The sequence below is a fragment of the Helicoverpa zea genome, chromosome 11, assembly GCF_022581195.2.
Source record: "Helicoverpa zea isolate HzStark_Cry1AcR chromosome 11, ilHelZeax1.1, whole genome shotgun sequence".
In the NCBI taxonomy this organism is placed as follows: Eukaryota; Metazoa; Arthropoda; class Insecta; order Lepidoptera; family Noctuidae; genus Helicoverpa; species Helicoverpa zea.
Window position 1 is genome coordinate 7811675 of NC_061462.1, and position 144179 is coordinate 7955853.

A 144179-nucleotide genomic window follows, 5' to 3' on the forward strand; every position below is an offset into this window, starting at 1 on the left:
TTGTCAATATTCCTTCTTCCTGCTAATTAGTAAATCGCAAAAAAATAAGGTTCTGATTCCGTTTCATGAATATTCGTGAAATCCAATGGAATAATTAAACTTTGGATGGACGACCAGTAGCGAACGTGACGCGACTCGACAATGTGCTGCAGCAATAAGTCAACTTTCCTTTCACTAACACACTCACAAAACAGATGCACTCACAGAACATGCTATTCAAAGAAGTAACCGAGACTTGAGAGCACATATGTGCCGATAACACCAACGTCGTGTGAAGTCAATGGTCATTAGAGTTGTTCTGTAGAGAGCGTGGTAGAACATTTGTGGTGAGATGTGAATGATGCCAGTTAGGAGCGGTGCATGCCACCAATTAACTGATGCATGTACTGCGCGCCTGTGTACGTGACTAGACCTATTAAACCTAATACCAATATTTACAAAATTCTTGAAAAACAGCTTTGTTAAGTACTTCTAAACCACATAAAAAATAACTAGTTATTATGTATGTCCTCCGTGTTCTAAACAGATTTAGAATGTTGAATTTCACAAGTGTGAAGAATAAGCGAGCACTGGGGGTATCGGGATACAGGAAAAGAGAATGAAAACAGCTGAACACGGTTACGCATATATTCCGACTAAGGGTCTCAGCACACATATGGGATCGGAAAGGGATCGTCACCGTATCGCCTCGAGCCGTTCAGAATGGTTTGTATTAAACTCCCTACTGCAACGCACACTAATCGGAATAATAACGTAATCGCCTCGCCTCGGAACAGGCTCCGAACTTGAATTCCCGCGCTTACGGCTCATCGTCCCCGCGCTTACGTTTCTCCGTCCCCGCGCTTACGTCTCTCCGTACCCGAGCTCACATCTCTTCGTCCACCCTTTCCCCTTTCCCCTCCCGCGACTTCCTGCTAAAGACGCCGCCATTCGCAAGGAGTATTTCATTCGTGTTGCGCGTCAGCCAGGGGGCGGCGAGGCGTAAGCGCGGTGTCGCCTAGCCGTAGCCGAGTTGACGTACAGGCGCTGCTGATACGCTTTCGTTACGTGCATACGGTAGGTTGACGCCTGGTTGACAGCGAGGCGAAAGGCGTTACGGTTACGATCCCTTTCCGATCCCATATGTGTGCTGAGACCTTAAATGACTGAGCGAATTGACACATTACATTTCTTTTGGTATACCCACATGTTAATAACAATAATTATATTTTATTAATAAGGTACACATACATCACAAAGTGGAAGTCAAATAAACAAACTGTGACGCGATTAAAGAACTTCCACGTTTAAACATGTGTTCATTGGAAATAAATATCGTCACATAGACGTTTCTTGTACGAATTAAACTCAGTAGCATAAAGAAACAATGCATAGAAAGCAACCATCAAACAAACTGAGCTCTGGCTTCCAGAACACCAGCGTTCTGTAACTTCCTTTGTAATAATTGAATAAAGTAATAAAATAAATTCAGCGACGAGGATATACCAAGCCTCACGACTCGGAGCGAACTGTGGCGGTCAATGAGCCGGGAACTTATTGCCAAACACATTACTCCGTCTTGTACATTCACTTTATATTGTGTTTTAAATGATAACATCTACCAGACCAGTTACAATGTAAAAGTATTGCGGACATTTTGAATATATTTTGTGATCACCACTTATTGAGTTTAGAACCTGCAGTGCCGTGAGATGTGTACAAACACGTTGCAGGAATATGTATATCGCGGCACGCAGAGTAGCGCTCACTTCATTATAAACATAACGGCACGTTTTGTTTTCCGCGTCGTTTGAGTTTATCCTATACAATACTCTCAGATTTCCATTCTTCCATCTAATTTTTACCTAAAGCGAGTGAATCTTGTAAACTTCCAGCCCATAGGAACACTTACGGTAGTACCAGGGTATTGGCTCCTTGATTCAATTTAAATTCAAATCCACCGGCAGCGCCTTCAGAAACCAAACAAAATGTAAACGACGGAAGCCAATAGAAATAAGCGAAGGAAGAGAAACTCCCGAACAACCAGTTGCGTCTGATTGCTATCGTTACCATACAGAACATTCAGTCCACTTGCAGTGTAACCGGCTAACGACTGAAACTAAGTTCTATATACCTTGACTGTTAGCTCCTTAGCATATATATCCAAGTCCGGAAAATAATTATCTAATTTAGAGTAGTTTGCAAGAATTGTATGCTAGATAATACAGTGAAGTGGGTGCAGCTAGGTGAGCCAGTTAGCAGCTGCTGGGGACGGACACAGTACAAAGGATGTAGTGAAAAGGCGCGTACGCACGTACGAACACGAACATAGCGAACACAAACACCAGACCCGAACATTTGGTTCGTACGTATGGACGGCATATTCGAACACGAACGCAAACATAGTTCGAGTCGAGTTCGCGAACAACAGTCGTGAACTCTATCTTAGTAGCCATGACGGCGCCATTGTAAGTAGTCGATTGTGAAGTAGCGGAGAATTTTTTGATGTTCGCAGTAACATTTATTAATGCAGCGTAACATTTATTAAAGCTCTTCGAACACCGTCCATACAGAACACACTACAAGGATCGCCGCGAACATGTTTGACGAACAGAGTGTTCGATGTTCGATAGTGGTACGCACGTGCGAACCAAGTTGTTGCATATCATGTAACGCAACAAATTTGTTCGTACGTGCGTACGCGGCTTAACGATCTCTCTGTCGCGTGCGGCGCGTGCAGGAGTGCGCGCCGGCCGAGGATCAGCGCGCGTCGCTGTTGTTAGCGCCGCGCTGTGTTATTTCTAACATAACTGTATATTAGATTGGAAGTAGTTTCTTGTTATTGAATTGGTTATCGCTTCTCTCGTGTTTTCTTTTTACTAATGTCTATCATAACGTATGACTGAGACGTAATAAGGATAATGTTACAATGTAAATCAGTGTAGACTGCAAACCTTTGTCCCTGTTGATAGATCGCTACTTGTTCAACTTATAGTAGTTAGAGGAAAACTCTAAAACTAACAAAAAAGCTAAAAATTGCTTTGAATGACCTTAATTGCAGCGCCATGAGCGAGGGCTCTTTGTGGCTGGCGCCGGAAACTTTGTAAAACTCCTAAGTTAAATGAGAATTCTTGATGGTAGCCGCCCACTGCTGCACAATAATAAAATTGCGTGCTGTGTGTGTGTGTCTGTGGGCAAATGTTGAATCCCGTGTGAGCGCTCAAAGTTTTAACTAACCGAATTTTTAAGCGGCTCGCTTATCCCGCACTCGTCCTTTGAGGCGCACGCTCGCTCACTGCCGTCAAAGGGTCACGGTAGTCGCAAAGTATTGCCCAATGCGGTGTTGCTGCCGATAGCTGTCTATCAACTGCACGCGTAATGCTCTGCTACAGAAAGAATTTTTGTCGGAGAGACTGAGCACGTGCGTACAGTTAGCCTCAGTGCAAGTCGGCCTCGCTGCGACCGACAAATGTCGCGCCTCGCACTGCACGCGCCGTTTACCCTCGTCCAAGTCAAACCGCCACCAAAAATATGCCATACAGTACAATATTTGTGCACGAGGAAGACATTTACTAGATTATCTCTGCATTATCTAAGGGATATAAGTAATTTCCTCACGGAAATAGCCTTCGCGCTAGCTTACTGAGATTGGTGGTGAAAAACCATTGTTTTTCATGTAGGTATTTAGAATAATGCAGTAATAAGAAGGAACAGTAACGAGTTTAGTGAAATAAAGATTGAAGGAGCATAGTATACTGTACTCCGACATGATGATGATGATGTCCTCCTAGCCGATTATCGACTACGGCGGCTGTTCTCATGTAAAGAGATTAGCCAACTACGCAGGACATATTATAGTGCACGAGCATTTGCGCAGACACAGGTGCACTCCCTATTCCTTCACTCTCATAGCCCGATGGGACGGCAATCCGACACGACCGGAAAGAGATCAGGCGCAGGACCGACATTTACGTGCTCTCCGATGCACGGGTGTATCAATCACCACCTTCCAGGCTCCGGGCTGCTATGTGAAAGTCTTCTAAAACCCACAAAGCGATTTCGGCCCGACTCGGGAATCGAACCCGAGACCTCGTGCTCAGCAGCCGCACTTGCGACAGCTAGACAACGAGGCAGTTACTCCGACATAAGAAGTTAAAAGCTTGGTGATTTCTTAAGTATCGTTGATTGCTGGTGCACACACACATATGCATGCGCAATAGGCTCGCTTGTGGTCGACGCGTGTGTCAGTCGAGCGATGCAGTGTGTGAGCGCGCTGCGCTGTCACAGGCAGACAGGACAGTGAGATTGCTGCGGCCACAATACTTCTGTACGCTGTCCTCATATCGGACGTGGCTTTAAGCCTATATAATATACATTCTGCCTTTAATAGCAACTATAGCGAATATTGTGTAATACAGATGTTCATCTGACGCGAAATAAATCAGAATAGTAAGTCAATATAATGAGTGTGTGAGCAGTGACCGCGCGGCTGATTGCAGCTGCGAGTGCGCGGCGGCCGCACGCAGCGCCGATACCGCGCGATCGCAATTAACCCGCTTTAATTACCTCTTCATTACGGCAAGTACAGTTCTTCAGTCATGAACGATTCCTGAATTAAAAATAAATTTCATCTCCCAAAGATTACTGATTGCATGTACACACACACCCAGAACTTTATCGGCTCAATGGCTTATTTGGTTTCCAATTAATTGTCTGCTTTAAAATGACTTTTAAACTCGAATATGATATGAACTCCTATGAAATATAGTAAGAGGCCAATCGCGTTTTGTTTGGTAACAATCCGTATAGTTACAACAATTCATAATCGACGACAGAGTGGGTTCTGAGGCGAGCGTGTCGTGTAATCCTGAGGAGATCGGCGCCGGCATCGCTAAGCCGTTGAGCGGCGCACATGAAGCCCTCGTGTATGCAGGGCGCGGCGCGTCATGCAGGCGTATTAGCCGGAGCCGACTAATGTGCGGCTTACGTCTGCGTGACGTGCCGCGTGTTACGACTAATGCGCGGGACACCGCCGCACTAGTGCCTCCGCCCGGCGCCGCCCGACACATGACGTACTCAGCCCGTCGCCGCACACACCTCGCCTCACATACCAAGTGTCAAGCATTTGTCAACACTGCACTACATATAGCTACAGACTTTTAGTCGGTACGAGTTAACCGGGAAAACTAATCAAGTGGTAAAATGCGTTGTGTATCTCCAACACACAAAGTTGTTTCATGTAATTCGATAACAGACAGCAAAAAGGTATAAAATATATACATACTCTCAAGGATTTTTCTTTTATTTATATTGAAATCATCAATGGGAAACAATTATTACACCAGCATTGAAATAGAATACAAGATGAAACCCACACAGAGATTAAGTTAAACCGTTAAACATTTGCCGGAGCTCAGCGGCGACCGTCAAAGTCTTCAGGATAAATCGCTGATTTTTTAATAATGGCCGTGTAACACCGTTGTACGTCGGAGAGACAATTTAAACGCTTACAAATGAATCCCGGGGGTAAGCGCGCGCCACTCATTTGCATCGCCACAGCCCGGGACGCGGGACACGGGACGCGGGACGGTAAGCCTCTCTATGGCACCTCTAGCACACACTTTATCTAGTGAGAATTCTCATTTCCGTATGTCGATATCATTCGAAAAATTCTATTGAATTCATTTCGAACGGATAAAATTAATTAAAGCCTTCTATTGTAAGAATAAGTATTAGAGAAATAAATAAAGAGTGGCGCGTTACGTCACGTGGTGACAGAATTACAGCAATATAGTAGTACTTAATGAGAAATTCATGCATATTGGGATGTCTATAGCATTGGTTTGCACAACTAATGTTCTGTTTTGGAAAGTTTGTTCACTAAAAATGAACAGTTACACTTGAAATGCGTCGCACAACACGTCGGGGTGTGTCGCGGACTCCTCCGGCGAACAAATGTGATACAGGTGGAAATGGATAATGGATAATTAGCGATCACAACGACCTTACCGCCTCACGAACTAAGAAGTTGGGCCAGGCGCGCCACACGTCACCGCAGCGTCGGCGCACACTCAGCCACACGACGAAAACGCCACTCGACACACTCGGCAGCAGATTGCGCAGGTTTTGTTCTTAAGCGTCACGTGCTGAGTGCGCTATTTATTAGCAGTTGCCATCGTTCTGCCTCATCGTTATATTTCAAAACAGAAGAATTGCACTGTTAATGATTGTTTGTTTATTTTTTTCGTTTGTTACAGCCTTTTTATCGTCCCACTGCTGGACATAGGCCTCCTCTCACACGGAGAAGGATTAATCACCACGCTTGCTCAATGCGGGTTGGTGATTTCAGACAGTATAGTCCAGGTTTCCTCAAGATGTTTTCCTTCAACTTTTTTTCAGCCATTGGTGTCTAAGATATACTTAGAAAGGTCATACAAACTTAGGAAAGTGCATTGGTACTTGCCTGACCTGGAATTGAACCCACACCCTCATACTCGAGAGGTTCTTTACCCACTAGGCCACCACGACTTCTGTTTATGTACATCAGCAAAATTGCTTATTGACTGTATGATTGACTTACAAAAATACAAAATGTTAGACTACAGTTTGTTAAGAACCTATTATTTGAATTGATTGTAGATAACAAAGTAAAACTGAGCCTTTTGTCCGCTATTCCGTTATCGTGTGATTTTTTGTCGAGTCGTGAGAAGTTTTTCGGCCGCGGACTTAATTACTGCTTAATTATCTGCAGACGATGAAAAACTAAAGCCGGTGACGAGCCAACAGCTCAACTGGCTTGTAATGAATGATGTCGACTATAGATAGTTCACTAAATTACAACGAATGTGTTTTATATTTGTTTCAAAAGTTCTGCTGAGTAGCTAGTTTTGTTTTTACACGTTTTTGTAATTAACGTTCACATCACCAGCGCGTGTGTAACCATATACTGATATGAGTAGCGTTTCCCGGCTTACACCACGATCTAGTCAACTGCCTTGAAACGCCTGGCGTAGCGCCATGCGTAGCGGAGTGCGTAGCATAGTGTGCGTAGCACAGTTCGTAGCGGAGTGCGTAGTCTAATGCGTAGCGGAGTGCGTAGCACAGTACGTGTATGTTACTGAATCGACGATGAGACATTAGACTACATCAAAGACAGAGCTCTTCGCTTTCTCACATGAATATATCTGAAGATCATGTTGAGTGAGGTGAGTACATGACAATACAATTGATAGGTTTTCTTTGAAATCTGTGAAGGTTGCTCGCTCCTCACGGAGGATAATCCGCAGCTGATCGGCTTCGTAGGGCGCACTCGCGGCGTCATACATGTCGTTGATACTGAGCTCGGTATTGAAGCAATTATGATGCGGCGCAACACCGTGACGATCACTTGTAAGCGGCTCACTGCCCTCACTGCGCTCACTGCGCTCACTGCGCTCACTGCGCTCACTGCGCGACGCCCACGCACTAGACTGTACATGTTACACATACTTATTAAAAAAAGCTACGGATGTTGTTGACAAATTAGTTACGCTGCGAATACTTGTACTCCAAACTTAGTTATCTATAATAGCATAAGTAATATAAATAGTTTAATGTCGTTGAAAATAATATAGTTCAAATACTATATTCTTCTACTTTTCATTATATCTATCTATAAACAATATATAAGTACGATATTGTTGGTATAATATTCAGCTGTAATCTGAAAACTTTCACAATGTATCGGAAAAGCTATCGACAAACAAACTAAATAGCCGGCCATTTATGTGTGTAGCGGTGCACCACTACAGTTATTCAATGAGCTCGGTATCAGCGCTCCCCCTCCCCTCCCCGCCGCCGCCACTCCGCTGGTGCCCTAATGTACTGGCAATAGTTTTTCTGATGCCAAGACAATGTGGTCAAGTGATTGAGCGCAGCTGTGTTGATAGCCGACTGCACCTCCGCACCCCGCACCCCGCAACCCGTACCCCGCGCCCCGCACATCGCACCCCACACCCCGCGGTCCAACGAAAAACTATAATTTGTTTTTTTTGTCTGCAAGCGTGACTTTATTGTAAGTTATTGGGCAGATTCCTCACGGAGAAAGCACTTCGTCAAGGAAAACGGTGTAATATATGGTCCGACAGTCGGTTTCGCTAACGGTGATAAACTAGGTGTTCAGCGCTGAACTTAAATCTACCCTCACGAAGTCATTAACGAGGGCTGACGCGTGAGTATATACAGTAGGTATCTATAGATTCAGCCTTGTTATAAGCATATGTATATCCTCTTCTCTCGGCGACACATGCGCCGATAGAACTGGCAGCTCGCGGCTCTCCTTATAATGAATTAGCCATGTCAACAACTCCTCGCGAGCCCCACACTGACACACTTCTGCGTGTGATCACAAACAATAACTTCTGTAACTTCAACTCCTCTGATTACATGAAAGTCTAAGAATTCCACTTAACTTGAGCTGCGACATTCCACTCGCCCCGCGCGAATAACCGAAGTAACTAAATTAACTTCTGAATGCCTACTTTATAAGTCTCATTTGTGAATATGTTACAGAGCGGTCGCGGTCATTATTAATGTTTGCACACAATACACGTAACTAAACTGTTGCTGAACTTGTCGCACTTGGCTTTGTACAGAGTTGACCTTCTTCGAGTGCGGGTTGTACAAACTTCATACAGTCTAGCTATAATAAAGTCGGCTTAAGTTGTACAGACTGGAGTATTGTTAACATTTCACGTGACAAGCTCCGATACTCCGCGGTCCGAGCGAGTGTCTACTTATATGAAAAGAAAACAACAAGCAAGTCGGATGTTGTTGAGAAACATTTGAGAAGGATAACAAAAGATCTGCGGCGAGTTGTTTGTCGTGTCAACAACAAGCAGCTGTTGTCACGATCAGCGCCGAGCGGGTCGCGTTATCGCGCGCGCCGGCACTACGCCCGCGCCCGGTGATGGATCGCTGCTATTCATTAGGGTCACTACTAATAAGCCACGGCGGGATCACTAATAAATTGTATTAACGAAAATACATAATACATCTTAGAATAACTCCCTTTCATTGCTAACGAGCTTTGTTACTGCCAGTAGGTACGTACCTATATATTTTAGGCCTATTCCCAACAAAGAATATAATATTCTGCCGCTCTTTTCTCTCGAGTTTCGTTTAGTTATCGATAAATTTTGATCAGAGCGCGGCGGACGTCGCTAGAAAATTTCCTGCGTTCACAGATAAAACAAATTGTATCGACGAGCTCGCGCTTTGTTACAACCAAACGACAGAATTCGTTTACGCAGCCTGATAACAAACACATTAACTGCCCCGATACACAAATAAACCACTCGACGGACAAACAAAGCGAAACTGTGTAAATGTCGGAAGATTTATAAATCAAAATATATCGTTAACATTGGCGGCCGACAATGTGGATCCAGTCCAAAATAATATGATGTTCGCGAGGCGAGTGGCGAGTGCCGCCGCGACACTACGTGCACTAGTTTTTACATGCCCCATCATTATTAATTTTCCTTTTATCGTTTTAGTGTTTTAAAACCGCTAGGACAAATCTTACGTACAATAAATGAGATCATAACTGCTATGTACGACACAGTTTCGCACGTTAGGCAACACGAACACGAAATTGAATGAAATCGCGCAAGATGGACGCCCGCCACAATCCGCATACATTAACGCGACGCATGAGGCTCACAATTAGCCGTACAATTAACGCGTCATCATGTGTCACATGCTAAGCGTACGCAATATACATGATCTGAGCTTAAAGCTATTATAAGAGGTTAATGTTTCATTTTGATAACAAATGTCCAATGACACATCGAGGCAAAAGCACATATTCAATGAAAATTGCATAGAGATGTAATATTTTAGGGTCCAATAAGACCATAAAATATATCCATCCAATGGGATAATGCAAGGAAAATGAAAATATATAAATAACTCTAATTTCCAATATTATTGTAGCTTCACAACACAAGTCATTTAAATTCAATAATGTGAACGAGCGGCACAGAGCCACGAGTACGTAATGAATTGATGACGTCCTTAGAACGTCGATAGTTAGCGCCACTTGTCATACTCATTACCCGCCGGCGCCACGACCGAGCGTGTGCCGAGTGCCCTCCGCTGGCTATCAGCGACCACTATTATTATGTTATAGATATTCCGTTTATGTTCCCGACAGTTTATTTTCCCTGTGGAATACAATTTAAACGGATCAGCTCAGGGAGCGTAGCTGTTACAGTATTACGCGAGTGATGCGATGCCAGCAGTGCGCCGCGTGCGACCGATAAATGATCACTTGCTGATGTTAGCCGACCGATGTTAATGCCACTATGTACTCGAATATATTACATGTTACAGTAGACTACACTCATACCGAAACGCGCACGAAGAGGCAGCTCGTTCTTTCACATAAGCTCTTCGCAAACATGAAATACCAAATCGTGACGGAAATGAAAGGAAGAAAAATGATATGAACATCGCGGGGGGAGGTAATAGCGGAAGCGGGATCGTTCCCGCGAAATAGTTTTAAAATTATAAAGTGTAGGTAAGGCGTCGGCGCGTGATTTATGACGGCGGCGGCGGCGTCATTAATAACCGCGCGTCGCCGCCGCAGGTGAGCGCGACGCCCGCCGCCGCACACGACACCTACGATACGAGACTTCCTACGTACATGTTATATTCGATGCACTTACAAACAACAAGCCTGTAGTTATAAAAAAGTACAATTTTGCAAGTGAATTCAGTAATATCGGCTCGGTACATATTGGCTCTGTGTCTCGGCAGAGTCGGGGGGCGCGCACTAGCGGCGCCCACTGACTCTGCCCGCGTACGCACTTCTACACTTTACACTTTACATTCAGTGTACTCTTTTTTCCTTCTCGTCCCGATTTGTCTGTCAAGTTGTCTGGAAGTGACCTCTTAGCGATAAGACCGCCCAATATATAACCTTATTTGATTAGTTCTAAGATCAACGTACCATAGTATATCTATCTATCTTGCTAAAATTTATAAAATGGATGGCAAATAATTGTATAGCTCAATTTTTTTTCGAAAAGTGCTAGAAGTTAAATCATTTATAATGTTTAATTATTTGGATTCAACGTTTACTTAACATATGTACTTTAATTATGAATTCAAAGATACATTACATTATTTAGTAGTATGCAACGTGCATGAAGTCAAACATTAGACGAGAGCGTTCTGTCTGCGCTCACACACACATCAGTAGCGTACTGTGTACTCAGGTAAATATAAAGTTGACTCCGGTCTCAGTACATAGGTACTACATATTGTTCCCTAAATTAAATTGTCACTCTCAATGTTTGTCCATACAAGTGAACCTGTTACCTCCGTTCTACTCACATTTTGCGCCACAACTAACAGACTAAGTAATAGATATACAAACGTTTTTTTTGTTACTAATGAAGCTTTTAACATTAAGTTTATTGTAACATGATCATCCACAGAAAGCTCCTGCTATATCAAACTATGTAATGTCAACATAACTAGCTAGCGAGCTAGATCCCGCGCGCAAATCAAACTATCTGCTATGTATCAGATTTGTCGGTAATGATCCCTTCACACGAGCCGCAATATCGGCCGGTCATTAGTGCACCACGAGTCTCATTACTGCGAGCCGATAAATACCCTTTGTGGCGGTAACGAGTGCCGAGTACCAGTGTACAGGTGAGCCGGGCACAATACACTCGCCGATGTTATTAGTCGGAGCAGGCGGAAACAGCGGGAATCCTGAGTATGTTATAAGAGCAAATATCCGCGAAATGCAATAAAGGGCGGGCAGGGCGCGGGCTGCCTTACGTAACACAATATGCTGAACAATCCGGCGGTCGATCGCGACCAGCGAGACACTCGCGCCCGTCACCGCGCGCGTACTCGCAGAACACCCACTACACGCCACCACTCCTATCTGTCACCAGACATTCTGGAATTACTTTCAGAACAGCTGATCGCTACAATTTGCTCGTCTGTGGCTGACTTGTCATATTTGACAAACTTCACGCCTAACTGCCGAGAGCTCACGACTCGTTCATAACTGCACAGTCTTTCAGAGAGCAGTGAGTCTTCTGCACATTTCATTTTGTAGTGAAACATTTCGAACAGATATTGGTAACACTGATACGTATCGAATATCGACTGATATCAGATATTACGACTTGTAATTTATCACTCGATTTGATATCAATAAGGATAGCGGCAGACCGGCGACTTAGCGATTTATCTTTTTGTACGACAATGTGCTTAACGTAAGTACAACATAGTCGTGCCAACGTCTTATTTGATGTTTTGTAATATACGTAATCGTCAGACTGCCTCCGTCGAGTGAATTCAAGCAACCCATTTTATTATATGGGGTTCTTTTTACTTTCACTTATTTTTTCACTAATCACCACGACCGGACGCGTGTGCCATTAATTAGCTACGCTAGTACTCGCTTCTATGTCTGTCGACTGCAAATGCAATATCATCCAAATAAGTCTGTGTTCACGCTCACGCTGTACTTCACAATTATTTTCAGGCCAATTAAGTAATGCGCGACTGAAAAACGGCGCTCACTGAAGAACAAAGGCACAACAAACAGCCGCGACCCGCCGCCGCTAATTAAATATGAACAAGAAACATCCAAAAATTGTCGCCGACCTTTGACCTCGACCCCTCCCCCCCCCTTGCCTCGGGGCACGCTGTCACCCGGCAGGTGGTAATTGGGTTAAGCACCGCGACTGCAACGGTAAACGCTATTTTGGTTCGTCTGTCGATATCGGTCTCTCGATAAAGTGCACGTAATCACTGACACGTACGACCAGTTAAAAACCAATTACACGACTCGATACTAACTTCATTTGGTTATGTTGTGTGGCTTTGTCGCGCACGTCGCTAGCTGTCGCTGCTGTTGTTTCAACAAGTTCACCGAGGTGCGTCATCGTCGCGCTACGCATTGTTACAAGCACTCCGAGGCGCTCATTATTAACTCCGAGCTATTTCGCGGTCCTCATTACAACGGCACTTTAGCCGAGGTTTGGTCGAGAGCTGTTGTCTAAATTGCGTTTTCAAATTGTGTCGTCATTCGTGAACTGTTAAGAATATTATAAGATGGAGTGCACTAGAGATTTAAGCATCTACAACGAAATGCACTCAGAACAGTCGAAACTTATGAACAGTTGGTATCGGGACACACAGCGTGCGGCGCGGCACACAGCTGCACGCCGCACGGTGACCGCACGCGCTCACAGCGGCACATCCACGGCGCACTACACCCGCCGCCTCGAGCGCTCAATGAGTTACGTATTTGAACACCTCGCTGCCATTCATTACATATGCATGCAGCGAATCGGTGCTCCTGTATATTCGGATTCAATACGGTTTCAAAATAAACTACTTATCGATAAAACATTATAACATTAATCTTTATATATATGTATTCTTATTTACTTTTTTTATAACATATATGAACGTAAATAGGGGTCCGTTTTTTACCATAACAGTCCCATTTCTAGCTGTGAAGAACGAAGTTTTTTGATAATAGTATTAAGTTGTAATGTGATGGGGAACAAGACCATTGCCATTCATCGCGTCATAAAGGGATTTCCTATTAAAGAGGTCAGAGCTGTAACAGCGCACGAGACGCTCCGACCTCATAAGCAGTAATGGCGTCAAACTTATCCTGTTACCGATGGAACAACCTTAGCATTTCTCACTGACGGGTACCAGCGCCATCACTACGAGGTTCATTCTGTTTGATTTGATACAGAATGATATGGTGGTGCTAGCACATTACATACCATTATCCGATCGGCCGATAGACTTTAATCAAATGACAGCTAGTGTGGGGGACGCGGCGCGTCGCATCGGAGGCCGACTGCCGAGCGATACGCTCGCTGATGAGAAGGTTAGCCTAATCCCTGCTTCAGTAACACAAGTTTTTCAAGTATATGTATTATGTCTGATCTGCTATTAGTGAATAGATACATTGTTTAAGAATTAAATAGTAAATATAAGTGAATACTGTAATCAGCTTTGATATCGGCGCGTGGTCCCTACGCGGCACTATGTAAGTGAGTGGTACTTCTGTGCGGGCGAGCGAGGCGGGCAGCGCGCGCCGCTCGGCTCCGGATACGTTTTCAATTAACTGCTAGCGAGGCCCGCTCCGTTTAATATCGCGAGCGGACTTTAATCACAGAAGAATCAGGCAATAATACTTAGCCGGGAGTCGAGGGACGACGCTGATTGAAATACCTATCTACGTACCGGGTACAGACGAACCGCTGCATCGCGGATGCTGCCTTCACAAATGAACATTCGCCTTTTTATACATAGTGATATATTTTTGGATGGGAATATTTAATTAAATTAGAAGTCGTCGCTGCATTTGGAAGGAGTTTAATGAAACATTCCGAGACGTGTCGCAGCGTCGCCTCCTCGCTAACGTCGCGCTGACCGACGAGCCTCGCCTACTTACTGACTAATCCATGCTTTGCATATGCCTCTCATAGGAGTTCTACAGCCTGCATGATAACGATCTACGATAACAAACTCAAGTAATAAGTGGCGTGGAACGTGGTCGGTAGTCGATTATCAGCACTAATACAGACACGCAGTGAGTCACACGAGCATGGAACACAAGCACACTCGCCTGTTGAGGCACCAAACAAAACTTCACAACAATTCCCAACTCCCTCGGAATTCGCACAAGTTGTGGGACTGCCGCCGCCCCGCACCCCGCACCCCGCACCCTGCACCCCGCACCCCGCACCCCGCGCCCCGCGCCTGGGACGGACAGCTACCACTCAACACCAGGACCACAAATATGACTGTTGCGATTCTGTTACAAATATACTTTGTTCTCACAAATACCTGGTAAACTTGATTAAGTTTTCCGTAACGTGGCTCAGGCCACAATAGTTGCTGAAGTCTAGTGTGTCGTTCTGAGTTGAACTTCTCCGCAGTGGTGTGGGTGAAGTGTGCTGCTCTCGAGTGGACGTGTGCGCCGAGCCCACGCGTCGCGAACTTGTGCAAGTATCGCGACACTGCTGCCGCACGCGACCCATGTCAGTACGCCCCGGCACATTAACTACTGTGTGAACGTGCCCTCGATAACTAAACGTACAGCGGTCTCAAGAAACTGAAGCGCTTCCCTTCATTTACATTGAAAGACATGTCAGCATTACCATTATTTTCTGGTTACTTCGACACTACTTGGTACTTGGTACTTTTATTGCTCTCTAGGTAGTCATAGGTGCACCATTTAGTGATACAAGGGGACATTTTAGAATTTACACTGAGATTTATCATTTGTTAGTAAATAAATAAGTGCCAACTAACTCTTACGCATATGAACTTCAACTTAGCAATACGCGGTTCCCACCCAATTCAGAAATGCAGGAGCCACGAGCCCAGGGAACAAAGCCAGCCGCACTTCAGCAAATACTGATACGACGATACGACATCGCGCTTCAGACTTCATCAGCATCTAACAAGCAACGAGCGAGTGGACCAAGTTTCCTTTGCATCAATACGGAGAGTACACAACGGAATATTAATCTGTCGCCAGTGACCGAACAGACTACAAAAACAGAAACATGACAATACTCTGCCGAGGTTTAATAAACAATCGGTTTGTGTGTGCCCAACCGCAGAGCGTCACAGCCCGTCGTACCCGCCGCCGCCGCCGGCTCACCAATGTCTGCCTTTGTATCCACGTAAATGTTCGCCCGGATGACTTCACATAATGGCACTACATTTGTCATAAGGAAACTTTATTGCAGTCTAATGCAAGTACGCTCAGGTATGATACTGAAGGGCGAAGAGCTGCATCCTTGAACAGAACACGAATGACTAAAGTAGCAGCTAGGTAGAAATACTGCTAATGTAAGCTGATTATAGCATATGTATTATTCTGTTTATGTATAATTGTGCACGCATAGTGTGTGTGTTGGCGGCGGCAGTGCCACTATGGGCAAGCTCATAACCCCCATTTACTTGACTGTATCGTCACACTTTCATATTTTCATGTACTCTGTTATCTACTACCCCTATATATTCCCTTACGTAATCTTTTATGAATCTCTCATCATTGCAGTCCCTCATCATCATCATCTCAGCCATAGGACGTCCACTGCTGAACATAGGCCTCCCCCTTAGATCTCCACAGATACCTGTTTTAAGCGACCTGCATCCAGCGTCTTCCGGTGACCTTTATAAGGTCGTCTGTCCACCTCGTTGGTGGACGTCCTACGCTCATTTACATTAATTTAATTAAGGTGAATGTATGTATTGTAAATTTTTGTCATATGTGTCTACACGCAGCGTACAGAGTCTAGCTTCCGAACAGTGAAAGAATTATGCAAAAACTTTAGAGTCTATTCGATACAAACAAACAATTAATCAAATCTTTCCTCTTTATGAATGAGTACATTAAGTACAAAATCGAATTACAGATTTTAGTACCTACAAGTTGCATCTTAATCATTATGTACTTACTTTTGTTTACGGGAAAACAGCGAGTTTCAAATAAGCTATCAATATTATTATTTTTCCTGAACCTTAAGTTTATTTTATTTAATACACTGTTAAGGAAACGAACTTTTTTGTCCCAGTAGTAAGTACATATAGAAAGTCGTGGTGGCCTAGCGGGTAAAGGACCAAACTCTCAAGTATGAGGGCGCGGGTTCGATCCCAGGCCAGGCAAGTACCAATGCAACTTTTCTAAGTTTGTATGTACTTTCTAAGTATATCTTAGACACCAATGATTGTGTTTCGGATGGCACGTTAAACTGTAGGTCCCGGCTGTCATTGAACATCCTTGGCAGTCGTTACGGGTAGTCAAAAGCCAGTAAGTCTGACACCAGTCTAACCAAGGGGTATCGGGTTGCCCGGGTAACTGGGTTGAGGAGGTCAGATAGGCAGTCGCTTCTTGTAAAGCACTGGTACTCAGCTGAATCCAGTTAGACTGGAAGCCAACCCCAACATAGTTGGGAAAAAGGCTCGGAGGATGATAGTAAGTACAAATAGCGTAGGACACCCTCAAACAATGTGGCTCTAACGGTAAAAGGTTTTTGAAATCGATTCAGCATCATCGATAAAAGAAGCAGAACTACTTTTATTCCATATACGCTAACTACTTCTATGGAGACGTGTGAAGTCGAAACAGGTACGGGGCAATAGGGGCTCCGATAAATTACAACACATTTCGCAATGAATACCTATGATGTCTCGTGTTTATCTTCAGTTAGTGAGAGCATATCTGAATAACTTACGATAGTGAATTAATATTCAGCCTGTAGATAAACTGGATGGAATAACATTGGTTGTGGGGCGATGTTAGGCGACGCACTGATGGCGGGCCGGGTGTCGAGCACTGAGCGGCCGCGGTTTACTCACTGTTCTCACATTATGTGCAATCGTAAAACGCACAGTTTGCTTCTAAGACATTGTAAACAGTCCCGCTCGTACGTGCGCTGTAGAACAAAGCAACTTCAGCAACCGCGCTCATCTCGTAATGAGCTTATCAGGGGCTCCCGGCAGCTCAGTATCGCGGGACTAATTAACTTAATTTACCTGAACAATTACTAATCATACTCAATTTGAGATCAAGGCGTTTACCAAATTAGCTTCTTCTTAATGAAATAATACAATTTGACTTCGTCAGGAGGATCTAACGCTAACCTTAACGATCGCTCGCTGCGTCGATGGAATTCTCTTTGTTTTACTAAATCTTATTCGAAATGACTGTTATCTCATACAAGTTTACGTTTAATTTGTCGGCAGTAGTTGTGGTAAGTTGTGGGGAGCTGCTCGAGTTACAAGTGCCACAGTGGCGACACTTCACGTTTCTAAACTTCTTTGAAAAGCATTGCACAAAGTTTTTCCTCCTATAAACTAAGTATAAAATGCAATGTGTGTGTAATGTCACAAAGTTTTAGGTTTTATTTGTCCAGATTGAGTTCAACTCAATTCATATATTTATTTTTAATTTCTTTTATTTTTAATTACTTTTAATTTTTAGCCTAAAAATAATGTTGAGCCTACCTTTAATTTAAGAGCATACACTAACTGTTGCTTCGTTAATTTTTAAGATTGTCTATATGTGTCTTAGTTGGTAAGCCCAAATAAATAAATAATCTCGACTGTACTTGATCAGTCCTGCCTGCAGGTACTCACAAACTACAGCGTCTGAAACGTTTTGCTTCTACCACACTACTTATCCTACTAATACCATTCCGCTGATGTTTATTGCACGACTTGGCTTTCTGGTAGGTATTATCAAATACTTCTCCAGAATATTTAGACGAGTGCTAAGCATTGTCAATATCTGTATTCAATCACTCCCTCTGTACAATACTAGCGCGGGGTGCGTGGGTGCCGCGATATGACGCCTTGAGGACCTGCCCGAGTGCTCACATAGTGTAGTACACACAGGTGTCGCAGCCGCGTGCCGCTGACGACGCATCTGCTAGCCACTGGTCTGTGCGGCACCCCACCACACACACAACTATGTTTCCTCATTCCATAATTAAGCTTGCTATAAGCAATCCTATTTTAAACTGCATGATATTAATAATGAGTAACGCAACAAAACACAAAGCATTCATAATAATGAAACTGAACGCGAATCGAATATCATGGGTAATGAAAGCGATTTATTGACGCGGCCTGCAGCTCTTTATAGTGCGCACACGACAAGTGCGCCACAACCACTCCTCATCAACACCTACAGGATGACTGAACTCAGCTTTATTATATTACGTGCGATACTTGTACACTGGAACTGTGAGCTCTGTGACAGTCCTTGACTGGTTTAGTATATATCAGTTTTGAAGTATCAGTCGTCAAGCAATCGTCAGTCCTCTATTGTCACAAAGTACATAGATCTGTCAGTAGTTAAAGTACCTAAGTGTTTCTATAATTTTGCACCGCCAGCTTAAATACCGTCACCTAATGACCTCAATCAAGCACACCTTGCCGGCAGCAAGCTACATCGCGAGCCCTTCAGTCCCCGCCTCACCGCTCTGCAGACAAATAATAATCAGACTAGCTACCTGGAGTAGAACCTGAAGCTAGCGGCCATGTAACATGTGGATAAGAGAGCTTTACTTGTCGGAACGCTGAACTGTGAACTGTGTTCATATTAACGGATCGCTCTGTTCCGCCCGGGACGTCCGAATCGGCCCGGTATAATGACATGTAATAAAATTAATTGTAAAACTTGATAAACCTTGATATACGACTCCACCAGGACGTATCGGAAATAAGCTCGTCGTGCAGTCGGGAGCCGAGGGAGGGGGGGAGCGCTTATCTGATAGAGCTGCCAGTTATGATGATAAGTGTTACCTGGCTGAGGCTCGTCTGCGCCGCACTGACCGGCCGCCACACCTGCGCCCCACGCCGCCTTACATATACATATATCTCTTTTTTCATTTAGTAGCGTTGCTACCCCATCACTCAACAACAACTCAACACTCTTCATACATACTACGAGTACTTAGTCCGGCGCCGGCGGACGACTTTCGAACAATACCGAAGCCCCAGCATACTTTAACCCTGGTGGGCGCCACTGGTGGAAAATACACCTCCTGTAAAAAATCTTCTAAGAGCGAGTGAACCACGTTTCAATATACCGGACACACGCTTCCCCCCCCCGCGCGCCTCACGCCCCGCTCCCCGCGCCCCGCCGAGGGACGCACTCCAGACTTCATTTCGCAAATTATACTCTCAACAAACTCATATCCGCCCAATTACTTACCTGTGATACTACACCCTCTGAAATTGCTTCACATATAAAACCTCCTTTATATAATATTACGAGATTTTTTATTTTACGTTAACATTTCCTTACGGATATGAAGTTTCAGTATATCTCGGTTTAATGGAAGAAAAGCTTCTGAAAATATCTGTCGGATGTTGTTTACAACTTGAAAAAGACAGTTCCGCGGAAATGTGACAATACGGCGCGGGTGAGCACAAACGCGTCGCCACCGACAACAAGCACCGGCGCCGACACACGCCGACACACGCGAGGAACTTAACTACACTAGCTAAATCACAATCACGTACTTTTCTGTATTACTTAAAATAAGATTAAAACTAAGTGTCCACTGATGACTAGCCAGCGACGGCGATAGACTGACAATACCAATGAACTGTGAGAATACTCCTGCAGTGCTATGTCTCTCTGCCATAACAATGGCGGGCACACGAGCGACGTGACGTGTCGGCGGCGCGGATATCTGCTGAGCCGTGTAACTCGATTATGATAGCCCTCAATATCGCTATGGAAAATGCATTACCGCGACAGGCTCCCCCCCCCCGCATCCCGCCTGCACCCGCCCTCGCCGTCCACTACACTCGAACTGAAATAAATCGCTGTTCGACGCTTGCAACTGACTGCCGCGAATTGCTGACTGCGAATAAAATAAAATACTAGACTCGATTTACAAATCCACACGACCATGGAATATCTCTTACGATACACCTGCACTACAAAATTCGTGTTCGCTATCCAAAACTAAATCGAATAGACTTCGTAAAACTAGGTGTAGAGTTCAGTACGTTGAGTAATTATAAAAAATATATGAGATGAGACCTCTTCATTTTACAAATACATAAGGATGTATCAGTACGATAAATGTGTTATTTGAAAGTGATGGAACATGAGGAGCAATGTAATGCTCACTGGCGGACGATCTCCCGAGCAGTTCAGTTAGCTGGCAGCGGCGGGACACCTAATGCGATTACGAGCTACAGAGAGGAGTGGCGCGGCGTCGGCGTCGGCCGCGCTCCACAAAGGCATACCATTTTCGTGCAGTGTGGTCTCGCGGCGGCCGACAAGCGCCACCTACTGGAAACATTGCTGGCTTTAATCACGCCCTACCTGCTCGCTACATATTTGTCTCGAAATTAAATCGAAGAGGTTACTGGTTTAGACAGTATTATAGTACCTACTCGTAAACAAAACAAATTATTGCGTTTACATACAATTATTCTCATGGAAGTCCGTTATATACCAGTCACATACTTAATAGAAATCCAGAACTAATAACACCATAAAAGTCGCTCTCATCTCATGTTCTATAACGAAACCTAATAGATGAGAAATTACTCGCGGATCAGAGCGATTTGGATTGTTTTCTGCTGGACAATAAATGAGTACGCTGGACAATATTCTATGCATCACAGTTAGCTTTCAATATGGCTATAACACACGCGCACGAGCAGTGACCACGGAGTGTCACGGTGTAATAAGTTTAGTGTAAAACACCGGAGCGGTGTGATCATCACAACGAATGACAGCAGCATGCATGAACGCCACGAGGCGTAGCCAATCATGAGTCAGGTATATTCACACTGATAAATATGTGTTAAATCTGTTCTACGTAGAAAACAATGTTTCATGCAATCACGTCAATTCATTCCGCATAAAGATCTATTTCCTTTACTGAAAATAAATCTTTGTCAACGTCATCGCCATCAGTGGGCAACGCCACAGTGTTCCCGCAGCAGTACATCAGGCTCAAGCAGCCGAGCCGACGTGTGACGCCTTCCGTGTCGTGCGACCATTCCTCATTCCTAGCGGCTTTCCTCCGAGCCAGCTCTTGTATCAGTTCTGCTTGACGGCACCGCAAGCTCAACGCATCCCTGTTTATATCCGTAATGGCGTGGTACTCAGCGCGATGGTTCTGCAACAAACATTTGAGTGCGCGACAAAACGCCGCTCTCGCTAATAGGGAAAGTTGCACAATAACGCGCCGCCGCACAAACGACGCGCCACTCCGCAAAAATACAGCGAGTGTGTCCGTGTGCGGCTACGCGGTGCGCGGGACGCCACGTGCGCGGTGCCAGGCACGCCGGTACTCACGCGGCAGCCGATATGCATCGGTGATGCGTCCCGATGCGTGTAGCCGGTAACCGACTGCTGGAAGTCTCCTAGACAATTATATCCGATCAGAGTGGAAACTTACATTTATTATTATTGCACTCTGCACTATGATCTTTAATACTTCATATGATATTCATAGTAATATAAAAACTAATTAATTTAATTTAACTGCCTCGTTGGTCTAGTTGTCGCAAGTGCGGCTGCTGAGCACGAGGTCTCGGGTTCGATTCCCGAGTCGGGCCGAAATCGCTTTGTGGGTTTTAGAAGACTTTCACAAAGCAGCCCGGAGCCTGGAAGTTGGTGATTGATACACCCGTGCATCGGAGAGCACGTAAATGTCGGTCCTGCGCCTGATCTCTCTCCGGTCGTGTCGGATTGCCGTCCCATCGGGCTATGAGAGTGAAGGAATAGGGAGTGCACCTGTGTCTGCGCAAATGCTTGTTCACTATAATATGTCCTGCGCAGTTGGCTAATCTCCTTACATGAGAACAGCCGCCGTAGCCGATAATCGGCTAGGAGGACATCATCATCAATATAAAAACAAAATTGAGAGGTGTCAAGGGACTATCAGGATTCATTGTTGTTATTATTTTTTATGGACAATAAACCTATACACACTCAACAAAAATAATCGTCGCGATACCACACTGTTGAATGCAATGAGATAGAGACAGAGAGAGAAACCCGCGCACGCTGCACAACTATAGCAAAAAGTGTCGTTACAACTTTTGATCTCATGTTGTTCCGTGTAGCCCGCTTTCGATAAGGAACTACGTTCCAAAAATTTAATCAGTTTTAGTGGACACACGCGAATAAGCTAACTTGTCACGTTTGTGTTCCCAACAACAATATCCGGCAATATGGCGCGCGTCCCGCCGCCGGCACGCCACCGCCACGCCACAGCCGCGCCGCGACCCAGCGTGGGATCATTACTGGTGGGAACTAATATCGAGACACTCTCCTCGTATTTTCATATCAGTAACAAAGTTGTAAATCTCGTGACTTGTGGAGTATTCGTCACACTTGGTCGTGTTGGTCATCACATCGTGTGTCGGTACGAGTATACGGAGTGCGCGCTTCCCGCCGACCGGTGCTATACAAATTTGATGCGCTTGCAATAATTAACCCGCAGAGACTATTGAAACAAAATGCGCCATTACATAAATCACGCAGCTATTGCGGACGGTAATACTACCACATAACACACGCCCACACCAACCGTTCATGTTCAATATTAGCCAAACTGCTACATAAAATATGATAATGTTACAATTTCGAAATTATTCTTCGTTTTGATTTAAAATTGAACATTTGTAACGTACCTCATCATCATGAGTGCTCAGCTATCAAATACTGAAACGGATATTCAAAATATCGTGATACGATCAAAGCCGTGCAGCCGCGGGTCAGTGAGCGAGCGATGTGAGCGAGCACGCTAGTCGTAGGGGAACCCCGGCGGGGGGGGGGGGAGAGCAAATGCATAAAAACCTGTGATTGGAGCTAACCTCAAAGGGCCGCAAAAAGTTCCGCAGACGCGACGGTTCGCTTCAAATTGCATCCAATCAACGCCTCGCGGTGCTACGATGAGCCGCGCGACTGCTACGTTATTGCTACGTTCATAGCATTCTCATCACTTCAGCGTTAGACAATGTAAAACGAATACTTAAGCAAATTTCAATAGTAATCAAGTGCTTATCACTTAAACAAATCACTTCCGCATAATAATTTATTACTATTATATTTGTATTCTTCAACGAGCACGTGAAAAGCAAAATAATCTTTGATTTCGACGGACAAACTCTTTACCGAATACATGCTATCAAAACGGCATGCAATTACAATTTCAGTGAGCGCGCAAATTAATTTCAGATATTAAAACAATAGTTATTACTTGGGTAGATGGAAAGCGCTCGAACTGAATTGCAATCAGCAGGTAGCGATGATACGCGAGTGTACGAGAGTTACTGAAATGACTTACGGAGATATCATAACGAAAAATTACCTAACAAAGTAGCGCGCCAAAATGCTGGTTTTTTGGCGCGCTACTTTGTTTAAATAAATTATATTCCCCTTCTTTGAATCCGCTCATTTTTTTAATACCAAAAATCGTTAACAGATGTCTCAAAAAACCCGAAAGCCTCGTTAGTTCACTCGTAACTGATCGTTTTGGTCATGTCCACGATACGAATTTGACGAAGAAGGCTCCTGGCTTACCTGCATATGGAATCTCCGCTCATGTTTCCTTACTCCGTGGTTACTGTGGTGTGGTGCGCGCCCACTCCACCGGCGACGTTCTAAGCATGCAGTAACTCGACACTAAGTGTGACATAAAAGTTACCTGTAATGTTATAACCCTTTAAGTACGCTAATAGTCCCAGTCGGGACGACTACGTCGCCACTTAAGGTGAAGCGCGTGGCATTTCGTTAAGGGCGAGTACACGTTAGCGCTAACTGTCGCGTGATGATACCGACGGCAGCTGTGACGTCACACACTCGGCATACACAGCTGAGCGCCAAGCACACGCTGTGCTCATGTGACGTCACACGCTCGGCATACATAGCTGAGCACCGAGCACACGCTGTGCTCGTGTGACGTCACACGCTCGGCATACACAGCTGAGCACTAAGCACACGCTGTGCTCGTATGACGCACACGTTCAGCTGCCCAGTCACGGCCGCGTTAGTCGCCTCTATACGCTATCACAATAAATAAACCATAATCCCACAGGTGGATTGTTTTCCAACTTTAAAACGTTACAGACCCCTAAAAGTACATTTTGATTTAAAAAAATATATATTTCCAAAAAAAGAATAAGTACATTTTACAATATAACATTGGCCCCAAACTAGGCAAGCCTGTATTTTGGGTACCAAACATTGAAGAGGGATATATATGTTACCGTAAGATTACAAACATCGTTAGATTACAATCTATCTCGAGAGATTGCAAACTGTCGAATTATTGTGAACCGTAACATCTGATTGCAATTTAACGCATTATTTTTCGCTATATTATAATCTATCGATGAGAAATTGTCAAATTGTCAACTGTCCGAAAGCTCTCTCTGATTGGTCAGTCTTTTTGTAAGATCGACCATATTTTTCAAATTTCGATTTTTTGTTTTTGTACGAGACCGAGGGTCGACTTGGGAGGGGATGGCAATTAAATACTGTTATTAATTTACAAGTATATTAATGCCTATTAGAATGCTCGCGTATCGATCTCACAAAAAAATAATATTCTAACTTACATATGTATTTGCTTGTAACGAAACCATAGCGCGATCTAATTCGACGACAACGCCATCTATCGAGGTATGCGACAATTTTATTGATTTAAATATGAATATGAATATTTCACGCTATGATCTCGTTACCCAAACAGATTTCATATTTCGATGTGAAATATTGAAGGGCCAAATAAACTAACGAATAATCACTTAATACATATTTACGTGAACGAAAACAGAACATTATCACAGTTGAGAGTGATGAGATACTCCACTATACTACGAGTTTCGTAGCACTTGCTACGCCGTAGCACAGCGTAGTAAAGTGGCAAGTGTTTGATGCTGATAAGTTGTAACAAGCCGCTGCTACGGTTTTATCACTGTGTTCGGCTCGGAGCCTTCCTTAGCACAAGTGTTGTTTGTTATAGCTATTTGTTATATTTACTTTGTATCATAGTTAAGCATTGTGTTTTATTAAGCACAAATACGAAGTGTGGGGATATCATTTTATTTTTTATACATATAAGTATGTACTCAAAAAGTGTTTGACGAGAGTTAGGATAGCAGTTGAACGTTATGCCAGTAAGGCACGGGCGTGTGTGCGCGGTGCATGTGAGCGAGTCACAATTCTCTTCCATTTTTTTATAGTACTTAGTGATAATACACTGCTACTGAGTGTACAGTAGCTCTCTTCTGTTATTGGACACGAATCCGCTATGACACATCTACGAGCTTGCGTTGAGCTGCTGCCGACACACATCATCAACATGCCACTTAATGATGAATGTTGACACAATCATGAATGTGTCTAGTAGTCAGCCTGGGACGCATGTAGTGTGTAAGTACAAGGCATCAGCAGTGGATGCTCAGGGCTGCAGCCGAGTGGTCGGCGAGTGGTCGGCGAGTGGTCGGCAAGTGGTCGGCGAGTGGTCGGCGAATGGTCGGCGAGTGGTCGGCGAGTGGTCGGCGAGTGGTCGGGGTTCGCGACGTGACGTTAGAGAATGTTGCGCGATGAGGGGAGTGCGCCGCCACTCGCCGACACATGAATATTCACCGGCGAGCGCGTGCTCACAGGAATTAGCTCATTATGACCTCACTACCGATTCATATCAGCGCTTTGAGAGAGTTGCGTTACTGGTTTGGTCTGTGAGACTCGCTATATACGTTACATTGTAATAAGTTTGTTATTACGAATTATTTGAAAATTAATCGGAGTTTTTGAATGATTTTCCGACGTAAAACCGGTGCAGCGGGCGACATTGGTACATCGGTACGCTCATACACTGGTGCAGCCGATCAATTATAACATTCCTCATGATTTAACATGCAATTGCTCGGAAAATGTACAAAATGTATGAGTAATGAGGCGCCCGCTCGAGCGGCAAATGAGTGCCAGATTACCGGCGCGTTGTTTCGCTTCGCTCTAATCACTCGCCGCCTCTCACGGCGAGTTACTAAATATGCATCCCACAGCTCATAACATAACTGCCCTGACTAATATTATCTCACTCTACTAAATATCTCCAAATCTATACATGTTTAAAAAAAAATCGAAGACTTTTAATTGATACTCATATACTTTTATATTTTCACATACTTTTTTTACTTTCGTAAGTGTGGTCTTAGAGACAGAAGAGTATGGAAGAAAAAACTTGCTGCGCCGTCCCCAAATAAAAATTTGCGATAATGGCAAATGTTACTCGTTTATATGCCGTAGAGCAAGGCCGTTGCTACGCCGTAGCAGTGCCGTAGCAGTGCCGTAGCGAGCGTAGCAATAAAGCCCCGTAGTGCAATACACGTGAGAGACGCCACTATGTAATGAATTGTCCCACAGAACTTGATCATAATTATACACCAACACATCATTTTGGGGATGTCATGTAATCTTTGAATACTCTGTATTTCCGAGTTTCCGAAAAATATATATTTATATTTTTTTCATTTACATCAGTAATATAAAGTACACAAGGCGCGCATGAGTTATATATGTACATAGGTAAATACAAGTGCGACATACCCGAGCGTGTCGCACGGCGGGCGCGGCGGGCTCGACGGGCGCGACGGGCTCGACTGCGCCCGCGCCGCCCGGCGTGCGGCTGCGGCGCGGCGGCTCTGCACACACGACACAAAAAGATATAGTTGTCTAATACGCATACGTTTCCATGACTACATATTATAAAATAGTCCTCGACTGAGTGCATCTTTCTGTGCGTTCGCGACAAATCCAAAAGACTGCTATTGTTACATGAAGATAGTAGTGACATCAGTACCGAGGCACTTGGCGGAGGGCGTGGGGTCGGGAGTGCGCGCGCGCCGCCGCCGCGCGGGGGGCGAGGCGGGGGGCGAGGCGGGGGGCGAGGCGGGGGGCGCGGGGGGCAGCGCCAGCAGCTGGTGGTACAGCTCCAGCTCGTGGTAGAACTCGAGCGAGTCCGGCGAGCCGCCGTCCCCCGCGCCGCCGCCCGCGCCCACCTCCGCCGTCAGCCCGTTGAGCACGAGCCGGCGCGCCGCCATCGCCGCCGCATGCACTAGCGCGCGCGCACCGCCCGCCGGCGCCGCATCGCACTCACTGCCGATGCACACACGACACTGCTGTTTGTTGACAAACGCATACTCCTAATCAACTCCCCTACCGAATAAAGTCATGAAAATATACTCAAAAACAAAGAAATGTAAGATAGAGTCTTAACCCTATAATTCGTAGCCTAAACAGATATGACGGCTTAAACGAAGCGCGACGTAAAAGTTATAAAAGTATTTCGAAGACATCGCAACATGACGCGAGTAGTGTCCGGGCGCGTGGCACTCCCGGCGCGGCGCACGCGAGCCGCCTCACTGCCGGAGCGCCTCACGCCGCCGCCGTGTCACACAGCGGCGCTGCGTATCGCTCGGATGCAGATCCCTCAAATGCCTAAGCAGAACTTGTGCCCACAAAACTCCCATATTCTAGTAATGCTGGCAATACCTTTTGTACGGGACAGTTAAGTTCCTGCACGGTACACTATAATTGTTGCGTGTTAGTTAGTGAGTGTGTCCAACATGTAAAACACTTCAAGTAGTAACCCAGTTTATTTATTAACTCGTATCGTACTGACTGCCTCGTTGGTCTAGTGGTCGCAAGCGCGGCTGCTGTGCTCGAGGTCTCGGGTTCGATTCCCGGGTCGGTCCGAAATGGCTTTGTGGGTTTTCTTAAACTTTCACAAAGCAGCCCGTAGTCTGGAAGTTGGTGATTGATTCACCCGTGCATCGGAGAGCACGTAAATATCGGTCCTGCGCCTGATCTCTTTCCGGTCGTATCGGATTGCCGTCCCATCGGGCTATGAGAGTTAAGGAATAGTGAGTACACTTGTGTCTGCGCAAATGCTCGTGCACTATAATATGTCCTGCGCAGCTGGCTGATCTGCTTAAATGAGAACAGCCGCTGTGGCCGAAATCGGCCTTGGACGCCATTAGTACCGTACACTGTAAAAGGTTGGTGATTTCTACATGTACGTCTGCTCAACGTGTTGGTAAGTTGCACACTAAGTACCTCTAAAGAAATATTAGTCGTGACAGGTGAACTTGTTGATTCGCGTTGTCAGTAATATTGCAATAAGGTCAATCTACGTGGACCGAACACCTTTATTTCAACTCCAAGAGAGTGTAAGTAAGTAGTCTAAAGTCTAACTACATTATCTAAGTACGATGAACTTATTGTCGTAAACAGCATAATAATACTCAATTATTCCCATAGTGCTTTCAACGACTGGTGTAATTCCAAAGCAACTGCATCAGTCGCTGAAAACACTGGACTTAGCACCGACCACCTATCGAACCCTCCAGAAGGCTGCCATCTTGAACACTTGCCGAATCGTTAGAAAATTTTTACAAAATGACAGTGAAACCCAGACAACTATATCAATCCCAACAGACACACAACAAAGACTTCAAAACACACCTAACAATCCAGCACATCTCCCTTCATCATTCACATAGGTTAGCACTTGGCTTCGGCCCGAGCTAATCTAAAAAACCCGGTAGTTTATACCGAGATACAAAAATGTATACCCAAAAATAATAATGAGCTTTATTTTCCTTACACACTTTAAAAGACTTACATTTCTAAATATTATTTGTAGTGTTAGTATTATATTTATATTTATTTTAAAAAATTATGCTTATTCTAGTGTTAGTATTTTGTAAGGACCGCTCTGGCGGTGAAAGCCTCCTCCATTTCTTTCCATTTGGCTCTGTCTCTTGCTAGTCTGCTCCAGGTATTTCCCACCGTACCAATTATATCATCACTCCATCTTTTGAATGGCCTTCCTTGTCGTCTTTTCTTGTGAATCGGGTACCAATTGGTGACAGTTTTGGACCATTTGTTACCTGGTGATCTTTGGACATGCCCGGCCCATTTCCATTTCTGGGTCATAATGGTTTTTGCTATGTCTTTTACCTTAGTAATTTTCCTGATGTCTTCATTTCTCACTTTATCTCTTAGCTTAAGGCCCAGGAGACTCCTTTCCATGCTGTTTTGGCACACTTTGATATTATGTCTGTTTTGTTGACAAGGGCCACGTTTGGGAGCCGTAAGTGAGACAGGGTACTAAACATGTCTGCATAGCTTTACTTTTCAGTGTAACTGGTAGACTACTCTTGAAAACCTCCTTCATTGCCCAATACTTCATCCTCCGAGCCTTTTTCCCAATCATGTTGGGGTCGACTTCCAGTCTAACCGGATTCAGCTGAGTACCAGTGCTTTACAAGAAGCGACTGCCTATCTGACCTCCTCAACCCAGTTACCCGGGCAACCCGATACCCCTTGGTTAGACTGGTGTCAGACTTAATGGCCCAATACTTGTTCCAGGTTATTTTATTGTTATACGTAAACAGCATACAAACCAACAACTGTCGTGAGCTCATATTATTGTCAAAAAAAGGGGTTCCTCAAAGGGGGTACTTAAGCTCGCACCTACCTACGTCGTCCAGTGCACGAGTTGGTTGATCACCGAGGCAAGGCCGAGCGCTTGAATTTGGCTTTTCGGGCTGTCCGACTGGGGTGAAATCAACTTTCTTAACTTTTATTTCCTTGCAGAGGCTCAAGTGGCTTCCGAAATGTTGGAGACCCTAGCAGAGATGAGACCTTAGGTAGGTATTTAAAACAAAGAACGAATGCAACATATACCTACTTCAATCGTAATTGAGTCGTGATTGAATCTTAGTTGGATATCAATCCTATATCGCTTAAGTACCTAAGATTAGCAGAATCAAGTCCCAGGTCGGAAGTGCTGTACAAAGTCAATAATATCAAGTACCTATAGGTTCAATCGTATATAAAGTATCTTTATTTCTTAATTCCGTTATCAAATTTTTTAACTGTTCGAGTCTAAAATCTAAAATGATTATATACTTACTTAATGGTGATTTAATTAAACACTGTGTACGAGTTCTCGGCAATACCTTCCTACGAATATACCTTAGGTACTTACTATAAGTAGCTGCTACCGCTAACCTATCTCGAAAAGTTCTCGACAGTATTCATAAAATAAGCCCTAATACCAACTCCACACTTGAATAGCCTCTTAACAATATAGTATCAATATACGTGTATGTAAGCGATCTTGAGTACACTAAAATAATGATTGAATTGGTTGTTATAATTTGTATTTTCGGCTAGTCAGAAGCCAGTAAGTCTGATAATAGTCCTACTTACCAAGGGGTACCTACTGGGATGCCCGGGTAACTGGGTTGAGGAGGTCAGATCGGATATCGTAGATCGGTAATCGCTCCTTGTTAAACACTGGAGTTCATCCGGTTAGACTGGATGCCAACCCCAACATAGTTGGGAAAAGGCTAGGGAGATGATGATTGCCATAACATTAATTTTAAACGGAGTTCTTAGGTGAATAAAGTAATTAAGATGGTTTTTCTTTAGTTAAGTGCCTGTTCAAATAGATGTAACCGCTGTAGGTAGGTATAGCATTGAGGAGTTCCCTCGAATCTGTCTTTTCCAAAATCCTCACAGCATGAGGTGAGCTCACGCCACGTTGCCGTGGCGTCCTGAGTGCCTAGTGCGAGTTTTGCAAGTTTTCTCGATGCATAAATTATCATACAACTTAATGACGTAGCATTGATTTTAGAATTGTTTATTTAATGAAAGCTGTCATCGCCACTTGGTTGTATTATAAACGCGCTCACTTGCGAAATAGGTAGTAAACGTCATTATCCGGAAAAATGAATGAACGTTCTATATCCTAATCATATCATGTAGCATACGACTCTTTACTTCAGCCAAGTAATAATGCCTTATCGAGCGCGTAAACTTACAAAACTCAGAATCAGCGTGTGCGTTCGCGCAGCGGAATATTGTTGAATTTAAAGATTTTAATTATGCAGATAATTAGTGTATGACGTCCTATAATTGTGTATGGTAAATAAAAATTTGTGTATGCAGCCATTGTGGAGAAATTCACCAAAAACAGATTCCGCTGGGCGAACGTTGGCGAACGTTGTCCTGGCGGAACTTTTTTCAATCCATAGACTTTAGAAGAAAAGAGATGTGTCCAAAAATTAGTGTGTATTTGTGTATAATTGATTATGTATGAATGAAATCAGTGCATGCATTAGGTAACTTCGGAGAAATTCAAGTTTCCGCTACGCGAACGTTTGGCCATTAGCTAGTTTTCATATAAAGCGCTTACATAGAGAGCTGTAGATTTTTACATACGTTGTTTTGAATTTGTTTATATTTGTTTAAAAAAAAGATTTAGAAAAAGTCGTAGGGTTTAAAAGATAAAAATATAAACGTAAAATACACTTATTAGGTCTTCGTTCTTAAAGTATGCAGTTTGGGGTCTAGATTTTCACGTTTACACAAACCTTGTAAGTGTCTCCAACATGTTGCCAAGTATCAATGATGTTCCGTTAGTAATTAAAAAGTTATAGGATATTTTATCATGATATATGATGAATAGATCACTGTTTACAAAGCAGTCGAATATCACGACGTTCTAAAGGAATTTCATGGTAAAATGTATGCCAATAATTAGTTTAATCATTCAACTATTCACTTGCAAAATTTCATGTCATTAAATTCAGTAATTAAAGAAAGACAATTATAATACTGACGGAGCATCGAAAACCTACATAATCCGACCAAGTTCGGATAGCTACAAAAAAGCGGCCGTGCCATATGTCTAAGAAACGTTCTTAACTTGGAAGGTTAGTATTTATTAATATGGCACAGTTGCGTACACAAGCGTTAGGAAAAAATAAAACAATGCTTCTTGAATGAAAATTATTTTTTTTATAATAATGCCACTATCTACGATAAAAATAAATCTTCAATTAACAAGTACTTCTCTATTTAAATATCCGTGTACAAAAATATTTTTATTATCATTACTTACATAAATTACTTAACTAGGTGATTAAAAATAACGTTAATAAACGTTACGTATTTTAACTAAAATGTCGTAGATAGTGGCGCTATTATTAAAAAAAATAATTTTCATTCAAGAAATGCAATTGTTTTATTTTTTCCTAACGCTTGTGTACGCAGCTGTACCATATTAATAATTATACTAACCTTCCAAGTTAAGAACGTTTCTTAGACATATGGCACGGCCGCTTTTTTGTAGCTATCCGAACTTGGTTGGATTATGTAGGTTTGCGTTGCTCCGTCAGTATTATAATTGTCTTTCTTTAATTACTGAATTTAATGACATGAAATTTTGCAAGTGAATAGTTGAATGATTAAACTAATTATTGGCATACATTTTACCATGCAATTCCTTTAGAACGTTGTGATATTCGACTGCTTTGAAAAACAGTGATCTATTCATCATATATCATGATAAAATATCCTATAACTTTTTAATTACTAACGGAACATCATTGATACTTGGTAACATGTTGGAGACTCTTACAAGGTTTGTGTAAACGTGAAAATCTAGACCCCAAACTGCATACTTTAAGAACGAAGACCTAATAAGTGTATTTTACGTTTATATTTTTATCTTTTAAACCCTACGACTTTTTCTAAATCTGTTTTTTAAACAAATATAAACAAATTCAAAACAACGTATGTAAAAATCTACAGCTCTCTATGTAAGCGCTTTATATGAAAACTAGCTAATGGCCAAACGTTCGCGTAGCGGAAACTTGAATTTCTCCAAAGTTTATGCATGCACTGATTTCATTCATACATAATCAATTATACACAAATACACACTAATTTTTGGACACATCTCTTTTCTTCTAAAGTCTATGGATTAAAAAAAGTTCCGCCAGGACAACGTTCGCCAACGTTCGCCCAGCGGAATCTGTTGTTGGTGAATTTCTCCACAATGGCTGCATACACAAATTTTTATTTACCATACACAATTATAGGACGTCATACACTAATTATCTGCATAATTAAAATCTTTAAATTCAACAACATTCCGCTGCGCGAACGCACACAGAATCAGCACTCTGGTTGCTGCGGGCGGCGAGTCGCGGCGCGTCCGTGCCGAGTTCGCGACGTGACGCGCAGACGGACAGCCGCTCGCCCTTAACACGTTCCACTTATAGTCCAAGCGGGGTTAATGTTTGCGTAATATCCAAAACAAACACAATGCATGCAAGAAAATTTATTGAGATCTCACAATAATATTTTTGTTCGTATTATGAAGTTTTTACTACAATCGCGTTTAGTTATCGGCACGAATCTTGAGCTCTGACCTACATCTGCGCAGAAGTGATTTATTATAAAAAAAAAAGCAAAGAACCAATCCGGAGTGACGGCTATGACGCGATGCACTGCGGGCCAATCACCGCTTTAGCCCGCCCCCGCGCCTCACTTCATACCACAAACAAAAGGGACCCAATAAATTAATTCTGCGCAGGTGAAGGTCAGAGCTCAAGATTCGTGCCGATAACTTTACCTACATTGTACCTACATAAGTATGTGCCTACCGTAGATATAGTAATGACTACGACCGCTGCGCAGTGCGCCCAGTATTACAAATGCTGTGTGTGCGTATGTTTTTTCTTCATTAATTCAGCACTCGAATAATACTATCTAAAGTTATCCTCGTATATAGATAGTTGCTCATTGCGAAAGTTGATTTGACGTGGAGAGCTGAACGGACGCTTATGCGTCTTCATACAACATTGTTCATTCCTATGAACATTAGCAGAATGTATGCGTACTCATCACGGGTAGTCAGAAAACTGCCAGTCCAGTTTTCCGGGTAACGGGGTTATGGATGACCGATAGGCAATCATCAGTGCATGCGCAATGAACGCATGTTTTGGTCGCTTCATTTGCTTGTAGGTACATATAATATTGCAGTAAGATGAGAGCTGAAATAGCTTTACCATCTGTAAGGATAAATATTCAATTAGTTCATGTTCCACTGCTATACCTTAGTTAGAGCAATAATAACTATAATTACGGTATATAGATAAAGGTATATACGAGTAACAGTGAGAATGATGGGTTTATTGATCGTCGACAACAAAGATAGGCCAGAGTCGGGCAGTACTAGTTTATTGCATGAGTGCGGTGTGTGGGCGGCGGTCAGTTGGCGGTCAGACGGCGGCGAGCAGCGCGTGCAGGCGGCGCGGGTCGAGGCCGGCGGCGGCGGCGCGGGCCAGCGCGTGCGCCTGCGCCGGCCAGCGGTGCGCCAGCAGCGCCAGCAGCGCCGTCAGCGCGCACAGCGCCGCCGCCAGCGGCAGCAGCGCCGGCGCGCGCCGCCGCGGGAACACCGACAGCGCGTGGTGCGCCGGCAGCAGCTCGCGGTCGGCGCAGGCGGGCGCAGCGCCACGCCGCGACGCGCCCGCCCACGCCGCCGCCAGCACGCGCAGCGCGTCGGGGCAGGCGCGCCAGTGCCGCAGGTGAAAGAAGGCGTAGGCCAGCGCCTCGCTGTCGCCGCGCCGCAGCACGTGCTCGGGCGGCAGGGTGAGCGGGCGCAGCTCCAGCAGGTACTCGGGCACGTGCGGGTTGAACTCGATGGCGCGGCGCGCGGCGTCGAGCGCGGCGAGCTCGTGCTGGCGCGGCGCGGCGGCGGCGGCGCGGGCGCGGAGCAGCGCGGCGGTGTAGCACACGCAGGCGGAGCGCGGCAGCCCCACGTCGTCGTAGCGCGCCAGCACCGCCTGCGCCGGCGCACAACAGTTAGCGGAACAATCAACTATTCGCAAACATCATCAATAACCAGCTGTAAGTGCCGATCTCAACAGGTATTCTGTCCGGATATTAGGAACTGCAGTAATTTTGAAGTCATTGTTTATCGAAACTGTAGCACAGTTTCGATCTTTGATCAATTGGTGTTTATATTTTATTTTATTTTTATTAATCTGTCTAGTCTTTTCCCAACATGTTGAGGTTGGCTTGTGATCTATGTTCTTTTCAGGACTTGTTAAACAAGTCCAAACAAAGCTATGATACGATTTTCCATCATCAAGTGCCACTGTAACAGTTCATATCTTCTGGCTGAATCATCACAGCAGTTCGACAGAATCATTGTATAATATTATTTTATTATTGTATTGTCATCAAAACTACATATATAGCAATTAATTTTAATGATGAAGGATTATACCTTGGTAGATGGTAAAATTAGTTACCATGGACACCATCACATAGTTATTTCTATAAAAACATGATAAAAGGGAAACAAAGTTGGCATGGCGATCAGTATAGCGACCTGCACGTCGGCGTAGGCCTTCTGCTCGAGCAGCACCTCGATGAGGTTCTCGTGCAGCGCCAGCGCGTGCAGCGCGGGCGGCGCGTCGCGCGCGAGCTCGCGGAACAGCCGCGCGGCGTCGCGGAGCCGGCCGAGGCGGCGGGCACACATGGCGGCGCGGCGCTTGACGTGCGCCAGCACCGCCGCGTCGCGCCGCGCCTCCTGCGGCGCGCCGCCCGCGGCCGACGCGCGCTGCGCGGCCTCGGCGGCGCGCCAGGCGCGGCGCAGCACGCGCTCCGCCTCGTGCACGGTGGGCGCGTCCTCCTCGGCCAGCAGCAGCAGCGCGGCGGCGCAGTCGGCCCGCAGCGCGAGCGCGGCGCGGGCGGCGGCGACGCGGGCGCCGGGCTCGCGCTCGCGCCACGCGCGCGCCATGGCCTCCTCGGCCGGGCCCTGCGCGACCGCACCCCGACATGGTTTATTTTTTTTTCCTAAGTATCGATAGGACTTTATAATGTTCATTATATTGATTTTTTTTTAAGAACAATCTTTTTTTCAAGCAGAAGAACCACTGATGGCAGTATCTTGTTTATAATAATATACCTAAAGACACTAAACCTAATACTTCATGTCAGTATTGTCTCTTCATTAAGTACGGCAAAAGCTTTTTGAATACTTAATACTCGATCTTTGCAATAGACATTGGTTAATACAGATAATCAAATATCGTCATTTCCCGAGCCTTTTCCCAACTATGTTGAGGTCGGCTTCCAAACTACGTTGGAGTCAAAATGTTAAATATAAAATTATACATATATTAAGTCAGTGGGTCATCTTAACGGCGGATATTGGACTAGCTTTGGTGCAAAGTCAGTCACTACCTCTTCCAGAGTTCCAGAATTCAGCTCGGAAACTTGAAATCTCCTGACTCCCTGAATGCAATTCATAAACAATTTTTATAGTACCGGATAGTGCAAGCATGTTTTTGGTCTTAACTTTTTTTCACACATATTTACACCAAAACAGAAACCAACTAAATGAAGAACATGTCTTCTAGTAGGTTTGAAGTCTGTAGGTATAACAAATAAAAAAGTACTAAAATACACTCTTTCCTCTCAGATCAGATCAGAATCAGATGTGAGAACCGTAGAGGTTCGTGTAACGCACCTTCGCGCCCCCGCTACGTACCTCAGCGCCACAGCCGAACCAGGCCTGGTGCTCCTGCGCCGACAGGTTCATGTCGTAGTAGGTGAGCGGCGCGCGGCGGGCCGCCGACCACAGGCGCCCGTACTCCGCGCCGCGCAGCAGCGACAGCGGGTTGCGCCACACCTTGCAGTCCGCCGCGTCCGCGTCGCCGCCGCCGCCGCCGCCCAGCCACGGGCCCAGGTGCGTCAGCGACACCTGCTCGATGAACGACGTGCCGTATTTGCGGAAGTACCACCACTCGAAGATCAAGATCAGCCCAGAGATCAGCGACGACGTGCCCGTCAGGGCAACGTAGAACTTAGGCGTCAAGGCGCCTAGGAAAGCCGACGAGTCCCACATCGTGGACGCCGTGCTTGCCGGCGGTAGCGCCACCCTCGTCGGCCCCGATCCACTCTCGTAAGTTCTATAGATGTATGTATTTAAGTGCGGAATAATAGTATTTAGTTACACATCACAAGCATCACAGTGTAAATCTTAACCAGCGAAAAAAATATCCTTAATAGTAGAGATCAGAAGTGATACAAATTCGATAATGTAAGTAGCTAATTTGTTTTGGTGTAATTGTAAATATAAATAAATCAAATAATCGCTTGTGTATTCAAGTGACTTCTGTCTGTCAGTCAATGTCCGTCTGTCTTCTGTCATTTTCTGTCTGACAGCAATTGGCGTGCGTTCCGAAATATTATCTGCGTATTCTTTTTTTTTACTGCCTTAGGCCGGCAACACACATCCGGTTTCCTGATCCGGTTTCCTGATCAGGAATCCTGATTCGGAAACCGGAATGCTCTTTTTTCATACAAAATGTTCACAAGAGCGCACACGTTCTTACTTTTTCCGGACGGAAAAAAACCTGACATTCGGTTTAAAATTTTCTCCGTGCGTTCGGGGACCCAGAACGGAATAAAACCTGATGTCGTCATTCCGAACGCAGCGCTCGCGAACAATTTGGTTTGACCGCCGCACACATACGGAAATTTTCATTCTGAATCAAGGTAGCCCTGTTCCGAATGGACGTGTATCAGAGCATTCAGAGCCCGCCTGTAACTGGCTTTTTATATATGTTTTTATTTTTGTATTAAATATTATATTAAAAAAATCCTGTTTATTGAACAATTCACAAACGTACACATATTTACATAAATAAACACCCAAAAATAATGAGTTTTTTTTATTTCTCTCGTATTTTAATAATAATAATCAATTTTTATTGAGATAATACAATCCATTATTGTTAGTAAAGACATTTATGAAGTTCATCAAAGGATTTAATGGACTTTCTATAATAATTAATAAATAATTCTTCTGGGTATGCTCGTAATTTAGCTGTTTTAACATAGAATTGACTTTCGGATAATCTTTGAGCATTCTACGGTTGTACCCAGTAACGTCGTTTCCTGTTTTTCTTGTTTAGCGCCAGTAAAAGTGCAACAGCAATCAATTCGTCATAGTCCATGATGTCGTGCCTTCAATATGGTTCCTCTTTACGTACTGGCCATGTAAATTCCGAATGAAAAAAACCGAATGTGTGCGCTAGTGACACGGAATCCCGAATCTTAATTCCTGATCAGGAAACCGTATCCGGAAACCGGATGTGTGTTGCCGGCCTTATGCTCATTGGTATGCTCTAGTACTTTTTATATGACGCCATAATAGTATTACTGCGGTGATGAGACCAGATCAGTAAGTATGACGTGGGCTATCACGGGGCTATATCTATCGCGTATGAAATCGCCAGCCACTAGAGGCGCTTTTGCAGCGAGAGGTCTTCGAAACGTCAAAATGTCACTGTTTGATTACGCGCGCGGGTTTTTTTTTAATCAAAGCTCTTTAAAAGGGCAACCCAATACCCCTTGGTAAAAGTAAAACTGATTTTCAGAATTTATGACTACCCGGGACGACTGCCAAAGATATTCAAATGGAAGTTGGTACACATAGCAGAAGAACAAAATTACAGAATAATACATAGTATTAGTCATTTTGGTACGTCGCGTCGTATTATTATTAATTTTAGATATTTTTTCTTATGCTACGTTCACACGAGCGCCGCGCAGCCCGGCGGGCTGCGCGGCGTGCAGCCCGTCGCGGGCAGGCGGACATTCAAGCTGTTCACACGCGCGCCGTCGTGTCAGTCAGTGCAAGAATGACGAGCTCCGAGGATCTCGGTGTTGTTGCATAGCCTTTGGCTTAATTTATTTTTATTGGAAAAAGAAAAAAAAATGATGAACCACGTTGACCATTCCTCCATGTTGTAATCTCCGATCGTAGCGACTTTCTTAGAACGTTGAATCGTCGCGAAAGCGCAGGAGAGACTGACTGCCCGCGCGCGTGTAAACAGTCGCCGGGCGCCCGCACATTCATCCTTTGAACTTTGCCAAAAAACCGACACTCGCCCGATACGCGGCAGTCACGGGCACGGGCGCGTTCACGGGCTCGGGCGTACCGTTTACACGCTCGTGAACGTGATTGTGCCCGTTGAATGTCGATTTGAACGCGCGTGTATGAACGCACCATTATGCTTAGGGGTAAACCTTTTTTTGGCGTTGGTACCACTCACTGTTTGACAAGTTCTTATATAATCTGTGGTTTTTTTCACTGGTCGATCGAACTACCGAAGATCTTGGTTGGAAACTTATTTACGTAACAACTCGCAGTTTTGCAAACGTTGAGGTTAGACTTGGTAAAATCTTTCAAAATGTTGGGCCGTTTGGGAAAAAAACACGTTGAGATAGCGGCATCGTTCGCGACATCAGCAGTTGGCTTCGGAGGTGCGGCGCTCGTGGGACTCATCTACGTCACGGACTGGAGACGGTTCTGCACCGTGATCCCCTTCTACAGGGGCAAGTTCCAGCATGAGCAAGAAGAGAAGTAATTCACAAAGTGAAATTAGCGAATCAATTATGAATTGTATATTTATTTAGTGTCAATGTTATTATAATATCTAAGTCGGCATTCTAATCCAGTATTTTTACTTTGACTGTCTCAAATCCTATTGGAACCGGGCCTGTTTCTTGAGGTTTAAGTTAGTAAACATTTTTAGGGTTCCGTAGCCAAAATGGCAAAAACGGAACCCTTATAGTTTCGTCATGTCCGTCTGTCCGTCTGTCCGTCTGTCCGTCTGTCACAGCCGATTTACTCGGAAACTATAAGTACTACAGTGATGAAATTTGATGGGAATATGTGTTGTATGAACCGCTACAAAAATATGACACTAAATAGTAAAAAAAAGAATTGGGGGTGGGGCCCCCCATACATGTAACTGAGGGATGAAATTTTTTTTTTCGATGTACATACCCGTGTGGGGTATCAATGGAAAGGTCTTTTAAAATGATATAAAGTTTTCTAAAAAACATTTTTCTTAAAGTAAACGGTTTTTGAGATATCAGCTCTCAAAGTCGTAAAAAGTATGTCCCCCCCCCTCTATTTTTATAACTACGGGGTATAAAATTCTAAAAAAAATAGAGGTGATGCATGCTAATTAACTCTTTCAACGATTTTTGGTTTGATCAAAGTATCTCTTATAGTTTTTGAGATAGGTTGATTTAACTGTAATTTACGGAACCCTTCGTGCACGAGTCCGACTCGCACTTGGCCGGTTTTTTGATATTTTGGTGGTTCCTGTCATCAATACAGTGATTCAGAGAGTCCGAGAGTCAGAACCAAGGATTCCAGCTATCTGTGTAATAGTTAAGGGTAATATACAGTACTAATATAATGTACAACGAAATAGCATATTTTCCTAAATATACATATAGTTACCTGATACTCAGCTGTAGGCACAGAATAAGGAAAGACAAGCAGAGATGCCATAATGCTGGTAGGTCAGGTGCCTTCTTCTAGATCGAATAGGTATGGTGGGCACAACCACAATGATCAGTTTGAAGTGAACTATCAAGGCATGCAGGTTCTTCTATGCAAATCAATGATTTTTTGTAAACAAACAACTGGTGATTTTAAAGAAGTCATATAAGGGTGGAGACAGTAGCATTCCTTGTCTTCTGAACAACTACATTTTGCTGTGTTAATTGTCAGATTTTCGGCCATCTCCTTTTTTTTAGGGTTCCGTACCCAAAGGGTAAAATGGGTCCCTATTGTTTTCGCTTCTCTGTCTGTCACCAAGCTGTATCTCATATGAACCGTGATAGTTAGAGAGTTGAAATTTTCACAGATGATGTATTTCTGTTGCTGCTATAACAACAAATACAAATTTTCACAGATGATGTATTTTTGTTGCTTCTATAACAAAAAATACTGAAAACTCCAATAAAATAAATATTTTGGGTTATAAATAATAGTATGGAACCCTTTATGCGTGAGTCTGACTCGTACGTGGCCGGTTTTCTTGATTTTCTCCACTCCTAGTCATTTAGTTCTCAATGAGTGTAGGTTTGCCTAACATTAACTATTGTATCCATCAGTAATTTCCGAAGAAATGAAACAAATAATTTTTTTTTATTGGTTTATTAATTTATAAGTACAGGGACAGATTTAAAAAAGTGCAAATAATTATCTAACTAATGTGATTTATGTAGATACCTGTACTTGCTTACAAGTAAAAATAATATTCTATAATATCTAATTTCCTACAACACATTCATAAGAAATAGTAAGAATCCCAGCAACACAGAAGCGTTACGGCATACTGAACAACATAGGCAACAAGCAGTGAACTGCCACAGACGAGTGTCATGTGTGCTGCTCACTTGCCCATTATTACATCTAGTCATTTAATATCAAACATTCATAAGCTTAGTTTTCATAATATGTAGGAATGTCTGAGTATTTAAGGGTTATAATGATTTAACTTTCTAAATAATTAACAAGGCTGTTTCCTTACAAACATACATATGTATGTACATATATTTATATGCAAAGCTTTCATAAAAACGTGTTTACAGTACTCTTCATGACACATCTTATACCTGCCTACTTCACACAAGTACATAGGTATCTGCAGTGTACAGCACAGCATAAAATAAGTAGTTGGTAGGTACTAAATAACCAGTATAGGTACTTAATTTTGTAAAAAATTAAAATACATTTCAGAAGTTCAGCTTCACAATGTGTCACAATGCAAAAATTACTACATGGGCAGTGACTGAATATCAGCTTAATTTATGTAGGACTTCTTATAGTATGAGTATGACCTATAACTTTCAGATTTGTGGAGGACGGCTAATCATGTAAATAAAATAGATCAATTAAGTAATGCATAGATTAATCTTAGAAGATTATGAATTAGGCCAAATAGTCACCTATTAATCTCACACCCTGGACAACTATAGAATACAGGGTTATATAACGTGAATATAGGTAACAGCTTATTGTTTACCTATTTATAGACATTTTATTTCTTCTACATTGAAATATGTGGGTACTACGAGTTGTTACATAGCCTGCTGTACCTACCATTAATTAGGTATGTTGTATACATCCCTTTCATAATTAGAAGGTAGTGCTTAAATTCTAGGTAAGTAGGTACTTACCTGTTGCCTTCACGATAGTGGCCTATGTAGGTACCTACGCACTTTTATAGGTGCCTATTATTGATACGTACCTAAGTAAAGAGGTACCTTTGTACCATTAATTTGTAGGTATACCTAAGTAGCTAAACTTGTAAATATTTTATACATATTCACGGCTTTTGTTCACACGTTCAGTGGCTAGGTTTCCTTTGTCAGAGTGGTTACGTACAATGCCTACATTAGGTAGGTATGATTTGAGAGAAGTCTTCTGTGGAAGACTTGTAAGTACAATGGAGTTATCCGACAGCGCTCTTCGTGTGTGTACGGATGGCAGGCGCGGGCGGCTAGAAGCGCAGCTCGGCGTCGCCGCTGCCGCCGCCGTCCTCGTCGTCCGCCGGCGCCCCCTCCGCGCCCTCCGAGCCCTTCTCGCCTGCAACGTGCAACCGCCACAAACGACGTGACTTTTATAACATTTCTTTATTGACAGAGGCAGGGCTCTCCTATGTTAATAATGTCAAAATCGAATAGAAATTGAATCGCAATAGCAGTTTTAACCATATCGGGCAGGGGCCCGATTCTTCTAAGTTAATATTGTAAAAATCGAATATAAATTGAATCGCAAAATGATCGCAATACCTAGCAGTTTTAACCTTATCGGGCATTCTGTTATTAATATAAGACCAATCGTATTCCAATGACATTCGATTGGTCTGGGGCCCGATTCTTCTAAGTTAATAATGTCAAAATCGAATCGCAATATTACCGTAATAGCAGTTTTAACCGTATCGGGCATTCTGCTACTAATAAAAGACCAATCGTATTCGATTGACATTTGATTGGTGTGCGATTGGTCTGCTATTTTGGTCTATACGGTAGTTTGCTGTACAATCATTTTGCAATCGTAAATTATTTAGCAGACAAAATGATTCATTATTGAATGACAGAAAAGGATAAAAACGTTTATTTCAAAGAAAAAATAGCGGAATGCCACATACGCTTCAATCGTAATCGAGGCGTGATTGGATCGCAGTCGAACGTGAATCGAATGGCGCTTAAGTAAAATTAGGAGAATCGGGCCCCAGCTCGTTACCGGAGCTGCTCGACCGACCGACGATGTCCTAACCAAATGCGAACCAAACTACAGCAAAAACAAATTCATAGAAAATTTTGTTCAACTGTAGGTGGGTACTGTAGTAGGTACCTACTATGTACCTACCTTTATCAATTCCAATCAATAAGGGTCAATTCCCACTGAAAAAGCAGCGGCCGGCAGCGGCCGTAAGGGTCAATTCCCACTGAAAGAGCAGCGGCCGGCAGCGGCCGTAAGAGCACGGAAAATGTAAGAGAGCGGCGCGGTGCGGCGCCGCGCGGCCCGCCGCGCTCGCGCTCAATCCCTTGCAATTACGGCCGCTGCCGGCCGCTGCCGGCCGCTGCTCTTTCAGTGGGAATTGACCCTTAATGTAAGTGATTGAGCGCGAGCGCGGCGGGCCGCGCGGAGCCCGCGCCGCGCTGGGACGCGCCGCGCCGCGCTCTTACGGCCGCTGCCGGCCGCTGCGCATTCAGTGGGAATTGACCCTTATTGATTGGAATTGATAAAGGTGAACCAAACTACAGCAAAAACAAATTCATAGAAAATTTTGTTCAACTGTAGGTGGGTAATGTAGTAGGTACCTATTATGTACCTTTATCAATTCCAATCAATAAGGGTCAATTCCCACTGAATGAGCAGCGGCCGGCGCACAGTAGATCGACGCCATACAAGCGTTGGGACATAGGATATTTAAATATCCAAATGTCAATTTTTGAAAAACGAGTTATGCCATCGTATTTGTCTTCTTATTAGCTGTTAAAAATGTTACTAGCATTTTCTGATTGGACTCTTACATCGAGAGCTATAGCGCAAAATGTGATTTAAATGTATGGGAAGTGACTTAAAAACTGATGTATCTCGAGATTCCCTTCGCCTTTCGACTTGATTTTTTTATATGGTAATAAGACATATATTTGGCACATTTTCTTCAAACAAACATGGTGCGATAAATGTGCCCGTTTTAAGATACAAGTATAGACCGATTTTTGCAATATCATCTACATATTTATTTATAAGTTTCACATATTTTATCTCTGAATCTCACTTCAGTGGTGACTCACTGATATGGTCAGCTGGCTTATTCGCTAACTTTCGAATTCTCAGATGTCAACTGGCCTCAGTTGTCATCGGAACTTTGATGTCAACCTATAAGTTCAAAACATTGGTATTCTGTATCGCATGAAGTGGATATCGGTGGATATCGTTACACGGTTGCTGACGCCAAAACTACGATGACAACTTGACAACTCTATTTTTTTATCGACTATTATACTGCTAAGTAGGAAATACCCTATTAGCATTACATTACTACGTTTGAGAGAACGCTTTATTTTCAGCGTGTTATATGTTTATAAACAATCTGTGGCGGTAAAATTCAGTATTTGCTTTCTATTGTGTGTGAACTTGGTGTCTAAAATTCCGTGTGGTTGAACAATATTTTAACTGAGAATATTGTGAGTATTGTAGTTATTATAAATTTTACAACGTAAACAATATTTTGATACGTAGATTCCTATGTTTTGCATGCAAAACAAAAATTGGTACACTACAGGAAGGTAACTTTACGTACTTGAGTAGGTCGTCCCATACATTGAGAGCATCGGTTACCTCACTTACTAAATGAAGGTTGAGACATGCTGCAAATTAGTAACATCAAATTATGTAATATTGGTATTTATTTAACTTTTTACGTTATAAATTCTTACTTTTAGCTCAATTGCAACAGCAGTGTTTTGTTGAGGACGTTGCAGAAACGGACGTAACTCTGCCGAAACTCGCTGAAACCTTGATTTGTTGATACGGAAATTTGCCATGAATTCCTTCTCCCGTAAATCCAGAGAATTATTGAAATCTCGCATACGACGTTTCTGGATTCTGGATAAACTTCGTTTTGTCTCTTATTCCACAAATGCCAGCAAAAATACACGCGAAATTTTTATTCCACACAAAGAAAGATAAAACAAATTAAAATACTTACCACTCCGACCTGTCTTCCTGACTGCATTTTGCACGATTTTGGGTAGGTTTGGACGTCGAAATTAAATATTTTCTATTAAAAAACACTAAATTTTACAGTTTTTCGACCAAAATTTTCAAAATTTCTAGGAAAGCCTATTCTAGTTTCTGGACAGCTGGCTGGGGCTCGCCGAGACGCGTCTTTTGACGTATCGCACGTCCCTCTACGCCGCACCAAACGTCAAAAAATTCGCACTTTACCCGTTTCCATACAAACAGTAGACGGCCAAAATCCACCTAAGCCCCTATAAAAACACTAGTACTCCTGATAACTTTTTCAAAAGGAGACCGATTTTGATGCGGTTTTTTGCGTATAATAGCTACAACAGGCTTGTAAGCACGCGATAACCCTTCAAACGCGACATCGAAGCGGTGTGACCCGATTTTTTGACACCCCCACCCTTCTCGACCTGTAAAAAACACAAAATTAATTATTTATCAAAATTCTGACTAGATTTTTTCATTGTAAAAATTTTATTAAATACTTACCACTCCGACCTGTCTTCCTGACTGCATTTTGCACGATTTTGGGTAGGTTTGGACGTCGAAATTAAATATTTTCTATTAAAAAACACTAAATTTTACAGTTTTTCGACCAAAATTTTCAAAATTTCTAGGAAAGCCTATTCTAGTTTCTGGACAGCTGGCTGGGGCTCGCCGAGACGCGTCTTTTGACGTATCGCACGTCCCTCTACGCCGCACCAAACGTCAAAAAATTCGCACTTTACCCGTTTCCATACAAACAGTAGACGGCCAAAATCCACCTAAGCCCCTATAAAAACACTAGTACTCCTGCTGGCTTATTCGCTAACTTTCGAATTCTCAGATGTCAACTGGCCTCAGTTGTCATCGGAACTTTGATGTCAACCTATAAGTTCAAAACATTGGTATTCTGTATCGCATGAAGTGGATATCGGTGGATATCGTTACACGGTTGCTGACGCCAAAACTACGATGACAACTTGACAACTCTATTTTTTTATCGACTATTATACTGCTAAGTAGGAAATACCCTATTAGCATTACATTACTACGTTTGAGAGAACGCTTTATTTTCAGCGTGTTATATGTTTATAAACAATCTGTGGCGGTAAAATTCAGTATTTGCTTTCTATTGTGTGTGAACTTGGTGTCTAAAATTCCGTGTGGTTGAACAATATTTTAACTGAGAATATTGTGAGTATTGTAGTTATTATAAATTTTACAACGTAAACAATATTTTGATACGTAGATTCCTATGTTTTGCATGCAAAACAAAAATTGGTACACTACAGGAAGGTAACTTTACGTACTTGAGTAGGTCGTCCCATACATTGAGAGCATCGGTTACCTCACTTACTAAATGAAGGTTGAGACATGCTGCAAATTAGTAACATCAAATTATGTAATATTGGTATTTATTTAACTTTTTACGTTATAAATTCTTACTTTTAGCTCAATTGCAACAGCAGTGTTTTGTTGAGGACGTTGCAGAAACGGACGTAACTCTGCCGAAACTCGCTGAAACCTTGATTTGTTGATACGGAAATTTGCCATGAATTCCTTCTCCCGTAAATCCAGAGAATTATTGAAATCTCGCATACGACGTTTCTGGATTCTGGATAAACTTCGTTTTGTCTCTTATTCCACAAATGCCAGCAAAAATACACGCGAAATTTTTATTCCACACAAAGAAAGATAAAACAAATTAAAATAATACAAATAAAAATAACACTATCAAAAAATAAAGGAAACGACTCAGGGTTTGTATTTCTATTGGAATCGCAAAATTAGAGAAATCTAATATGTCTGATGCAACAATATAGTATAGACATCCCAGTGATGAGGCATAAAACACTGCTATTTGTAGTGTATTTCAAAAAATGACATTGGCTATCAATTTGATGTCCACTGGGCTTACGGAATCGCAATATAACGTTTATCGATACAGAAACCGCTGTCAAAATGAGTCATGGTGGATATCAGCCTGTGTCGATGCTGATGACGTCATCTCATTTGGTAACTGGCGTTAGCGAATAAGAAAATAGCTGTTTGACAATTTACTGATGTACACTTTACCAATTGATGATATCTGCGAGCTGTCAGTGGAGTTAGCGAATAAGGCTACTGGCCATAACTCATTGGTGCACCGATAATATAATCTCTGGAAATAATTATATACTACTAATGAGATAATTTGTTAATTTTTGGTAATTTGTTATTATATACCTAAATTTTAATGAGGTGATTAGCTATTTTTTTGAAAAATTAGCTAATTACTTATAAAAGACCTTTTTATTGTTTACAATGAGAACTCGAATCGATTTTTAACATACCTACCCTCATTAGTGCCAATTTTGGAAACCATATAAATAGGTGCATTACTTGAAGAGCATTAGTTGTAATTTCATCCTCATCCGAGTGTTGTCATTATGTCTTTTCACGGTTTCGGTACTTACCTCGACCTTTACATTTCTCTACGTGAAGGTGGTGATATTCGGGACTATAATCAATTATTTACGTCTCTGAAAACCAATAGTGATTTTCAGTTAAGAGACGCAGTTGAAAAAGAACTTAAAGAATGGTGTCGTAGATTTTGTTATCGGATCTATGCTAAATGGATGAAATCTTCAAGAAATCAAGAAGCATTTATGCGGAAGTATTCCTCCTGGTTGCAAGCAGATATCAAATGGCCAGAAAATTGGAAAGAGAATGTTATTATACCCGAAGAAGAAATAGACGAGGCATCTGAAGAACCAACAGCGACAACATCCGATTCTTTCACAAATGTTGTGATGAATCCGGAATGTCGGGTTTCCGACGCATCTACATCTACTTCGATAGAAAGCCGCAAACCTTTTGAAGAATTATCGAACAAACAAAAAAGAAGACGCACAGAATCGAGTTGCAGCTCCTATAGCACGGAAGAAATCGTCTTCTCTGCTCAAACGAGCCTCAAATCATCTGGAAAAAAAGATGTGGCTGAAATCCTGCAGTACCTTTTAGAAAATCCAGAGCAAGTCTCTAAAGTAAAGCAGTTTATTCAATTTGGAGAAATGAAAGAAATATCATCCTAAAAAGCTTTGGCATTATATGTCACTTTAAGACTATCAAAGTTTCGATACATAACACTAAGAGATTTCAGTGAAAAGGAAGGAATTTGTAAATACCCTAGTTATTATAAACTTCAAGAAGAGAAGAAAAAGTGCTACCCTGACAACAGTGCTGTAACAATAACAGAAACTTCTGTTAAGATTAAACTTCAAGCTCTGTTAGATTTAACTGTAAATAGACTTATTCAGTGTTTGGACATAAGTCTTGACAAAGATGAACTCCTGCTAATAAGCAAATGGGGGTTTGATGGAGCCTCAAATCAAAGTGTACATCAACAAAAGTCGGATTGTTCAAATCAAGAACTACAAAGCGTGTTCATGGCGAGTCTTGTGCCATTGAAGCTCACAACTCAAGATGGATGTATTATTTGGCAAAACCAACGTCTTTCTGCCGACCCATTATGTGGAAGTTCATGAAAGAAACGGAGTTTAATGTTAAAAACGAAATGACTAATATAGAAACAGAAATAGAAAGTTTAAATCCAACGAAATGTGAAAATGCAACTATCAAGCATAAATTGCTCTTGACAATGATAGATGGAAAAGTGGCATCCTATATCTCTGGCACTTCTACAGCAGTTTGCGATTTGTGTAAGGCGCGTCCGAAGGAAATGAACAATATAGAATTGGTTCAGAAAAAACCAGTGGACGAAGATATGTATAAATATGGATTAAGCAGTCTTCATGCATGGATCCGTGCCATGGAATGTTTGCTTCATATAGCATATAGATTAGACATTAAATCTTGGCAATCAAGAGGAGACGATGCCAAAAAATCTGTAGATGAAAGAAAAAAGAACATTCAAGACAGATTCAGAAAAGAAACTGGTTTATTATTAGACGTTGTAAAACAAGGCAGTGGGACGACAAACAACGGAAACTCAGCTAGAAGGTTCTTTCAAGATCCAGCCAAAACTGCTGATATAACTGGACTAGACGTTGCTTTAGTGCAAAGACTTGGTGTGATCCTACAATGTATTTCTTCTGGTGAAAAAATTATTGTAAACAAAAATGAATTCTGTATAGATACTGCAAAAATGTTTACCAATCTTTATCCATGGTATTATATGCCTGTGAGTATTCATAAGTTGCTTATTCATGGAGCTCATATAATTGAGCATTTGTCTATAGTGCCAATCGGTTTTTTGTCAGAAGAAGCATCTGAAGCGAGAAACAAAGATTTTCGTAAATTTAGAGAGTCTCACTCGAGAAAAAGTAGTAGTATTAATTGTAATGAAGATGTACTTCATAACCTGCTTCTCACTTCAGATCCTTTTTTGACAACCATACGACCAAAATTGGATCGTAACGTAAAGAGAAATATGTTTAAAGAAGTTTATGAAATGATAGTCACAGAAGAAAATCAAGTAGAATTTTGTGACGTTATGAATTTAATATCTGATAGCGATTCTGAAGAATCTGAAATAGAATCTGATGATGATATTTTCTGTGACTAACACTTTCTTTTAGACTATTGATTTTTATGATGCTTTATGATGCTGTTCTTCGTTTTGTTTGTTATATTGAATATTTGTTTTTACTGTTTTTATCATGTCTAAATATTAGTGTCAACCAATTTAAAATTTTGTCCTTACTTTATCATTATGAAATTAGTTATTAGTAAATTGTAGTTAAGTTCTTCAATAAATATCTTAGTAATAGAATTGTAGGTATATTTTGATGTTTTTACATATTTTATTATTTGTAATTTATTATTTTTTTAGTAACTAAGCGTGACAATAAAATATTTTTTTGTTTTTCATAAAAAACGACTGCTTTTATTAGGGTTCCGTAGCCAAAATGGCAAAAACGGAACCCTTATAGTTTCGTCATGTCCGTCTGTCCGTCTGTCCGTCTGTCCGTCTGTCACAGCCGATTTACTCGGAAACTATAAGTACTACAGTGATGAAATTTGATGGGAATATGTGTTGTATGAACCGCTACAAAAATATGACACTAAATAGTAAAAAAAAGAATTGGGGGTGGGGCCCCCCATACATGTAACTGAGGGATGAAATTTTTTTTTTCGATGTACATACCCGTGTGGGGTATCAATGGAAAGGTCTTTTAAAATGATATAAAGTTTTCTAAAAAACATTTTTCTTAAAGTGAACGGTTTTTGAGATATCAGCTCTCAAAGTCGTAAAAAGTATGTCCCCCCCCCTCTATTTTTATAACTACGGGGTATAAAATTCTAAAAAAAATAGAGGTGATGCATGCTAATTAAACTCTTTCAACGATTTTTGGTTTGATCAAAGTATCTCTTATAGTTTTTGAGATAGGTTGATTTAACTGTAATTTACGGAACCCTTCGTGCACGAGTCCGACTCGCACTTGGCCGGTTTTTAATTTAATTTCAGTCAACCATGCGCCTATTTATATGGTTTCCAAAATTGGCACTTATGAGGGTAGGTATGTTAAAAATCGATTCGAGTTCTTACTGTAAACAATAAAAAGGTCTTTTATAAGTAATTAGCTAATTTTCCAAAAAAATAGCTAATCACCTCATTAAAATTTAGGTAATAACAAATTACCAAAAATTAACAAATTATCTCATTAGTAGTATATAATTATTTCCAGAGATTATATTATCGGTGCACCAATGAGTTATGGCCTGACCATATCAGTGAGTCACCACTGAAGTGAGATTCAGAGATAAAATATGTGAAACTTATAAATAAATATGTAGATGATATTGCAAAAATCGGTCTATACTTGTATCTTAAAACGGGCACATTTATCGCACCATGTTTGTTTGAAGAAAATGTGCCAAATATATGTCTTATTACCATATAAAAAAATCAAGTCGAAAGGCGAAGGGAATCTCGAGATACATCAGTTTTTAAGTCACTTCCCATACATTTAAATCACATTTTGCGCTATAGCTCTCGATGTAAGAGTCCAATCAGAAAATGCTAGTAACATTTTTAACAGCTAATAAGAAGACAAATACGATGGCATAACTCGTTTTTCAAAAATTGACATTTGGATATTTAAATATCCTATGTCCCAACGCTTGTATGGCGTCGATCTACTGTGCGGCGGCGCGTCCCAGCGCGGCGCGGGCTCCGCGCGGCCCGCCGCGCTCGCGCTCAATCACTTACATTTACGGCCGCTGCCGGCCGCTGCCGGCCGCTGCTCTTTCAGTGGGGATTGACCCTAAAGGTAGGTAGGTATTGTGTTACGTGAACGGTGGAAGAAGTAGCTGTATGATTGACGCAGTGTCTAGTGCCTAGGCCGGCCAAGACAAGATTGAACGCTGGCAAAGGGCGCTCAAATATCACAAAATGGCCTCATAGTATAAATTGTACAAAGTGAAGAAATAAACGATTTATTCATAGTGATCAAGGGCTTTTTCTTTTTTTTAACGACGTCAAAAATGATCAAATGACCCCTCCCGCTGTGGGTTAACTGCGGTGAGGGAGTGTCAGACTCTTTACTGACTAAAAACCGTCGTAGGTAGGGCTGCCATCCGTCCGGGTTTCCCTGGATTCGTCCTCGTTTGGAGGCCGTCCGGGCGGGTTTGTAAGAAGAGTCCGGGGAAAACCCGGACACTTTTCATGTAAGGAAGCACCTCATTGAATTTAAGTATATGTTAATAGTAAATGGATTACAAATTAGGTACCTATTATTTTGTTTAAAAAAATCGTACCTACTCGTTCGGGGAAAAAATGCGATTTACGCGAAATGTCCGGGTTTTTTTAATGTTTGTCCGGGTTTTGCGAAATTAGAGATGGCAGCCCTAGTCGTAGGCCTTTTATGTACCAGGGCCGCGGTAACTCTTTCGAACAATCCCGCAGCCCGGCAGGCCTTGGCCCTGCTGAGCCCCGCTGGGGTAGATTCTGTTTATTTTACTTAAGCGACATACCATAGATATCCAACTAAGATTTAATTACGATTGAAGCGTAGGTACCTACAGTAAGTAGAGCAGTAAGAAACTTCATAGTCCATAGGTTTTATTAGCAAGATCTAAAGTTATTTAATGTTTTATGTTTTAATTATAAAATATCCCGGCACCGAGCACACTACGCGCTACAGTACGTATGTGGCATTCCTCTATTTTTTCTTTTAATTGAACGTTTTATACTTTTCTGGTGATTCAATAATGAATCATTTGTCTGCAAATTATTTAGGTACGATTGCAATATTATTGTAAAGCAGAAGACCAAATAAATGTCATTATACTCTATTCACGGAGCCATGAGCCAAATGGTAAACAAACTATAAAAAGGGTTCTATTGAAGTAGTAAACATATTTATAAAAATAACTACGGAAGTAATACACTGATAACATTAGAAATGATATTTTAGAACGATGACGGTAAAACTTATGTCATCCTTTCAGACTTATTTGAAATCAAATATAACAAATGCCGTAAATTATATTCTTAATTTTAATAAAATATGTATTAAATCGTTTACATGTAAAAGAACCTACAAGACTTGACTGTCCAACATAGAACCCTACTAAATTGTAGACCATAGATACTGCCAACATTAATCTATACTAATATTACAAAGCTGAAGAGTTTGTTTGTTTGAACGCGCTAATCTCAGGAACTACTGGTCCGATTTGAAAATTTATTTCAGTGTTAGATAGCCCATTTATCGAGGAAGGCTATAGGCTAGGTACTTTTTATCCCGGTACGGGAAGTAGTTCCCACGGGATGCTGGTGAGACCGCTGGCAAAAGCTAGTTTTACATAAAAATGTGACGTTTTGTCATCGGTCGGGTTAAATAGTTATCGGCACGGATATTGAGCTCTCGGCGGAAGAGTGGGGATCGCATTGTGCTTTGTACACATATCGCAATAAATCGATTCTGTGCAGGTGAAGGTCAGGGCTCAATATCCGTGCCGATAACTATACCCGCCATCTTGAAAATGTGTCATTCTTTGTTTACATTTTGGCTCATCTCGGTGAATAGGGTATAGTAGCAGAATGCCCGCTAAGGTTAAAACTGCTATTGAGATCCAATTGTCACATTATTGACTTAGCAGAACCACTGACAATCATTTATCAATTTGACGTTATTTTATTAGGTACCTACGTTTTGGTGGTTCGTGATGTGGCGATAGGTACTCTGTGATGTGGCAATAGGTACTCTGTCTTTTAAATAAAAATATGTAAGTACCTAGGTAACTTATTTCCTTAGGTGTAAATATTCGTTCGTTTTGCCAATAACTTATATTCATGAATTATGGCACAGTTACCTACTACCATTACTTCTAGAGATATTTAGTAACTGGTTACCTATATTATTATTATGGTGTTATGGGTTAAAGGCGAGTTCAACTAAAAATATTTTGGGAACTGCTTCCTGCACACGGACAAAAATTTATCGGGGTATAGACATGAATGGCAAGTGTCGGGCGGAGCGTACCGGGGCAGGCGGGGGCGCCCTTGGTGCGCGAGCCGGCGAGCTCCTGGCCGTGCGCGTCCACGCACCAGCACACGCCCAGCGCCGCGTGGCACTGGCGCGGCCGGTAGTAGCCGCGCGCGTCGCACGCCGGCACGTAGGCGCCGGGCGCGGCGGGGTGCGCCCGCGCCAGCGCCGCGCACGGCCGCGCCGCGCGCCGCATGCAGCCGCACCACGCCGCGCGCGACACGGCGGCGCCGCACGACGCCAGGAAGGGGCGCAGGCAGCGCTCGCGCTCGTCGTGCCGCAGCGCGTACAGGTTGCCGGCCGACAGCAGCCCGTCGCCGTCCGCGTCCAGGTGCGCGAACATCCAGCGCACCTCCGGCTTGCAGTCGCCGGGGAACCCTGCGGGGGCGGACCGTTAGCGAGGCGCCGCGCGTCTGAGGCCCGCCGCTGATTGTAACTTTTTGTCACCGTGACTTTTTGTCACTGTCACCTGCTGTCACCCACGATGCGCTCACTGAATCTGTTCTTGGGTGACAAATCGCGTTCATTTTCGTATGCCGGCTGAGTGACAAAAAGTCACCAGTGAGTGGACTCCCATTGTAATGTGGGCGAGTGACAGTCACGTCACTCCGGCATTGCCTGCTGCTGCAACTATTTGTCACCGTATCCACGTCACCATAATGAGCGCACTCAGTATAGTTTTCATTACACTTGACTAAGTGACAAAAAGTCACGGTGACGAAAAGTTGCAATCAGCGGCTAGCCTTACCGTCTGCCGGAGGAGCCGTCGCTCCCGCTTCGTCCATCAGCACCGAAAACCAGTCTAAGAGTCGATTCGCCATCTTGTCCAGTGCACAGCCTTCGGATCCTGTCGATAGAACATTATCAGAAGTTAAATACTTATACAGTGGCGGCGTAGCATCGGGTGGCACCCGGGGCGAACTACTTATTGAGCACCCCTCTCCCCCCCCCCCCAAAAAAAAAGAAACGACAAAACATAATCACGTAGTAAAAAAAAACATACAGAATTAACACAAAAGTACCCAAACAAGTTTGAAAAAGCACTTCAAACTTTTCAAACTTCAAATATTTATTGCAATCATGAGTGTTAGAAGGTGTTATAAAATGTCGAGGGACATATAGGCACCGTAAAGTGAAGAACCCGCGAGCGAAGCGAGCGCGAAATATTAGATTTTTGAGACGCAAAGAGATATGTAAAGGCTTTGGAGGAAAGTAGTGTAAAGTGTAAGGCGCGAGCGTAGCGAGCGCGATATTTTTGAGTTCCCAAAAATGTTTGAAAAAAAGCACTGTAAAGTGAAGAAGGGCACGTAAGTTTTGATACTTGTGACGCAAGAAGATATCTAAAGAGATTAGAAAAAATAACTGTCAAGTGTAAGGCGCGAGCGCAGCGAGCGCGAAATTGTTGAGTTTCAGACAAGTCAAAGTAAAAAAACGACCGAAAATTGAAGCAGCTGCGAGCGAGCTCAAAATTTATTGAGATTTGGGACACCGAAGTCCTCCACCTCCTCTTACAAGTAGCGCTAAATAGCTTAGAAATATCCACTGTAAAATATATTTTTTTATATTTTTTTTTGAGGACTCTAATTTAACTTAGAATTAAGCACAAATTAAAAGAAACCGTGACTGATTTTTTTGCTACTTCGGTGCTTTCTTTTTGCTAGATTGAGGACTCAAAACGTAAGTGTAGAACAAATTGGAAATGAAGAGAAATCCGCGAGCGAAGCGAGCGGAATTTTTTTTCTAACTATGAGGAATTAATTAAAGTAAAGTAATCAGATAAAAGCAAAAATACGAGAGAAGGGTGACGAGTCGAACTGAGAGGGGTGACCGCCTCGATGTCTCATGTAGTTTTGTTTAAAATTTGAATATCGCGCAGTGACTGGTAGTGAACCTAGGTTTCGCAGATTAGAATGGCACCCTTAGTGACTTGTCCCTTCTGCCCGCGCCATCCTGGTCGTGCAGATATGTGCCGACCGAGATGGCACCCCCCGAGATGTGGCACCCGGGGCGGACCGCCCCCTCTGCCCCCCCCTTACGCCGCTACTGTACTTATATGTATGCCTCCATGTGGCTCTTAGCGAGAACTGATGCGATAGAAGTAAGCGTAGGTCTGTGAAATCTACCTTGAGCTAGGCGCCGTCTGGATTGCCTTTCGGGCAGAACTTCATTGTGAGATGATTCAGATTTTCGTCGTCGCCAATCCTGTAATTAGAAGTCCGATATTGTAAATAAAATGGTTCGCACACACATTGAGTTTTATGCATATGGTTCGCTTAATCTAAAGTTACTTATAAAGGGATTTTGTTTTTAATTCTTTTCTTAGCTAATGATAGGATGGCGCTGAACTAGGTACCTACGCGACTGAAAGGAACGGAACGTCATATCAACATCATATAATTTTCAGGTTGTATAACGGAACGTACCTACTTGAAATGAACAATTAAAAAAATAGGGAGAAAAGAAGTCAGTCAGATTATTATCAGAATTTGGCGAGAGATTTTGAAAACAATTTGTCCAGAAATCATTTCTTGGGTCTCGGCTCAAAGGGCTCGGTGCAATGTTTTTTTTTTAGTTTGCCAAGGCTCACTAACGTAGTAGGTACAACGCCACCTATCTTCTTCGTCTTGGGAATAATTTTTGTAAAATTCCGAATAAGAAAACCTCCTGTTATAGAGAAATACATATACCATAGAAATGTAATAAATAGATGTGTTGTCGTATGAGTCTGGCAGTGTGGTACGCACCGGCTGGGGGCGGCGGGCGCGGCGGCGGCACGGGCAGAAGCCGCGGCACGCCAGCCGCACGGGCTGCGCCGGCCGCCGCACGCAGTTGTGCAGGTCCAGGCGGCACAGCGACGAGTACGTGCGGTTGTCGGAGCCGCACAGGAACTGCGCGCGCGCGCGGCCCGGGCAGCCCACGCACCTGTGCCGCAACATAATAGCTGTGTACTGCTCTATGTATGTCATTTACGAATGTACCTACGAAATACTTCTCAGCCTTCCCCTGTGAACTACTGCGGACCTGTTATACCGGCCGCAAGTCGCACGTCCCCGACGCCACGAAAATGAGACAGATGACAACATTAGGGGGGGGGGGGGGGGAGGCGTCGCCCTACGCCAATAAGTATTTATTGTTTGCTACGAATGTGGTCCTAAAACAGCGGCAAAGGTATATGACTGGATTTTAGTCAGAAAAGTCTGACACTTCTCTGCGCTGTGACCATTCCCCTTTGCGAAATCGATAAGTGGATAAGATGCAATGATCACTAGGATTGAGTCGAGCAGACTGACCGTTTGGCGTCGTCTGCGTCGAGGCCGGGCTCGGCGTCGCGTGCGTCGTAGAACACGTCGTCGTCGTCGTCGCGCTCCCACTCGCCCGCCTCGCCGTCCCCTCCGCCGCCCCCTCCACCGCCCCCTCCACCGCCGCTAGCCGCCACTAATATGTCACTGCAACAAACGTCATCAGATTTATAGGTCATTACACACCGACCATGACGTGTGCAGTGATTTAGCACCAAGGCAGAGGATCAGACTGGGAAGTGGATCGCGATAACACAGGAACGCATCAGGAGATGGACAACTCACCCCCGGCGCAGTATATCCTTCTTGGTAGCGCAGAGCGCAGTGAAGGCGTCGCGCAGCACGCACACCTCGCGCTTCTTGCACACCAGCGAGCGGCACAGCGAGTCTGTCAATCGATACACAATACAATTCTGCCGCTCTTAAACATGTATTTGAAGATCCCACGTACTCCATACATGGGCCATTAACAATTAACTCAACCATTCGAATTAAGCTTCAGTGTTGAAAAAACAATAATACCTATCTTTATTGGCAGAGATAAGCTAAATAAGTGTTACTGCTACGATGTCACATAAGTACAGTAGGTAAATATTAGCCTGAAGTCCAGATTAGATGAAAAGCACTCACTGTGGGGATCGTAGACATACCGACGAGGCCTTCGCGAGTGCGCACCGCTCACCGCTATGCCCGCCTCCTGCAACACAGCACGCGTGCTTCATAACTACTTGCACAGGTGCCACTCAAAGCTAAAACTGCTATTGCGATCATATTGCGATTCAATTTCTATTCGGTTTTGACATTATTAACTTAGGAGAATCCTAGAAAAGGCTCGGAGATGATGGATGGATGGATATGGTGGAAGAGGACAATCAAAGAAACGATGGATGGATTGTGTGAAAGTCGACATGGCTAGAAAGAACGTTACTTGTGAGATGACGGCAGACAGAAGAGTATGTAAGAAGAAAACATGCTACGCCGACCCCAAATAAAAATTGGGATAAGGGCAGGAGGATGACGATGAGTGTTTTTGAAAATCGGTTCAATGTTTTTGTAAAACAAAAATTATTTTTTAGCTTTTCAGTGATAAGCATAGAAAGTTCCCAATATAATAATATAAGCCCTAATATGAGGTAGTTAATATACCTATACCGTTGCCCTCCAAACCTCCACTCTTGTATATGTAGTGTAACCAGACATAGGTATAGGTGCGCCTGAGTGTCAAGTTTTTACCCTATGCATGCCTGCAACCTTCGAAAGTTGCCCTCGATTTCTCGGGGTTCCCATCATCAGATCCTGATTTGATAAAACTATGGGACCACCTGGGAAGTATACCTACCCTAAGAATTTTGTAAATCGGTCCAGGCGTCTTTAAGTAAGGTTTTTGGGAAGTCGGTTATAAATAAAAGGAGAAAAGAAATCAATCAGATTATTATCTGAATGTTCCAAGAGATTTTGATAACAATTTGTCCAATACCTAACAAGTTTCTTGAAGCAAGCCACATAAAGGGCTCGGCGCAATGTTTTTCTTATCTGTTGCTAACATTTATTATTAAATCTATTGCTGACTCTTTCTTTGTCAGAAAGATAAAAAGTGAGTTAGCAATATATTGAAAGAAGCTTTAGATAATTTTAATGGATCTTTCTGCAACTGACGCATAACGGTTAGTAGGATGTCGGATAGGTATAATATTATACCTCTGTTGGTTTTTCGATACATTTATTAAAATATGTAAACCGCATGCTTGCAAAAGATTAGAAATTAGGTATTTTGTAATTTTTTTCAAAAACTGTACCTTTATAAAGTTCTACATTTCTTTTTCAAATTTTTAACTTATGTGGGACATGTTTTCCAACTTTCAGAGCATTTGTTTCCGAAAATATTAAATTAAAAAAAATATTAATTAAATTAAATTTTAGTAAACCCTTATTTATTTTAAAATACCTATTCAACTATATATATCACAAGTCAGGATTTTGACAACAAAACATTTGCGTGGTTTCATAGTTGACTACGGAACCCTAAGATTGCTTTGTCAGTAACTTGCTTAACATAACATTACACCTACTTGCCTAATATGGATGGACTCCTAATACTTTTGGCACCTTCTCCACATTTTCATTGCATTTTCCTTGCGTTACCTGCCTACCTCATCTGAGCCCTTAGTAGGTAGGTATATCAAGTAGGTAGGTGCCTAGACTACAGTTAACTGCCTACTGGTACGCTGGCCAGTCGGCGGCGCCATACTAGGCATCTACAACACGAGATGCAGGAGCAGAGATTTACAAAAACCTACGGTAAAAAATACCATAATAGGCATGTTACCTATACAAAATCGATATGAACCTGGGTGTTTTTCAGAAAAGAATACCCTGTGACGCACAGGAAATATTTTTTTTTATTTCGTGAATTCTATTATATTTACTCTAATATTAAAGAATATATTGTTAACTAGCTAAATCTGCATTTTAAATTAAAATTATAAGATGATTTTAAGAAATATTAAAGTTTTTCTGTCAGCGTATGATGCATAGTATTCCTGAACGTCACAAAATATAATTAATTAAAAATAAAACAAACAAGTATTAAAACGAAATCAACTTATGGTAGCATAAAGATATACTTAAAATCTTTTTAAAACAAACAAAACGATAGCATAATTCTATAAGATTATTAAATAATCAGCTAAATAATTTCACTTTCGTCACTTCTTGGACACATCTCACTAGAAAAGTTGTTATTACTAATGATATCCGCTACAATTTCCAAAATCAAGCCTAGTGAGAAATTTAAGATACTAACAAAATACTATGATGCCAAAATAAACGCTATAAAATGAAAAATATATATTTTAAAACCATTTTTGTAACATCCAGAATATGGGACAGTGACTATTATGAAAATTTCGTGATGGATAAGAATAATTTGAGCAATGTCCACACTGCCGTTTTCAAAACACAATTACAAAGAATAAAGTATTAACTCACATTTTTTTTAGATATAAACCTTTACACACACATATATAAACAAAACCGATTAAATGTAAGCCTTTTCGTTTGATACCTACCACACGCGCGGACAGGACGCTCCCATAAATTATTTAATTGTACACTAAGCTTTACAATTCAAGATCGTTACGATTTTGTTCCGGTAGTATGTAACGTGACGCACAGGAGGTGACGTTTTCATCTCACGAGACTTTTAAAATTGAAAATAACTAATATTTATTTAAACTACCTTGTTTTTAGCCTTACTAATCTAATAATGATGAGTTGTTTATGTTATATACAGTGCTATAGAGTTAAAAAAACAATTTATTAACCTTTTAAATACTGCCACTATCCGGACCAAAAATTTTGCGCGCCGATGACACCAACATTGTCGTCACAGTTTTCGCCTTAACTGACTTTAAAACGGCAATGGCGGAATCCTAATACGATCATAAAGTGGCCAAGAAGGTAGAAAAAACACAAATTAGTAGTTTTTGTCTTCAGTACGATATCAAATTCACCGTGACGAAACCGGATTTTCCGGAACAATGATTTTCGTAGGACAACATTAAAATAATGATATTTCTTAAAATAACGATAAATTTATGGCATAAAAATTAAAAATACGTTTTTAGAAATACAGAGACTAAGTTCAAAAACTTAAACATACCTAAAAACGAATATTTTAGAAGTTAGATGTATTTGAAATCTCCAAGAGCGCCATGGGACACACGATATTTATACGTCCTCTTCAGGTTTATTTTAAATATAAAAATAACTATCCACTTTTTATGCTACATATCGATTTAATTGTACATTAAAATATATACCTAAATTAATCAAAAACTCACTTTCACACGTGCCATATAAAAAAATCAAAATAAAAATGTTTGAATGTGTGGGACAGGCCCATTTTGCTAGGGTCAAGTTTTCTGAAAAACACCCACCTACGAACAGCCTATGAACGTATTGTTGATATATAATTGCATTGAATCCATGGGCCCGATTCTATTAATTTTACTTAAGCGACATACGATTCACATTCGACTGAAATTCAATCACGAATCACGACTCAATTACGATTGAAGCGTATACGTATGTGGCATTCCGCAATTTTTTCATGGAAATAAACGTTTTTATCATTTTCTGACATTTAACAATGAATCATTGTGTCTGCAAATGATTTACAATTGCAATATGATTGTAGAGCAAACTACCGTATAGACCAAAATCACCAAAATGTCAGACCACTCGCAAACCAATCGAATGTCGTTGGAATACGATTGGTCTTTTATTAGTAGGGCTGCTGGACCGTGTCTGAGTTGTACCTACTTATGCTTTTGAAACCTTTCAAATCTGTAGGTAGTATTTTTTGTATACAGTTTTGTATACCGAGTGTTTAGGTAGGTACCGGTAACTAAAAAGGAGCACCCTAAGTAAACATGTCAATAACACCCTGGGACTGCATGGAGCACTTGACACGAAATGAAGGCGCAGTGCAGCGAGCAGAGGGCGCGTGCGAGCCTCACCGCGTCGTCGTCGAACTCGAAGTCCTGGTCGGCGCGCCTCGCCGCGGCCGCCGCCAGCGCCAGCAGCGCCGCCAGTGTCGCCGCCCTCACGAACGAGTGCATCGCGCCTCCGCACTCGCGCCACTGCCGCGCGCCGCCTGCCCGCCCGAGCCCCGAGCCCCGCGCCCCGACCCCGCGCCGCACGCTGCCTCTGGGTACTATGCCTACAACACTTTGCCTTCTGGGAAGTTTCATTCTTCATTTATAAGTACCTACTTTATTTGGTTGTCAACGTATTTTCGGTACTTAATTACAGGGATGTCTCCGTAATACGAGCTTGTGAGTTGTGGTTCTGGTTCAGGATTATTTACTGAAAGATCATAACTAGATGATGACAACATCATGAAATATCAGATGTTAGATAGGTATTTATAGTTATCGGCACGGATAATGAGCTCTCGGCGGAACAATGGGGATCGCTTTGCCCACTGAACACTTAAGGCAATAAACCAATAAATCACTTCTGCGCAGGTGAAGGTCAGGGCTTAATATCCTTGCCGATGATTATACCTGCCTACTACCAGCTTTTTAGAGTTCCGTATCCAAAAGGTAAAACAGGACCCTATTGTTTTCGCTCCTCTGTCCGTCCGTCCATCACCAGGCTGCGATGGGATCTCATGACCCGTGATAGTTAGAGTTGAAATTTTCTCTGATGATGTATTTCTGTTTCCGCTATAACAACAAATACTGAAAACGGTGGCTGGGAGTCGTTTCGGGACACCCGGCGCCCGTGGTGTCTACCTGGTCCAGCGCGGCGGCCGGGATGAGAGGTGCGGACTCTCTGTCATTCCGCCGTCTCCCTCTCGCCCCGGACCATGGCCCGAACCAGGGCTGGATGCGAGAGGCCGTCGCCGCCTAAAGCCTAAACGAGGACCCGGCGGTGCCCTTCCCACGCAGGGCACACCTGGACTGCGTGGTCCACCGTGTCCTCTGGGCTGTCCGCACAGCTGTCCGCACCCGGGCGCCTCCTCAAGACCGATTCAATGCAGGCACACCGGACACCGTGTTTGGTGAGGACCTGCGTCATGCGGTACGTGAGGGCGACATGACTCCTCCCGAGCCACTCCTAAAGAGAATGTAGGCTACTTTATTTCCGCCGCCCCATGTACATTCCTCCGAGCCTTTTTCCCAATTATGTTGGGGTCGGCTTCCAGTCTAACCGGATTCAGCTGAGTACCAGTGCTTTACAAGAAGCGACTGCCTATCTGACCTCCTCAACCCTGTTACCCAGGCAACCCGATACCCCTTGGTTAGACTGGTGTCAGACTTATTGGCTTCTGACTACCCGTAACGACTGCCAAGGATGTTCAATGACACCGCCCCATGTACAAATCTTACAAATAATAGGGGTTAAAGTATGAAATTGCCGATTTTTACTGAAAATCTAAATTGTTTTTTTTTTTTTTTAATTTTTAACAAACTTATTTAATCAAAATATTTGCCATTATGATCTATACATTGCTGCCATCTAATAGGAAGGTCATTTATGCCTTTACGATAGAACTCTGAGGATCTAGACTGCAAGAATTTTGTGCTGCCTCCTGGGAAGAAAACTTCTTGTCACGCATATAATTGGCCAAATCACAAAAAAAAATGGTAGTCCGTTAGAGCAAGGTCTGGCGAATATGGAGGAAGGCGAATAGTTTCCAACTGCAGTTCCTGAAGAGTTAAAAAGGTTTCTCTTGCTGTATGAGGTCTCGCGTAGTCATGGAGCAATAACGGTGAAGGTCGATTCATGAGTCGTGGCTGTTTTACTGCAAATTTTTTCAACATTATTCGGTGTTCGACTGGGTATCTGCGTAGTTTGACTAGGATCGGCTTTCACCATCTCTCTTAATTCCTCGTTAATCACCTGTCAGGCGGTCTTCCTCGTGGCTCGTTCTTCGAGTTGAAGTTTCCACCACGAAAGCGTTTAATCCAAAATCGCACGGTGCGTTCATTAGCAGACACCTCTTCAAATGCAGCATTGATATTGGGTGGCATGGATATTGGGCTGTTTCTGCCGTATACTTCCGCGTCGGAACTCATATTCAAAAATTACTCAAATTTTCGCAGTATCCATCTTTCTTGTTTAAGTTGAATAACAAAATCAATTAAACATCGATAATCAAATGTCTCACATTTTTTAAAAGAACATCACAGAAACCATGTGAAAAAAGTTTCATTCGAAAACTTCAAACCATGAAGACTATCTATGGCAATTCAAAAACCTACAAGAATAAAACGGCAATTTCATACTTTAACCCCTAATAATAATTTTCCATTTGTAGTAAATTCGGCCAAGCAAGGGGACCTTTTTTTAGGCCTGCACTATTTAAGGGATGCTATTTTAGGGCTGAACTATTTAAAGTACTTATAAAACCATGATAAAACCAGTGGACGTGTGTGACTTTTATCATAGTTATTAACCAGATAATGAAATTCCAGATAATAACTAATAACTTAGGTACTACTAAAAGGAGTAAAAAATTCCTCCCCATGGCTACCGGCTGGGAGCGTGCCCAAAAGGCTGGCAGCAGTGCCACGCTGGACAAGGCCAGCTTCTAGTCACACGAAATGTCAACCAAGAGCTCCCGTACGTATGAACAAAGTAGCCTGAACCCAGGCTCGGTCATTCAAGATCACAGAATTGATTTACAAAAACCCAAGATTCACAATCAAATATGTCCCCAAAAAATGCTTATTATCTTTGATTCTATTATTTGCATATTGTCATATACTGTAATATACAACATATATCAAACAATGTTTAAGGTTCTTCTAACCTGCAGACAGACATGTCTAGCTGGGGAGTTCGTTGAGCCACTTCTTCTTCCCAGATTCCAAGTAAAACACATAGGCAGTGGTGAAGGGTGGGTGTTTTGGGGGCTGTCTATTGTAAATTCCTGACGTTCAAAAAGTGCTGTCTTGTGGCTGCAAGACAGCACTTTTCAGTTTGAATAAACAATTTTTTCATCCCACCATTTCGGAAAGAGTACCTTGTTTTACCCTTTGATATCTGAGCGCAAAAGCGCGAATTTTTGCATAAATAAAATTTTCAATCGTGTTTCAATTTTAGAATCCTTCGCTTGCACGGTCATCAAAATTGAGCCAGCGGTTAAAAGGCAGCTTTGCATTCTTGTATAACAAATAACTATTGATTTGATTTATTGACTTTTGATTATGCGGTTCCACGGGTACGAATCAAGGACGTATTACAGAGTAAATCGTCGTAAACTGTATTAAATTCTTTATAATGATCTATTTGTATTTTTTGTAATATTGGATTGTTGTGCGAATGCGCGTGTCGCGTCTGGCGGGCGCGTAGTGTTTGCGCGCGCGGGCCGCGGCATCCGGCCCCCGCCCGCGCCGCCTCCAGCCTCTCCCACACAGCCTTCAGAACGCTGGCCCTACTCGCAGCTTCTTACCACCCGCTACATAACTACCTACAACTAGTTCAAACATTTAGTTACTTCGCTGTGGCAGAACATCCCAATGGATCATTCGCTGTTTGTAGGTATATGCTGTTATGAGCAATTTTTCCAAGTAGGTTTTTCTGCTTTTCACAAGCATGCGGCAAAAATGCGGTTTGTGTGGTGCGCGATCATTCACATTATTACCGCCCATCCCATATGTTCATAATTTTATCAGACGACTGCGAAGAAAAATTAGGTAGGTACCTAAATACTTCATAATACTACGGAAACCTTGGCATCGCTTTAAAGATAGGTCAAAGTAGGTGCCTACCTACATATTCTATTGTCTTTATGGCGACCTGCGTCGATAATTTTGCCAATGTCAGAAGTGATGAGTACCTGTACCTGGGCGGGCCCGATTTTGCTAAGTTAATAATGTCAAAATTCGATAGAAATTGAATCGCAATAGCAGTTTTAAACTTAGCGGGTATCCTGCTACTAATATAAGACCAATCGTATTCTAATGACATTCGATTGGTTTGTGGATTGGTCTGCCATTTGGTCTATACAGTAGATTGCTCTACAATCATATTGCAATCGTAAATGCAGACAATATGATTCATAATTGAATCATAGAAACGGATAAAAACGTTTATTTAAAAGAAAAAACCGGCCAAGTGCGAGTCGGACTCGCGCACCGAGGGTTCCGTACAAATCCTGTATAGATAAAAAGTGAGTCTCGTGCCAACCGTTTAGTTTAGAACAATCATAGTTATGGTAATTTCGTGAGAGTCAAAATAGTTAATATTTTTTAACGGTTTTATTAAACGGTTTTATTTAGCTTACCCCGTTTGTTTTATTTATTCATTCTTGGGTCAAATTTAGTAATTCAAATTTCACCCTCTTCCTGTCAACCGATTAATCTGAAATTTTGTATACACCTTTAATTCCGATGACAATACAATATAGTAATATCAATAACATTGTAAATCCAATATGGCCGCCGGCACAAAATGGCGGATAACGTAGATTTTATCAATCCCATCAATATGGGTATCAAATGAAAGGGCTCAACAAGCAGAATACAATATACTATAAAAAATTGAAATCCAAGATGGCGGCCGCTACAAAATGGCGGATAACGTAGGTTTTATCAATCCCATCAATATGGGTATCAAATGAAAGTTCTCAACCAGTAGAATACAATGTACTATATAAAATTAAAATCCAAGATGGCGGCCTCTACAAAATGGCGGATAACTTAGGTTTTATAAATCCCATCAACATGGGTATCAAATGAAAGGACTCAACAAGTAGAATACAATTTACTATAAAAAATGAAATCCAAGATGGCGGATAACGTAGGTTTTATCAATCCCATCAATATGGGTATCAAATGAAAGGGCTCAACAAACAGAATACAATATACTATAAAAAATTAAATCCAAGGTGGCGGCCGCTATAAAATGGCGGATAACGTAGGTTTTATCAATCCCATCAACATGGGTATCAAATGAAAGGTCTCAACAAGTAGAATACAATTTACTATGCAAAATTGAAATCTAAGATGGCCGCCGCTACCAAATGGCTGATAACAATTTTTTATCAATCCCACCAATACGGGTATCAAATAAAAGGGCTTCACAAGTAGAAAACTGTCAGTAACTCCAGCGGGGCCCAACAGGGCCAAGGCCTGCCTGGACTGCGAGATTGTTCGAAAGAGTTACCGCGGCCCTGGTACATAAAAGGCCTACGACGGAACAAAACGGTTTCTAGTCAAGAGTCTGACACTCCCTCACCGCTGCTGACCCACAGCAGGAGAGGTCATGTGATGATTTTTGGGGTTGTTAAAAAAAAAAGTATCTGGAAGGGCTATGTATTGAGGAATTAGATTGTAATAAATTGTCAGGTAAGAGACCGTGTAATAATGATACACTAAATGAATTAGATAGAATGAGGAATATTCGGTACGCATTTTCATTAAATACTAAAAACTAGAAAATAAAAAATCGGTAAAAAAACTTTTAAGTTAAACGGTTTTATCTTATGTGCACTGAAAACTAGAAAATAAAAAAATAGTTACTTACCTGTCAACCTACGTAGGTGGTCCCGGTCATATTAAACTAAAATAAAAACGTGGGGCCCCTGTGAAATCCTACCTATGGCAAAGCATATCTTTATACTTTGGTAGATCATGAGCTCGGCTTTCGCCGGTGAAGCTGCTACGGCTGATTATTGATTGTCAAAATCTCCAGTTACGATTATAGTAAGTCGATGCAATCCACACCTATTATACCTCTAGAAGAAAGTACTACAGCAATAGTTAATGGGCCCCACGTTTTTATTTTAGTTTAATATGACCGGGACCACCTACGTAGGTTGACAGGTAAGTAACTATTTTTTTATTTTCTAGTTTTCAGTGCACATAAGATAAAACCGTTTAACTTAAAAGTTTTTTTTATTTTATAATATAACTAAAATAGTAGGCCTTGTAAAAGTTATTTTATTAAAGTTATGTATTTAATACAACATTTTATAGTCATCATTCAGAAATCTGATTGAAAATAACTAATTATGTCTTAAAGGTCATTGGGCATATCTGACCCGCTTTGTAAAAAGTGGCGGACATGAATCAAAGTAGTTTTAAATCGTGGAGAATGGTATGACGTTTCTTTGAATATAAATATTTTATTAAAATTCCATGGAGACGAATGTCCAGGATCGTTTGAAAAATATAAAAGACAAGCAGTTTCAGAGGATTGTACAGGTTGCAATGCTAGTTTTTATTGTTAAAGACTTTTCATAAAGAAGGAAGATGCCAATTCGGATGACCAGGATCTGATGAGGATCTGGAAACCCTGAGAAATCGAGGGCAACTCTTGAATATTTTAGGCACGCATCGAGTCATAACCAGACATGTGAGTGTATTTTTGAGGGTACTGGTAAACAGTGAAGGTTTGGAGCTGATTTGATTATGGAGACTACACAGAGTAGAGGGAACTCCTGAGCGGTATGTTGCAACTACCACGTGTTTGGGCTTATTTTATTCGTATTGGCGAATACTTTCCACATAGATAGGTTTGACTGCCATTGTGGGATCGATAGCAAAGATCAGATATAGTTATGGGACTCCTTTACAATTTATAGCAGTAACCTTGTGTTGGAGCTTATTTTATTTTAGGTGATGAGAATTCACTACTTACTTGGGTTAAAGCAGCCATTGCAGGAATGGGATCTTTTATTTTTGAGGGATTAATCACCTTAACGAGCCCCAGTTTCAGGTTTTTTTCGAAACCGCCTGACGACTTGTGGCTGTCGAATTGTAATAACAACTTCTAGAGAGTAGGATTCGGGGCTGCTGGCTTTACGTTTCTAGAGCCTTGACAAAAGTGTAATTCTGTCCCTTTCTTTGTTTTATAAAGCCGGCTTTATTTTATTTTGTAGCATTTTACAAACAAATCCAACTTCAAACATATAAAAAAGCAACAAGAAAACAAAAGAAGAAAGAAATTAAAAAGATGTTAGGTGCATCAGTTTAGAAGTCGGTGTCTAGAGGATGCATCTATATTTATTTAACCACCGAGATCTAGACCGATGCATATAAACAGTTTTCTTGTTGTTTTTAGTTGTTTTTTTTTTTGTAAATAGTTTTTATTTTTAACTTTTGTGAAAAGTTCAAATTCAAATTCAAATCTTTATTTGCGTTCCATATGTATAATACAGGTGGTATTTTTATAAAGAGTAACGTAAGTAAGTGTAGTAAGTGTAAGTTTAAACAATATATTGGAAACAATATGGACCCGGTAGGGCACAGCATAAAGAGGTAGGAGAGGTTTGCAGTACTTATTTATTACCTAGTTTAGTTTTATTAAATCTATACTTATTACTAAAAAAAAAACTGAAATATATTAATATGTTATATTCTTATCTTATTGTGTGTGTGTGTGTTTGTTGTGTATGTGTGTGTGCGTGAGAGTGTGTATGTACTTGTAAAGTAGTTTGTATTGGTGTTTATTATTTTTTTATTGACTTATCGTCCATGTACTCTTTTATTGTGTAGTAGCATTTAGAGTGTAAAAATTTCTTTAATTTACTTATAAACATAGTCGTTTTCGTTTCATCTTTGATCGTTTTAGGTAAGTTGTTATATATTTTTATTGACATTATTAGCGGACCGGAAGAATGTATTTTAAGGTGGGATGTAGGTAGGTTTAATCTATTCTTGTGTCGTAGGCTATATTTACTTTGAATATCTTGTCGGGTAGTATAGAATTCAGGGTGATGACGGACGAATTTGCATACTTCTAGGATGTATAAACAGGTAAGTGTGAGAATTTTATGCTTTTGGAAATGTGGTTTGCAGCTGTCTGTTTGTTCGATATTGGTTATTATCCGGATGAGTTTCTTTTGCAAGGTAAAAATGGTGTGCGAATCTGTACTATTACCCCATAATATGAAGCCATAACTAAGCCACGCTTGGGCGTAGGCATAGTATGTGGCAAGTGTTGTTTGTAGGTTGGTAGTTTTTTTAATTTCGCGTAAGGCGTATAAGAATTTTGATAGTTTTGCTCGAATTTTTTGTATGTGTGCTTTCCAATTTACATGTGTATCTATTACTAAACCGTTCTCGTCAATACGAATAATATAAGCCCAAACACGACGTAACTAAAACATACCGTTAAGGAGTTCTCTCGACTTTCTCACGTCTCCATCATCAGGTAAGCTCTAAACCTTCACTGTTTGATAGTATCACCAGACATACATCTGAGAATCAAGTTTTAAATCCTATGCATGCCTACAATTTCTGATAGTTGCCCTCGATTTCTCAGGATTTCCATCATCAGATCCTGACCTGATGACAATGGAAATAAACGGCGAGTATACTCTTTCACTACAAAGAAATGATTTCTCAAATCCGTCAAACTTGGTCGTTTAAATTCCCCATTGAAATGAGGAAAATATTTGATGTTTACACCCCATGGTTCACATTGATGCGACTAATGCCATAGTAAATCAGAGCCTTTATCATTATACTGTGCTATATTTCGTTCGTATCCGCCGTGGGTATGGTTTCCATACTAAGGTGTCCAATGACCTTTGAATGATTTAAAATTTTTCACAGTTTAGAGGCAATTATATTTAAGAAGTGTTTGATATGAATTTCACTTTTTATTCAAAACTTTAATATCTCTACGCGTTCATGTGAAAAAGGGTAGGTATTATAGTAAGTTTATAATTATAAAAAAAATATTTTATGTCATGTAAGCAAAAATAATATTTTAATATATTATGTAACTTCATCATTTTCGCAATTATTCCTTTATCTGTACTATATAACGTTGCTTCGTGCCGAATTTCAAGATTCTGAGTTCACAGGAAGTACCTTGTAGGTTTTGATTCACTAGCGTGTGACGGAAATTCGTCTAAGGTGTCGGTAAAACTTATACCATATAGAAAGAAAAGAAATATCGGACATGTCAATAGAATACATAGTAGAAGTTTGTGCGACTGAATTACCAAAAGAAAATTTATTGATAGTAACAATATATTGGAATAGGAGAGAGGAAGAAACATTTTTCTGTCAACTCAACAAAATACTAACATATTTAAATAAAAAACACTCTAAATCAAAATTAATAATCGGAGGAGATCTAAATATAGACATACTTAAAAATAACTTAAAAACTAATACCTTTCTGGACCTTATGTCTGAATACAAACTAACACAACACATAAAAGATCCTACTCACATAACACAAACCACAGCCACTTGCCTAGATTTGATATTCACTAATTTCAACACAAAAGATGTACACACACATGTACAGGAAATGGGTTTCTCAGACCATTGCGGCACTATACTAACATTTAACATACCACAACAACAAAAAATAATGAACTGGTATACCGAAAAGAGGATATATAATACAAATAATATAAATAAATTTAAACTAGAACTAACAACAGTAAATTGGAATGATATAATTACTAAAAATAACAATATAAACCAAAACTACGAAGCCTTTAATAATATATTACAAACTATACTTAATAAAACCATACCAAAGCAAAAAGTAAAATTTAAAAAAATATGTAAAAAATACTGGCTAACCAAAGGAATAAAGCTTTCATGCAAAAATAAGAGACTACTTAAAATCTTAACTATAAAAATAAATAATCCAATTATAAATAAATATTATAGAAACTATGAAAAAATTTTAAAACTTACCGTAAACAAAGCCAAAAAATTACACTACATACATAAACTCAAAATGTCGCAAAACAAAACAAAAACTATGTGGGGCATAATACACGAACGTACTAATAAAAAATCTAGTAAAGAACACCATAACATTCAACTTCAAATAAATAACACCCTAATTTCAGACCCTATTCAAATAGTAAATGAATTTAACAATTTTTTTGCGTCGGTTGGGGAAAAAAATGCTCATAATCCAATTAATACACCTCAAGACTTGCCTACACTACAATCAACTCTAAATACTTTCTTTCTGGAACCAGTAAACTACCGCGAAATCTATAATATCATAAGAAACCTTAAAAATAAACAAAGCTTCGGTACTGATGAACTTCCACCTTCCCTTATTAGACAATGTGCTGATGAACTTACATTACCCTTCTGTATATTAATCAATCAATCCTTCGAAGAAGGCAAATTCCCAGATCTACTTAAAAAAGCCATAATTAAACCGATACATAAAAAAAACTCTAAAACAGACCCGCATAACTACCGCCCTATAGCGTTATTACCCACAGCTTCTAAAATTTTCGAAAAGACCATGTGCAACCGCGTATACAATTTTTGCGAAAAATACAAAATCTTAGATGAAAGCCAAAATGGTTTCCGTAAACATCGCTCAACAACCCTTGCTGTTTATAAATATATGCAGGAAGCCATTAATATAGTAAACAAAAAACAATATGCGGTCGGAATACTCCTGGACATGACTAAAGCATACGATAAAGTCCAATTCAGCATTCTACTGGATAAATTATATAAAATAGGGATTCGTGGAAAAGCACACAAATGGTTCACATCATATTTAAAAAATAGGGAACAATATGTTGAAATAGAAAGTTGCAATCCTGACCTTAAACAAATAATAAATATTAGATCTGATAAAAAAATCATAAACGCATCAATACCTCAAGGCAGTGTCATTGGATGCCTACTTTTTTTAATCTATATCAACGACCTCCCGAAGATTACAAAAGAACCATGTGTACTATTCGCGGATGATATATCACTGCTAACTGCATGCGACAACACGGTCGGTTTAAATGAGCGGCTTCAAAACATCTTCGATAAAATTGCAGAATGGATGAAAGATCATTATCTCGAAATCAACTATGAGAAAACTAAATTAATCACGTTCTATCCATATCAAAAATCTCCCTTAGAAATAAACTTCACAACTAATGGTACAAAAATAGAAAATGTCAAAGAATTCACATTATTAGGAGTAACTATAGATACAAACTTAAACTGGAAGACGCACGTAAAAAACATTCGATCAAAATTATCTAGATTCGCCTACGCTCTCCGGGAAATCAAAAAGACCACCGACTTTCATACAGCTTTAACCACTTATTATGCCTACGCATACGCATGGCTTAGCTACGGAATAATATTGTGGGGTAATAGCACAGACACACCTTCCCTTTTCACTCTTCAAAAGAAACTAATCCGTATCCTAACTAACATAGACCAAATGGACAGTTGCCAACCCTATTTCAAAAAACACCAAATACTTACCTTACCATGTATATACATTTTAGAAATATGTAAATTTGTGAGAAACAACCTTACTTTCTTTACCAAACGTGGAGACAAGCATACAAACAGATCTCTAAGACATAGAAACAGATTAATGTTACCTACTTCAAACATGACCCTACATTCGAATAGTCCATATGTCATGTCAATAAAAATATATAATAAGATTCCAGAAACCCTAAAAAAAGTAACTAGTAATATATTATTTATTAAAAAGTTAAAACAAATACTCATAAATAAAGCATACTATAATATTAACGAGTACATGAATGATAAAAACTTAAAATAAATAAATAAACAATATATTTGGATATATATGTATATATAAAATAATAATAATTTCAAAACCCCTAATATAAAACTATACAAGTACTATAATATAATAAACACATCTATTCTCTTTAGGTATAATAAAAACAATAAATAATATATAAAATAAGCATCACTCTAACTAAATTACTTAAATAAGTACAACCAGAATGAAATAAGCAATAAAAATTTTAACTCATACATTCCGTCTAATATAAAAATAAAATAGTACAATAATAACATTTATAAAACTAGCTTCCTCCTCTCTTCTACGTTGCCGTGCCCGACGGGGTCCATAATGTAACAAAACAACATAATTATGTAACACCATCACGAAACTTATGGAGTGCAATAAAGTATTGAAGTATTGAAGTATTGAAGTATTGAAGTAAAACTGCTGTATCTTTTGATCGCGTTAACTTAGAAGTTTGATTTTTCATTGCTTAAAGGGACAATAGACTTAGGTATTTGGTATAAATTTCAATTTGGTACCTTTATTCGTTCGTGAGAAATAAGGAAGTAAGTTTCATTTTATTAAAATATTTTTATTAAAATAAAAAATAAATAAAATAAAATAACGTTTATTGACAAGAAAGTAACATACATTCTGGTAGTTGACGTCGAGCCACAAACTAAGCTCTGCTTGTGTCTTGTGGCTCGGAGTGCGATGTTTCCTTATTACTATAAGTTACATAATCTTGGAGTTACTACAGATAAAATTATCAACTAATAGGACTAAAATTAGGGTTTAAATTAAAGTCTAAAATTCTAAAATTAAGGTGATAAAAAAAAAAAAAAAAAAATTAAAATGATAAACAAGGTAAAGTTATCGGGCTTTTATTCTAAGGTGTATGTGAGGGTATGTGTGATGGAGTGTACGTGTGAGGTGAGAGAGTGTGTGGTGTGTGGTGTGTGGGGTCTGTGTGGGAGTGATAGTGTTAATGTGTGGGTTGGTTGGTGGGTGGGAGACTTTGTGCTATAACAGAGCTTCGGTTTCGGTGTATGTCAATTTTAGTAGGGCTGCAGTTAGTCTCTTTTTACTCATATGGAGTGTACAGTCTCTTAGGTCACAAATTCGGTTGACCTTGTTATATGTGCTTGGATGTGAGTACTGTGTAGAGCGTCTAGCTATTTCAGAGTTGGCGTTTGGTAAGGGTATCCTGAATACCCGTTTGCTAATTATGTCCTGGAAGTCAGCGCGTTTTTTGATAAGGGAGTGTGTAACAAGTGAAGCCTTGAGTATAAATAGTTGGCGAACCCTTAGTACACGGAACTTTTCGTATACGGAGTCTGTCGGGTGTTTAAATGGTAGTTTTAAGGCTACCTTGATCAAAGCTCGCTGTGCCCTTTCCAGAGTTATGAGAGTGCTCTTTCCAGCACTCCCCCATATGCGTATACAGTATTGTATAACCGATTGGCAGAGCGCGAAGTAGACGGTTCTTAGTACGTCTAGTGGGGAGCAGTCCCTGAGTTTTTTCATCACATAAATTAGTTTACGGACTCTAGCAGACAGTGAGTATATGTGCGCTTTATAGTTTAAGTGATGATCTAAGGTTATCCCTAGGTACTTGATAGTCTCAGTGCGTGCGAGGGTTTCACAGGCGCAGTGTTGCTGGGAGCCGTTGATGTTTGCTTGTGTACATGTGTGTATTTTTAGGGTAAATGAGCGAGGAGGGCAGGTAGAATTAGTTTTACAGAAAGTTATGAATTTACTCTTGCTAATGTTGAGTGTCAGTAAGTTGAGGTCTAATGATAACGCCATTTCAGTCAGGCCGCGTTCTGCTATGTCACGTGCAGCGTCCCAAGACTTTCCATGAAAAATAATGGCTGTGTCATCGGCATATGTGACAATTTCAGCACCGGTTATGGGTAAACTCACTATATCATTTATATACAGGGTGAACAAAGTAGGACCGAGTGTACTGCCTTGAGGCACGCCGTAGTTGATTGGGAGAAGTTTGCTTTTGTGGTACCCGATTTTGACATACTGCTTTCGCGATGTAAGATAGCTACGGAACCATTCCAGTGAGTTGCCCCTGAGACCTATGAACTCTAGTTTTTTTAATAGTAACCCCGTTGACACTGTGTCAAACGCCTTTGCGAGATCGAGGAAGACACCTATACAGCAATGTCCGTTTTCAATATGGTGAGCGACCCGATCTGTCAAGAGTGACACAGCGTCTTCAGTGGATCGACCTTGACGGAAGCCAAACTGCCTATCCGAGATGATGTGGTTTTTGTCGAGGTAGTCTATGAGTCTCTTATTAACAATTTTTTCTAGTATTTTTGAAACTATACTTAAGAGAGCTATCGGTCTGTAGTTCCTAGGGTCTTCTTTAGGACCAGTTTTGTAGATAGGAGTCACGGATGCCGTCTTCCAGGAGTCAGGAAATACTCCTGTTTCCAGGCTTAGATTGAAGATGTGAGTTATGGGTTTAATGAAACTGTTCAGGCATTTTGAGAGTAGGAATACAGTGATTTGATCAGGGCCAGGTGTACTGTCTATTTTTAGATTGCGTATAATATATATTACATTAGATAACAAAAATTAAAGTGATTTTCGCAATTTTTCCTACCTATTTGCATTATATGACAATGCTTCATGCCAAATTTCAAGATTCTGAGATTACGGGAAGTATTGTAGTGTACTGTATTATCACCGATATCTGTCGTCTCGTTGTCGCATAGACGCGGAGAGTGCACACTATACTCTATGGCCAGTTGGCGGGAAACCGGCAGAGTGTGTGGCACGGGAGTAAGACGTTATGTGGGCAAGCGAGCCGATATCCTAATTATCAGATGGTAATTACAGAGACACAGGTAGGGCGAACACTACAAGTACCCTGTAGGTTTTGATTCCTTTGTCGAGTTTCGAAAATTTGTTGAAAATATCGACATAATCGGTTGTATCTTTTGATTGGCTTGGCTTAGAAGTTTGATATTATTTCAAAGCTTAAAGGGACAATAGACCTGAGTATTTCATGTGAATTTCAGCTTGATACGTCCACGCGTTCTTAAGATAAAGGGTCTTGACAGACAGACAGACAGACAGACGGACAACAAAGTGATCCTATAAGGGTTCCGTTTTTTCCTTTTGAGGTACGGAACCCTAAAAAATAGCTGAATGCCACATACGCTTCAATCGTAATTGAGTCGTGATTGGATCTCAGTCGGATGTGAATCTGATGTCGCTTAATTAAAGCTAGTAAAATAGCGCCCTTGGCATAGCCCTCTACTAAGTGACTCTCAGCTTAATCCTGAGGCCTATAATTAGCAACCCCATCTCTTTGGCACCCGCCGTACACATGACTGCGACGAATCAAAAGTTCTCATATCAACAAGCTCAGCCACTGGGTACCTACTGCTCCGAAACTGTTGAGGAATTTCCTTAACTGTACCTACCTACCTATTCAGGCTTCATTTTATGATGATGATTATCCTTGATGGCATTCATAACTCGTCTTCGTGTAGGTGAAGTGATCGGCAGTATTAAAAAAAAAAACCATTGAAGACTTCCCTCGAGTCTCGCCTCTCTGATCAGCTCCAAATTTTTTATACTTTGTAGTACTACCTTCTGGTACACACCTATTAGGTATATCAAGATTTGACACTTTTGGCGCCTACAATTTTCGAGAGTAGTTCTAGATTACCTTGTTTTCGCGAAAAGATATATAAGTTGGGTTAGGATATTTATCTTTACTGTAAGGTTGATGCACTCACAAAGTAGCCACAGTAGCCAGCAGTGCCGGATTTATATTTTTCATTAGTGTAGGCTACTTTATTTCCGCCGCCCTATGTACAAACCTTACAAATACACGGGGACATTTTTTTAAAACTTTTATCTTCTGAAATCTGCCGCCCCTAGGCCGCGGCCTTCGTCATTTGTCTAGGAAGATAAAGGAGTGTGTTCCATGTTCAGTAGGTTGTTGTACATATCTCATACTTTCTAACTAAACGTCTAACTAACGGCTCGCACGAAACTGATTAGTTTCCAATAATTACGAAAACCTACGAGTATGTAGAGTATATTGATTTTTACTATACCCTTTCACTTACGTAAGCTAATTAGGTTTGGAGGCAAAAACGCGAAAACCGGCCAATTGCAAGATCGGTCTCACACTCACTCAACCATTATCCATTCCATGGAAATACCAACCACGTTTGTTGTATAGGAGACCTCTAATTTGTATTATATTGTAGATTTTAATTTAGTTCTTAGTAGGTAGGTACCTATTTATTGTAATAGCGGCAACAGAAATATATCATCTGTGAAAATTTCAATTAATCTTGAGATACCTCCTGGTGACAGACGGACAGCGAATAGGTACCTAGTACCTAATAGAGTTCGTTTTACCCTTTGGGTGTTCGGAACTCCAAAAGAAAAATATGTAAGTAGGTAGGTATGTGAATCGCGAGGCTCGTGGATAGTTAGGGCCCTGTTCGGTGAGCAATGCTCATGGGTAAGAGAGCTTCGGCGGCAGTGGGTGTTGGTGCAGCAGCGAGCGGCTCGCGGCACTGCGGCGGCGCGCCGCCGGCGATCGATCGCCGCACGCAGACACGGCGGCGACGGTCTTCACTTTCACTTGCTACCTAATGCCTTGTTTGGATTGAATTTTTTAACCAACTGTCAAGGGTTAGGTATATGAATTTCTCACGCGTATCTTCTCTACATACATACATCCTATTGAAAGTATTTAAAACAATCATTTGACTGTTCACGACAGTCAGGTTTTCCATAACCCAAGTGTTCTTAAATCATCATTATAATTTATTTATTTATATAAATGACCTCCCGGAAGTAACCAACTATTCCTGCACACTTTTTGCTGACGAATGACGATGTATCGGTAACTATACCTAAATTAGAGAAAAATTATGAGGATGAAATCAACTGTACAATAAATGAAATAGCCAAGTGGATGGAAAATAATTATTTAAAACTAAAACGAGCCTTAACTCAAAACTAAATAACAAATCATTACCTAAATAAAACGGACAAAACCACCTTTCTAGGAATAGTTCTCGATGAACGATGTTCGTGGAGCAGTCATGTGGAAAAAGTGTGCGGGAAAATCGACAGATTTGCATAATATGCTTTGTGTTTTGGGAGTCGGGTTTATTTTTTTGTAAAAAGTTTTTTATTTTTAGCTTTTCAGTGACAAGCATAGTTGTCACTATCCGCATGTCATATCCGCAGTGTAAGTTCTCATTAATACGAACAATATAAGCCCAAACACGAGGTAGTTTACACATTCATTGTTCAAGTTCCCTCGACCTTCTCTGGTCTTCATCATCAGGTCAGCTCCAAACCTTCACCATTGCATAGTGTTATCAGACATACGAATTAGTGTCAAGTTTTTACCCTACGTATGCCTACAATTTTCGAAAGTTGCCCTCGATTGCTCAGGGTTTCCATCATTAGATCCTGACCTGGTGACTATGGGACCACCTGGGGCCCGGTTCTCCTAATTTTACTTCAGCGGCATACGATTCACTTTCGACTCGATTCGACTGAGATCCAATCCCGACTCTATTACGATTGAAGCGTATGTGGCATTCCGCTATTTTTTCTTTGAAATAAACGTTTTTATTATTTTCAGTCATTCAATAATGAATAATTTTGTCGGCAAATGATTGTACAGCAAACTACCGTATAGACCAAAATCACCAAAATAGCAGACCAATCGCACACCAATCAAATGTCAATCGAGTACGATTGGTCTTTTATTAGTACCTAGCAGAATGCCCGATATGGTTAAAACTGCTATTGCGATCATATTGCGATTCGATTTCTATTCGATTTTGACATTATTAACTTAGGAGAATCGGGCCCCTGGGAGGTAAACCCTATCAAACAAAAAAAAATTTGCAAATCGGTCCAGGCGTCTCCGAGTAATCGGTGAACATACATAAAAAATAAATAATAATAAAAAAGATCCCGACGAATTGAGAACCTCCTCCTTTTTGGGAAGTCTGTTAAAAACGGTGTATTCGAGCTATTTGTAATGTGGATAATTAGACATCATGTAAACCGCTTTTCAAACAGCTAAACATTCTAACACTTATATAAAGGAAGTTTGCTACAAAATTGTATGAAGATATGTTTAAGAAACTTGATGATGATTGCACATTTAACTGTAGATTCCCAAAGAAATTAAATTTACCATTTATGAGAACCGAATAGTACCGTAGAAATTGTTACCCAATGTGCATTCGAATTTACAATAAGCTACCATCTCGCATTAAAGACCTACCAATGAGTAAATTTAAAAGGTCCCTCAGAAATTGGCTTATTGATAAATGTTTTTTCATCCCACCATCTCGGAAAGAGTAGTTTTACCCTTTGATATCTGAGCGCAAAAGCCGTTTTTATCCTCTAGAGCGGCAAAGTGATTTGAATTTAGAACATCGTGTGCAATACTCCATTTGTGACAATTTTGATAAGACTTTTCAAACAAATACATATTAAACAAATAAAATACTGCTTAAAATAATTATTCAATTAATTAAGTAATTTTTATTATTGTTTTTACATAGATTTTTAACCTCGTTTCATTTTTAAACTGAGTTATCAAATAAATGAACTTTAATAGGCACTTCTTTTTAATGTGATACTCATATGTGCGCGCCATTTTGTTTTTTTGCATTTATATAGTAATTTCTTCGATGAGGTGGGATGAAAAGTTACGTGTTGCACTCGAGTGCAAAGATTTTTCACCTTGTGCTCTTTTGATTCCCTCGCTATCGCTCAGGATTCTGTTTCAATTTTAGAATCCTTCGCTTGCTCGGTCATCAAAATTGAGCACGCGGTTAAAAAGCAACTTTGCACTCTTGTATAACAAATAACTATTATACAGTCAAAGAGTACCTGGAGGAGAAATAGTTATAATGCAAAATGATTGTAGGTACTTTTTTAGCTATTAGATTATAGAACTTAAGATAATATTTGCATGACTGAATTATAAGTCGAATATAGTGAGACCATATTTTTTATTGTATCGACCATCATATTGTGCCTATATTCTGGCAAATACATAAATTTCAATTTCATCAACAGCCTTTTTATCGTCCCACTGCGGTGGAGTTTCTTGCCGGCTCTTCTCTATCAGAGCAACTTTTTGGAATCGTGAAACTAGTGTGACGTTACATAAGAGCCTGCAAAGGCCTATTTGAAATAAAAACTTCGACTGCTGCTGTGCACAGGCCTACCCCCACGCAGAGAAGGGATTGTGCGTTAACGGTTGATCACCACGCCTGCTCAATACTAAAGCTGGTGGATGATTTCCAAAAAAAAAACTATTTCATATTTAGACTTTATAAAATCATCAAATCAATCAAATCTATCTTCCTACTAGAGATGATTTATAATTTGGTGTTCAAGATATTCTTAAAACAGAAACCTAAAATCTATGATTTGAACTAGAAGGTACTTATCTACAGAATGTACACCGCATACATACATACATATACATAGAATACATTATGTGGTACCTATATCAAACTTATCCATAACTAAGCATTTCATTTAACACGGATTAGCATACCTAAATAATAAACAATCTAATGAATATAACATTTAATCGAGCACTATAGATAGAAGTACATTACACTTAGAATAGATAATTAAATACTTATGGATAGCGCAACCTGCATGACACCGTCGCGCGACTGCGGCGCAGCGAGCACCGCACGCGACAGCGGCGCGGCGAGCGGCCCGCGCCCGCCCCACCCCGCCCAGGCCTCGCCCCGCCCCCTCACCCGCCCCGCGCCTCACAGGCTCGACAGGAAGTGCCACTTGTCCACTGCAACACATGAAACGTCACCACAAACCTGACATTTGCCAGGTACTACATGCTCACTGAGTACCTGCCTATTAACCTAAATTACCAAAACACTTCGTCCGTTTCCACTGAGGTTTGCCGACTCTCCCTGAGGAGCGCTTGGAACACCGCGCCGACACGACACTCACCGCCTACAAACCCACGCCTACGGTGGCCGTTAAGGTCCCAGTACACGTTGGCCCAAGTGCGGCCAATACACGCCATCACCAATGTGTACATGGGGTATTGGTGCAGGTTGGCGGACATTTGTCAAGGTTGGCGCGCATTCGGCGAGTTGTCGGTTTTTTGGGCACACATCAAAGGAATCTTGGCTCAGCTTGGCGTGTGGTGTTTACACATCCGGCCAATGTTTAGTTCGTCACCGACCGCTGAGGATAAAGTACACTTTTGTGTTGCGTGTAAAAATAAATATAGTAGTAAATATAGTAGTGTAGTATAATATAAATATATATAGTAGTGTAGTTTAATATAAATATATATAGTAGTGTACAAATAAATAGCCGAAGCCTTAATTACTTCGACGTCCATCGCACGTGGTTTACCAGGCAAGAATGAGCCATGCGCCAATGTGTAAACACCATTTGATCGTGGCCTACATTTGTGCATTGCACAGCTTGGCCCAACACAGGCCAACGTGTACTGGGGCCTTTAGGCCTCTGCCTCGAATTTTGCGGGCAGCGGGGCGGCAGCGGCGGCGGCGCGGGAGCGGGGCGGGCAACGCATACCTGTTCTCGAAACTAGCGGGCAGATCGCGCGGCACTATAGCAGTGTAGTGTTGTGTTCTGTTGTTTTTGCTGTTCCATATGGGTGTCCTCTCAAAGATGGCCGAAATAATTAGCTCTTGCACGTCCGAAGACATTTTGATACGTCACAAAAAAAATGTATAACACTATGCCTACAATGCAGACGCCCAACGCGGGCGGTCACCGCTTGACTGGAGCGCACCGCTCGTTGCCCGCCGCCGCGCCGCTCCCGCGCCGCTGTATTCGAGGGCCGGTCCATTTGATTATACGCGTAAGATCCTGCCGCTCCCGCGCCGCCGCCGCCGCCGCCCCGCTGCCCGCAAAATTCGAGGCAGAGGCCTTATCGTCAGAAGTTCTCGAAATACATCTATCATCAATATAAAAATGAAACCCGGTTTCCGTTGTCACGACATGAAAAAGGCTTGATCGATTTAGCTGAAAATTAGAGGGGGAGTAACTTTGACCCGGGAGGTTTTAGGATAGTTTTTGTCACCATCCGGCTACGGGACGCGGGTGAAACCGCGGGCGAAAGCTAGTATACAATAAATCATCCTCATCATCCTCCGCGCCTTTTCCCAACTATGTTGGGGTCGGCTTCCAGTCTAACCGGATGTAGCTGAGTACCAGTGCTATACAAGAAGCGACTCTGCCTGACCTCCTCAATCCCGGCAATACCCGGGCAACCTAATACCCCTTTAGACTGGTTAGACCTAGATAGACTGGTGTCAGACTTATTGACTTCTGACTACCCGTAACAACTGCCAAGGATGTTCAATGACAGCCGGGCCCTACAGTTTAACGTGCCATCCGAAACACAGTCATTGGAGTCTAAGATATACTTAGAAAGTACATACAAACTTAGAAAAGTTGCATTGGTACTTGTCTGACCTGGAATCGAACCCGCGCCCTCATACTCGAGAGTTTGGTTCTTTGCCCACTAGGCCACCACGACTTCTAGCATACAATAAATGTAATAATTTTCCCGGAGCTGTCGACCGCACTCATTAGTTGCAAAGTTGCAACTGCTTGTGTGCGTCCGTAGTAGTTCACTGTGCAGGCTACAGCTTGAAGCTGTCGCCATTTTCGGCGGTATGGCGGACGGCGGATTTTGTTTGAACCTTGCGACTTAGTACAGATTTGAAAGTCTCAATCACAGTCAGATAGATATTAGACTGGTGGATGTATTATAATTAGATAAGGTTGTTTGTTATCAATTTTGGTTTGTAAACCCACAAAATAATGCAAAAATGTAGGATGAGAAATGGTGTGGATGCATGATACCGACCTGCCTGCGGGATGGGCTGCGGCAGTCCACGCGGCGGCGCCTTCGCCAGCACCGCGGCCGCCTCCGCGCGCTCCACGCGGCCCGCGCTGCCCTCCACGCTCACGTTCGTCCTGCAACACAACCGCTGTAGTGCTCCGCGCCTCGCCAGGCCTCCGCCCGCCGCGCCACACTCACTTGCTGATGTCCGTCGCGTCCGCCACGTCGCCCGCCACCAGCGAGCGCCAGAACTCGTGCACCTCGTCCACCACCTTGTACGCGAACTCGGCGTTCTTGGCCTCGCCGTCGAAGGCGAAGCGGTTGACGGGCTTGCCGTCGGGCACCTTGTAGAGGCGGAACCACTCGACGGTGGCGCGCAGGAGGCCGGGGAAGTGCGTCTCCACGTCGGCCACGTCGTGCAGCTTGGCGGCGCTGGGGTCCCGCGCGTCGATGGCGATGAGCTTCCAGTCGGTCTCGCCCTCGTCGATGAGCGCGAGCGTGCCGAGGATGCGCACGGGGTACACGTCGCCGCGCGCCGCCACGCGCTCGCCGATCTCGATGACGTCGATGGGGTCGTTGTCGCCGCGCGCCTGCGTGCCGGGGTCCACGTGGTGCGGGTTCTCCCACGTCTGCGGCAGCGCGCCGTAGTTCCAGATGTAGCCGCGGTGCGGGAACACGTTGCTGACGAAGCGCAGCGCGCCCTTCTTCACGTCCTGCTTGATGGGGTTGAGCGGCTCGCCGAGGCTGATCTCCATCTTGGCGTTGGTCCAGCGCGGCACCTCCACCACCATGTTCACGAGCCGCTTGCTCTTGTCGGCCCACAGAGGGATGTCGTGCAGCGGCGAGATCGGCCCGCTCTCGTCCTCTGCAACCACATTGCGTGCATCTTATTTATAATTGCCACATTATACATCACGAGCACAATATTATTTATACGCTTGCCTGAACACGCTAATCTCGGGAACTACTGGTCCGATTTTAAAAATTCTTTCAGTATTAGATAGCCCATTTATCGAGGAAGGTTACTTTTTACTCGGGGTTTTTTTAGGAATGGAACTTTTTAATCGAGTTCGTGCAGAGGCTCTCACGGGATGTGGGTGAAACCGCTGGCAGAAACTAGTTTACTAAATTTTGACTCGACCGTTTTGTGTTTCTCCATTAATATTTGTCAAAATATTATTTAACCTTTGGTTTCTGTGTATAACACGTACGGAACCACATGCAGATTAAAAGAATTTAGGTATTTAACCAATTTACTAAATGCAATTATGTACCTATGTAAGTATACCTGAAAGGTAGTCTTTAAGTTGTTATGAAGAGCAACAGAGTAATGTACAGAATGCGATCGTCATAATGTTATGGTTAGGCATACATAGTTAGGCTTTTTGATTGCATGTCCGGCTAAAATAAACGGTGTCTGTCTTGTCCGGCTTTTGTTAGGCTTTTTAAGCTGCGTCTACGCTAAGAGCCGAGCACGAGCGGAGCACGAGCCGAACACAATTCGTTTAGTGTGGACCAACTTACAAGCCTCTAATGAGCGCGCTGCGAGTATTTCGTTCGTGCTCGGCGGCGTTCCGCCTATTGTCGGTTTTTGACGAACACTTGGGATTTGCTAACAGTGATCGTTGTAGCTTCGTTGTACGTCCACACTTGACGCCGCGAGCGACGAAGCCGAGAACGGCTCCGCTTGTGCTTCGCTCGTGCTCGGTTCGTCTAGCGTAGACCCGCCTTTAGAATTTAATTTTGACTGATGACTATTTGACTGATTAATAATAAACTACCTATCTAAGACTGATTTGGCATTCGATTTTATTTATTATGTCACTAGAAATTTACAAGATTTATGATAATAATCAAAAAGACTTGATTTTACATAAAAATAAATGTCGTACCTATTAATACTAAGACAAAATCCTAAATAATATAGGGTGTCCGGCTTTTTTAACCAAATGTCCGGCCAAACTGGCTGGTCTGTCCGGCTATTAGGTTTGGCGACCTGGCAACGCTATATGCGTATATGTGCGTTATGCGTACAGTGATTAGAATGCCGCTTCTGAGCTATGAGCCGCGCAGCAGAGCGCTGGCGCGGGCCGTGACGTCACGCCAGCCGCGACAGCTATCACACGCTCGTGCTGAAACTACGACCCGCGTAACCTCGCGATACGTCCCACTCCACTATCGCATCTGTCAGAATGTTCAATGGCTTCAATTAATCTTTGTGTTCATAAGATAACGAATACATCTCACTCTCAGCTTTAGCTATAACTTGCATTGTAGGTACCTATATGTGAACTAAGTGTCACATGCGTCCTGAACAAGTACTCCGATAAACAGTAGCCTACCCTCATAAAAATGCAGTGGCAAATCTACCGCACTGTGTACACAACCCTAATGTACTTGTTCCTCTAACTAACTAATCCCTTACGCATTCCCATATATAGCTATTCTTTTATTTCATTTCCTTTGTACAGTCAGCTTTAAAAGTTGCTATCCTCATCCTCATCCTCCGAGCCTTTTTCCCAAACTATGTTGGGGTCGGCTTCCAGTCTAACCGGATGTAGCTGAGTACCAGTGCTTTACAAGAAGCGACTGCCCTGCCTGACCTCCTCAACCCAGTTACCCGGGCAACCCGATACCCCTTGGTTAGACTGGTGTCAGACTTACTGGCTTCTGACTACCCGTAACGACTGCCAAGGATGTTCAATGACAGCCGGGACCTACAGTTTAACGTGCCATCCGAAACACAATCATTGGTGTCTAAGATATACTTAGAAAGTACATACAAACTTAGAAAAGTTGCATTGGTACTTGCCTGACCTGGAATCGAACCCGCGCCCTCTTACTCGAGAGGTTGGTTCTTTGCCCACTAGGCCACCACGACTTTAAAAGTTGCTATATACATCCATAATTCCAAAATTGTTGCATAACAGCGTAGACTACAAATCTACATACACACATCAAAAAAAGTTTGCGATCACTTCGAAAAACTTAAGTAGATATTATTATCAACAATTTCAGGAGTCAAACATTAAAAAACGCAGCGGCACCAAAATTTGCGCATTCGAAAAGTTTGTCGGACTCATCGTAAGGAAGGCACTCACAAAGTCTTAAATGTATATGTATCAAAAAAAAATTTGTTTGACGGCCTGGGGACTATTATGTTTAATTTACCACCAGATATAGTAACAAATAGCAGACAAAAATAGTAAATGATCACCAAAATAAAACCATATTTTTTGTAAAAAGTTTTTTTATTTTTGGCTTTTCAGTGACAAGCATAGTTGTCACTATCCGCATTTGTGGAAAGTTCTCATCAATACGATCTCATCCTTAACTACTTCAAGTATATGCATGATATTCTACTACATTATACTAAACAGTGCATCTGATTGAACAGGTCCACCCAAATCAGTTTGAAACTATCTTGAGAAGGTCATCAGACACAAGCCTACATTGTTTATCATACATCGTGTACGTGTGTGAACTTCAAAAGCGGCTGTGTCCTCTGAATTAGTTTCAACATTTCTTCATAAGGTAGTCAGAAAGGAAATACCAGATTCACCTAATTTTAAAAAAGATTTTAAAACTGACATGTTAAAATCTTTATGTAAACCTATTAACAGAAATATGATATGATGATTCAATATTCCTTCAGTCATTCTAATTGTGTTCGTCTCTCAACTGCTTGCAAATATCCTGCACCAGAAATGGAACAGATTTGTACAGTTTGATGTATTTTTATTAAATTTCAGCTGTCAGTCATAACATATTTTAGCTAAGTATATCCTATGTGTATAATTACATAAACTTGAATAAATAACATGTAGTGATTATAATCAGAATCTTGAATATTAGATACGGCGTTGCATATCGTAACCTTATCAGATAATTTAATTTTATGCCATGATAATAGATGTTGTGGACCAATAAATGGAAATGTGAAGTGAAAGGTTCTGCATTCTATATTGAGTATATCCTTGAACCATAACTGTATGCTTACAATCACCAACTAAGCATTGAGCTTTAGTTGTGCCGCTACTTGTCAGTGTCTTGTCTTACAGTTTCCATTTGAAGAGAATCTACACTGAGCTTACAACTGCGGCCTTTCAATAAGTTCAAGGTCATAGGTTATGTCTACGTCTGGCATACTGTGTGACTTTCACGATTACTATCGCATACGTCTCTCATGGCGATATATATATTGACAGAGAGCAAAGTCCGATAACTTGGAACTGTCTCGGGAAAGGGTTCAGATGGACGGCGGCAGTAGTGAACATGCGGTATTACTCGGCGGGCAGGCCAGCACCCGCTGGCAGAATGAAGCTGGTTGTACTTACTGAAGAACACCCGGTAATCGGGCGCGTAAGGCGAGCCTCGTTCCTCCGCGATGTACATTGTGCTGGTCTTGGGTGACGGAGCTGTCGCACTGATACCGCTACTGGCACAGGTCTGCGCGTAACTAACACTGCTTGTCACGAATGTTCGTCTCAATATCGACAAACAAACCGGAACCGACACAACTGTAATGCAACGTGTTAATGACATTTTGCTGTCTTTGACGTCTGACGTTCACATTCCTGACATTTGTCAGTTGAATAAAGTGTTGCGCATAGGGTTGCCAACATTTCATCAGTATTTTCCAAAATAAGTAAATTAAATAAATAAATACATAGTATTTTATGGATGTACTCTAGGAAAATAAGACCAGAAGTGATTTTTTAAAATCAATTTTTAATACTACCTACTAATCAATAAATCTTAACAAAAGGAAATTCGCAAGCGATACAACAATTTGTACACAATACACAAAAATAGAACACCAGACTTATCATTATTACTAATTACAATGAAAATGCGTTAATTACAAAAAATAGTAAAACAGTAATCGGACAGAGTCGACAATAGTAGGTGTAGTGTACTGTATTATCACCGATATCTGTCGTCTCGTTGTCGCATAGACGCGGAGAGTGCACACTATACTCTATGGCCAGTTGGCGGGAAACCGGGAGAGTGTGTGGCACGGGAGTAAGACGTTATGTGGGCAAGCGAGCCGATATCCTAATTATCGGATGGTAATTACAGAGACACAGGTAGGGCGAACACTACATTTGGCGACGAGTGAAAATATGATATTGGCGGCGTGTCTGTAAGTAGCGAACATTATTTCTTTTGAATTGAAAAGAAAGGAAGGGGCAGGTATGGTAAGTTCAGTTTGCGGATTAGAAGTCCCCCTAAACAGCCGAAATCTGAACAAATTGGCCGTCTGTCCAAAGAACGTGCAAGTTAAAGTTTCTAGTAAGGATGCTAGTATGGTATCCAGTCACCGACTCGACTATAAATTATTGTATGAGACTTTAAAGAATCTCACACCAGTGCTCATGTCTAGGTTTTACTTGGAAAGTTTAATTGTGTGTTCTTTGAAGCATATAAGTAAGTTGTACGTTAGTAATTGTACTGTATATTCATCACATAAGGGTTTTCCAGAAAGCCTGTATCATAATATCACATTGCGTATGAAATTCATGTATTTTTCACCAATTGAACATAGAACATTCATTTGTTTTAAGATTGGTGCGAATCAGTAAATCGTTTTAATGCTGTGATGCTACATGATGGCTATGATTACAGCATACAGCCAAACATCTGTCGTGGGAGTAATTTCCTTTATGAAAGATAAATTACATTGTGTTCCTAGTTCCTATCATAAAGTAAATAATCTTTGGTTCCCATTGACTATAAAAGTGTGAAAAGTAATCAAATCATTTATTTCATGTAGGCCTTTACAAGCACTTACGAACATCAAAATTATAAATAAGTTTGCTTCTAGTTGCCCATTCCAAAAGTAGCTTCCTATGGAGAAGAACGGGCAAGAAACTCCATGGTTACTCTTTTTAAAAACATAATAGGTGTTACAATTTGTATGTATTGATACATACGATAATAACATGAAAAAGAAATGTTTACAATATTTTTTGGGTTGACTTTGAGAAAGTTATACAATGCAAGTTGAACTAGGAAGTTATAAGAGAAAATTATTATACAAACTATTTTAAGAAGTTAATAAATTAAACAAACCAAGTTATATAAAGCAAAAGAAATAATAACTGGGAATGCAATTATGACTGAAAGTTTCAAATTAATTTGTAACTTGTAATATAGTGAAATATTTGGTGAACTGAGTGCATAATATTATAAGTACCTTGAGTTTGTAAGCGACTCCCTACTACAATAATTAAGTAGTTATTTCTACTAAATAATCTGTTTTGAATTGAGTAATTTTAAGTATTTGAAAGTTAATCTGGACGAGTACCTTCTTTAAATCTTGATTAATTTCAGATTTTCTGTGCTGGTGGTTTGGATAATATAAGCTTCCAAACCTAGCTTCCCTCCCAGAGTCTAGTTAACTACTTACTTGCTACATTGTTCTGGTACCAACTTACTTCAAGAGACTTGCTTACAATATAGTGGATATTACAAGAACAAACTGGTGGTTTTGTACCTTTAGTCAACTGTTCTATAAATGACAAACATGTGCTAGGTATTTAGTTAAACAAATAGCACATTGAAGGACCATTGTAAGTTGGACTATGCATGTTGAAGTACTTACCCAGTTGTACTGGTATGTATGCACATATGTACAACATTCCAACCCGTCAACGCTTCCAGTGGGTTGCCTATCTAGTTAATGTTAATTATAACGGTTGCTCAGTCACCCTGAATATAATTCTAATCCTTTTAATTTAGTTTGTTTTGCAGTATTAAAGAGGTTGTTATGTTACAACAGAGATATCTCAGAAGATGCAGAACAGGAAAACAGTACCAAACAGCAATATTAGATGGAAAATGTGGATCAAAACTTTTAGTATTCAATAGATAGAATCTTTGGTAAACATCCTAACTCATAATCCTAATTTGAGTATTTTAGGTGAATATGAAACTCTTAGACCAAAAGTTTAAGGAACTAAGCAATGGAGCATTTTTGTACTTTAATTAATTCCCATTAAGATTTGTTGGGACAATGCTGCTTTATTTACCTAACTGGGGTTTCACATCTGTGACAAAATCTTATAAGAATGAAACATGGAAGGAGTTTCAATATAGATACTTACTCTGGGTACTGTCTAATGATTTAGATTTCATAATTTGGTGATTGCTTGTGCTTCTAAAATATAACCTTCAAGATTCAGGCTCGAGTGGATTTTAATTGGTATCACAATTGACTGACATTGGTGCAGTTTAACAGAGTAGCCCTCATTGTAATATTGCTATTTATTTGTAAATTATACTTTACAGTATTGCAGTGCCCAACAAGAATTATAAGTGTAAACTAAATAAACTTACATAGAAAGTTGTTGGGAGAATAACATAACCAAGACATGAAATAGAATCCATTTATTGATTTGAGATTAATACATCTATCTTTTGAAGTAGGTACAATGTGTAGCCTTCTCAGTTGTTGGCTACAAATGTTCTTGGCATACTGATTGTTGTTGTTGCTTTGCCACCCACTTGTGAAACCTGGAGATGCCTGCTGACCGAACAGTTTCTTGAAATTTTCAAAGCAGCGGCACCGAGCTGCCTGGGTCCTGTGGCACCTGCATTTTATCTGCGGCGCTTGGTTGTTCACTAAGTAGGTACCTACTTCATAGGTTCTAGGTTTCTATTCGGCGTTGGTGGGCGCATGAATTGGGAATCCTGCGGCCATCTATAGGTGGACGGACGTTGTAGAGGGGTCGGCGATCGTTTCTACAGGGGGAATTGTGCATCGACGGGAGCGCTGTTTGTGAGTTGCTGTTCACTTTGATGAAAGGAGGAGGAACAGTAGTTGAGAGTCTCTATTGATGGATTCTATTCTATGTTAAGGTGTTTGTTTGTGTTTTGTCGTTTCACTGAATGTCACAGCTACAGATTACAAAGCTGATGACACCTGTCAAAGCGCGTTTCGTTGCACGACGTAGTTGTTAACTAAAATCCTAAAATCTGATAAATTGAACGTAACTATAAAGCAACGGCTTTATAGGTGCCTACGTTATAATCGTAACGTACACATAGCACTAAAGTTAAATTTGTAGAATTGCGCCCCTGGACACTCATGAACGCTCGAAGCTTAGGTATATCAGAATTCTTTTAGAGAGTGTATCTGCAGAAGCATGCAAGTGCCAGCGCTGATCCATACGGTTGAAAACCAGATTACTTGTACATGCTGAGATAAGGAATAAAGCTTTGAAATATTCCACTCTCAATTAATAAAAGGAAACTGTTACCAAAATTAGTTGAGTTTGATTCATATTATGCTTTAAGCATTTGCTATTAATTTCATTTGTAATAATTTAAATAATTTTGCAATGGGGTGTCAAATTAGATGTGAACGGTGGCTGGTCTAAGCGATCTGTAACTATGTAAACATGATTGCTGCTAGGTAGGTTGGTTCCGAGTCTGATAGGAATACCTACCTTAACACATTAGTAGTGCACTAAACTGTTAGTGCTCTGTTGTCATCGAGATTAAATGTAATTCCCCTAGTAGTACAATTTTTAGAATAGTTAACGATACAACATGAGTAAACGAGATATCTTTTCCGTCAGGAGAGCTGCGTTTCGACCGTTTAAGTTTTAAACATTGTAGGTATAATAGGTATACTGGCACCTAGACACGTTGAAAAGCAGATTGGAAATACAAAGGTATTTCATTTGTAGACACAATTTACCACTTAGGTACAACCGTATAAATTATTGTGTTAAGTTGTTATCAATAAAAAAAACTTCTGAACTATAATTCTACTTTTAGTCATTATGTATGTGTAGGTACTGGCAGAAATCTGCTAGTTCACGGGCCCACTGCGGAAGTCAACCGGGTACGTACGTTTGTGTGATCATAATTACTATGTATTTATGTACATGTTTGAAAAACTAGAGATCGTACGGCAGTACTAAATAGTAGAACTATTATATTTGTATTCGTAAAGCTTTGCGAGGCACGTTCCACTGTTGCTAACAGTAAGGTCCGTGAGAAATCGTAAAGTTGCGCGAAAGTATTAAATAGTAGAACTATTATATTTATATTCGTAAAGCTTTGCGAGGCACGTTCCACTGTTGCTAACAGTAAGGTCCGTGAGAAATCGTAAAGTTGCGCGAAAGTATTAAATAGTAGAACTATTATATTTATATTCGTAAAGCTTTGCGAGGCACGTTCCACTGTTGCTAACAGTAAGGTCCGTGAGAAATCGTAAGGTTGCGCGAAAGTATTAGATAGTAAAACTATCATATGTACCTATATGCCTGAGAGGCGAGAACTTGTACAGCTTTACGAGGTGCGACCAGCAAGGTTCGCGAGGATTCGTATATGTTGTGTGCAAGTCTTGTACAGCTTTACGAGGTGTGAACAGCAAGGTTCGCGAGGATTCGTATATGTTGTGTGCAAGTCTTGTACAGCTTTACGAGGTGCGAACAGCAAGGTTCGCGAGGATTCGTATATGTTGTGTGCAAGTCTTGTACAGCTTTACGAGGTGCGAACAGCAAGGTTCACGAGGATTCGTATATGTTGTGTGCAAGTCTTGTACAGCTTTACGAGGTGTGAACAGCAAGGTTCGCGAGGATTCGTATATGTTGTGTGCAAGTCTTGTACAGCTTTACGAGGTGCGAACAGCAAGGTTCGCGAGGATTCGTATAAGTTGTGTGCAAGTATAAAATGGCAGGGCCTGGCATGGACTTAAAAGTCACGTTCCACTGTCGTGGAGTCCTTGAGTAACACTCAAAGGTTGCTTTAAACGGCGCGGCGGTAACTTGTTGGTAAGGTTATTGAAAGTGGTAATGGTAAGGTAATGTGTGAGTAAAAGGTAAAGGTAATAATTTCCATAAATCGTCAGTGTAAAACGATTCGACTGTAGTGACATTTCAAAGTTGTCCGGTTGTTTATAAAACACTAGCAAACGCTACGCTAGTAAAATGCACGTAAAAGTCATTACGGGGCTTTAATCGCAAGTACGAAGCGTCAGGAAAAACTTCATTTCATCATTATTGTTTCAACTCTGAAGCTAGAAATAAAATTCTTACATTGGGACAATGCATTCTGAAACTGTTTTACAAGTAAGTGAAGTAAAATTATTCAGTCAAAGCCCGACAAGGGCAAAGGCAATACTTGGTCATTTGAAGGAAAAGGGAAAGGAGTAGGTAGCTAGAGTAAAATGTGAGGAAACCACTGGGAGTATGAAGATTTATTATATTCCATTAATAGGCAGGTACAGTTTGGTTTTATCTATTTTTATATTCATTTTGATTTTGCCGCTAGTGCAAGATGAGTGCTCGTTGGCTGAACGTGCAGCAATATTTGAGACTGTTTGATTCCACATGGACTAACAGGCGGGATATCGGTGTCCATCGACTGATCACCAGACTGGTTATTGATGTCGGCAAAGTGACGGAGTTTAATTTGTTTTTACTAAACAAAGGAAGGGATGTAGTGTACTGTATTATCACCGATATCTGTCGTCTCGTTGTCGCATAGACGCGGAGAGTGCACACTATACTCTATGGCCAGTTGGCGGGAAACCGGGAGAGTGTGTGGCACGGGAGTAAGACGTTATGTGGGCAAGCGAGCCGATATCCTAATTATCGGATGGTAATTACAGAGACACAGGTAGGGCGAACACTACAGTAGGCAGCAGAAAAAAAAGCTGTGCTGTCAAAGCACGGCCTTTTGTAGACAACCCCCTTCCCTCCTAACTAATATCCTACACGGCCTTTCCTGACGGGAGGCCGTCCTCGGGCTCCATCTTCTAACTCTGGAGATCAGTCTCTAGAGTTGGCATTGATGCTCCTGATTCTTGCGTGCGGGCCACCAAGCGTTGTCAAATGCCGCCCTAATGTCTAAAGAGACCGCGATAACCAGTTTATCGTTTTCTTTTGCGTGGCGGATGAAATTCAACGCGGTTTGAACAGCTAAAGTAGTCTTCTTCTGTTGCCGAAAACCAATCTGGTTGTTATTTAGTTTGTTTCCCGACTCTGCTTTATGGACAACTCTTTTGATGAATAATTTCTCCAGTAGCTTCCCGAAGACCGAAGAAAAATTTGAGGTCTGTATGGTCGTCTTTGCCCGGTTTGGGAATAATTATTACATAAGCCTCCACGCTCCGGGAAAGTACCGGAGAGAAAGACACCTATTAAGAATATCCGTCATGAGACGGGGGTATATTTTTGTGAAGTGTAAGCAAATGTCTGATGTTAGGTTGTCCAATCCGGGAGCTTTTCTCGGGTTTATGGAGTTTAGTTGCTCAAGCACCTCTTCCTCCGTGAACGGGAGATCATCCAGGGTGTTCATGGAATAGTTGTTGAAGTGTGTGCGCAGCTGTCTTTGTTCCGGGGTTTGGTCCAGTGAATCATCGGGGTAGAAGTGCTTGAGCAAGGTGTACGGTTTACGTACAGGCATTTTTTTGCTAACGTCGCGCGACCTACTTTCGCGAGTCGATTTAATTATTTTTGTATTATTTAGTGTTCAGTTGATTAGAACTATACCCACGATTAGCATCCCACGGAACTAGTGTAACTTGCACAATAAACTATTGAACGGGAAATCTGTGGTCTTTTTCAACTCAATACAAACTAACGACGCCTGAGGTCCATACATCAAGAAATGGTCCTTTGAGCCGGATCCAGAGTGTGAAGCGTGTCTCTATTTGTCGATAGCGAATCGGTCTAGCCGGTCTCCTAGAAGCGGGTCGCCCCGGTTGGATTGAGAAGGCGCATATATCGCTGTAGAGTGCGAATACACTGTGTGTCCGAAATCTAGACACACGGCAGTGTGTCCGCCAAGTTCGAGCAAAAAAAGCGACACACCGGCCGTGAGTTATATTACACGAACCATTTCGGGCCAAATTCGACCCCCCTGTAACTCAAAATCTATTTTATTTACGCATATCAAATTTCTAGTATCTATTGAGACCCCCTCACTTATCTAAAATACAAAATTTCATTAATATACCTATTGTAGGTCTTGAGATATTGACGTCAGAAAATCGCTATTTTTACTATACACTCACTGACTGACTGATTCACTGACTCACTCATCAAAAACCTAGACCACTTCCAATGGTCGTATTGACTTGAAATTTGGCATGGAGGTAGGTCTTTATGTCAAGGTAAAGGGAAAAATCTGAAAATGGCCAAGTGTGAGTCGGTTTCAAAATAATGAAGGTGTTTTATACCCGGTGTAAATTTATACCCTTAAGGAACTAAAACGAACTAAATTTAACTATATTTATATAATATATCTTCGAATGGTTTGTATTTAGTTTAGTTAGAAGTAAAATAGTGTAGTTAGAAGTAAAATAAAAATCTGAAAACGGCCAAGTGTGAATCACTTTCGAAAATAACGAATGTGTAACTTTGATCCACGAACATAATATATTTTTAGGTTCAGAAGTGGAATTTTATTAAAAAAAATACAATTCGACAAGAATCCGTTTATTTTGAAATTTTAATCAACACAACATAACAATTTAAACAAATACTGCAAACTTCAATAATTAAACAAAATGATTTGAAAAATGGCTTACGTGACCTTAATAACGACCAGCACTAATTATCACAACACTTCCGTACACTCCGAGAGCTGACGATCAAATAGAACCGTTTCTTCTTGACAGCTCCCTTTTATAGACTACGGTAGGGTAGTTGATGGCGTCGTCTCGAAACTCCTTACACGGCCTCTCCTGACGGTGAGTCGTCCTCGACACAATCTCTTATCGCGATCCCATTAGGACCGGCCACTGGAGAGGTCGGTGAACCGGTTCCATCCCTCTCATCCAGCAGGGGCATGGACAGCGCAGCTGTAGGAGCAAACTCTGTTTGCACTTCTGTCTCCTCGTCATCGTTAGTTTCATCTAAAAACAAAAAGCTATTAGTTATATCGTTCGGGAATACAACATAGGAACATCCCATCTTGCTAACCAATCATTCAGTCTCCGCTCAGTCAATTCACTCCTCTTTCTATCAGAACTCTATCTTACAAGACACACATTCACCGTTCTCAAAGAAAACAAAATACAACTAAGCCAAGGCATGTACTATAAGTTTCCAAAGGCCTGTATACTTAATCTCGTCGGTTGACTTCATTACTCAATCACCAGCGAATCCAATAACGTACTCTGCAAAATAGACCCACTCGTACGAAGACCGTATTCGAACGTACGAGCGCATTCCACACGCAGACCGTATTCGAACGTGTGAAGCTTCCCGACACGCAGACCGTATTCATACGTATCGAGGCTTTCCAACACAGTGACCGCAATCATCCGTGCTGAAGCATCTCAACAGGCAAAGTGAATCATGCAAGTGAGGTTCACCGTTTAGATAATATTCGTACGAATGAGCCTCGCGTAACTGACAACATAATAAGATCAACTTACTTTCAAAAAATGCTGCACATGTTTCAGGGCTCCACTCTCCCCGCCACGGCACCATGAATTGCGCAGCAGCCTGCGTTGTTTTACCATAACTGCCGCCGAGCAAGCGTAGCGTGTAACGACCACTAGGTAGAATTTCCACCACCTTGTAAGGGCCGCGCATGCCGGAGTCGAGTTTCCCTGCCGACTGAGAGTATTTTATTACAAAGACCAAATCATCAACATTAAATTGGCGTGGTGTACTCCGTCGCTGGTTAACTTGCTCGTCTTGCTTGATTTGGTTGTTACTGAGGAGTTCTCGAGCTCTGCTTCTTGTGATTTCTCGTAGTGCCTCTCTGTTAGGTGCCGAACCCTCGATTGCCACATCACGTACTAGCGCCCGAACCACAGGAGTTGTAGATTCTGTGCCTATTAGAAGATTCAAGGGAGATACCTGCGTAGTCTTCTGTCTTGTGATATTCAGCACCAGTTGTAGTTTCCACAGAGTTTCCGACCACTGCAGATTTTTGTGGTTGGCTTGAATACGTAACATGTTGAGTATTGTCCGCATGTACCTTTCCGCTTGACCATTTGCCTGGTGCATCTCCGGCGTGATGTAGTGCAAGTTGCAGCCAAGTTCGTTAATCCATGCCACGAATTCTTTAGACTCGAACATACGTCCTTTGTCCGTGACCATAAGTTTAGGCACCCCAAACAAGGAAATAGCCTGAGTAATGACGCGTTTAAGTTCCGTAGAATCTTGTCGATAAATAGGGTAGAGAAGCGTGTATTTAGTAAAGGCGTCTACAATGAGGAGGATGAATTTATACCCTTCTGATACAGGTAGGGGTCCCAAAGCGTCAACGTGAACTGTATTAAATGGGGTGTCCGGTTTTTGCCATGAAGTTATATTTTGTAACGGGGCCCGAGGGACTCTCTTTTGCGAAATGCACACAAGGCAATGAGAGATATATTTAGAAACGAATCGCCTGAGACCAGGGAACCAGAAGTGCCTAAGGATGAGGTCAATAGTTTTCTCCGCATTTATGTGTTCGTGTTCATCATGGAACACTCTCAAAAGACTGAGTCGGTGCCCTTTTGGTATATAACAGAGCAACCTCGGTTCTTGGCCTAACGGGACGTAGTTATAGTATAGGACCCCATTTTGAATTTTATAACGATCAGCGTCTAGTCTGCCATCATGAAGTTTCTGAGTAAGGTCTTGGGTTTCATTGTCGGCTGACTGCGCGATCTGAGCCCAGTTGCGGGGCCTCGAAATTTGATTTACGCAAACAGGGTTGCGACTCAAGTAGTCTGCATGGGGTAACATTACTCCTTTGCGATACTCGATTGAAAAATTGAAGTCTTGGAGGTAGATCCACCACCTCGCTACTCGGGGCAGAAGATCTTTCTTACGCTCAGTGGACTTAAGCGCATTACAATCGGTGACTATTACAAAATTTATGCCGATCAAGTAATGGCGAAAGTTTTGAAGGGCTTTAACGACAGCAAGGGTCTCCAACTCGTAAGAGTGGTACTTGCTTTCTGCTCCCTGGGTGGATCGACTAAAATATGCGACTACATGTTTTTTTGAGTCGGGATGTACTTGTAGGAGGACAGCGCCGTATCCAATACTACTAGCATCCGTATGGATTTCAGTAGGAAAGACCGGGTTAAAGATAGAGAGGACCGGTTCGCTTGTTAGCTCTCTAATCAAATTTAAGCGGATAGTTTCGCATTCAGGGGACCAGTTAAACCTAACGTTTTTGTGTGTGAGGAGAGCAATAGGGGCAGTTTTTGTGGCATAGTCTTTTATATATTTCCTAAAATATCCTGCCAAGCCTAGAAATTGTCGCACCTGCTTTACGTTTTCGGGAGGCAAAGTGTTAACTAAGGCTTCCACTTTCCGTGGACTCGGCCTAACCTGACCTTGCGTTATGAGTCTACCTAAATATTCGACTTCCGTAACCAGAAACGAACATTTGCCTAGATTTATCGAAAAACCAGCTATTGTGAGAGTCCTAAGTACCTTACGCAACAGTTCAATTCCCTCTTGTACCGTGTTACTCAAAAGGAGGACATCATCAACGTAGACTAACACGTTACCCTCGTTAATATGCGCGCGAAGGGTGTTATTGATGATGCGCTGATAAACTACTGATAAACTACTGAGAATTGGCTAGGCCAAAAGGCATTTTGACATATTCGAAGTGTTCTTCTGGTGTTACAAACCCTGTCAGGTGTATACATTCCTCTTTCAAAGGGATCTGGTGGAAACCAGTAGCCATATCAAGACAAGAAAAGAACTTATAACTGCCTAACCTATCAATATGATCGTCTATTAGTGGGAGCGGGTAACGGTCTTTTACAGTTATACGATTTAGTGCCCTGAAATCTACGCAAAGTCTGTCCGACCCATCGCGTTTCCTCACTAGGATAATTGGACTCGCGTATTCAGATGTAGAACGCCTAATGACTCCCTTCTCTAAGAGGTCTTGAGTTATTTCCCGTACTTTAAGTTTTTCGGAATACGACAGCCTATACGGTTTATAAACGACAGGAGTAGAACTGGTAAGCCTTATTTCCATTTCTCCTGTTCGGACCGTAGTTACAGCGGTCCCTTTTATTAAAAACTGCAAAAAATCGTTTATAACAGACATAAGGCTTTCCAATTCTGCACCCTTTAAAGGTGTGTTCAGTTGTAACTCATCGCTTTTATCGATAGCGTTAACCTCTTTATTTATCGTGTCTGCACGCGTGAGATATTGTCTATCTTTAGTTCGAATGTAAGTAATGCCGTCGCGATTTAATACATCGGTTCCAATTATGATAGGCGCATTCATAAAAGATGCTGGAACTATTACTAAATCTACTTCAATCGAGATGTCGCTAAACTCTACGGTAAGTGTAACGTAGGACGTCGCAATCACTTCCCGATCACTGAGACCCTTCAACACACAACGTTTTGGCTTAGGTTGACAAGTGAAATACTTTAAAACATTAGAAGAAATAAGAGACACGTCTAGGGCTCCGCTATCAATGAGCACGTCTACTGGAATACCGTCTATGATCGCTGAAGTTATATCGCTATTCGGTGAAGAGCTAGAACTATAAGAACAGAGATTGACGTTTCGTTGATTACGTTGTTCTGACTTTGCTTTCGTGAAGCATTTGTCTTCAGTGTGTCCTGGTTTTTTACAGAATGTGCAAGTGTTACTCGATGACGGTTGCGCATTGAAGGTCGCGTCGGAAGACACATGAGGCGGCCGGCTACCGGATGCATTAGACTTGGGTCGCCTACAGACGCGACTGATGTGACCATGTCGATTACAATTAAAGCATTTCGGACCCGTCGTAGTAGTAGTGCCTAACTTTGTCATTTGATTATGCTTTTTATGTTCGACCACCCTGTCCCGTTTTCCTGCGAAGGGCTTTGAGTAAATTGATAGAAATGAAACAATTGTGTCAGGGGCTAGACTGGCATTAGCGGCTGCGGCGCGCACCTGAGCGTTATCTATACCACGTATTACAATGAGGGTTCTTAAGTCGTCGCTTAACCCCTGAACTATTCTCAAACGCAACAAGGTACGGCGAGCGTATTCAGCGTAACTTGAATATTTATCCGAAGTTGTATTCATTGCCTCGAACAGTATGTTGGCGTAGTCTATTTTACCGGGACAGAGAGGTTTGAACTCGCGCTTAAACTTAGACCAGGTCCGGTCATTCGAAACCCATTCACCTAACCAAACTTTAGCGTCACCCTTAAGACACGTCGCCACGCGCGACAAGCATTCGTGATCGTTCCAACCGTTGGCTTCCCTAGCACGATCTACCTCTTCGCACCATGCTCCAATGTCATTAATTGAGGGGTCGAAATTAGACACATAATAATGTTGCGACCTTGAGGGTTGCATCGTTTTAATTGCCTGCATCAGAGCATTAGCGAGGGTAGACGCTTCAGAACAAGGGGTACTGGACTCCATGGACTGCTGTCGCGGCGCAACCTTTTCTGGTATAGCAGTAACAATTGTAGGCAAGGTATCGGTATGAGCAGAGCGCGCCTCATCGTTAGAAGAACGCACCGAACGTGAGTGTGATCTCGACCTGTCGCGAGGAATACTACGAGAGCGATCCCTACTACGCAATTCGCGCCTAACACGTGTACGCGACCGATGCACTTCAGTATTGCGAGAATCATGCCGATCTCGGACACGCAAGCCATCCCGCGAAGTTCGTTGTCTATCGCTCGAATTGCGGTTCGATCTAACCACACTACGGTCGCGAGATCTACGAGGACTATGTCGATCTTGATTACGCGAATCACCTCCGGAGCGGCGCCTTCGTGGACTAGGCGTCCTTGTACGTCTCATGAATGCAGTTAGCAACGACAATTTACACACACAAAAATAATAACAAGAAATAAAATGAAGTAAGCAGTAGTTGTAAACAAAGCAAAGTTTAAAAGTTAACGGTTTTCTTGTTTTCAACTAATTTACAAATTCAAAAGCAAATTAACGTTGGTGTGGGCTTATAAGTCCTTTATCCCACTTCTGATTTTAGGTTCAGAAGTGGAATTTTATTAAAAAAAAATACAATTCGACAAGAATCCGTTTATTTTGAAATTTTAATCAACACAACATAACAATTTAAACAAATACTGCAAACTTCAATAATTAAACAAAATGATTTGAAAAATGGCTTACGTGACCTTAATAACGACCAGCACTAATTATCACAACACTTCCGTACACTCCGAGAGCTGACGATCAAATAGAACCGTTTCTTTTTTTTTTTTTTTTTTTGGTATGGCATCTCGCAGTTCAGCCTAGGAGGCCGTGTACTGCTTAACCGGACTTTTCCCTGTGGATGCCTAGAATTTAAGGCCTCCAGCCAGGGGCGTAAAACAACTTATAAACTAAGCGACTGCGCTAAGGGTACCACCCCCTGTGGGGTCGAGAACCGTTTCTTCTTGACAGCTCCCTTTTATAGACTACGGTAGGGTAGTTGATGGCGTCGTCTCGAAACTCCTTACAATATGATAACATGTCATGTCAGTCAGTTGGTAAATCTAGTCCATTTAGTTAATCTAGTTCATTTCTTTGTAAGAAACATAGTGCATATTAAAAAATCTAAAAGATAATATAAATGAGACATTCCTTTAACTAACTTCATCATAAGAAAAAAATAAAATAAACAACCTTACAAAAATAAATGAAATCCCACCCACACATACCTCAGTTAAAAATAGTTACTTTTTAATGATGTTACTTGGCAAGTTTTAATAGAAAATTAAATACTTGATTCATTGCGTTTAGTAGGTTTATAACAAGGTGTATGAAAACTTTCCAAGTAACATCATTAAAAAGTAACTATTTTTAACTGAGGTATGTGTATGGTTCCATACACATACCTCAGTTAAAAATAGTAATAAAATAGTTGGTACTTATTCAGATCTCACTTCTTTTATAGGCGAAGCATTCCCATATTATCGAACTTGGCAGTCTTTCACATTTTTGTGTTGGGTGGGATAACAATCACAAAACCGTCGTGATACTATTGAACTGCCTACGGAAGTGCGATACTACCATATCCAAGGCCAGAACGAACAAACAAGATGACTCAGAGCGTCAAAGAACTTATCAGCCGTCAAGAGGCTACTTTTAACAACTTAAAGCAGATTTGCATTAACTACAAGAAGGACAGCCCCACCAGAAAGAATGCAGAATACCTCGAGGAGCGTCTTTCTCGCCTGAACACGACATGGGAGAAGTTCGTGTACAATCATCAACTTCTAGAAGAGTTTGAAGCAACAGACCTTCAATACTTTAGCGACGATGTTTACGGCTGCACTAAAAAGATGTATGAAGATGTGTTGCAAGACATATCGAAACGGAAGGCGGAATTAACCACTTCAACTCCGAGCAAGACGGAAACGTCACCGTCCGCTCCAACAACAAAAGGTAAAGGCTCTGCCGTATTCAGTTTCGATGACATTAAATTTCATGTACCTCCACGCGAAACTACTGAGACGTCCGAAAAGCAACAAGATCTATTACGCAAGCAATACTGCAACTTTAGAGCGTTTAAACGAACTGTGGAAAAGATTGACTTAGCCGCATCCGCTGATAAATGGGAGCTAGAAGATAACTTGAGCATGTTGAAGACTAAGTGGGAACAGATCGAAAAGGCGAACTGGGAACTGGACTACATCTGGCAAGACGAAGATTCCATCTATAAACAAAAATATGACGCCGCGGAACACCTTTATGATAATGTTCGGAAAAGCTTGCAACAAAAAATTTGGAACAACGCTCACTATGAGAAGTCCACGCCGAAAATTGCGATTCCGGAATTTTCCGGAGACTACACTCAATGGCTTACCTTCAAGGACCTCTTCCTCGAGAGTGTGCATAACAACCCGGCCCTTTCCAAGGCCCAAAAAATGCAGCACCTAAAAACTAAGCTCAAGGGAGAGGCAGAAAAGTTAGTTCAACATCTCGGCATCAGTGCGGAAAATTATACATCTTGCTGGGAACTGCTTACGCATCGCTACGACAACAACCGGCTTCTATTTATAACTTACACGAATACGTTGATAAACCAGCCCCCCATTCAAGAAGCAAGAGCCACCAACATAAGAAAACTACATGACGTCATGCTGGAATGCTTGAATGGACTCAAGAACATAGGGCAGGATATCACTAACTGGGGTCCGCTAGTTGCACATTTACTATCCCAAAAACTTGATAGTGCAACTCACAGCGATTACATGAGAGATCTAAAGGATCCGCGAGGTTTTCCGGACCTCGAGGAGTTTACCGAGTTTCTTGAAGCAAAATTCATGGCCTTAGAAGCATTACAAGGAAGCAGCTCCAAGATGTCCCTTTCCAACAAATCATGGAGAACAAATAAGCAGTCATTCCACAAAGAAGTATATCAAAACAATTACAAATACAATACTCGGAGGTCAATGCACCATAACAAGCCAATAATTACGCCTAAAGTCCTCGTCGCAACAGCAAAAATTTGCCCGATATGCAAAACGGATCACGTTTTAATGAAATGTGACAAATTTGTTGCTATGAACGCAAAGGAACGTGACGACACCGTTCGCAAGTTGCAAGTCTGCAGAAATTGTCTGTACAGTCATGGCGAAAAACAATGTTTCTCCCGCAAAAGGTGCAGAGTTTGTCGTAAACCACATCATACACTTTTACATTATGATGAAACTCTGCAAACCAGTAATAATCAAGCTAACAACATAACTACGAGCACGCTAGCAACACCTTTTTCATCTCACGCTGTCAACAATGTAACCAACGAAGAGAGAGAAGTACTACTGACGACTTTACGATTGGAAGTCAAAACTGTAGATGGAAATTACATTCAATTACGAGGCTTACTTGATCAAGGCTCACAAGTCAGTCTCATAACAGAAAACGCAGCGCAGCGACTTAGGCTACCGCGAAGAAAACTGAGCGCAGTGGTATCTGGTATCGGATCGCTAACCGGTAACTGCAAGGGATCAATGACCCTAGAATGCAAATCAATTCACTCTGATTATCGCTTCAACTTGGAAACACTTATCATGAAAAAACTTACAAACAACTTACCAACAACATCCTTTTCAACAAAAAATTGGAGTTATCTGGAAAACTTAAAGTTAGCGGACCCTTACTTCAATATCTCAGGTCCGATCGATCTACTCTTAGGAGCTGACACTTACTCGGAACTTATACTAAACGGAATAATGAGAAGTGATAGCAGCTACCCCGTTGCGCAACAAACCAGAGTAGGCTGGATTCTGTGCGGAAACGTAAAAACATTTAACTGCTTTGTAACTCTCAACAACTTGGAAGACATGGCAAGGTTTTGGGAAACGGAAGAATGTGGCGACACTTCAACTATAACTAGCGAAGAGGAGCACTGCGAAGAATACTACAACTTGACCACTTCGAGAATCGAAAATGGGCAATATGTCGTGCAAATGCCCATGAAGCCTAACTATGAAGCTAACCTAATCGACACAAAGTCCCAAGCAATAGCGCAGTTTCTGCAACTCGAACGAAAAATGCTAACAAACAAAAACCTACAACACGATTACAAACGCTTTATGGAAGAATATATTACTATGGGTCACATGAAACCTGTAATCACGGAAAATAAACCTAGAGTCTATCTGCCTCATCATGGCGTACTGAGGGCAGAGTCAACCACGACAAAGTTAAGAGTTGTCTTCAACGCGTCGTACAAAACGAAAAATAGCAGCAGCCTCAATGATAACATGTACTGCGGTCCTAACCTACAGAAAGACATGTTTACCCTTCTCACCAGTTGGAGAACTTACAGATATGTCTTCACAGCAGATGTAGAGAAACTCTACCGTTTCATCTGGCTTCATGCAGAACAGCAACATCTGCAAACTATAATTTGGAGATCTCATCCAAAAGAACCGCTACAAGAGTGGGAACTGGGTACTGTAACGTATGGAATGAAATGTGCCCCCTATCTTGCAATGCGCACTCTACATAAACTAGCGCAAGACGAACAGGATAATTATCCCGAGGCCTCAAAGGTACTCAGAAGCTCGTTCTACATGGATGATTTGGTCCACGGAAAAGACACAATTGAAGCATCGAAAGAACTAGTAGCCCAGCTTGTCGAATTACTGAAAAAAGGAGGCTTTAACTTACGCAAGTGGAAAAGTAACGAACCGACGATCTTAGCCGACCTACGAGATGATCAAAGAAGCAGCGACGCTCACATTAACTTCAGCCCGGAACAAACGACAAACCAAACAACAAAGATGTTGGGTATGAGGTGGAACCAATCGAGTCACTGTTTCACGTACAGCTGGAACTTATCTGAAAAGAAAACCCTAACTAAGCGAACATTACTTAGTAAAATAAGCAAGTTGTACGATCCGCTGGGCTTCCTATCACCTTTTATTATAAAAATAAAACTATTATTTCAAAAGATCTGGATCAGCAAAATCAGCTGGGACGAACGCCTATGTGATGAACTAACTAACGAGTGGGAAACATTGAGGAAAGAAATCCCTTTGTTATGCTAAATAGCAATGCCAAGATGGCTGCAGTGCCATGGCACAGAGATTGAGATACACGGATTCTGCGATGCCAGTGAAAAGGCATATGCGTGTGTCCTTTACAGCCGCGTCCGAAATCTGAACGGCGAGTATGTCACCACGCTAGTAACTGCAAAAACTAAAGTTGCGCCGCTCAACAAAAGGATAACTCTACCTAGGATGGAACTATGTGGAGCATTACTACTCGCTAAACTGATAGAAAAGGTCAAACAAACACTCGTCGAGAAAAAGCAGATAAGGTGCTGGAGCGACTCTAAAGTCGTGCTAGCATGGTTGCAAGGAGATATAAACAGATGGGGAAAATATGTAGCGAACAGAGTGGCTCAAATAAACAACGTAATCCCTGCGACTCATTGGAACTATGTCAGATCAGAAGAAAACCCAGCTGACTGCGCAAGCCAAGGACTCCTGCCTTCCAAACTGCTAGAATTTAACCTTTGGTGGGAGGGCCCAAGTTGGTTAAAGACATATGATTCTAAAAATAGCCAAGACAATTATTGTTTGAGCTACATAACAAACAATGAACAAATACATAACAAACCGGCAAAATGCTGCGTTTCGACTTACAAAACATGCGACATCATTAAAAACTTGCTAAATAAATATAGCAGTTTTAAACGTGTAATTCAAGTACTTGGCTGGATACTAAGAACTTTCAACATGAAAAATAAGAAGGTAATTCGCTCTAATAATAACTTAACTGACTGCGAAGGAAAAAAGGCAGTTATGTGTTTATCAACGCAAGAAATTAAAGCGGCTACAGAGTTGGTGGTCAAAAATGTCCAAAGGGAGTATTTCAGCGACGAAATGGAGCGTTTGGAAAAGAAACTGCCAATATTATCAAAGAGCCCACTGCTGAAGTTGTCTCAATTTCTTGATGAAAACGGGTTATTGCGTGCAAAAGGGCGATTAATGAATTCAACACTGCCTCCGGAATCAAAACAACCTCTAATTATACCCGCTACAGGAAGATTAACGGAACTCATTATTCAAGAGGCGCACCACGACACTCTCCATGGAGGCGCCAGGCTCACCTTGGCCTATGTGCGACTTAAGTTCTGGATCATTGGGGGCAACAGGACTGTAAAAAGGGAGCTACGACAGTGTGTGAAGTGTCACCGGTTCAAACCTCATTGGAACGTTCAGCTGATGGCAGACTTGCCCCAGGAGCGGGTAACTCAATCCAGACCCTTCACGAATACTGGCGTTGATTACACCGGACACGTTGACGTAAAAATAAACAAAGGGAGAGGAGTGAAAACATGCAAGGCTTACATAGCTATTTTCATATGCCTGGCAACTAAGGCGGTACATTTGGAACTAGTGTCGGATATGACCACGCAAACATTCCTCGCCGCCTTCAAACGACTGTGTGCCCGCAGAGGCACAACCCGGCACATGTACTCGGATAACGGAACAAATTTTGTGGGCGCAGCAAAACTGTTAAAAGAAGACTTTGAAAAACATGAAACATTTAAGACATCCGAATTCTTCAATGAGATGAGCCACCTACAAGTGGAATGGCATTTCAACGCTCCCCTATGGCCAACAGCTGGGGGTCTGTGGGAAGCTGCCGTGAAAGCAATGAAATACCACTTAAATCGAGTGCTGGGGGAACAGAAGCTCACTTTTGAGCAATTTACCAGCCTGCTAACTCAAATCGAAGCATGTCTAAACTCACGTCCGTTGTGCCCATTAACTGAAGATATAGAGGATCTCGAATACTTAACTCCTGGGCACTTCCTTACTGGTGGGCCCCTAATGGGCCCAGCATAAGAGGAACACGACTTCGCCGAGCACGATTTAAGAAATAGATGGAGACTAGTCGAACAACTCAATGAATCGAATCGAATCGAGTCGAATGAATATCTGCATCAACTGCAAGTAAGAAGCAAATGGCAGCAATCTCAAGACAATCTAAAAGAAGGAAGCCTAGTACTCGTAAAAGATGAATACCTTCCTCCAGGACGATGGGCTCTCGGAAGGGTAAATGAGGTTCACCCGGGAACAGACGGAAGAGTTCGAGTGGTTACTTTAAAAACTAAGAAAGGCTCTGTAAAACGACCCATTACCAAGCTGGCGCCGTTACCTTTGCGAACTACCGACGAGAATCAAGCCAAGACACAGCCTTCTAGCCCGGAACCGAAAAAACGAGGTCCAACAGGAGCAAATAAGAATGCACTATCTCTCATTCTTATGTCTATATTAACTATGACGGCGTTAACGCAATCCACGCCCATAACAAATAACACTACGCAATAAAATTTTCCTTTTTTATTGTATCCAAGGTGAAACATATAAATTTCTGCAGATTATCTATCACAGAATCGAAGTCTAGAACACAGGACTGCTCTAGCACGTCTAGTTTTTGAGAAAAACCAATCTGAAAATGCCTTAAAACGCTTTTTTAACGATATTTAAAGCCATTTTTCTACAGACACTATTTTTTTTTCGTATTTTCTAACTACAGAATCATTTAGCACTGCTCTTCTCAATTCAAATCCAGTTTACTTTACATCAGTACGAGTTTCCATTCTCGTGATATTTTTTTTCAGCTACGTCGTACGATTTTCCTTACATTACTAATTGACATTTTAGTATGGACAAAATACACCGTAAATGTAAAATGGTATATCTTGAGAAAGAAAACTCGTAATGATGTAAAGTAACTGGATTTGAATTGAGAAGAGCAGTACTAAATGATTCTTTAGTTAGAAAATACGAAAAAAAAATAGTGTCTGTAGAAAAATGGCTTTAAATATCGTTAAAAAAACGTTTTTAGGCATTTTCAGATTGGTTTTTCTCCAAAACTAGACGTGCTAGAGCAGTCCAGTGTTCTAGACTTCGATTCTGTGATACATAATCTGCAAAAAATTATATGTTTCACCTTGGATACGAAAATGTTGTTGACTATATAGTGTAATTTGCAAGTGACACCGATTGTAAACAATCATCCAGTTTACTTTGACGAAGCTGGCAAATTACAACTGATTCATGACGAATGGACACTGCTCATCTACTATAACCTAACATCATACTGGCAAGCCACCAACAAGATCAGCGCATACATCGATCAAATTGACACCTTGTGCCACAGGATCTCACACGAGTATCCGCCTTGCGAAACAGTTGTCAGCCATTTACGTCATGAACTGGAACACCTTGCAGAATACAATTCAATTTTGTTGTCGCAACATTCCAGACAAAGACGTGGCTACTTTGATGGAATTGGCAAGTTATCGAGAACGTTATTTGGGACCCTTGATGTGGAATTTGCAAACAAATACGAAAAGGATATACAAAACATGCAATTAAACGATAATTATTTATTACAACTAATGAAAAATCAAACTTTGATCATAGAAGCAGAAAACAATGTTGTCAAAAGAAACGCTGAGTTCATGGAAAAACAACTCCAAGCAATTAAAACATACATGAATAGATCATGCAACGTCATCACAAAAATCGAGAACCGCGCGCAAATGTTGTTTACAATAGATGATATCAATTCTGCTGCGGTAACATCAACTTTAATTTTCAAGGAGCTGAACAGGATTCTAGAAATGCTAATGAATGCCTTAAGTAACATCAACAAAGGTCATTTAGACTCTCACCTGTTTCCAGCATCCCAACTGATTGAACAACTTAATATCATATCGGGAAGATTACCCCAAGGACTGTCGTTGCCTGTGAAAGATATTCAAAAGGATTTCCTAAACATCTACGACCTCCGTCTTTTTCAACTCAATACAAACTAACGACGCCTGAGGTCCATACACAAGGCGTTTGCAGTCTCTTCTGCATCAGCCGTATACCTATCTCCTATTTTTAATGTGGTGGGAGGTCTTCTCGGTGCCGTTTCCTTGAGGAGGCGATTGGTGAGGGATCAGACAGACGTTCTCTCTGGTTTGTAGCTCGCAAAACTTACGGAAGCTTTCGGTGGATGCGCGTTTCATTTCATCACTATACTGCTTCTTTTTGATGACCTGTTCCTCAAGCAGGGCATCAAGGGGCTGGCCAGATAATTTTGCCGAGTGAATTTGCGGGTGAAGGCTGACTTCCCCCTTGAGCCGCTTCAGCGTATCGCTCGACCAAGGAGGCTTCTGTTTGGCTTTTCCACTTCTGATGGGCATCGTTTCCTTGCAGCAATCTCGTATCAAGGATGTTATACGACTGATGAGAGCCTCGAGTTGTTCCTTATCTAGGGTGCTGACGTCGCTGTCGAGTATGTCGGAAAGTGCCACCTCTTGCAGCACGGCATCCCTGAATGCTGCCTAGTCCGCTTTTTCGGTGTTGAACATGAAAGTTGACGCATTGCCTGTACAGGATGATGTCGGTTTCTCTGTGTTTATGTGAAACTCTCTGGCATTGTGCTGTGACGTGGTGCAGCATTAGGCATAAGGCGATGTCGTATTGGGCATTATAAAAATATGTAAAAAACACTGCAATATTTTAATGCGTTTATTGTCCATAATCAGTACGGTTAATAATTTTGTTTTTGACTGATTTCACTCGAGGGCAGTTGTTGGAGGTGGCCATATGTCCGACGTCATAGGTAATTTTATATTTGATGTTGTGCTGCAAGCAGTTGTAGCACTTGGGTGTGCCTTTCATCTCGTGCAAAGGACAGCTGCTGGTAGCGTGCCCCTCTTCCGAGCAGTAAGCGCAGGGTGCCTGTGTCGCGGTACATTTTGTTTTAATGTGACCGAACTGCAGGCATTTCCTGCATTGGAGGAATGTGGAGAAGTCTTCTGCGTGTACTCGTTGGTAGTCCAGCGCCATGTGGCGGGCTTGGGGATAAGGACGGCGTTGTACAATTTAGGGTTACGGTTGTTTCGCTTGAATGCGAGCCGCAGGTCATCGCTGTCAACAGCGAGGGCAATCAGCTCTTCATTTTGGCCGCGGATGACGTCGACCAGCTCTTCCGATGGCGTGTCCAATGATATTCATTGGCCTCAATAGCTTGGCTGGTTCTGGAGTGAGTTGTGAGGACTTTTCGAGTTTTTTGAGTGTTTCATCGCGCTGTTGCTCAGTTTCGAACTCCACTCATAACTTATTATTAGACATGGCCTGTATTCTAGACGGTGTGTACAAAGTGGTACGGAAACTGACTGCATTCTTGAACGACGGTACAACGTCCTGACGTGTTTGGGACGTGCTGTCGCTCTGCGGCGCAACGATGAGCGCAGGTTTGTAAGGCAGAGGTGGCTTAGTGACTGGACGAGGAGCCGGGGCACTAGCCGCCTGCGCGTAACTCCTGGGCAACGGTGCGGGACTGAGTGGTGTCGCGATCTCACCATTAGACGGCGCCATCGCTGTGTCCACAAGAGTTTTCACCAGTTCACGCGCTGTGGAACTCTGGGTGGGACCGAATACGAGAGATTTTTAGACGAGAAAATGTTTGCACGGTAGAACAGAAATTATTCAAAATAATATAGGATAAACAATAAAATAAACGCTATTTTGAAGATTGAGGGGGTTCCCAGTCGAGTAAAAGGACGCCGGTGAGAGAAAAATTTATCGCCCCGGCACCTGGACACTCCAGGGATTATATTTCCGTAATAAAAAAAAAATAAGAAATTTGACCGAAAGTGCTCCCCTTTCCCTATCATCATCCTCCGAGCCTTTTTCCCAATCATGTTGGGGTCGGCTTCCAGTCTAACCGGATTCAGCTGAGTACCAGTGCTTTACAAGAAGCGACTGCCTATCTGACCTCCTCAACCCAGTTACCCGGGCAACCCGATACCCCTTTCCCTATACACAGCTTAAATCTGCCTAAAGGGCGGTTGGCTGGGATTTTTTGACGTTTGGTAAGAGCTATCTGCATGTGAGTGGTGTCGTTAGAAGCGCCTCGGCGAGAGCTATCTAGCGGTGTACGCATGAAAGGTAAGTGTAGTATAATTTTTTAAAGTTACAGTAATAAAACAGGTTTTTTAGTACTAAAACAACAATTGATTTTTTACTCATCGTGAAATAGTTCTATTACCTTATTATTATAGTTTTGTTATAGCATAACCTACAATCGCTGCACTAGCGGACTGATGCTATTTATTTTAATTATGAAAGCACGAATATTCGACAATATATCACTGAACATATATTTAATATCGAAAGAATCATAACCTTTATCGTCGCAATTATCGTTGCTATAAACAATTTACACCACATTCACTTTTCACTGCACTTCATACTTGACGAAAATATGTAATTATACTCGCGCTTCGTACTCGAGATTAGTACCTGAAATAAAGATAATTAATAAACCTAACAACATGTAGTACCGCATATGTGTCACCACTCTGCACTTAAGTTGAGATTTCCTCTTTTTTTTTTTTTTTTGTATGTTGGTGTTTGTGGCTTTAGGTTGGCAACATTGATGTGCACGCGCCCTTTTTCGCCATCATTATGCTTCAGTCGCATTTTAGTGCTCGACCACTCTGGATCTCGCAATCAAAATGCCGAAACGTAAGAAGTCAGACAAGTTAGAACAGGATTTATCGTCGCTTCTACACAAAGTACGCAAATTGGAGAAAAAGATACATTTAAGAGGAATCGGATTTCATCATCGGATTCTGACAACCCGGACGCAGAAACGCTGGTCGTGGAAACTGCATCAGGCAAGTTAAATTATGTGTTTATTACTTTTTTCTTGGTTATAAAAAATTGTTTATAATCTTAAAATACTCGAAATATTCGTTAGGAATATTTCAATGCATTAAACGAGTTAAATGGATTCGGCTAACGTAATATTTTTTTCTCAAGATACCCTCACATAAAAATATTAAATTAAGAATCTTATCGTTGCTTACGGGATCGCCGCTGGGGCTTTTCCACTGCAAAGAATACAAATGATTTATCTATGCCTATAATGCATAGTTCTTAACGTATTTACGTTTAATGAAAGTATGTAATCTGGACAGTCGATGGGACTGTATCACCACATACTTACCTATTATGTATGCATTTAAAAATTTACCATTTAATTTGTTCATTTTAGTTCAACTAAACGAAATTAATATTAAGTTCAAAGTAAACAATAATGAAATGAGAATTCATTGTTTTTGCATACATAAGTTTCTTACGGAATTGTATAAATTCCAGACACGCATGACGTACCTGCACCGGCCTTGGTATCCGAGGATTGGTTGTTAAATCCAGCATCCATGGCTGCTGAAGAGGACAATGAAATAAATCCTAACCCTTCAAGTGATACACCCATACCTGACCCTGGTCAAGAAAAACCGGGAATATCAACCGAACCTTCGATCGTTACGCTAGATACGGAGATTATGGAAATATTGGGTGCCGATCCAACCAATTCAGTAAAATATGGTGCTGAGATAAGACCCGAGTTAGCATCTCGCATGCAGCACTGGGCAACGGAAGGCCTTTGCAAGGATTCTCGCAAAGAGTTGCTGGAAAAATATATTTTACCATCAAACTGTCAACAAATAGGTGCGCCAACCATAAATGTTGAAATCAAAGCAGCCATACCAACGAATATTCTAAATCGTGATAGAGGTATCGAACTAAAGCAGAAGCAGATGGCGTCCGCCATATCTTGCCTTACCGAGGTCATCAACTCCCACATTTCGTCGAAGGATACCAACAATAGTGACCTACAAAAGCTTATGGACGTTGTTCGTTTATTATGCGATATTCAACACGCAGACTCGGTCACGAGAAGAAACTTTATGTTATTCGCACTTAAAAAAGATATTAGCCAACATCTGGCTAAAACTAAAATTGATAGTTTTTTATTCGGCAAAGACTTACCTGAGACTTTAAAGTCTGCTAAAGCAGTTAATAAAACCAGTGCCGAGATAAAGTCTTCTGGATCTAACAAAATTTCTACAAGACGACCAATTGTAAAACCAGGCCCGCCTCCAAAGTCTTTAAACCGGAAAGCTGCTCCGACACGCAGGCAACCGGTGACAGCGACATACGCGGCGCAGAGCCGCGCGCCTGCAGCGGCGTGGTATACACCGTGGCCTCAACAAGCGTTGCCGCCACCGCCACCGCCACCGCCACCACCTCCACCGCCGCCGCCCGCGCACTCATCGAAGACGTCGTTGAATCATCCCAATCCACAGAGCCGTCGCCGGCCTTATTAGATACAGTTAAGTACTCAGGACGATTATCTTATTTTTACAAACAATGGTCATTAATTACAAATAATCAAAACATTCTTTCTTGGATTGAAGGGTATGAAATAGAATTTCATACACCAGTCATTCAGTTACACCCTCCTACAGAACCGGTTCTCTCAGAGTCGGAAAAGGTGCTATACACAGATAATATTAATAGCTTGCTGACTATCGGGGCTATTTCTAAATGCACACCGTGCAAAAATCAATTTATTTCTAAAACTTTTCTTATCCCAAAACCAAATGGTAAGTCACGATTTATCCTGAATTTTAAAGAACTCAATAAATTTATAAACACTTCTCATTTTAAATTAGAAGACTTGCGTACAGCCTTAAATATAATTACACAAAATTGTTACATGGCTACTTTAGATCTTAAAGATGCTTATTTTTTGATAAAAATTGGAAAACATTCAAAGAAGTATCTCAGATTCATATTTCAAGGAGACTTATACGAATTTAATGTATTACCATTTGGTCTTAATACTGCACCTTTTATATTTACAAAAATAATGAAACCAGTTATTAAATTACTCCGTTCTGCAGGGCTATTATCTACAGTGTATTTGGATGATTTTCTTTTACTAGGAAGCTCTTTTGACCAATGTGTACTTAATGTTAATACTACAAAAAAGTTGTTAACTTCTTTAGGATTTATTATTAATGAGGAGAAAAGCAATTTAAATCCCACGACATCATGTAAATTTTTGGGTGTTATTATTAACTCGATAAATCTCACGATTTATCTCCCATCAGAAAAGAAGGCCAGAATTAAATCAGAAATACAACACTTTTTAAAACTCAAAAGATGTAAGATTAGGCTATTTGCACGACTAGTTGGACTTCTTGTCTCGGCTTGCCCCGCCGTAGAATATGGATGGGCTTATACTAAGCAACTAGAGCGTTGTAAATACCTTAACCTAAAAGATAATGACAATTATGATTTTTATATGAATATCCCAGATTACATAATCCCTGATTTAACGTGGTGGCTAAACAATATTGATAATTCATTAAATCGTATTAAAAATTATGAATATTGCATTGAAATTTTCTCGGACGCCTCAACAACGGGGTGGGGTGCTGCTTGTAATGGCGAGTCTACCGGGGGTCAATGGTCAATTACCGAAAAAATGTATCACATTAATTACCTCGAAATACTAGCAGCATTTTTAGCTTTAAAATGCTTTGCAAAAGCCCTACATAACTGCCAAATACTTCTGCGTATTGATAACACTACAGCAATATCTTATATCAATCGTATGGGTGGCGTTCAATACCCCCATCTCACTCAGATATCCAGAAGTCTTTGGCAGTGGTGTGAACAACGACAAATTTTTGTATATGCATCATATATAGCATCCCGGGATAACACCACAGCTGACGCAGAGTCTAGAAAAAACCACCCAGACATAGAATTTTCACTATCAACACAAGCATTCAATCGTATAATTGAAAAATTTGGACAGCCGGATATAGATTTATTTGCAAGTAGATTAAATACAAAATGTATAAAATTCATCTCGTATCAGAGGGATCCAGAGGCTTGTGGAATTAATGCATTCACTGTAAATTGGTCAACATTTTATTTTTACGCATTTCCACCATTTTCAATCATACTTAAAGTGCTAAGAAAGGTTATTGAAGAAAAAGCTCGAGGCATCATCATTGTACCTCTTTGGCCAACCCAACCGTGGTTCCCTATTTTTAAAGCACTTCTTGTTTCAGACACAGTGGTTTTTACACCTAATGACAATGCAATAACTTTTGATTCCAGTGTCCCTCGTCTTCGCTCCAACCTTACCCTGGTAGCAGGCATCTTATACGGAGGGCTCTTTCAAAACGAAGCATCCCTACCTGCTCATTAGACATAATGTTAAGTTCATTATCAGATAATTCATTCCGACAATACGACGTGTGCCTGAAAAAGTGGTGGAGTTTTTGTTTATCAAACGGAATCGATGTTTACTGTGCGTCCATCCCGACCATAATATACTTCTTAACGGAACTATACAATAGCGGCAGCCAGTACGGTACCCTTAACACATGCAGAGCTGCATTGAATCTCTTATTAGGTCCCACCATCAGTAAAGACGACAGGCTCCAAAGATTTTTCAAAGGAGTATTTCGTCTTCGCCCTTCTTTACCCAAATACAACCACACTTGGGATACTAATATAGTGTTAGAACACCTTAGCGAATGGTATCCAAATGACACCTTATCATTTTTTAAACTCTCCATGAAAACTGTCACTCTACTGGCACTAACAACGGCACACAGATTACAGACGTTGTCTTACATCAAACTAAATAATATTGAACAATCGGCCGAGAGATTAATAATAAAAATACCAGATCACATAAAAACTTCTAGACCTGGTTCTAAACAACCACTCCTTGTGCTCCCCTTTTTTCTTGAAAAAATAAACATTTGCCCAGCAACCACGTTGTTAGCGTACGTAGATAAATCTAAACTACTCAGACAAAGCAATGATCTATTCATTGGAGTTAAAAAACCACACAAAGCAGTAAGGAGTCAAACTCTAAGTCGATGGGTAAAAGCCACGTTGAGTGAATGCGGTCTGGATACGAGCATGTTCACGGCGCACAGCACGCGACATGCTGCCACGTCTCGCGCGCACGCACTCGGGGTGTCTATTGACGCCATTCGAAACACTGCGGGATGGAGCGGAAACTCCACCACTTTTGCAAAATACTATAACAGGACTGTTACAACTGATAAAAGCAGCTCTTTAGCTCAAGCATTGATTACTAATTGTAATACATGATTATTATATAAGTTAAATGTCGATTTAGTACTTTATAAGTGTATCACATGTTTTGTTAAATCGTTTCCAAGATGAATAAATAAGTGATTGTATATATGATATTATCTATTATTGACAATATTCCCGTTACATCCTCTCAAAGTCTACATGTTGTTAGGTTTATTAATTATCTTTATTTCAGGTACTAATCTCGAGTACGAAGCGCGAGTATAATTTATGATTAAACGAACTTACCCATAAGTGAAGTTCTATCATAATTATACGAAGCGCTTCGTACGAAGAGATTAGTACCATATCCCCGCCCAACCCTTGTAGGTAACCCAATAAAAAATACGGTAATATGTCAATAAGGTTTTGGATCATCGTACTCTAAACAAACTGAAGCATAATGATGGCGAAAAAGGGCGCGTGCACATCAATGTTGCCAACCTAAAGCCACAAACACCAACATACAAAAAAAAAAAAAAAAAGAGGAAATCTCAACTTAAGTGCAGAGTGGTGACACATATGCGGTACTACATGTTGTTAGGTTTATTAATTATCTTTATTTCAGGTACTAATCTCGAGTACGAAGCGCTTCGTATAATTATGATAGAACTTCACTTATGGGTAAGTTCGTTTAATCATAAAATATATTATTGAATAGCAGCTGTTTACGCGGACGCATCGCTCACTCAAGTGGGAGAGAGACAGATGTCGAACGCTGCCGAACGCGTAGGCCGATTGTGCGATGGAACGCCTCAGAGCGAGGTAACGCCTCAGAGCGAGGTAACGCCTCAGAGCGAGGTAACGCCGCATGAGTCATGTTTTTTCGTGCGTGCAGCCGGCTCCATCGATTTATAAGACGTTGTCACGTCAAAAAGTCACGGGTTAGGTTAGTCCAGGGTTAGGTTAGGGTAGTTCAGGGTTTCTTTTTTTTTTGTTGTGGCAGGAGTGGGAAATCCTCATGGACACCCCGAGGGGTAGTGCCGGACTCTTACCGGCTAAAACCCACTCCTGCCGTCAAGTGTACCCCTGACATAGTCAGAGACCTTATTTGCTCTTTGTCAATTTTGGTGCTTAACGAGTAATTTTTTCGTAGGAATAGGTTTAGTTGAGTATTATATCGGGTGTGTCGTTCATAATCACATTAAATGAAATGCGTTAATATACTGGTTGATATATGTCGATTAACACAAAGAAAAAAGAAAAATACGTAAAAATAAAAAAAAAAACGAATTTTTCAAACAAAGTAAATAGAATAAAAATGTGCGAAAATAAGAACACTATATAAAAGTCAGTCATTACGAACAACTGAAATTCTCCCTTGAAAACTGACAGCTGTCAACTGATCAAAACATTCGATACTCCTATAGTTCGGCCATTCAGAGAATGCGTTCCTGACACGTCGCGATTGAACTGACGACGTAACTTTGCAATGGCGTTGCAGTTACGATAAAAATATTTTTGCTGGTTGTTTACCGTTTTAACAATTGAGGAGCATTAAAACAACATTATTATATCAATAATCAATGAATGTTATTACGTCGTCAGTTCAATCGCGACGTGTCAGGAACGCATTCTCTGAATGGCCGAACTATAACTTTATCTCTGCTTTACACATGATGTTGTAAATTATAATAAAAACGAAAAATGACTCCTGCGGCTAAACCACTGAATGGATTAGGTTATTTTTTTTAGGGTATGATTTAAGCTGTCACCAATTTAATTCATTTTGTGTTTCTTAAATAATAGGGTTTGCCCCCAAAATAGTAGATTTGTCACCAAAATGTAGTCACCAAACAATATAAAATCATTTTCACAATAAATTACCGAAAATCATGGAGATATGGGGTCAAGTACCAAATAAATGGTTTTGTATGTATTATAATAGGTTTGTCCGAATAGTATTTAAGCAAACTAATTTAAAGAGATCACCAATAAATCATATATTATATCACTAGAAAATTTCATGAAGGTCTAAAAATGTAGGGTGGTCGTCATCATTCTTACAACAGAGCCTGGTTGTAACTTCGGAGTGAATCCATGAGCTGGTTCACAAGCTCTGTCGGAAATTCTTGTTGTGAAGTCCGGTGTAGTTGGATAGGTTCCGCGTTTTCCAGCTCGGCACTGTTTCCTCTATCTGCCTCTGCCTCCTTTACGAGGTGGTAGAGTCTCTCGGCCGCCTTTGTGATTTCATTTACTATTTCCTTTTTCAGGTTCCGAGAGCGCTCCACGTGCATCTTGACTTTTGAGAGGCAGGCTTTGGCTTCGGACATTCTATTTACGTACCGAGTTGGCTTCGTTGTCTGGGTACTCATTGGTGATGGGAGATTATTTAATTGCTCAGGCCGTGCCTCCTGCGACAGCAGTGTTTTGGGCCTGAGCTTAGGGGGAGATTTTTTTGGGGAATTTGGCAATGGTGAGTCACACACCTATAGTTCGGCCATTCAGAGAATGCGTTCCTGACACGTCGCGATTGAACTGACGACGTAATAACATTCATTGATTATTGATATAATAATGTTGTTTTAATGCTCCTCAATTGTTAAAACGGTAAACAACCAGCAAAAATATTTTTATCGTAACTGCAACGCCATTGCAAAGTTACGTCGTCAGTTCAATCGCGACGTGTCAGGAACGCATTCTCTGAATGGCCGAACTATAAATATCTCTACCTCCCGCTCCTCAGGACTGTGATCGGTTGATGGTCCAGCTTCTGCCACATTGGAGTTGCCTGATGCCGATCTCTCTGCTCTGGTCCTGGTCTTCTTGACCACTGGGGTTCTCATACCGAACATTATCAGGGGTACGGTGACTATATCCCTGTAAAGGGGGGATAAGTCAGCTAAAAGAGTATAAAGTAAAATACAATAATATAGGATCAATAGCAATGATAAGTTTCTGGTGTTACCCAAGTCTGTTTCTTTAAAAATTAAGCAAAATAAAAAACCCCCGACGGTAAAAACCTTATTGAAAAATAATAAAATAACTCAAAACCCCAGACTTAACCCAATTATATAGGAATATCCGTCGGGGGCTGCCTTTTCTATATGAAATTTCAATAATTAATTGACGATCAAAAGACGCGTCTCGGCAAGCCCTCGCCAGCTGTCTAGAAACTAGAATAGGCTTTCCTAGAAATTTTGAAAAATGTGGTCGAAAAACTGAAAAATTTAGTGTTTTTTAATAGAAAAAAATTAATTTCGACGTCCAAACCTACCCAAAATCGTGCAGAATGCAGTCAGGAAGACAGGTTGGAGTGGTAAGTATATAATAAAATAATTACAATGAAAAAATCTAGTCAGAATTTTGATAAATAATTAATTTTGTGTTTTCTACAGGTCGAGAAGGGTTGTCAAAAATCGGGTCACAGCTTCGATGTCGCGTTTGAAGGGATATCGCGTGCTTACAAGCCTGTTGTAGCTATTATACGCAAAAAACCGCATCAAAATCGGTCTTCTTTTGAAAAAGTTATCGGTTAGGTTATTAGGTTAGGTTAGGTTAGGTTCCGCAGAGGGCGATGGCCGTCAGAGTCGTCCGCGGGTATCGCACGATTTCCTACGAGGCGGCTTGCGTCCTGGCCGGATCCCCGCCCTGGGACCTAGAGGCTAAAGTACTCGCGTCGCTGTATCGGTGGCGCGAGGAAGAGCGGGCACGGGACTCGAGGCCGGTGCAGCGGCAGATAGCGCAGCGCCGAGCAGAGCTCCGTCAGGTCTTGGTGGCGGAATGGCGGCAGAGGCTTCTGCGCCCTACCGCCGGCCTCGCCACCGTCGAGGCGATCCGGCCAGTGCTCGACGACTGGCTCGGGAGAAGGCACGGCTCCCTGTCGTTCGGGGTGACGCAGGTGCTGTCGGGGCACGGCTGCTTCGGCAAGTACCTGTGTCGCATAGGCAGGGAGCCGGACGCTCGGTGCCACCACTGCGTCCATGGCGGGGAGGACACGGCGCAACACACGTTCGTTCAGTGTGTTGCTTGGGAGGAGCAGCGCCGTGTCCTCACAAATGAAGTAGGAGGCGATCTGTCGCTGCCGGCCGTGGTACGGAAGATGGTCGGCAGCGCAGAGTCGTGGGACGCAGTGGTGTCCTTCTGCGAGGACGTGATGTCGCAGAAGGAAGCTGCGGAACGGGAGAGGGAGATTTCAACTGCCGATCCCGCCCGCAGCAGGCGCTCCGGGCGCCGGAGGAGGGCAGACAACGCCCTCTTCCGCCCCCCATGAACGGGTCCAGGGGCGAAGGACTTGGGGAAGTCCCCGCCCCCTATTCAACGGACCCGAGGCGGAGGCGCGCGCGGGTGTCGACGCGCGCCTCGGAGGCGTTGCACGGGGGAGTTTAACACCTCACTCCCCCGTGCCCGAGGCGAGGCCCGCAAGGCGGGCCAGCACCAGTGCGGGGCTGCGGAAGAATTTGGATTCCCGCGGCCCCGCGCCCACGTGTAAGGAGGACACAGGGGGGTTTTAGCCGGTAAGAGTCCGGCACACCCCTCCGCCTCTCCCCAGGCGGAGGAAGTCCATGAGGATTTCCCCCCGAGAAAAAAAAAAAAAAAAAAAGGTTAGGTTAGGTTAGGTTAGGTTTTTTTTTTTTTTTTTTATTTTTTTTTTTTTTTTTTATTTTTTTTTTTCTAAGCTTTTCCCCGTTCATGAGAACAACGGGACCTTATTATTCTAGTGGTACTCCTTCATACTAGTTCTCGCATTTATGCCTCTCGCACTTTCAAGCGTCATACCTCCTTTCATGCATCATCTATTTCACTCTGCCGGGTGGGATTCCCGCTAATTTGCCCTACTTCTATTTATAACAACAGGGAAAATATTTTTTTCAAGGGGCTTTATTTACTTGAATTTTTACCAAGTTTAGGAAATAACAAATGTTTCTTAACTTTACTTTCAATTTCTTTTTGGTACAATGTTGTTGTTTTGATTACACTATTTTGATTCTTACGCTCTAGATATACAGTTTTATTTCTTAATTTAGCTTATTACATTGTTTTTTACTTAATATAACATTAACAAATTAATAATACTATTTATGGCTTATGGCTATGCTCTTATATCTAAAGTAGGCACTTTTCCATCTTGTTCCATTTAAACTAATTTTAAACAATACAAGCTGTTGATTTGCATCCGTGCCATATTCAAGGAGGTAATTATGCTAATGATTCTCGACCCAAATCAATAAAAAAATTGGTACGTAATTTTTTTTCTTTCAATTTTTTTTCGGAATTCCGTAAATGTCATCCAGCCTTATTTAAACTTGGCGCGTATGTTACTGGCGTTAAAACCGTGCTGCACCCTCACACAAACGCAAACACAAAGCATACGCAACGATCACTCATAAATTTCATTCATAAAATTGGATTACTTCGGAAATACCACGACATTACAATGACAAAAAAAAGCAGTGCATATTAGTTATTTCCAATCTACTGTAATTCCAATCGATTATTTACGTATTGTATGTCCTCCTCCTGAACTATGGCACAAATGCAAATCAACACCTTGTATACTTTTAATTTTTAGAACAAGATTTACAATTTTGTTGTTCTGTTTTTCTATTATAAAAGTTGTTGTAACATGTTTTTGGTCTTGAGTTAACTCACTTTTTAAACCTTATTTATTACTTGCTGCTATAATAGTGGCAATAATATATATATACATACTTTATATATATTTATTGTCATATTTTCTTTTTCAGTATCTATTTATTTCTTGGTATTTTAATTGTTTTGTTGGGTGCGGTTTGATGTTGTGTGTGTTGTTATTGATATGCTTGTATATAGTCATTATATAGTTAACATATCTGTGTATATATGTTTTTTGTTCTCCGGTTTCCATAGTTTTGTTCTTTCCTCCTAAGTGTTCTCGGTTTTTGTACTCCCGGTTTGAGTTATTGCATGTCTTGTCTGTGTATGTGTTTCGTGCTGTAGTGTGTGTTACGCACCCCACATTTAGTGAGTTAATGGTAAGCAGTGTTTGCGCGGGCCAGGTAATCCCATTTTTGACGTACTGGGCACTGTGCGCTGAATGCATTATGGTCGGTTTTCTGCTGCCTAGAGTGCGAGCAGTTGCAGCACTGCGGTTCGTTTCCTGCGATGTAGTCTGCGCATTTCTCGCGCAGATGCGGTCCGCCGCAGTGGCTGCATCTGTCCACACTTTCGGTGCAAAATTTCCGGCCATGACCGTAGGCGAGGCACTTAGTGCATTGGATGAGAGGAGACTTGTCCTCCACCCTGATCCTTTGCAGGTCAAGGTAGAGGGCTCCGGACTCCGTCATCCTCTGCCATACTATTGGTCTTACCTGGACCACGACGTGGGCTGTTCTGGGGTTTTTTGTCCTTTTTTTATATTTTATTTCAATTTCTTTGTCGGTTTGTTCAAGTCCCCTGAAAATGTTTTCATTTTGTGAGTGTAGCGCCTTAACCATTTCTTCATCATCGCTATCTAAAAAGACATCTTTCAGGACGACTAGAGGGTTTTTATTTTTCATTGGTACTACTGTTAGTCCCTCACCCTGACTTTCTAGCCTGTGCTTTACTTTTTCTAGGTCCTCCACTGTGTCACATCCTAGAATAACGGTCTGATTTTTGGCCTTTCTGACCTTATTTATTCTTAGACCAGTGGTCCTGGCATCAACCGCCTTTTTCACTCTGGCGAGTACCTCATCAGCAGTCTCCAGATTGCCTTCGGAGGTGACCGCCATCGAATGAAGTGCTGGCCGGTATACTTGATTGGACGCTGCTACGCTGGCGTAAGTCCTGGGATTGGGACTCTGACACGTGATCGTCCCTGTGGCAACCTGGTTGATTTGCTCTTTGGCTATCGCAACATCACCGGCGATTTCATCGAGCTTATTGCCGAGGGTATGTTGAGAGCGGCCCATGACTCTGACATCGTCGGTCGTGGTATCAACAGCCGCTCTAACCTCGTCAATTTTGTCGATGATTTTGTCGATGATGTCAGCGCCACCATCGTCGCGGAGAGCAGTTTGCTCTTCAAAAGCTGCGGTCATTTTTGACTCAAGGAGGTTGAGTCGTGTCTCCAAGTTGGTTTCAACCTCATCAAGGCGCATCAGAACGTCTTGGTCGTTTCCTGCTAAGGTCCCTTTTGTGTGCGGTTGTGTTTTTGTCCCTGCTTCCAGACATGTCATTCTCTTGCTGAGCTCGTAGAGGACCCGCTGGCCTCTGTCCGAATGAATCTCCAGGTAGCTTTTGATATCTTTACGCATTTGTGGATATTCGCGGACTTTCGATGGAATATCCTCGAAAGTTTTCATTAACTCCTGGAGGAGTTTGTCGCTTGTCATAGCCGCGTAATTGTCCTGGAGTTTCTTATACGCCTCCATGTTGTCCAGGGACCTTCTACTCCGCTCGGGTCTGCGGATGAATGTTTTGGCAGCGTCCTGCACTGCGGGTGGTCCACCAGAGGGGCTAGGTGTGGCATTCTTGGAAGTGCCCGACGTTGTAGGAGTGCGATACATTATTAGTTTGCTTGTGTATGTGTGTATTTGTGGTGTAGTGTGTTGTGTTGTATGTGTTTGGCAAAGGTCTAGCGAGGGAAACGGGGAAAATTGTCAAGTTTCAACTTGACCCTGTATAGGGGGGTCAGTTCTGGTTTTGTATAACAATTGTAAAATAAATATTTTATCTAAAACTAAGTTTTAGGTAGATTCCTAGTTCTACCTAAGTCTATCTTAAAAACTACAGTGAGGTCCCTCGCCCCTTATTTGCGTCAACAAACTACGCGAAAGAATAACTCTTAGTTTTAGAGGGGGGGGGGGGGGTCAAAGTGAGGGGGTGAGCCTTAACTATGTTAAATTACTGCGTTATCTAAAGTACACAACAGCCGGATTTAATTAAGTTTGAAATTGGAAGGGGGGTACAAGGAAAGAGGGGGGGGGGGTAGGTTCTGAGAGATTGAGATGAAGGAGTAACAAGAGGGAAGCTGTACGAGGAAAACCGCACGTCTCTACGACTCCTGGTTCCCGAGATATCGCGTGTTTTATAAAACCAAGATGGCCGGCCAAAATGGCCGCCAAGTTTTGCACTTCAATATCTCTGGAACGAAGCGTCTCTCAGGAACGTGCGATGGCTCGTTGTTCTTCCCTCCGCCCTCTCTATATGCATCAAGGCCTAATATAAGGGCCCAAAAGTCAAATGTTATAGACGTAGGGAGGGGATGGAGGGGATGCAGAATGCTAGGGGAAGGTCAGCAAAAGAAACCGCAAGTCCGTACGACGTTCGGAACCGAAGTTATCGCGATATGAAAGATTGGGCGGAACTGGGCGGGACTCCACCGCCCTCGCGACAATTTCCGCCCCAAATTTCAATCGCAGATTCCTCGAGTTCTAAGCGTCCCACAGACTCGCGCTTTAGCTTGCTGAAAAGGTCTTAGAAAGAGCTATGCAATGGATGGGCTAAAATATTTTTTGGCTCAACCCCCGATTTTATTTTTGCAAAAAACAATGAATTTTGCATGGAAAAGTGCTTAAAAATTAAAAAATGTAACTAAAAATCTCCAAAAAATTTGCTGCTATTCTAGATGATGTTCCAAATTTTTTGGGATACCAACCTAATTGCTAGGGGTTGTATTTAGCAACCCTCATGTAACCCCTAATATTTAAAAAATTAATATCTTAAAAACTAATGTAGATAAAATTGTAAAATTTGGATATGTTGTAAATATCGCTTAATGCTATCAATAGCAATTTTAAAAATAGAGGGTCGTCGCGACAAAATCAAAGTTATAATTTTTTGAAAATATGCAAAATTTTCAAAATTGTATATCTCTTAAACTAGGGCACCTATCTTCAAGCTTGAAGCGGCAGATGAAAGCTCCCAGCAAGGTCTTTTGAGATGGCTGGATTGCGTCCTCCCAAGTTCTGCAGATGCGTGGTTCGGTGGCCACGTGGTTTTTGTTTTTGCCGTGTATTTCCGCCCTAGTGGGCGGAAAAAATCGACAAAGTGATGCAGGATGTAGAACTCGTTTTCAGCTTCAAGACGGCACCAAAAAAGGGGTATGTCACCGCGGTAAATCGGGCAGCGTTATTTTTTAAAGGTAAATTTTTTTGCAAATTTCCACTTTTTTGCACTTTGCACTCGAACGGCTGCACCGATTTTCACCACACTTTCACCCGCGCGTAGGCCTGATTTTTCCGCACAGTTTGTTATGCAACACGATATGTTACGCGAGAAAAATACCACTGGTAGCGATTTTTGAAGGGAATTTTTGCGCGGAGCTTCGCCTGTACACGTGTTCTCGCGGCGGGGGGTGTCCGCGTGACGGTTAGGTTAGGTTAGGTTTTTTTTTTTTTTTTTTTTTTTTTTTTTTTTTTTTTTTTTTTTTTTTTTTTTTTTTTTTATACTGCTTTTCCCCGTTCATGAGAAAACGGGACCTTCTTATTCTGATATGTCTCATTCATACAAGTTCTCGCATTTATGCCTCTCGCACTTTCAAGCGTCATACTTTATCCTTTCATGCGTCATCGTTTTCACTGCCGGGTGGGATTCCCGCTAAGTAGGCCTGTTTCTTATTTATAGCTACAGGGAAATAATTATTACTAGGGGCTTTATTTACTTCTGACAAGTAATTAGTTAATTTTTAATTTACATCTTTGTTTCCTTACAATTCTATTGTCTTGTTTACATTTAGTTTAGTTCTTACGTACTGGGTAAGCATTTATATGTTCTATTTCTTTATTACTATTTTTCTTAACTGCTAACATTATTTCCTTAATACTATAATAATAACATCATAACTATACTATTTTAATATGCTCTTAATTTCTTAACAAGTCGACACTTTTCCTTCTTATTCTATATTCTATTTCAACTAATTTTAGACAATATAATGTTAACTAAACATTTTTTTTTTTTTTTTTTTTTTTTTTTTATAGATTTTCTATTCTCTAAGCAGTTACAATGTTTATTGCACTTTTTAACCTAGGATTAGAACCTAATTTGACCTTGAATTTAGCTCACTTTTAATTAATCTTGTTATTTACTTGCGTCTTACTTTCGGCAATAATATATATATACATATTTTATATATATTTATTGACATATTTTCTTTGCCGTTATTTTGTTTTACTGGGTTTTTGTTTTGTTGGGTACGGTTTTTTGTGTTTTTGTATGCGTTATCATCAATATGCTCGTATATAATCATTATGTAGTTTGCATATCTATGTGTATTTGTTTTTTTGTTCCCCGGTTTCCATTATTTTGCTTACTTCCTGTTCGCTTTCTCGTTTTTTGTACTCCCGGTTTGTGTTATTGCTTGTCGTGTCTGTGTGTGGTGTAGTGTGTGTTACGTACCCCACAGTTTGTGAGTTAGGGGTATGCCGTGTTTGCGCGGGCCAGGTAATCCCATTTCTGACGCACTGGGCACTGTGTGCTAAATGCGTTATGGTCGGTTCTCCGCTGCCTAGAGTGCGAGCAGTTGCAGCACTGCGGTTCGTTTCCTGCAATATAGTCTGCGCATGTTTCGCGCAGATGCGGTCCGCCGCAGTGGCTGCATCTGTCCACACTTTCGGTGCAAAATTTCCGGCCATGACCGAAGGCTAGACACTTTGTGCATTGGATGAGCGGAGTCTGGTCCTCCACCCTGATCCTTTGCAGGTCAAGATAAAGAGCCCCGGCCTCCGTCATCCTCTGCCATACTGTTGGTCTTACCTGGACCACGACGTGCGCTGTTCTGGGGTTCTTAGTCCTCTTTTTATATTTAATTTCTATTTCCTTGTCTGTTTCTTCTAGCCCCCTAAATATATTTTCGTTTTGCGAGTGTAGCGCCTTTACTATTTCTTCGTCATCACTATCTAAAAAGACGTCTTTGAGAACGACTAGCGGGTTTTTATTTTTAATTTGCGCTACCTTTAATCCCACACCTTGGCTTTCAATTTGATTTTTTACTTTTTCCAAGTCCGTCTCTGTATCGCATCCCAAGATCACGGTCTGGTTTTTGGCCTTCCTAACCTTGGTTATTCTTAAGCCAGTGGTTCTGGCATCGACCGCCTTCTTCACTCTGGCGAGTACCTCGTCGGCAGTCTCCAGACTGTCTTCGAAGGTGACCGCCATTGAGTGGAGCGCTGGCCGATGTATTTGGTGTGATGCTGCGACGCTGGCGTACGACCTGGTGATGGGTCTTTGCTCGCATATGACCATGCCTTTGGCAACCTCGATTATTTGCTCTTTGGCTGACGCGACATCACCGGCAATCCCATCGAGCTTATTACCGAGGGTATGCTGAGAGCGGCCCATGACTCTGACATCGTCGGTCGTGGTATCAACAGCCGCTCTAACCTCGTCAATTTTGTCGATGATTTTGTCGATGATGTCAGCGCCACCATCGTCGCGGAGAGCAGTTTGCTCTTCGAAAGCTGCGGTCATTTTTGACTCTAAGAGGTTAAGTCGTGTCTCCAAGTTTGTTTCAACCTGATCCAGGCGCACCAGAACGTCTTGATCGTTTCCTGCTAAGGTCCCTTTTGTGTGTGATTGTGTTTTTGTCCCTGCTTCCAGACATGTCATTCTCTTGCTGAGCTCGTAGAGGACCCGCTGACCTCTGTCCGAATGAATCTCCAGGTAGCTTTTTATGTCTTTACGCATTTGCGGATATTCGCGGACTTTAGAAGGAATATCCTCAAAAGTTTTCATTAACTCCTGGAGGAGTTTGTCGCTTGACATAGCCGCGTAATTGTCTTGGAGTTTCTTGTACGCCTCCATGTTGTCCAGGGACCTTCTACTCCGCTCAGGTCTGCGGATGAATGTTTTGGCAGCGTCCTGCGCTGAGGGTGGTCCACCAGAGGGGCTAGGTGTGGCATTCTTGGAAGTGCCCGACGTTGTAGGAGTGCGATACATTGTGTAAGTTTGTGTTTGTGTATGTATGTATATGTGGTGTAGTGTGCGTTTAGTAAAAGGTCTTGCGAGGGTAACGGGGAAAATTGTCAAAAACTTAACCCTGTATAGGGGGGTCAGTTCTGATTTTGAGTAACAATTGTAAAATATTTTATCTAAAACTAAGTTTTAGGTAGATACCTAGTTCTACCTAAGTCTATCTTAAAAACTACAGTGAGGTCCCTCGCCCCTTATTCGCGTTAACAACCTACGCGCAAAACTAACTCTAAGTTTTAGAGGGGGTGGGGGGGGTCAAAGTGAGGGGGTGAGCCTCAACTATGTTCAATTACTGCATTTGAAATAGGAGGGGGGGGGGGTTTACAAAGAAGGGGGGAAGGTTCTGAGGGAATGGGATGAAAGGGTAGTTAGAGGGAAGCTGAATAAAGAAAACCGCACGTCTCTACGACTCCTGGTTCCCGAGATATCGCGTGTTGTATAAAACCAAGATGGCCGTCCAAAATGGCCGCCAAGTTTTGCACCTCGATATCTCTGGAACGAAGCGTCTCTCAGGGTCGTGCGATGGCTCGTTGTTCTTCCCTCCACCCTCTCTATACGGATCAAGGCCTAATATAAGGGTCCAAAAGTCAGATGTTAAAGACGTGGGGAGGGGATGGGGGGATGTAAAAAGTTAGGGGAAGGTCAGCAAAAGAAACCGCAAGTCCGTACGACGTCCGGAACCGAAGTTATCGCGATATGAAAGTTTGGGCGGAACTGGGCGGGACTCCACCGCCCTCGCGACAATTTCCGCCCCAAATTTCAATCGCAGTTTCCTCGAGCTCTAAGCGTCCCACAGACTCGCGCTTTAGCTTGCTGAAAAGGTCTTTGAAAGGGCTATGTAATGGATGGGGAAAAATATTTTTTGGCTCAACCCCTGATTTGAATTTTACAAAAAACAGGGAATTTTGCACGGAAAAGTGCTTAAAAATTTAAAAAATTAACCAAAAATCTCCAAAAATTTTGCTGCTACTCTAAATAATGTTCCAGATTTTTGGGGATACCTACTTAATTGCTAGGGGTTGTAATTAGCAACCCTCGTCTAACCCCTAATATTTAAAAAATTAATATCTTAAAAACTAATGAAGATAAAATTATAAAATTTGGATATGTTCTAAAACTCGCTTAATAATATCAGTAACAATTTTAAAAAGAAAGGGTCGTCGCGACCAAACTAAAGTTATGATTTTTTGAAATTTTGCTAAAATTTTGAAATGCTATAACTTAAATACTAGTGCACCTATCTTAAAGCTTGAAACGGCTGATGACAGCTCCCGGTAAGGTCTTCAATGATGGCTCGGTTGTGTCCTCGTAAATCCACTGGATGCGTGGCTCGGTGACCACGTGGTTGTTGTTTTTCTGTTATTTTTTCCGCCCTCGTGAGCGGAAAAAATCAGCAAGGTAGTCCAAAATGAAGTTGTCGTTCCCGGCTTCCAGATGGCATCAAAAAAGGTATATGTCACCGCGCTAGATCGGGCAGCGTTATTTTTTAAAGGTAAAATTTTTCACAAATTTTCACTTATTTTCACTAATTTCCTTAACCGCTGCACCGATTTTCACCAAACTTTCACCCGCGTGTAGAACTGATTTTTCCGCACAATTTGATGTGTAACACGATATGGTTCAAGAAGAAAATACCACTTTTGGCAATTTTTCAAACAAATTTTTGAGCAGAGGTTCACTTGCGCACGTGTTCTCGCGGCGGGGGGTGTCCGCGTGACTGGGTTAGGTTAGGTTAGGTTAGGTTGGTGGCGGAATGGCGGCAGAGGCTTCTGCGCCCTACCGCCGGCCTCGCCACCGTCGAGGCGATCCGGCCAGTGCTCGACGACTGGCTCGGGAGAAGGCACGGCTCCCTGTCGTTCAGGGTGACGCAGGTGCTGTCGGGGCACGGCTGCTTCGGCAAGTACCTGTGTCGCATAGGCAGGGAGCCGGACGCTCGGTGCCACCACTGCGTCCATGGCGGGGAGGACACGGCGCAACACACGTTCGTTCAGTGTGTTGCTTGGGAGGAGCAGCGCCGTGTCCTCACAAATGAAGTAGGAGGCGATCTGTCGCTGCCGGCCGTGGTACGGAAGATGGTCGGCAGCGCAGAGTCGTGGGACGCAGTGGTGTCCTTCTGCGAGGACGTGATGTCGCAGAAGGAAGCTGCGGAACGGGAGAGGGAGATTTCAACTGCCGATCCCGCCCGCAGCAGGCGCCCCGGGCGCCGGAGGAGGGCAGACAACGCCCTCTTCCGCCCCCCATGAACGGGTCCAGGGGCGAAGGACTTGGGGAAGTCCCCGCCCCCTATTCAACGGACCCGAGGCGGAGGCGCGCGCGGGTGTCGACGCGCGCCTCTGAGGCGTTGCACGGGGGAGTTTAACACCTCACTCCCCCGTGCCCGAGGCGAGGCCCGCAAGGCGGGCCAGCACCAGTGCGGGGCTGCGGAAGAATTTGGATTCCCGCGGCCCCGCGCCCACGTGTAAGGAGGACACAGGGGGGTTTTAGCCGGTAAGAGTCCGGCACACCCCTCCGCCTCTCCCCAGGCGGAGGAAGTCCATGAGGATTTCCCCCCGAGAAAAAAAAAAAAAAAAAAAAAAAAAAAAAGGTTAGGTTAGGTTAGGTTAGGTTAGGTTTGGTCGGCAGCGCAGAGTGGTCGGCAGCGCAGAGTCGTGGGACGCAGTGGTGTCCTTCTGCGAGGACGTGATGTCGCAGAAGGAAGCTGCGGAACGGGAGAGGGAGATTTCAACTGCCGATCCCGCCCGCAGCAGGCGCTCCGGGCGCCGGAGGAGGGCAGACAACGCCCTCTTCCGCCCCCCATGAACGGGTCCAGGGGCGAAGGACTTGGGGAAGTCCCCGCCCCCTATTCAACGGACCCGAGGCGGAGGCGCGCGCGGGTGTCGACGCGCGCCTCTGAGGCGTTGCACGGGGGAGTTTAACACCTCACTCCCCCGTGCCCGAGGCGAGGCCCGCAAGGCGGGCCAGCACCAGTGCGGGGCTGCGGAAGAATTTGGATTCCCGCGGCCCCGCGCCCACGTGTAAGGAGGACACAGGGGGGTTTTAGCCGGTAAGAGTCCGGCACACCCCTCCGCCTCTCCCCAGGCGGAGGAAGTCCATGAGGATTTCCCCCCGAGAAAAAAAAAAAAAAAAAAAAAAAAAAGGTTAGGTTAGGTTAGGTTAGGTTAGGTTAGGTTAGGTTGGTACGGGGCAAGCTGCGTGCATGGGCGCCTCCACTGGTGCAGAGCATGCAGCCCCAGCTGCTAGGGGCGGTCGTATTGGCGCTCTTCCCTGAGCGAGCGGGACACGTTCCCCCGACGATGGCTTCACCCTCGGCCACAGACTCTCCCGAAGAGGAGAGCACCGATGTCCCCGAGGTGACGCAAGCAGAGACGAGAGCGGCCGTGTCGCGGCTCCGGGCTAAGAACACGGCGCCCGGACCCGACGGAGTTCCTGGCCGAGCTCTCGTCCTGGCTCTGAAGGAGCTAGAGCCCCAGCTGAGAGGGCTCTTCACGGCATGTCTCGAGCAGGGTCAGTTTCCCAGTGTGTGGAAGGAGGGGAGGCTGGTCCTGCTCAGGAAGGAGGGGCGCCCCGCGGACTCGCCGTCCGCGTACCGGCCCATAGTGCTGCTCGACGAGGCGGGCAAACTCTTTGAGCGTGTCATCGCAGATCGCCTCGTCAGCCACTTGTGCAGAGAGGGGCCGGACCTGGACGACAACCAGTTTGGTTTTCGTCGCGGGCGCTCCACCGTAGACGCCATAATGCGCGTGAGAGCCCTGGCGGAGGAGACGGTGTCCCAGGGTGGGGTGGTGTTGGCGGTGTCTTTAGACATCTCCAACGCGTTCAACACCCTGCCCTGGAGCTGTATTCGGGAGGCACTGAGATATCACCGCGTGCCTCCCTACCTCCGTCGCACAGTAGGGGCCTACCTAGAAGGTAGATGCGTCACATATCGGGGACATGACGGTGCCGGTCGGCACCTCATGACGTGCGGTGTTCCACAGGGATCGGTGCTGGGGCCGCTCCTGTGGAACATCGGTTACGATTGGGTGCTGAGAGGCGAACTCCCGTCGGGCGCCGACTTGACGTGTTATGCGGACGACACGCTTGTCACTGCCCGGGGGAGCTCGCACAGGGAAGCAGCGTTGATAGCCACGGCTGCGGTGTCACAGGTGGTGAACCGCATCCGGCGCCTGGGCCTGGAGGTGGCCCTCAACAAGTCGGAGGCCATGGTGTTTCATGGCCCCCGACGCGCGCCGCCGTCGGGATCACACATCGTGGTCGGTGGAGCCCGGATAGCTGTCGAGTCCACCATGAAGTATCTGGGATTGGTGCTCGACAGCCGATGGGAATTCGGCCCCCACTTCCGGCGGCTGGTGCCCAAGCTGATGGGTGCAGCGGGCGCGCTGTCAACGTTGCTTCCTAACATGGGGGGCCCGAGCGCCGCCTGTAGGCGGTTGTACGTGGGAATCGTGCGGTCCATGGCCCTATATGGGGCCCCTGTGTGGGCGATGGACCTGGCGGCCAGCACTCTAGCCATTCTGCGCAGACCGCAGAGGGCGATGGCCGTCAGAGTCGTCCGCGGGTATCGCACGATTTCCTACGAGGCGGCTTGCGTCCTGGCCGGATCCCCGCCCTGGGACCTAGAGGCTAAAGCACTCGCGTCGCTGTATCGGTGGCGCGAGGAAGAGCGGGCACGGGACTCGAGGCCGGTGCAGCGGCAGATAGCGCAGCGCCGAGCAGAGCTCCGTCAGGTCTTGGTGGCGGAATGGCGGCAGAGGCTTCTGCGCCCTACCGCCGGCCTCGCCACCGTCGAGGCGATCCGGCCAGTGCTCGACGACTGGCTCGGGAGAAGGCACGGCTCCCTGTCGTTCAGGGTGACGCAGGTGCTGTCGGGGCACGGCTGCTTCGGCAAGTACCTGTGTCGCATAGGCAGGGAGCCGGACGCTCGGTGCCACCACTGCGTCCATGGCGGGGAGGACACGGCGCAACACACGTTCGTTCAGTGTGTTGCTTGGGAGGAGCAGCGCCGTGTCCTCACAAATGAAGTAGGAGGCGATCTGTCGCTGCCGGCCGTGGTACGGAAGATGGTCGGCAGCGCAGAGTCGTGGGACGCAGTGGTGTCCTTCTGCGAGGACGTGATGTCGCAGAAGGAAGCTGCGGAACGGGAGAGGGAGATTTCAACTGCCGATCCCGCCCGCAGCAGGCGCTCCGGGCGCCGGAGGAGGGCAGACAACGCCCTCTTCCGCCCCCCATGAACGGGTCCAGGGGCGAAGGACTTGGGGAAGTCCCCGCCCCCTATTCAACGGACCCGAGGCGGAGGCGCGCGCGGGTGTCGACGCGCGCCTCTGAGGCGTTGCACGGGGGAGTTTAACACCTCACTCCCCCGTGCCCGAGGCGAGGCCCGCAAGGCGGGCCAGCACCAGTGCGGGGCTGCGGAAGAATTTGGATTCCCGCGGCCCCGCGCCCACGTGTAAGGAGGACACAGGGGGGTTTTAGCCGGTAAGAGTCCGGCACACCCCTCCGCCTCTCCCCAGGCGGAGGAAGTCCATGAGGATTTCCCCCCGAGAAAAAAAAAAAAAAAAAAAAAAAAAGGTTAGGTTAGGTTAGGTTAGGTTAGGTTAGGTTAGGTTAGGTTAGGTTTTTTTTTTTTTTTTTATTTAGTTGCACCCGCCATCTTGGGTACTGCCGTGTACCTCTGACGTTATCAGAGACTTTGTATGTCTTTTTATGTTTTTTATTTTCTTTGTTGTGGTGAGAGGCGCTCCGGATTAATCCGAAGCGTTTCTCTCCACGACAATTTTACAGATTTGTTCAGCATACAAAAGGAACTCTTTTCTCAATTTTTTGTTTGCGATTAGCTCGTAGGCTCTACTGGCTGCCACGTCTGTTTCGAGTCTTTGAGCGAGGTCGAAGCGTTTTGCTTCGAACATCGGGCACTGGAACAGCAGATGCTGGACGGATTCCTCAACCGCAGGGTCGCAGACGCATGACGGGCTCTCCCGACACTTGAAGCGGTGCAAATATTGGGAGAACCCCCCATGGCCTGTAAAGATGTTTGTTAAGATTCCCTGCGGTTGTATTTTTCGCACCAGTCGATATGCCTCCCTCGCGTCCGGGAAGAACACTCTCGTGACGGAGGCCGTCTCGCCCGTTGTATACCTTCGGTTCCATTCGTCAAGAGAGTCTCCACGAAGTTCACTCCTGACGAATGAGACCGGGCACCGGTCATAGTCAGGCTTCCTCCGGCTCGAGAGTGCTGCTTCTTTTGCTAGCTCGTCGGCGCGCTCGTTGCCATCGATGCCGGCGTGGGCCTTGATCCAGAACAAGGTCACAGCTTTGCCACGGGTCAAGGCCACGCTGAGGTTTCGGCGCGCCTCGATTGCGAGGGAGTGCATAGACCCGGGGTTGGTCACGGTCTGCAAGGCCGCCCGTGAGTCGCTGTATATGCCGCAGCTCTCCGCTCCGCTGTTCAGGGCTTCGCTAGTGGCCCTGCATATGGCCAGAAGTTCAGCCTGGTAGACTGTGCAGTACGCTGGCAAGCTCAGTTTTCGGCTCCGCAGTTCGGTCTGGTTGTCCCATATGGACAACGCAGCACCAACTTTGCCCTGGAACTTGCTGCCGTCTGTGAAGATTCTGAGCGACTGCACGTTGTGTTGGTCTACCAGGCTTCGGTCATCTAGACACCTGAAGTTCAGGTCCATACGCAAGGCGGGGTGTGGTAGCTCTGCAAATCCAACCACCCTCTCAACCTCCCGGTCTCCCAGTACTAGCCGGGTTGACCCCTTGCGAGCCTCGTATAATCCGGCTGCTTCCTTGACGCGTAGGTCCAAAGGTAGTAACCCGGCGAGTAGTAGGGCCGAGTTTAGGGAGACGGTGCGGTAGGATTTGCAGATCTTCTGTGCGAAGCCCCGCTGAACGGTGTTGAGGAGCTTGCGGACACAAATTTTTTGAGCGGCGGGCGACCATGCGGTCGCAGCATAGAGGATGACGGGTTCCACTGCTGCCGTGTAAATTGCGCGGATGACGTCTGGATGCAGTCCCCAGCTTATTTTTGCAGCTCGTTGGAGTTGCTTCGCGATATTGAGGGCCTTCCTACAGACGTTGGCGACGTGGGTGTTAAAGGTCAGCTTATCGTCTATAGTCAGGCCCAAGATCTTTATTTCGCGAGACATGCCAATGTCGACCCCGCCCATGCGCAGGAGTGGGGTGTCATGCTTAAGCTTGTTTGTCAGCAGCATTGCGCAGGTCTTGTGCGGCGCAAACTTGAGTTTGTTTCTGACTCCCCACTCCTGAACAAACTCGAGGGCGGCATTGGCATGTCGCTGCACCTCCAGCGCAGTATCCCCGGCAAACAGCAGAACCACGTCATCGGCGAACGCCTGGCACACAACCCCGCGGTCATGTAAGTTCTTGAGGAGGGGATCTAGGAGGACGTTCCAGAGTATCGGCCCGCTGATCGAGCCTTGGACGCAACCCTTTTGCGTGTTTCTACAATGTTCGACTCCGGCATACCTTAGTCGCACACATCTGTCGCCAAGGTAGCTGTCGAGTAGCCGCCTAATGTTGACCGGACACTTTTCCTCCGCCAGTCTGACCTTTATGGCTGGCCACCAGGCGCTGTCGAAGGCGCCCTCTATATCCAGCGAGACGATGGTGACCAACTTTTTGTTCTTGATTTCAACCTTTATTTGGTTCACTAGATTATAGAGGGCGTCCTCGGTGCTCCTCTGGGGCATGAAGCCGTACTGGCGGGTACTCAGCCTCGGCACTAGGTGCCACTGGAGCCTCGTGACAACCATCTTCTCCAGGACCTTTCCTAACACGGGCAGGAGCCCGATCGGCCTATATGACTTGGCGTTTGTGTAGTTGTCCTTGCCCGGCTTCCTCAGTACCACAACTGTGGCTTCCTTCCACTTCTTGGGGAAGTGGCCCAGACTGAGGCATTTGTTGGCCAGGGCAAGGAACGCCTCGGGGTCCTGGAGAATTGCCTGGCGACAGATGTCCGCGGTGAGACCGTCCGCGCCTGGCGCCTTTTTAGGGTTAAAAGAGGACACTGCTGTTATGAGCTCATGCGGAGTAAAAGGCGGGTCATGTTCTTCATCATAAACCCGGTCGTTTACCCGCATGGCCAAACGCCGGATGTCCTTTTGTTCTTCAGTGTCCTCTTCTCCCAGGTCGTGCGGATAAAATGTCTCAGCCAGGTGCGATGCGGATTGTGCCGGAGTCAAATATATACCGCTTTTAATTAGGGTTGCGTCCTCGTGCCGTGTTGCGGTACGCCCTATCACCCTGTAAATGCCCTCCCACATCCCCTCCCTGTCCTGCTTGGTGCAGAACTCCGTCCAGCTCCTCGTTTGGGCTATCATGGCTTTAATTTCATAGTTTGTTTTGTGTTGCAGGTACTCTTCGACGACGGACTGCCTTCGGATTGGAGCGGCGCAGCGGACTCTTCTCTTCCTGGTGGCGACCTCCTTCTTCAGGCTTTCGAGCTCCTGGGACCACCACGGCAAGGTAATTTTTTCCGAGTTTTTCTTTTTCGGTATAGTTTCCTGACATGACTTTTCTATTAGTTCTAAATATTTATTTATCCGCTCAAACGCTACCAAGTGACTTTTGTCCCTTTTTCGTTTTGACAGTAAAGCGCACCCAAGTGACTTTTGTCCCTTTTTGCGTTCCAGTGCGATACACATCACAATATATTTGTTTCTTTCTATTACACGGTGTTTTAATACCTTTTCTCTTTTCTACACGATTCTTAATACATTTCTTCATGCTAAGAATACGACAATAGTTCCACAATAGTTCATTCGGATTGAAAAAATAATGTCAAAGTCAGTCGTTCGTTGGTTTTCGCGCGTTAGGCGGAAGATTGTCCTTGTAATTTAATCATTATTTCGGTTATTTGTACGTATTATTGTATTAATTACGGTGTTATTATACAATAAGAATATAGTCTTTGTGTGTGCAAGCGAGTTTTAACCTAAGGGTTTAATAATTCAGCTTTTAAAAACATTCTTTTGTACAAGGTCAAACAATGTTTTTTTTTTAACTAGTCATTGTTTACATCTAAAAATATAAACATTCGAAGCTCAATGTTAACAAAAACCTGATACCACTTGAAAGAGTCATTCATTAGCTTGAACAAAAACAACACTTGAGATTGCTTATGTTACCAATGAGTCATAAAAAAAAACATCTTGTGAACTCGGCCATCTGGCGCAGCGGCGCGCCATTTTTTTTCGAACAGTAGCGCTTTGTGCGAATTTTGGAAATCGGCGAAATCACTCATGCGGCTAAGGTTATTTCTAAATTTTGACTATTTTCAATTTCTTCAAATTTTGACTGATTTATATTTTCTTCTATTTTAAGCTGGGCCAGTTTCTCACGAAACTGGACCCAGTTTGCTTTTTTGGTATTAAACGTCCTAGTAGTTGATTTTATTGCTGTGCCTAAAGATTTTTGCAAGTTTATCCTAAATTTTATGCCGTTATGGTCCGAGCTCGTCAGTCCCTCGTCTACCTCCCAGCCTTCAACCAGGCAGAGAAGATCCGCCGAGCATGCCGTCACGTCGACGTGACTGCAGTATCTCCTGCCCCCTCGGATGGTGTCAAAAGTGGGCAGGGTGCCGCTGTTGAGTACCTGCAACTCCAGCTCGTGGTTAGGTTAGGTTAGGTTAGGTTAGGTTAGGTTAGGTTAGGTTAGGTTAGGTTAGGTTAGGTTAGGTTAGGTTAGGTTAGGTTAGGTTAGGTTAGGTTAGGTTTGGTTAGGTTAGGTTAGGTTTTTTTTTTTTTTTTTTTTTTTTTTTGTTTGCACCCGCCATCTTGGGTACTGCCGTGTACCTCTGACGTTATCAGAGACTTTGTATGTCTTTTTATGTATTTTTTTTTTTTTTTTTTTTCTTTGTTGTGGAGAGAGGCGCTCCGGATTAATCCGAAGCGTTTCTCTCCACGACAATTTTACAAATTTGTTCAGCATACAAAAGGAACTCATTTCTCAATTTTTTGTTTGCGATTAGCTCGTAGGCTCTACTGGCTGCCACGTCTGTTTCGAGTCTTTGAGCGAGGTCGAAGCGTTTTGCTTCGAACATCGGGCACTGGAACAGCAGATGCTGGACGGATTCCTCAACCGCAGGGTCGCAGACGCATGACGGGCTCTCCCGACACTTGAAGCGGTGCAGATATTGGGAGAACCCCCCATGGCCTGTAAAGATGTTTGTTAAGATTCCCTGCGGTTGTATTTTTCGCACCAGACGATATGCCTCCCTCGCGTCCGGGAAGAACACTCTCGTGACGGAGGCCGTCTCGCCCGTTGTATACCTTCGGTTCCATTCGCCAAGAGAGTCTCCACGAAGTTCACTCCTGACGAATGAGACCGGGCACCGGTCGTAGTCAGGCTTCCTCCGGCTCGAGAGTGCTGCTTCTTTTGCTAGCTCGTCGGCGCGCTCGTTTCCATCGATGCCGGCGTGGGCCTTGATCCAGAACAAGGTCACAGCTTTGCCAAGGGTCAAGGCCACGCTGAGGTTTCGGCGCGCCTCGATTGCGAGGGAGTGCATAGACCCGGGATTGGTCACCGTCTGCAAGGCCGCCCGTGAGTCGCTATAAATGCCGCAGCTCTCCGCTCCGCTGTTCAGGGCTTCGCTAGTGGCCCTGCATATGGCCAGGAGTTCAGCCTGGTAGACTGTGCAGTACGCTGGCAAGCTCAGTTTTCGGCTCCGTAGTTCGGTCTGGTTGTCCCATATGGACAACGCAGCACCGACTTTGCCCTGGAACTTGCTGCCGTCTGTGAAAATTCTGAGCGACTGCACGTTGTGTTGATCTACCAGGCTTCGGTCATCTAGACACCTGAAGTTCAGGTCCATACGCAAGGCGGGGTGTGGTAGCTCTGCAAATCCAACCACCCGCTCAACCTCCCGGTCTCCCAGCACTAGCCGGGTTGACCCTTTGCGAGCCTCATATAGGCCGGCTGCTTCCTTGACGCGTAGGTCCAGAGGTAGTAACCCGGCGAGTAGTAGGGCCGAGTTTAGGGAGACGGTGCGGTAGGATTTGCAGATCTTCTGTGCGAAGCCCCGCTGGACGGTGTTTAAGAGCTTGCGGACACAAATTTTTTGAGCGGCGGGCGACCATGCAGCTGCGGCGTATAGGATGACGGGCTCCACTGCTGCCGTATAGATTATGCGGACGACGTCGGGGTGCAGTCCCCAGCTTATTTTTGCAGCTCGTTGGAGTTGCTTCGCGATATTGAGGGCCTTCCTACAGACGTTGGCGACGTGGGTGTTAAAGGTCAGCTTATCGTCTATAGTCAGGCCCAAGATCTTTATTTCGCGAGACATGCCAATGTCGACCCCGCCCATGCGCAGGAGTGGGGTGTCATGCTTAAGCTTGTTTGTCAGCAGCATTGCGCAGGTCTTATGCGGCGCAAACTTGAGTTTGTTTCTGACTCCCCACTCCTGAACAAACTCGAGGGCGGCATTGGCATGTCGCTGCACCTCCAGCGCAGTATCCCCGGCAAACAGCAGAACCACGTCATCGGCGAACGCCTGGCACACAACCCCGCGGTCATGTAAGTTCTTGAGGAGGGGATCTAGGAGGACGTTCCAGAGTATCGGCCCGCTGATCGAGCCTTGGACGCAACCCTTTTGCGTGTTTCTACAATGTTCGACTCCGGCATACCTTAGTCGCACACATCTGTCGCCAAGGTAGCTGTCGAGTAGCCGCCTAATGTTGACCGGACACTTTTCCTCCGCCAGTCTGACCTTTATGGCTGGCCACCAGGCGCTGTCGAAGGCGCCCTCTATATCCAGCGAGACGATGGTGACCAACTTTTTGTTCTTGATTTCAACCTTTATTTGGTTCACTAGATTATAGAGGGCGTCCTCGGTGCTCCTCTGGGGCATGAAGCCGTACTGGCGGGTACTCAGCCTCGGCACTAGGTGCCACTGGAGCCTCGTGACAACCATCTTCTCCAGGACCTTTCCTAACACGGGCAGGAGCCCGATCGGCCTATATGACTTGGCGTTTGTGTAGTTGTCCTTGCCCGGCTTCCTCAGTACCACAACTGTGGCTTCCTTCCACTTCTTGGGGAAGTGGCCCAGACTGAGGCATTTGTTGGCCAGGGCAAGGAACGCCTCGGGGTCCTGGAGAATTGCCTGGCGACAGATGTCCGCGGTGAGACCGTCCGCGCCTGGCGCCTTTTTAGGGTTAAAAGAGGACACTGCTGTTATGAGCTCATGCGGAGTAAAAGGCGGGTCATGTTCTTCATCATAAACCCGGTCGTTTACCCGCATGGCCAAACGCCGGATGTCCTTTTGTTCTTCAGTGTCCTCTTCTCCCAGGTCGTGCGGATAAAATGTCTCAGCCAGGTGCGATGCGGATTCTGCCGGAGTCAAATATATACCGCTTTTAATTAGGGTTGCGTCCACGTGCCGTGTTGCGGTACGCCCTATCACCCTGTAAATGCCCTCCCACATCCCTTCCCTGTCCTGCTTGGTGCAGAACTCCGTCCAGCTCCTCGTTTGGGCTATCATGGCTTTAATTTCATAGTTTGTTTTGTGTTGCAGGTACTCTTCGACGACGGACTGCCTTCGGATTGGAGCGGCGCAGCGGACTCTTCTCTTCCTGGTGGCGACCTCCTTCTTCAGGCTTTCGAGCTCCTGGGACCACCACGGCAAGGTAATTTTTTCCGAGTTTTTCTTCTTCGGTACAGTTTCTTGACATGACTTTTGTATTACTTCTAAATATTTGTTTATGATTATTTCTAAATTTTGACTATTTTCAATTTCTTCGAATTTTGACTTATTTATGTTTTCTTCTATTTTAAACTGGGCCAGTTTCTCACGAAACTGGACCCAGTTTGCTTTTTTGGTGTTGAACATCCTAGTAGTAGATTTTACTGCTATGCCTAAAGATTTTTGCAAATTTATCCTAAATTTTATGCCGTTATGGTCCGAGCTCGTCAGTCCCTCGTCTACCTCCCAGCCTTCGACCAGGCAGAGAAGATCCGCCGAGCATGCCGTCACGTCGACGTGACTGCAGTATCTCCTGCCCCCTCGGATGGTGTCAAAAGTGGGCAGGGTGCCGCTGTTGAGTACCTGCAACTCCAGCTCGTCCAATGTGGAGCATAGCTCCTCCCCCCTGCTGTCCTCCGTAAGGCTCCCCCACCATGGGCTCTTTGCGTTAAAGTCGCCTCCGATGAGAAGGTGGCGACTTCCCAGCTTCCGCCTGACCGCTCTGAGGTGCTCCAGGTACGAGTCCATGGGCTTGTCCGGTTCGAAGTACACCGATGCTGCTGCGATTTCCCAGGCTTGGGTCCGGATCCTCACCACGACGATGTTATGGGTGGTGAGTTCTGGGCACTGTATGACGTCGAGGTCGTGGTCGAGCACTACAATGGCAGCTTTTACAGTGCCCTCTCCCTCCTCCGAAGCCTGGTAGATCCGCGCCCCCCGGTAGCTCCGCATTCTCCGGACAGAGCCCACGTAAGGCTCTTGGATGAGGGCGAAAGATGACTTCGACCGTGAAGCGGCCCTCAAGCAGCTCGGCGGTCGCCAGCTGCTTTCTCTGAAGGTTGGCCTGCAGAACTTTGTATGACCTGGTGTCCACTGCGGCGCCCTCAGCAATATCCGATTTTTGACCTGGCCAGTGCGTCCCATCTGCGTCTCACCGGGCAGTCCGGGCTGAACGCATTATGCGTCGTTCCCTCCAGCCCGGCTCTAGTGCAGTTACAACAGGATGGGGGCGCATTGGCTTTCGCTTCTGGGCAAGAATTGCGTAAGTGAGGGCCACCGCAGTGGCTGCAGGCTTCCTCTTTTTCTGTGCAAAGGCGTCTGCCGTGCCCATATCCTAAGCATAGGGAGCATTGGACTAGGGGAGATTGGTCTTCCACCCTGATCCGCTGCATGTCTATATACACGGCAGACGTCCCCGTCAATCTGCTCCAGAGGGTGGGGGAGACTCTCGCAACAATGTGGCACATCAGCTGGTTCCGGGCCCTTTTCCTATATTTTATTATGACGCGGTCATCCTCAGCCGCAAGGTCGGCGAAGAGCTTGGTGTTCTGCGTCCTCAGGGCTTTCGTGACGTCCTCGTCGGTGTTGTAGCTGAGGACGTCCCTGAGGATAATGAGCGGGTCTAGGTTTGCTGCGTCCTGGACGGTCAGGTGTTGACCGGCCGACCTGAGCTTTTCCCGGACCCTGCTCCGCTCCTCCTCGTCCCTGCAGCTGATGACGACCTTTCTGTCCTTGGCCTTTCTGACCCTGTCAATGCGGTAACCACCTTCTTTGGCGTTAATAGCAGTGCGGATTTTATCCAGCACCTGCTCGCCAGTTTCTTGTTTATCGTTGGAGGCGACCACAACCGAGTGCAGTGTTGGTCGCGGTGATGCTGCGAGCGGCTTTGGTGCCGCCAACACACCCGCGTATGTGGTCGCGTCCAACGCTGTCGTGTGTTTGGACAGACTTTGTTGGAGTTCCTCCATTTTTTCGGCGCTCTCCTTCACAAGCCTACTGTGGTCCGCCAGTGAGGAGAGTAGCTGGGAGTACTCTTGGCTGCAATGTTCCGGTAGCACCGCACCGACAGTGGCTGGTTGTTCTTTTTTTGAAGATATAAGGCCCCTCCCCTTGTCCGCTTCCCCATCCCTCACCATGCGATAGAGGGTGTCTATAGCCATGGTGACATCCTCCTTGATGTCGGTCCGGAGGTTCCGGCTTTGGCCAAGAGCGATCTTGGCCTTAGTTACCAAGTTTCTGGCTTCTTGCACCCTGCTGACAGAGGCTGAGGGTTTTGGGGCCTCTGCCGTCCCGGTGAACTTCTCTGGAGCTGGTGACACGCTCTTTAGTATTGTGATCTTTTTAGGTTTCACCGGGGCGGCAGGTGCCGAGCTGGGCAAGGGGGTTTGGCTAGACTCCAACACCTCGATGCTCCTCCTGACGTTTGTGTTTGTCGGCTGAGCCGGGCTCACATTTGAAGAATTACCAGGAGAAGCATCTTGGGGTGGAGGAGCATTCTTCCTGTTAACGGGCGTTCGGATTCCAAACATATTTAGTTTTGTTTGCTGGCGAAGGACAAAAAGACAGTTTTTCTATGATGGATGGCGGCGTTCGAGCAGCTAGCTGTGTGGGCACCTTAGCAGGGCTACTCTTCTTGCTAGGAAGAAGGGTCCAAAGGGCCCTGGTTAGCCTGTGGATACTTCACGAAGCTAATTGCCGTCGCGTGCTCGTCCTTGTGCAATGCACCGTCCAGTGTATAGGGCTGGAAGGTGCTGTCAACAGTTTCAAAAGTCAAATTAGAACGGATCAAAAGATCTAATAGTGCTTTGTGATAATTGTATAGGTTTTAAAATAGTTTGTTAAAACAGTCAAATATATTAGAAAAATAAAATAATTAAATAAAAAGCATAGATAAAAAGTACGAATTAAAATTTCGGTCACAGTTGACTAGAGTAGATAAGTCGGCAGCTAAAAAAGCTGTGGGTTCAAATTTTTTGAATAAAATCTAAGTGCAGCGGTCAATAGACACGTTACACTACGTGAGAAAAGATAACTTATGTTGGGGACTGCGCCCCAGTCAACTGGTTGGTCAAAAATGTTTTGATAACTTTTCTTGGATAAAACAGCACTTCAACCCACGCCAAAAACCGCTTAATTTGAGTAAAAGAGCCCAGATTAAAGCGAATTTTATGTAATCCAAGTCAGGAGACTACTGGGATGCAAAATT

The 144179-nt window shown here is 43.0% G+C and overlaps 7 protein-coding genes across 7 annotated transcripts; 3 read left to right on the forward strand and 4 right to left on the reverse strand.

The window, feature by feature from the left end:
• Positions 1–33710: 33710 nt before the first annotated feature.
• On the reverse strand, positions 33711–37616 carry LOC124634565 (protein ST7 homolog). The gene is made up of 3 exons (XM_047170182.1): positions 36948–37616; positions 35784–36212; positions 33711–35232 (listed from the first exon to the last, which is right to left on the reverse strand). Exons 1-3 carry the CDS (start codon positions 37302–37304, stop codon positions 34669–34671), a joined length of 1350 nt encoding a protein of 449 aa, XP_047026138.1. The 5' UTR covers positions 37305–37616; the 3' UTR covers positions 33711–34668.
• Positions 37617–39516: 1900 nt separating this feature from the next.
• LOC124634651 lies at positions 39517–39920 on the forward strand. Its single transcript, XM_047170313.1, has one exon. The coding sequence runs from the start codon at positions 39658–39660 to the stop codon at positions 39832–39834; it is 177 nt and encodes a 58-aa protein (XP_047026269.1). The 5' UTR covers positions 39517–39657; the 3' UTR covers positions 39835–39920.
• Positions 39921–41790: 1870 nt separating this feature from the next.
• LOC124634483 (proteoglycan Cow) lies at positions 41791–63889 on the reverse strand. Its single transcript, XM_047170080.1, has 9 exons — positions 61830–63889; positions 57940–58006; positions 57595–57697; positions 57301–57456; positions 56755–56932; positions 56134–56212; positions 54759–54857; positions 54008–54388; positions 41791–42857 (listed from the first exon to the last, which is right to left on the reverse strand). Exons 1-9 carry the CDS (start codon positions 62061–62063, stop codon positions 42772–42774), a joined length of 1383 nt encoding a protein of 460 aa, XP_047026036.1. The 5' UTR covers positions 62064–63889; the 3' UTR covers positions 41791–42771.
• Positions 63890–80931: 17042 nt separating this feature from the next.
• On the reverse strand, positions 80932–87776 carry LOC124634489 (inorganic pyrophosphatase). The gene is made up of 4 exons (XM_047170086.1): positions 87553–87776; positions 83414–84080; positions 83240–83349; positions 80932–81172 (listed from the first exon to the last, which is right to left on the reverse strand). Exons 1-4 carry the CDS (start codon positions 87758–87760, stop codon positions 81141–81143), a joined length of 1017 nt encoding a protein of 338 aa, XP_047026042.1. The 5' UTR covers positions 87761–87776; the 3' UTR covers positions 80932–81140.
• Positions 87777–98758: 10982 nt separating this feature from the next.
• LOC124634698 lies at positions 98759–100576 on the reverse strand. Its single transcript, XM_047170357.1, has one exon. It carries the CDS (start codon positions 100574–100576, stop codon positions 98759–98761), a length of 1818 nt encoding a protein of 605 aa, XP_047026313.1.
• A 1631-nt stretch (positions 100577–102207) lies between these two features.
• LOC124634699 lies at positions 102208–107475 on the forward strand. Its single transcript, XM_047170358.1, has 3 exons — positions 102208–105406; positions 105671–106153; positions 106412–107475. The coding sequence occupies exons 1-3, from the start codon at positions 102208–102210 to the stop codon at positions 107473–107475; spliced, it is 4746 nt and encodes a 1581-aa protein (XP_047026314.1).
• Positions 107476–111858: 4383 nt separating this feature from the next.
• On the forward strand, positions 111859–116733 carry LOC124634635 (formin-like protein 2). Its single transcript, XM_047170289.1, has 2 exons — positions 111859–113818; positions 115624–116733. The coding sequence occupies exon 1, from the start codon at positions 112863–112865 to the stop codon at positions 113811–113813; it is 951 nt and encodes a 316-aa protein (XP_047026245.1). The 5' UTR covers positions 111859–112862; the 3' UTR covers positions 113814–113818; positions 115624–116733.
• Positions 116734–144179: the final 27446 nt, after the last annotated feature.

Coding starts and splice junctions, on each gene's coding strand:
- LOC124634565 (XM_047170182.1), bottom strand. CDS start 37,304: ATGTGGGACTCGTCGGCTTTCCTAGGCGCCTTGACGCCTAAGTTCTAC. Junction 36,213..36,947: donor GGTTCGGCTGTGGCGCTGAG/GTACGTAGCGGG, acceptor GCGGTCGCGCAG/GGCCCGGCCGAGGAGGCCAT. Junction 35,233..35,783: donor AGGCCTACGCCGACGTGCAG/GTCGCTATACTG, acceptor GCGCCGGCGCAG/GCGGTGCTGGCGCGCTACGA.
- LOC124634651 (XM_047170313.1), top strand. CDS start 39,658: ATGTTGGGCCGTTTGGGAAAAAAACACGTTGAGATAGCGGCATCGTTC.
- LOC124634483 (XM_047170080.1), bottom strand. CDS start 62,063: ATGAAACTTCCCAGAAGGCAAAGTGTTGTAGGCATAGTACCCAGAGGC. Junction 57,698..57,939: donor GTATGTCTACGATCCCCACA/GTGAGTGCTTTT, acceptor ATCGATTGACAG/ACTCGCTGTGCCGCTCGCTG. Junction 54,389..54,758: donor GACGGCTCCTCCGGCAGACG/GTAAGGCTAGCC, acceptor CCGCCCCCGCAG/GGTTCCCCGGCGACTGCAAG.
- LOC124634489 (XM_047170086.1), bottom strand. CDS start 87,760: ATGTCATTAACACGTTGCATTACAGTTGTGTCGGTTCCGGTTTGTTTG. Junction 84,081..87,552: donor CGATTACCGGGTGTTCTTCA/GTAAGTACAACC, acceptor ATGTGGTTGCAG/AGGACGAGAGCGGGCCGATC. Junction 83,350..83,413: donor GACGCGACGGACATCAGCAA/GTGAGTGTGGCG, acceptor GTTGTGTTGCAG/GACGAACGTGAGCGTGGAGG.
- LOC124634698 (XM_047170357.1), bottom strand. CDS start 100,576: ATGGAGTCCAGTACCCCTTGTTCTGAAGCGTCTACCCTCGCTAATGCT.
- LOC124634699 (XM_047170358.1), top strand. CDS start 102,208: ATGACTCAGAGCGTCAAAGAACTTATCAGCCGTCAAGAGGCTACTTTT. Junction 105,407..105,670: donor CCAAACAACAAAGATGTTGG/GTATGAGGTGGA, acceptor TATGCTAAATAG/CAATGCCAAGATGGCTGCAG. Junction 106,154..106,411: donor CCTTTGGTGGGAGGGCCCAA/GTTGGTTAAAGA, acceptor CTGACTGCGAAG/GAAAAAAGGCAGTTATGTGT.
- LOC124634635 (XM_047170289.1), top strand. CDS start 112,863: ATGGCTGCTGAAGAGGACAATGAAATAAATCCTAACCCTTCAAGTGAT.